The sequence below is a fragment of the Dromiciops gliroides genome, chromosome 1 (assembly GCF_019393635.1).
Source record: "Dromiciops gliroides isolate mDroGli1 chromosome 1, mDroGli1.pri, whole genome shotgun sequence".
NCBI lineage: Eukaryota > Metazoa > Chordata > Mammalia > Microbiotheria > Microbiotheriidae > Dromiciops > Dromiciops gliroides.
This window is the reverse complement of record NC_057861.1, coordinates 708,829,612-708,973,790: the sequence shown is the minus strand read 5'-3', so window position 1 is coordinate 708,973,790 and position 144,179 is coordinate 708,829,612. Positions and strand designations below refer to the sequence as shown.

Below are 144,179 nucleotides of genomic sequence, written 5' to 3'. Positions count from 1 at the left end.
CTTCCTCCTCCCCATTAACTACTTTTCTTTTCCTCTTATCCCTTCCTCTTCCTTCCTTTCCCTACTCCCTTTTCTTCTCTCCTTCCTCCCTCTTCCATCCCCTCTCTTTTCTCCTTTTTCTTCCTTCCCCCTTTTCCTATCCCTCTCCTTCCTTTCTTCTTTCTCTCTTTATTCTCTCTCCCCCTTTCTCCCTCTATTTTCCTCATCCTCATTCATCTTTCTCTTTCCTCTCTCTCTCCTCTCTTCATATCCCTCTCTTCCTTCCTTCCTTCCCTTCCCTCTCCCTCCCCTGGCAGCCCCTGGCCCACTGCCTTCACTGGCAAATTCCCTGCATTAAAATGCTAGACACATCCAGCTCAGCCCCAAGGAGCCTTTTCAGGCTTGCAAACAATTCTCATGGGTCTCAAAGCCCCATTTCCCTCTCCCAAGAAATGCTTAAAACTTAAGCACCTGTTCTTCTCCCTCTCCCTCCCTTCCTCCCCACCTCCCTAGCCAGTCCAATCCAAGGCTCCCAAGGGAAGGGGGATAGACAGGAAGTCGATTTCGGAGGTGGGGGTGTTTAAGGAGCTTTGCTTTACAGAATGGGGGTTGGGGGAATTTCATGGCCCTTGGATCAGGCTGCAGGGATGGGAGGGGTGGTTTAAAAGAGGGAAAGGAGTCTGAAAAGAAACCCAAGAGGAAGCAGTGATTACTTGATTCTTCTTGGGGAACAGGGTCAGCTTTCCCTCCCTCTAGGGCTCTCAGAGGGTTATATGTACACTGCAATCAACTACACCAGCAGAGCCTTTGTGAGACATCAGGAAGGCAGGGATATTTGTTTATGAATAATTTTTCTTGCTTCCGAACTATAAAGAACACAGTTCAAGTATTATTATACCCATTTTATGGAGAAGGAAACTGAGGTTCAGAGCAGTTAAACTCGGGATTCTAGGATTTAGAGCTGGCAGGGACTTTAGAGGTCATTTAGTGCAACTTTGTTTTATAGAGGAAGAAACTGAGGACCTTAGAAACAATGTAAACCTGGCCAAAGACATCTAGATAGTAAATAAAAAGGTTATTATTTGAACCCAGGTCCTCTGAATCAAAATATACCCTACTTCCTAATTCCTTTCATTATGTGGCCTTTCTCTGCTAACCCGGGCCCTCATGACCACTATTCCAGGGTCCTATCACCAAAGGATTTTTCTCCCAGGTCTACCTTCCTCCCACTTCCTATAGATAGAGAAGAGCCTTTTTTTTGTAGTACCCACTAGCCCAGGTAGCATTACTGTATCTGTGGTTGGACTGATTTTTGGACCACCACACTGCCAACCCAAATGAATATGTCCCAAGTAGTTATGGCTAGGTACTGCTTTTGTGGGGGCACATAAGCCATGGCAGACAAGAGAGAATTTACCAGGGTCCCTCGTGCCACACACTACTTTTTCGTCTTACAGGTAAAGCACTACAGCTCCAACTGAGGTAAGCATGATAATGTGTGTATTTTATGATGGGCTATGTGGTATGTAAGCAGAGATGATTAGTCTTAATAATAACAATTATTATTATTTGTTTTAACAATAATAATAACAATAATTAAAATTTAAACTGAAATTTCAAGTTTATAAACCCCTTTCCTGAGTCCAACCCAATGAAACAGGCAGTATGAATATTTTTATGCTTACTTTCTAGAAGTGGGAATTCAGACTCAGAGAGGTTAAGAGACTTGTCCAAGGTCACACAGCCTTTTAACAGGACAGGATTCAAACCCATATTTCCTGACTCCAAATTCAGGACTCTTTCTAGTAAACTGCCTTCTTTATAGTTTAACTGAGGCAAGAATGTGGTGCTGAGCACCTTGAACTCTTGTCTGTGTGTTTTCAGAGAGCCAGAGAAGACCAGTGACTACCCAAATGAAGCACCATCCTGAAGCAAGTAGACAATTCCCACACGGCTTGAGGAAGGTTTTACACACTTAATGGTGATAGATATGGACAAGACAAAGCACAAGGCAAGACACTGCCCCATAATGTCATTGGTCTGCTTCAAAAATGAAAGACCATGACCCATAACAAATAGTGGCAGGGAAAAAAAACAACTTAGAATCAAAGAATGTTAGAGCTGGAGAGGGACTTTGGAGTTCCCCTAGGCTGACAGCTTTGTTTTATGGAGGTGGAAACTGAGGATCAGAGATGAACTCACTCCAGATTACATCTCTAGCAGCTCATGGCAGAGCTGGAAGTAGAACTAAGGTACTTGATACCTAAAACAAACAATCAGAAAATATTTTTAAATGCCTACAGCACAGCAGACACTGAGACTGGCATATTTCAGCATTGTTTCTATCTGCTGAAGTGAGAGTTCTTAGCAGACTCCAAAGTCAGAGGGGAAACTGAGGAAGAATGGACAATTAATTATCAGAAGGAGACATAGACTATTTTCTTAATTTGTACATGCATTCTTTTCTTCTTTCCTCTCTTTATTTTCTCCCTCATCTTCTTCCTTCCTTCATCCATTTCCTGCCAACTTTGTTCCTTCGCTCCCTCCTTTATTTCTTCCATTCTTACTTCCTTCCTTCCTTCTTATCCTGATTCCTTCCCTTGTTTGTTTGTGGGGCAATGAGGGTTAAGTGACTTACCCAGGGTCACACAGCTAGTGTGTATCTGAGACTGGATTTGAACTCAGTTCCTCTTAAATCCAAGGCCAGTGCTTTATCCACTGTGCCACCTGGCTGCCCCCTGTTTCTTTTTTCCTTCTATAAGAATCCTTCTCATTCCTACTTCCTTTTGACCATTCTTGTGTTAGTCAACAAAGAGAAATAGAAGTATAAGATATGGTCCCTACCCTTAAGGAACTTATAATCTACTTGGGATAGAGAGATACAGTCCCAAGCAATATATGGGCAATGCCAATGCTGCTTGAGTGCTACGGATAGTTGGTGCTGCAGAAATTCAGGAGAGGGAGAGATCACTGTGGACTGGCATGATCAAGGAGGGCTTCCTGGAAGAGGTGAGAGTTAAGCCTTGTAGGATGGCTAGGATTGGGGTGTTCCCATGCCGCATGTCCAAAGATAGCACCCACAGATGTAAGAGAGCTGGATTTCAGATTCAGCATTAGACAGTCCAATTAGCCACATGGTAGAATTTTCCAAACATAAGAGTAAATAAGCAATAAAGACACTAAACAGAGAAGACATCTTTTGCCTTCCTTTCCTCATTTTTCTCTCATAGTTTGCTGTTAGAGGAGCAGCTTAACTAAGCAGAAAGAAGCCCATCTGCAGGAGGCTGGCCACTAGGTGAAAAATTCTTTGGCCATGGCAACTCTTGAGACAGACAAAAGCTCTCCAAGTCTGTGACCATGTCTAGACCAAATGACTCCTTGTTTTCCTTCCAGCCTTAAGGCTTCAGGTCTTCAGTGCTACCCTGATCTTCCTCAGGGAAGTCTAGGGCTCCTATGGGGTAAAACAGACTAGGCTCTGATTCTCTAGTCAAGGAAATGGAGGTAAGGGTTTGTGTGCTCCAGTTCTCTTGGGAAATTGGAGCTGGCCAGTCCTTGGACAGTTACTTGGGCCAGGAGCCCCTGGAGCTGGAGGAGGTGCCTCTGGACAGTAGCAGCACCATTAAGAGCTGTTACCAGGAAGTTGCTGGCTCTGTCCCCTCCAGGCTCTCAGAGGGAAGGATGGGAGGGGGCTGGGATGGGGCAGGGGGTGGGGTGGGAGAGAGGGCGCTGGCACACAGAAAGAGTGTTTCTGGCTCCAAACCTCCCATCTACTCGGCAGGCTCAGCACTGTTGCCAGGCAACGGTTCCTCTTCTTTCTCTGTTTGTCTCGGGGTGACAGCCCCCAGGAGCACATCTGGGTGGCAGCTCTTCCCTCCCTTCATTTTGCAACCAATAGCCCCCCTTCCTTTATACACATACATCCATAAGAACAACTCGGTGCCCCCCCCAACCCAAATACAATGGTTGTTGTTATTTTTAAACAATTTGTCAGTAATCCTGGTCCCTGTATGGAGTATGTCCCAGTATGCCCTTCTTCCCCCTCCCCCAACAGATCTGGTCCAGGCAGAGACCTCTGAATGATCTGAGGGGGTGGTACTCTGCAAGGTTTTGCCTGCCCTGAATTAACTCCCCCACAGCCTTGCCATGGCACCTCCCTCCCTTCCTCCCTGACTGAAATTCCCACAGTGAGAAGTAGATATCCTGGATTATACAACAAAAGCAGGAATGGGGAGGTGGGGGTCCCAAGGTGAAGAGCAGTGGGGGGTGTCACTAGAAGGACCCTGAAAAATGTACCATGCCTTCAAGGAGGAAACTAACCCTATCCCATTAATAGACAAATATGACTCTTGCCATCCCCTTCTCATTAAACTACAAATTTCACGAGGATAGGGATTTTGTTTGTTTTTATCTTCATATCCCCAGCATGGGGCTTTGGACATATTAAATGCTTAATAAATGTTTGTTGACTTGAATTGAAGTGGATATTAATTTATTAGTAATTCTTTAATTCATCTACCCCAATGCTGTCATTAGGCTAAATGAATATCCATCCATCCATATTCTCTCTCTCTCTCTCTCTCTCTCTCTCTCTCTCTCTCTCTCTCTCACACACACACACACACACACACACACACAGGATCTCCTCAATTCTCCTACACTCACTCCAACACACCCCATAGCTCCCACTCTCTACCCCACCAAATATCTCAACAGACCCCCTTGAACTCCTGTCCCATGTATATAGGCACTCTCATCAATATCATAATCCAGGTGCTCAGCAATTGCTCATGTGACTATAACTCCTGACCCCTATTCTGGATCTGTTTCTCTTCTGCCAAATGGGAGGTTGGAGGAAAATTGTCTGCCAATTCTAAAACCTTTGGTCCTCTATGCCTGCTATGAAACCCTCCAAAGTGCCCTGATCCTCTGCTGTGGCAAGCTTCAGTGAGAGGTAGAATTCTACAGAGATGGAATTGGAAGCATCATGTATGTGTTGGGTCCCCGAGGTCCTCTGAGGTCAAGCAGTGACAAGAAACAGCATGGTATAATAGATAGAGAACTAGGCTAGAAAGCAAAGGTCCCAGGTTTTAGTCTTGCCTCAAGAAGTAACTCTTTGTGGGACTTTGGGCAAACTATACAACCTCTCTATGGCTCAGTTTCCTTGTCAGTCAAATAAGGGGGAGGGAGTGGACTTTAGAGTGGCCTCTAAGATTCCTTTTAGTTCTAAATCTATGACCATATAATAAGACACTTGCAGGTGTGTTAGAACTGTCCAAATTCTGAATCCCCCAAACCACTACCACTGACTTAACCTCTTTTGGGAAGCCAGAGCTTGCCTATAAAAAAACAAACAAAAAAAAAAACAGACCAAGCCTGAGTGAAAGGAGAGAAAAACATGGCTGGCCAATCAGCTAGTAGTGTCCTTCCAGCCCTTGGGTCTTTAAAACTGGTTCTCTGAATAAGTACCCTGTGGTCCTCTTGCCAGTGGGTGCCTTGCATAGATACCCCTGTTAGGTAGCCCTGCAAACTTGCAGGGCCATTAGCCAAACTGAGTTATGCCCTTTTCCTGATGCCTCTGGGCCTGGAGGTGTAAAAGCCATTGAGTCTGATAACTTGCCTACTTCTACCTTCAGACCCAAGTCCCTTCTCTCTAGACAGTCCTGACTTTTCTATCCAAAGTAGCTGTTTTCTCTCCAGGTATCCAGTTTCTTCAGAGTCCAGCCCTAGTCCAACCCTTCTGACATCTGACCCTTTCCATTTCCTCCATCCTGAGCTGAAGGTCCCACTCCTGAGATCCTGGGTTCTAAATAGTGAGGATATCACCTTACGGTGCCTAGCCTCAGGTCTTTATGATACTTCTTGTCCATTTCCATGACCTGACATGATCTCCCCCCCACCACTCCCTCCCAACCCTATCTGTGAGAACAGTAACATTACCATTCTTGACAAGGACATCTCAATTAATTGTCCCATTAGTCCAATCACCATTATGCCTACTTCTCTTTCCAAATCCCCGGCTCCCTGGACACCATTACCCCAGATGTTTGGTCTTCCCTTAAGGGAAGGAACTATTTTGTTTGCTTATGTTTATAGCCCCAGAATTTAACATGGTACCTGGCAAAGTCAGTACTTAATAAATGCTTTTGCATGCATTCACTCATTCCTACAACTGCAATAATCTCCAGGCCTGACTTTGTACCTTTGGATCTATGTCCACTCCAATGTACCCTTCTCTCTGATGTCCAAGTAAATGTCCTGGTGCTCTGGTGAACCATGCCATTCCTTTACTCAAAAATCTCTCAATCACTTCCCATTACTGACCAAAAGAATTAGCAACTCCTTATCCTAACATTCAAGGTCCTCTACAATCTGGCTTTCACCTGCCTGCCCAGTCTTAATCCATATGGGGACATGAACATAAATGTCATGTATTCTCTATGTCAGCCAAATCTAGATTCCTTCCAGGGCCCAAATGACAGAATGAATTCACACTCGACTTCAGCTCTGGAAGCCTCATCCTGAAAAGGCAAGATTCAAAGTAAACACAGAAAACATCCCAAATAGGAGGCACATGCCAGCTCTTGATTCCTTTTGCTTCTGAATTCTGAGCAGTGCAGATCCAGGATTCTTTTTGCCCCCCGACCATCCCATTCTGTAAAACGTTTTTTCACACCTCTAGCATCTGGGACAACATTCATCCTCAGACCAATTTTTTTTTTTGGTGAGGCATTTGGGGTTAAGTGACTTGCCCAGGGTCACACAGCTAGTAAGTGTCAAGGGTCTGAGGCTGGATTTGAACTCAGGTCCTTCTGAATTCAGGGCTGGTGCTCTATCCACTGTACCACCTAGCTGCCCCTCAGACCAATCTTTAAGACAATTTCAAGCCTGGGTTGGGTGAGACCTCAGGCCTTAAGACACAAGGTTTCATGGGAAGGAAAACATGGGGATACTTTTAGATTGCTACTAGGGCAGCCGGAACAGGGGAAGAGAGCAGGGTTGGGCTAGCCAAGGAAGAAACTCACCTGAGGAGAATCTGCCAGGAAGAGAAAGAACACCACCTGGTTGCTTCTTCTCTTAACTAATTATTCTCACTTGTTGTTGTTCAGTCATTCAGTAGTGACCAATTCTTCATGACCCCATGGACCATAGTACACCAATACTGTCCATGGGATTTTCTTGGTAAAGATACGAGAGTAATCAGCCAGTTCCTCCTATAGTTTTTGCTACTTGGGTACTAAACTCCATCATCTCAACCTTCCTGAAGAAGCATAGACAGTACCCACTAAATTTCACCCCCCGCCCCCCCCCCACCGCCTTGGGCAAAACTGCAGTCACTCTGCCTTAGTTATAGCTCTGTTTGCCAACATTGAGACTCAGTGTACTCACCCTCAAACAAGAGCACTCCTTTGTCTCTCTCTGAGCCTCAGGCTTCGATAAGCATCAAAACATCCATTCCTGAACTTCAAACCCCACTCTTGGCCAAGCCCCAGAATCCTTCCAGTCACTTAAAGTAACCCTTTCAGTCCTTCTGAAGGAGAAGAGGAGGAAGAGTCATGAAGATGAGGAAGGAATCCTAACAGAGTTCACATGCAAAGCCTTCAGAGCCAGTCCTCAGAACTCTGGACAGCACTGAGGGAGACTCAATTGAATATTGTGCCCCCAGAAGACTGTCAGCTTGGCAGGGAAATGTACCACAAAAAATCAAAGAGAAACTAATCTTAGATTATTTACTTCATTGCTTCTGCTTGGTGTAGGTAATTGTGAGCTGACTGAACAGCAAATGTTTGATTTATTTTTCAATCTACTCCATACTCATGTTCAAGTGGTACAGGGGGTGTATCTGTGTGTGCATGCACGTGCACACACGTCTCTGTGAACTCGTAAGTGTGTGAACACGTTTGTCTATGTGTACATGTGCACTGTGTGTGCATGTTTGTGAATGTGTGTGTTGTGCATGTTAGCACTGGTATGAAAGAGTGGGTTAATATATGTAAATAAGATTATTAGAGAGTGAGTGTGCATTAGACAGAAAGAATGAGTGTGTGAGTGTATGTGATAGTCTCTGAGAGCATAAGCATGAGATTGCATGGAAAAGGGAGTCTAGGTAAAGGACTGAGAACATATTGTGAATAATTGTGTGTTTTGTGCATGCATGTGATTTCCTCTTCTCTACATACTCTAGTTCAGGTTTTATTAATCTGGGGTCATAATCTTGGGGAGGTTGTATTTTGATAACTATTTTGTTATTCTTATTGAATCATTTCAGTCATATCTGACTCTTCAGGACCCTATTTCAGGTTTTCTTAGCTAAGATACTGGAGTGGTTTGCCATTTCCTTCTCCACCACATTTTACAGATGAGGAGACTGAGGCAAACAAGGTTAAGTGACTTGCCCAGGGTCACACAGCTAGTAAGTGTTTGAGACCATATTTGAACTCATGAAAATGAGTCTTCCTGATTCCAAGCCTAGTGTTCTAACCACTTTGCCACCTAGCTGCCCTTAGATAAATATATTTCAATACAGTTGGTTTCCTTGGTAATCCTATGTATTTTATTGTATGCATTTAAAATATTATTCTGAGAAGGGGACCATAGGCTTCACCTGGCTGCTAAAGTGATCCAACATACAAAAAACATTTAAGAAGCCCTGTTTTAGTTATTCCTACTTTATGCCTCTCTAGCTGTAGCTTGTAAACTTCAGCAGGACCTTTGTCAGATGTAATGAAATGACTTGGAATAGAACCCAACAGGGGCAGTGCCCCTGAAATCAGAAAACCTGAACTCAAATCTTTCCTGGGCCACTGCTTAGCTATGTAACTTAATACTTCTAAGCCTCTTTTTCTTCATCTATGAAATGGACATAATGCATGTACCACCTACCTCAAGGGACTCTTTTGGAACTCACAAAAAATGAGGAATATAAAATATTTTGGGATCACAAAGGCACTAGGTGGCATAGTTAAATAGAGTGCTGGGCTGAGAGTCAAGAAGACTCAAGTTCAAATCCTACCTCAGATAATTCCTAGTTGGGTGACCCTAGGCAAATTCTTTAACCTCTCTCATCCTCATCTGATAACTGAGGAGGTTAGATTCCATGGCTTCTGAGGTCCCTTACAGTTCTGAATCTATGGCCCTATAATAATTACTGGCATTTATTTAGCCCCTTCAACTTTGTATAGATTACCTTTGTATAGATTTGTATAGATTACCTTCAATTTTATATAGATTGCCTCATTTGATCCTCAAGATAGCCCTATAGAATAAGCACTACAGGCATTATTTATAGGTGTTTTACAGAAGAGGAAATAGACCTAAATGATTTCCCCATGCTTACACTACTCAGAAACATTGAGGGGAATTCAAACCTAGATCTCTCCTGCAACCATACCCAGCAGTATGGCCACCAACCAGACTTGGGTGTTCTGAGTGCTCAGGGACACCTGCTTGGATCCACCCCTACCACTATGGTGGCTTCCCACTCACTTGGAAAGTCATCATGAGTGAAGGGAAACTCTTGCACTGCCATCCACCCATGGGAGAAAGGCCTCACCAGGTGTAGCCTCTCCTCCATCATGCTCCAGGCCTTTTCCTAAATCCAAGTGGGCCTCTGCCACACCTTCCTCCTGCCACTGAGGACCAAGGGGCTGAGTTCTTTAGGTCTGAGGATAATTGTCTTTCTTGGAGCAATCCAAGGTAACTAATCAGAATAATGATGCCAGCAGCTGTGACTGCTAATGAAGTTAGAAACTGTCAAATTGAAGGTAATAATTGTCTCCTTTTAAAAATAAAATCCAGTTAATTATCATAATTGGGGCATAATGGTCCAATATTTCTTACCCCACTCAGGACATGAATATGAATAGCATTGGAGGAAGGGTTTTAAGCTGGGCTGTTGATACCTGCCAACAGCACTGATGTGCTCCAGATGCTTCTAAAAACACAACAAGATGGGTGATAGGGGCATTGTCTTGGAGAAAGGTATTTCTCCATGAGTGAATCCAGAGGACTCTATTCATTTCACACCCCTGTTTTCAAAACAGTGGTTCTAACTTCTTCTTTTGTTTTTGTTTGTTTGTTTGTTTTGGTGAGGCAATTGGGGTTAAGTGACTTGCCCAGGGTCACACAGCTGGTAAGTGTGTAAAGTGTCTGGGGCCAGATTTGAACTCAGGTCCTCCTAAATCCAGGGTCAGTGCTCTATCCACTGTGCCACCTAGCAGCCCTGGTTCTAACTTCAACACCTTTCAAGTCCTTTCATCCAAAGAGGATTTACTGAGTATGTCAAGCTCATCCCTGAGGCAAAGCTTTGAAATCCACCAACATAACAAGCAGGGTCAGCTACTAAGTGGGAGAGCCAGGATTTGAACTTAGGTCTTCTTACACTAAATCCAGTGCTCTTTCTACCACATGATGAAAGTGCATCATCATCTCCCTCTTCCATCTCTGCAAAGGGATGGGTCTAATAGGCCTTGTTGGAGTTAGTGTGGTCTACTTATCACTGGAAAAGTTTGATAAGGGGTTCAATGACCATTGGCCAGGGATGAGACAACCCTGTAAAGGATTCAATTGGGCTATTATGGAATCTGACGTGGACTCTTTGGGTCATTTGCTGATTCCAGCGTTCTGTATAATACTTTCAGTCCATTTAATTGCTTGTTCAACAAATACCTATGCACAAATTGCTTTTGCATTCCCAATGGGTCTAACACTCTTTGTTGGAGATAAAGCTCCCCATCACTGAAATTGTTTAAGAAGAGTTTGGGTAACTACTGGGACAGCTAGGGGTGAAGTGGATAGAGTATTGGGCTTGCAATCAGGAAGATTCATATTCCTGAGTTCAAATTTGACTGCAGACACTTACTACCTATGTGGTCCTGGGCAAGTCACTTAACCCTGTTTGCCTCAGTTTTCCTCATCTATAAAATTAGCTAGAAGAAGGAAATGGGAGGGCATTTTAGTATCTTTGCCAAGAAAACCCCAAATGGGGTCACCCAGAGTAGGACATGACTGAAAAATGACTGCCTTTTTGGAATTTTGAATAACTACCTGCCTGAGGAGGTAATCCTAAATCCTAGCCTCCTACCCTTAAAGAGTTTAAAACCAAATGGAAGGGATAAAGCAAATAATAAACTTAGAATTTCTATGGAAGAGGATTGCAAACTGCTACAATTTCAGTTGAGAGACCGGTGACAGGATTGTAAATTTAAAGCTGAAAGGGACCTCAGAGGTCACTGAGTCCAAACCTCATATTTTACAGATGAGGAAACTGAGGCACAGAGAACTTAAATCACTTGCCAAAGGTCACATGACTAGGAAGTGTTGGAGAAAGGATTCACACCCATTCCATTGCTCTATCCATAACTAGCCCCGTGCTGCCTCTCAGTTAAGAAGCCTTTGAGCGGGGCAGCTAGGTGGCGCAGTGGATAGAGCACCGGCCCTGGAGTCAGGAGGACCTGAGTTCAAATCTGGCCTCAGATACTTAACACTTACTAGCTGTGTGACCCTGGGCAAGTCACTTAACCCCAATTGCCTCACTAAAAAAAAAAACAAAAAAACAAGAAGCCTTTGAGCTAGGCAAGAAAAAATTAGTAGGATGTCAAGAGGCAAAGATATGGGAATAATAAGGAGCAAACAGGCCTTTTCAAGCCTAGGAAACAGCAGGACCAAGGTCAGGAGAGCACAAGACATGTTCCTGAAGCAGCAACCTGGGAGCCAAACACTGAGAAGCCTTATGCCCCAAGACTATCAACTGATACAGAGAGCAATGTGGGCACTGACTTGGTCACTAGATCTCAGGGGACCAGCTGGAGGATTCCCCTGACCCTTGGAAGCCTGAGAAAAGTACGTTTAGGCTAAATTAATGGAAATCATACTTTATACCATAGGGATCAAGTAACCTTATGGAAGGAAGGAAGGAAGAAAGGAAAATAGCACTTATTAAGAACCTACTATGTTCCAGACACTGAACTAAGCACTTTTTATAAATGTTATCTCATACAATCTTCACAGTAACCCTGGAAGGTAAGTGCTATTATTACTCACATTTTACAGTTGGCAAAATTGAGGCAGGGAGAGGTCAAGTAACTTGCCCAGGGTCCCCCAACTAGTTAGTGTCTGAAACCATATTTGGACTCAGGTTTTCCCATCTCCAGTATCTTTTCCATTTGAAGTCTATCCAATCAAGCTGCTTGCCCCAAGGAGCAAAGGTCATTCTTTTTTTAATGTGGGTGGGGCACAGAGCAGCCCCCTCTCCTTCTGTGACTGTACCCACAGTTGTGCCATCTATCTTCCCTGATTCTACCAACACTCTCCCTCCACCAAATAAATTTGTCTTAGGTTCCTAGTTATGGCTCTGATTCTGAAACCCAGCTGTTTGGGGAACATGCTCAGCCTTGGAGGCTAATATCAGGAAGGGCAACCATATCTTTCCATAGCTCATCTTTCGATTCCCTAGTCTTTGAAGGACTTCTGGGCTGAAGGACCCCTGGGGCTTCCCACAGGGACCATTCCTACATTCTTTGAGGCTTGTGACCATCTCCAGGCTCCAGATCATTGTGCTGGGTGACAAGCATTCATTATTTCATTTTCTCGATGGGGGTGGGTCAAACAACATTCCTCACACACCTCTTACAGAGATGAAAACTAAGGAGTAAATGGGATGTGGCCAGGCCCACATTGAGTCCAAAATATTTCTTTTCCCTTTGGAATTGTCTGTTTTCTCAACTCTGGGGATGTTTCTAAAAATGTGGCAGGCTGAGACAAGCACTAATATCCAATCAGGAATTTTCCCTAGAAAACTCCCCTTCAGAGATGGGAGTGGGGGGAGGGGAGGGGAGGGAAGGGGAGGGAATGGGAAGGAAGGGGAGAGGACTTGGCCAAATGAACCACCTTAACTAAACTAACTTGGTCAATTCGCTTAACTAAACTAAAATGAGGGGGGCTGAAATATAAGACTGCTGAAGACCCTTCCAGCTCTAAGTCTTATGATCCATTCTACATAAAGATGACTTAAAGAAATTAGGCAAATTCAGCCTTAGGAAGAGAAGGCTTAGAGAGGCTATGGGGGCTGTTTTCAGATACTTGAAGGGCTCTCAGAGAAAGAGGGATTAGACCTGGTAGCTTGACCCTGGGAACAGAACTAGGATTAGCAAGAGAAAATTACAGGGAAACAAAGCTCAGCTCAACATGCAAAAAACCCAAACAAACAAACAAACAAAAAACCCATTCTTAATAATTTGTTGTCATTCAGTTGTTTCAGTTATGTCTGACTCTTTGTGACCTTATTTGGGGTTTACTTGGCAAAGATACTGGAGTGGTTTGCCATTTCCTTCTAGCTGCCTCTTAATAATTGGAGATGTCCAAAATGAGAATGGGTTTGGAGTAAGTGGGGGAGAAATAAAGGACAGGAAGCTCCCCAGTATAGCTGGGTTTTAGCAAAAGCCACTTGGAGATGCCATAGACTGAATCCATGATTTGGGTAGATGTTTTACTAGACAATTTTTGAGATGCCTTCCAATTGTCCATCTTGGATTCTATTATCCTAGATGACACGGTAAGTTTTCTCTGCAATATTGATCAAACACACCAATATTTCAGAAGATGATGGTGCTAGGGAAATTTTGGTCTAGGCCAGACAACCAGCAGTAAATTTAAAATTAGAATATAAAGGTCAATAAGTACAGGTGAGGAACTCTAAGAGGCAGAGATGAGAAAGGAGGAGTTCAGACATAGGCATGGAGGCAGAATATAGACTGAAACAAATGAGAAACAGCTAACAGGAACAGCATTATTTGCAAGGAGAGTGCTTGATGACAGTGCGTATCATAAAAAAAAAGATTGGGAAGGGAGGTGGGAGCCATATTGTGGAAGGCTTTAAATTCAAGCCAAGGAAACACAAATCCACAGGTGATCTAAACTTCCCAGGATGCCAGAGTTCAAAGGACAGCAAGGTCCATGGTATTGGGCTTTTCCTATTTTTTTAAACCTAAAGGAATACCTGGAAAAACCTGTACACTTCCCTTTGATAAAGATTCTAAGGAAGAATTCTCCCTGCAGAAAGAGAAAGAGACAGAAACAGAGAGAGAAAGAAATGGAGAGGGAAATAGGAGAGAGAGAAGCAGAGATGATAGATACAGATAGAGATATAGGTAGAGGAATAGATATAGATATGGTTGTAGATAAAGGTAGATAGATACATATATAGATACAAATATAGGTTTAGGCATTAACATAGGCATAAGTAAAGGTATCAATAGATATAGAGATAAATATAGATATAGACATGGTTACAGATACAAATATAGATATAGACACAATTTACAAATATAGAATGAACATTAACATAGACAAAGATATAGATATAGGCACAGCTAAAGATATAGCTATATGACTAGATAGATAGAGCATTTATTAAACACTATGTGTCAGAACATATACTAAGTGCTGGAGATACAAACATAAAAGTAAGACAATGCCTGCCCTCACAGAACTTTCAATCTTTTAAATTTTTTTTCAATTAACAAGCATTTATTTTCTCTTCCTTCCATCATGCCCCCGCCCCATCACCACCCCTGGGGAAAAACAAAGAAGAAGAAAATCAAAACTCTTATAACAAATATTTATATTCAAGCAAAAAGAAATCCCAGAATGCCTGTCTCCTTCTGCACCCTGAGTATATCCACTCTCTGTCTTGAATAATGGTTAGGCGTTGCATTGATCAGAATTCTAAAGTCTTTCACAGTTGTAAAAGAACTTACATTCTACTGCAGGAAGCCAACACACAAAAAGGAAGCTAGTAAGGGAGGGGTTTGGGGGTTAGGAAAGCTGGCTGAAAAGTAAATCGGAGGCCTGGATCCAGACAAAATAAGGCAAAAAAAAAAGCTCACCAATCAGAGTCCATTGTGGTTGAATGAATCCCCCACCCCTATCCTACCCTGAAGTGACCTTGAATTTACAACCAAAGAAATAGGACAGTTAATCCCATCTCAACTTAAATCCATGTAACAGTAGAGGTCTCCTATGATATTCTGAATGGAGGGTGGGGAATGTGACCAATTCCATTCTGCCTTTCAAACACTGGGCACAATCTTTCTACCCAAAGTTACATTACCTTAAGGCCTGAGTCTGCTGAGAACAGCATCTATAGTTCTGTATTCATTTGAGTTCAGCTTGTCATCAATTAAAAAATTAAAAGCTGTTCTAGAGCATTACTGAAAAATAGATGGTCCAAGAGGGACTCACATTTTGGGCCACCTTCATAGATAGGTAGAATAGATAACCACTCTAGGATATGATATGTTAGATGCCCTCTCTACCCAAAAATAAAACCTGCACTAAAAAAAGAAGCTGAGTAAATTTCCATTATTAAAGAGTCATTCATTGGGGATGATTATACCCTTTTTAAAAATCAAAGTTCTCTAGTAATGTTGAAGACACATTGAGTCCCTCTCCACCCCAACCCCTGCCCTCATACAGAGTGACTTCTATATGGACAACATCATTCAGCAATCTACCTGATTCCCTCCCACTTTTCACTCCACCTCATTCACCCACAGTTATATCTTGTATCTCACTATCATCTATAACTATGCTACCACCATGATTTTAGAGCATAGAAACAGAGCTGCAAGGAACCCCTAAAGCCAATTAGTACAACCCCATCATTTATAAAGAGGAGGATTCTGAGGCCCAGGAAAGTGAAATGACTTACCCAAAATCACACAGATAGTAAAAATCAGCTGTCAGATCTGAACCCAGGTCCTCCAACTCTGGAATCAGTGTATTCTCTCCATTGCACCATGCTGCCTCCAACAGGTTGATCATTTCAACACTATGAGGTCCTGTTTCCTTCAGGAAGCCTTCTGTGATTCTCATTATCTCCCCTAGCTCTGAATTCCCAGATCATTTGAGGACTCAATCATGCTTTCAGCAATTAGTCCACTGTCTCTTTAGGTTTATCACTATCCTTGTGAGTTAACTTTGTCTTCAATTATAATCTCTTTGAGGACAAAGGCAGTGTCTGCTCCTTCTTTATCCCCCACAGTCTTGACCATATGATAGGTATTCAAAGAAGACATTGATGATTGTCTGATCATTTGACTGTTGAGATCAGCCAAACTCCAAACAAGGCGCCTGGAGCCAGGTAGTATCAGTTAACCTTGGGCCATGAATGGACTTCCTGGAATCTCTGTAGCACACCTCCCTTTTAATCTTTAAGATCTACTCTGATAGCAAGTCTGAACAAAAAGGTGATGGGATGAAATGAACTGCAGAAGAATGAAAGAGAGTACTGGGTTTGGAGTCAGAGGACCTGAGTTTGACTCCTGACTCTTGGGGTCCTATGAAATCCCTTTTCAGCCATCTTGAATTCTGGCCCCTACACTTTAATTCTGTTCAAACATTTGAGATATTTTATATAATGATACAATCTGGAGTTAGAAAATGAAGGTCAAAAAAAAAAAAAGAAAGTGAAGGTCATCTTGTCCAATCCCTTCATTTATTGATAGGGGAAACTGAGACCAAGAGGTGTTAAATGGCTTGTCCCTGGTATCACAAACAGAGAGCAATGGAGCTGGAATCCAAACCTTGGTCTTCTCTCTTCAAATCTACCAATTGTGCTTTATTATTTCATCATGATGCCTCTAATCATTTTATTCAAGTACCAGATCTGAACTTTCATCATTATCTATGCCCATGAATTAGGCATCTACAGTGTGCTAAATAGCCATCATAGACTGCAGGTTACCTTGCCCCAGATGTCGATGATCTAGGAAAAGCCGACAACCCCCATCTTGCTTTGCTCCCTGACGTACTTTGTTCCAAGAGCAGTCAGAAGCTTCTGATGCTGTTTGAGCCAGAATTGGGACAGGTGAGACTTGCAGGATCCCTCCAGATATAACCACTCAGTATGTAGAGTTTCACATTTACCCAGTGTCTCTATTATCACAGAACATGTCTGATTGCATCAGGATGTATTGACATGAAAGAAATTTGGCATCTGCTCCTCTACCCTCACCTTAGTCATTCACTAGATCCTGGAATTCAGTCATCTCAGAACAGGAGGAAAGGTAGAGATTATTGAGTCCAACCCTCCTCATTTTTCAAATAAGGAAACAGTCTCAGAGAGGTTAAGGAACCTGACCAATTTCACCCAGCAAGTTATAAGGGCTGAGCTAGGGCCAGAAACCAAGTCTCCTGACTCCCCATCCAGTGCTCTTTGAATCACTTTCTTCTGCCTCTTTCACTTACTCGTTAAAACTTCACAGGTTTTCCAGTGTTTTCACATGTGTTATCTGATGCAATGCCTGCCACCATAATTGTGAAGCAGATAATTCAAATGTCATTATTCCCATTTTATAGATAAGGCTCACTGAGGTGAAGAGGATATCTCATTTTCATGATTGGCAAGTAGCAGACTTGTCTAAAACATGGGTCTCTTGAGTCTGGTCAGTGATTATAGCAGGAAGGTGATGATTGAAAAATAGGAGGAAAGGGTGAATATGAGACTTCTTAAGTTCCCTTTAAAGATGCCAAATGAATCTAGCTCTGGGGTTAGAAAACAGTAAGGGAAACCAGGCTTCCAGAATTGGAAAATGGCAATATTAGAGAAGAGACTTTTCAAGCAACTGGGAGAGGGAGAGATGGAGGGAGGGAGGAAGGAAGGAAGGAAGGAAGGAAGGAAGGAAGGAAGGAAGGAAGGAAGGAAGGAAGGAAGGAAGGAAGGAAGGAAGGAAGGAAGGAAGGAAGGAAGGAAGGAAGGAAGGAAGGAAGGAAGGAAGGAAGGAAGGAAGGAAGGAAAGGGAGGAGGGAGGGGGTGGAGGAAACAGGCAGGCAAGAAGGAAAACCTAGTCTCTTCTCCAATTCATTCTTCACACAGCAGCTAGATTAATCTTACTATGAGACACAGGTCTTACCATGTTCCTCCTGATCAAAAATGAGTCCCTGTTTGAAGCCCTTTTATGATCCAGTTCCAAATGACCTTTCCAGACATTCCACATTACTCCTGTCTACACACTCTGTTTCAGCCAAAGTGCCTGCTTGCTGCTTCCCAGATTCAGCCTTCATCTATACTCCTCATGCTCAGAATGCACTCCTGACTCATCTCCTTTTCCTAGAATTCTTCACTTCTTTGAAATATCACCTCAGGTGTCAATCATATGAGAAGAAACCTTTTCAAATTCCCCTAGATACTAGTAATATAATAATTATTCATATCATATTTATATCCTCAAATGATATCAGTTTTCCTCATCCTTGTAAATATTATATAGCCCCAGAAGAATGAAAGATCCTTGAAAACAGGGATTTTTTTTCTTTTTTTTTCTTTTTATCCCCACTGCCTGTTAGTGTATTTGCAAAGAATAGATGCTTGTTGATTGCTTATTGAATTGAATTGAATTGAAACTAATCCAAACTCCTCATTTTACAGATGGAGAAAATGAGACCCAGAAGGGGAAATGAGTTGCCCAGGGTCACATGACTCATAAGGGACAGAGGCAAGACTCAAACCCAGGATTTTTGATTCCAAGTTCATTGATCCTTTCTCTACAAAATATTGTTGTTCATCCTTCATTTTCTAAGAGGACCAACGACATCATGGGGTGATGTCTTGACTTGTGCATGAATTGGATTTAAGAGAGGCAGAGTTGCACAAAACTGTCAGCCTCACTCTCTCTTCCAGAGTCATCAAAGTCCAGTGGCAAGATAAAAGTCAAGATGGTGAGCAATGGCCTGAGATGCAGAGGATGCCCTTAGTGTTTTTGATGTCTGACCAAGCTCTAAGCGCTTCACGGCACTTGCTTCAGCCACCTTCATGGAACAAATGATTTTCATCAGCCCATTCCACTGGGGAAAGTCTTCACATGCTTGGAGTAGATATTCCCCTGACTCACCAATGGGTCTGAGGCCTTTCGCTTACCCTCAACCTGATTTAGCCTGTCTGCTGATATGGTTTTATGAGGCAATTAACAACTATAAGACCATCTGGAGATTTAGAGCTGAAAAGTACATTAGATGTTATCTAAGGCGATCCCTTCAGAATTTCACAGATCAGAAGACTGAGGACTGATTTCTCCAAGGTTAGATAGGTAGTACATGGCACAGGTAGGGTTTGAAACCAGGTCTGGTGATCCAAGTTCAGTGCTCCTTTCCAGCCATCAGGCTGGAGTATGGGGTGGGGTAGGAGGGCGCTCTGATCTTGAGGCTTTAGTCCAAGACAAAGCCCCAAACCCCAGGCCCAGGGTGCCGGCAAAGTCAGGGAGTATGTGGCTCACCAGATGTGCCTCAGCAGGGCCCCGGCCCGAGTCTGGAAGTCCCAGCATGAGAGGCATCTGACTGTATCTAATAACTTGGCTTTGTTCTCATCCCAGCATCTGTGGACTGCAGTTTAAGCTCATTGCCAGAGTATCCTGAAGAGCTTTATTTGATCTAATGGATGAAAGAAGCCTCACGCTGGGGTGGTGATGGGTCTCGGCCCTGGTACAACTGTTTTCACTTAAGATATTTTGAAGCAGGCTGTTAGGAGCTGTTTGCTAACTTCAGATCATCCTCTCTTCAGATCATCTTCTAGTCCCTGTAGACTTGAGCCTCCTCCCCAGCTGGACCAAATCACCTTCTAGACCTAGAGGGTGAAAGAGACTCAAAACAAAAACAAATCCAACGAATTTCAGCCTTGGAGGGGAGGCTGGGTGTAGTTGGGCAATAGCTAGGTGCTTCATTGACCATGATAGAAGATGTCCAAAGAGGAGGGTCCCTATGGTGGGACACAACCCTGTCCTCTTCTCCCTACAAAAAGCATCTCCTTCACAGACACCTGAAGCTCCAGGCAGAGGCAGTGTGGTATGATGACTCAATCTCATCTTTGTTGCTTCCTACCTGTGTTTGCAAGTCACTTTCCCCTCTGTGAAATAATGTGACCCTAGGTCCCTCCTAACTCAACAATCTATGATCCATCATTAGAAACTCCTCCCTTCAGGTTAAGCATTATGCTCTATTTCAGTCCTCTTTTAAAATATAATCTTCAACCCCCAAGGAATGAGACACATTTGATCCATTCCCATCAAAGGGACTTATCAGACACTTTGCCCTATGGGAAGGGTTTCAAGAACATGAGAGAACCATTGGGATCATGGGGTGATGGCACTGAATGGTGGCAAAGGTACCACAAGCAAACTGCCTCCTTCCATGTTTCCCCAAGGGTAGCCTTGCCTCACACCACATGCAGAGGGTCAGAATTGGAAGCAAATTTCAATTTCGAGTATCAAAGCTAGAAGGAACCTTAAAACGTGAACTATCAGTCTGGAGGGACTTTATAACATAGAATGTTAAAGTCCAAAGTGACCTTGGAACAATGTGCTAAAGCTGGAAGAGGCCTTAGGCTACGAAATGTTAGCTCTGGAAAGAAGCTTAAAACACGGAAGATAGAGATAAAAGAGCTCTTAGAATAGTGTCAGAGTTAGAAGCAAACTTCAGATGTAAGAATTGATAAGAGTATGGTTTTTCAGTCATGTCCAATTCTTTGTGACTCCATTCTTGGCAAAGAAACTAGAGTGGTTTGCCATTTCCTTTTCCAGGTCATTTTACAGGTGAGGAAGCTGAGGCAAACAGGGTGAAGCAACTTGTCCAAGGTCACATAGCTATTAAATGTCAGAGGCCAGATTTGAATCCAGGTCTTCTTGACTCAAGGCTGGGCTCTCTATCCACTACACCACCCAGCTGCCTGCTAAGAACCTTAGAGTATATCTATTCCAACCCCTCTCATTCACAGTGAGAAAACTGGAATGCAGAGAGATTTGCTCCAAATAACAAAACAAGTTATTGTTAACTCTCGGGCCACTCCTTCCACTACCCCCAATGAAAGCCTGGCTAAATGTTGTCAAGGCTCCACCTGGTCAGCTAGTGGTTACTGTTAGGGGTAGGTGAGGTCACTGGGGAAGTTCTGTCAGGATTCAGAGAAAACTGATGCCTTCGCCTGCCATGTTATACACAAATGTCAGATCCCAGCTGATGGGGCAGGAACTCATTCAATTCACAGATGTTTAAGTCATTTGTTGAGCACCATGCTGGACCCTGGAGGTGATTCAAAATTTGGGTAACACACAATTCAAAGACTTTACACTCTAGTAGACTATAGTCAGAGGAGCTGGGGCCAAATCCCAGGTTTGTCACCTACTCCTTGTATAACCTTGTATAACTTTTTGTAAGCTTTTTTTTTTTTGCAGGGCAGCGGGGGTTAAGTGACTTGCCCAGGGTCACACAGCTAGTAAGTGTCAAGGATCTGAGGCCGGATTTGAACTCAGGTACTCCTGAATCCAGGGCCAGTGCTTTATCCACTGAGCCACCTAGCTGCCCCCTTGTATAACTTTTTAATCTCTCTAGGCCTCAGTTTCCTCATGTGTAAAATGCAGAAGTCAGAGGAGACAGCCTCTAGCCAAGGCTCAGAAAGGACATGGTCATCAGAAGCATAATCCAAACTTGAATTTACATGTTCTGACTCTTAAGTCCAATGATCTTTTCTGCTGTACCATGCTTAAACCTTCTTCAGCTATTTTGATATGTTGCTGGCCCCCTAAGAAGACTGCCTCTCTCCCTAGCTCCTGCACTTCTCCTGTGGTTAACCTCACCACCACCTCAGGCATCAAGATCATTGCCTGAATCATCATCATCACCTTCCTGGCCTCTAAATTCTCTTCCAGCTCTTAATCCATGATATTACACTAATCCAGGTTTCAGTCTGATTTCCTTCCCTCATTTATTCCACAGACACCCAAGGGAACAGAAGACAAAGCAGACATGACCACCATACATAAAAATGTTCATTGTCACCATTTTTATAGGATTTTGTACTTTTCAAAATCCTTTCATGTTATGATTTAGCTAAATCTCTTCCAGATAGAAGGGACCTTGTTGGTCAACTAATCCAACCCCATCATTTTAAAGAAAGGTAAACTGAGGTCCAGAGAAGTGACTTGCCCAGGATCATACATTTGAATAATAGCATCTCTTAGCCTATAATCCATGTATTTTGATTCCTAATACAGTGCTTTTCCCACCAAGCCATGCTTAATGTCCCACAGTCATGGAAGGAGAAAAAGGTTCCTACTTGGTGGCCTAATGCTAGGGACCCTAGCCTAAGCTCACTGCTCTTCTCACTACTTTTGAGCAGCATAAATCTGAGTACCAGGCAAAGCTTGGCTTTAAGGAATGAGAAAGCCTTGGTATTTACACAGACCCTCAGAGGATGTTTCAATCATTTCATTAATTAAGCCTCAGCACCCCCAAGAGGTTGCCAATTCTTGGCTTCTTAAAAATAAAATAACCTGAGGAATCTGATGCTCAAAGAAATCAGCATGGGATTTAGTGACTCAGAAAAAGACTGGAGATATCAATGCTGCTCTATCATGAGTGCAAATCATCAATTTTAGGCACTGGTTTTGATTTACAGAATGTCAGAGTTGTGTGGGACCTCAGAAGTTATCTAATCCAGCTCCCTCATTTTACAGAGAAGGAAGCTGAGTTTCAGAGGGAGCAAGTGATTTGCATAAGATCACACAAGTAGTAAATATCAGAGACCAAATTTGAAACCTGTCTTAGTTTGTTACTTACTCCCTAAGAAGGCTCCCTCGCTCCCTAGTTCCTTCATTTCTTTTTCATTGAACCTTACAACTACCATCTCAGCCATAATCATCACTACCTGAATCTCCTCCTCCTTCCTCTCACTCTCATTCTTGTTATCTTCCTTCTTATTATTTATATGTTAAATATCCATAAAATATTTTTATGCCCTAATTAGAATAACAGTACTTATTTCAGGCCAATGGTCAAGAACCTAAAGGGTCTCTGGGAACTCCTAGAGTCTGTGCTGGGGGAATTATAGCCTCTTCCACTGCTCTGACTAGACCCTTTCTTGATGTAGTAGAAAGGAAGAGACTTGAGTTCTAGTTTATTATCACTTACTAGGTATGTGAGATTAGGAAAGTTGCCATACCTTTCTTGGTCTTAGTTTCCTCACCTACAAAATGGAAATAATTATATCACAGAGTTTTTGTGAAAATAAAATATAATCATGTTTGTGAAGGCCTTTTGTAAACTGCAAAATGTTATATGAATTTCTCCTGTGCTTGTTGGTTTATCCCCTCTCAGCATTCTGACAAATAAGTCATATAATTATTGATATGATTATGGCTAATGCTATTGTTGTTATACCATTAACTAGTTCTCATCTTTTTGACAGATTTGATAGAAATGGTTCATCATTGTTAAGGTATGTTTCAGTCATGTCCGATTGTCCATGACCCCATTTGGCAGAGTTATGTATGATAGCATCTATTTTAAAACATTGCTTTTCAGATTTATATACCAGTTCTTTTCCAGACAGTCGTAAGCAACAGTTAGGTCTGTAATGATGCTCTAGCCACAAACAGTTTATTTGTTGAATTCTCAAGGATATTTTAGGGGTTGTAATTGTAGTACAGGGATCAGTTATCTATTAGTTTATAAAGAATAATGATTTTCTGGTGCATGATTCTAGCTGCCTGATTGTGTCCTGCTATGTATCTGAAAGATGCTTAATCTTTACAACATGCAGTGATACCTGATTCTGAATTGCTATCATAAAACCTTTCATTTTTATAAACAAATCTGAATGTCTTTGTCATTTGTTCAACAATTTTTTGTTGCTATATTGTTGGTTGATTTCATATGAATGTCCTCCATTGAATAATTGCCTTTGGTTCCACTCTTGGTTCTTGGCCTTTTCGCAGGCTCTGTCTTGACATTTAACATTTAACAATCCAAATTGCATACAACTGTTGTCAACCTTTACTACTTTTGTAAAGAGAGTTCTGTTTGTTCCAGAAGTGTTTCTGTACATTTTAATTTGTTTATTATGCCTAACATGTTAGGTGTCCCAAGAACATTTATCAATAATTTTCGGGCAGCTAGGTGGTGCAGTGGATAAAGCACCAGCCCTGAACTCAGGAGGACCTGAGTTCAAATCCAGCCTCAAACAGTTGACACGTTGACACTAGCTGTGTGACCCTGGGCAAGTCACTTAACCCTTATTGCCCTGCAAAAAAAATGATATTAATAATTTTCCTCCTCTTTTTTTCTTTTTCTTTTTTTTTCTTTTTGCAGGGCATTGAGGGTTAAGTAACTTGCCCTGGGTCACACAGCTAGTAAGTGTCAAATGTCTGAGTTTGGATTGGAACTGAGGTCTTCCCAAATCCAGGGCTAGTGCTTTATCCACTGTGCCACCTAGGTGCCCCCATTTTCCTCCTTTTTTGATGAAGTATTATTCTTTCTATAATAGCCATGAAGTGACAAATTCTATGTTCCATTAATATTTTTGTTTGGGAGCCTTCTAGATCCATTGTTGTCCATTATATCTTGCCAAAAGTCTGAGTTAATACTGATATGACATAGATGTTAATTGGTCAAAGTGTGTTATTTGAGTTATACTTTGACTTTAGGATGCCTGTAAGTCTCTTAACATATGTATCCTCCATTTATTCCCTGATAGCCTTATGCTCACTTGGAGAAGGCCAAAATAATTGTAAATCATCTTCATCTACTGATTTAATCTGACCTCTTGATTAAAGCATAAAACTTATCTCTCTTATTCCTTGACGCACATTAATAATTTTATACTTAATGAGTTCAAACATCATTTTGATGTCATTGGACAAAATTTCCACAAGATGAAGTAGCTATTAAATGTGCTTTTCAAAATATATATATATATATGTATATATATATATGTATATATATATATATATATATATATATATATATATACACACACACACACACATATATGTAATGGAAGAGAATGGTATCATAAGAAAAGATAAAAGGGATGGTTTTAGAGAAGCCCAGGAAGATTTGTATGAACTAATGCAGAATTAAGGGAACAGAACCAGGAGATTAATTTATGCAATAGTAACAACATTTTCTACTCTCTCCCAAAGCACATTCCTCTTTTGGATAACCCTAATGGTTAGAAAAATTTCCCTGAAACTATGCCTAAATTTGCCTCTTTGTAAGTTCCATATTTTGCTCCTGGTTCTTTTCCCTGGGTCTTACAACAACAATGTAAGGACAAAATCTTGTAAAGATTTAAGAGCGCTGATCAAAACAATGACAAACCATGATTCCAAGGGATCAATGATGATACATCCTACCCACCTTCAAAGAGGCAATGGATTCCATTCAGATTGAGACATATTTTTTTAGATATAGCCATTGTGGAAATTTATTTTGCTTGATAATGCATATTTGTTACAGGACACTTCTTTTATCTGTTTTTTTTTTTCAATGAAGTGGGCAGATAAGAGGGAGAGAGATCGTTTTCTTAAAAATTCTTTGAAAAAATAAAATTAAACAATGAAAAAAGAAATTATCTCAGGTAATTCTTATGTTCTGTCCAAGGTACCCCAGAGGAAGATAGGCAAAATGAAGAGAAACAGAGACAAAGAAGGTTTAACTTTTTAAATCCTAAGACTCAATAACTAATGCTGATACAAGTAAAAGGCATACTGACCAGGTATTTGGGAAGGAGGAAACAAAATAGACTAAACCACCATGAACTGCTGTGAAGCAGAAAATAGAGAGTAATGGAGTCAACCAAGGAGGAGATATTCTCAAACTACCTACAAAGATCCTTTGGGTAGAAGATGAAGCTGTGAGACCTGGATACAAAGAGCAGTAGGTTGGAAAGAGCCGGAGGCACTCTGGCCCAGTGTGGAAGAGATGCTAAGGGAATTTCTCCAGCTACTGGAGGTCTGATCCCCTGAAGAGAATGTAACAAGCACCATTTTATGGGGAAGACCTGAACTTTAGAGAGCAGCAAGAGAGAGCTGAGAGAGGGACCATTGGTAAGAAGGGCCACACCAACTGAGAGGGGATGAGGAGAGTGGAAAAAAGCACTTAAAACATCTGGTGGGAAGAAAAGACAGCAGTAATAGAGGGATAGAGAACTTGAAGGAACCAGATTCTGGAGGAAAGCTGCTAGTGAATGAATGAATGAACAAACCATATTATGTGCTTATTTAATGTATGCTGACTTAAAATATATTATTGCAAAGTAATGTGAAACAACAATCAATTAATCAGCAAGCATTTATTAAACACTTACTTTGTTCCAGGCACTGTGTTAGGTACTGAGGATACAAATACAAAAGAGGAAAAGTTCCTAATCTCAAGGGTTTTAGAAAAGAGCTCTAATATGAAGGAGAAAACATCAGTTTTCCTCATTCTGGAACCCCACCCAAGGTGATACTGAAAGTTCCAAGACTATGCTAGACTCAGGAGGAGAGGTACCATTGGAAATGCCTTGACCCTTTATGAACTCAAAGCTTAACAAATTCACACTGTTGTCAAGGGGAGGTGGTGGCTACTTTGGTTGGAGTGCTGAAAATTCAAATTCCCAGATTATATCTGGATGAGCACAAGAAGCCAAAGAAGTGAGAGGGCACCAAAGTGCTCCTTGACCTTCATATAAGGAGAGATCTTCTGAAATATAGGCCACTTATCCATTCTTAATAATATCGGTTATTTTACTGCTTTAAAGCAAGTCATTTTATTAGCAAAAACTGCAGCTGTTAGCCACCATATATATCTGCTACATGTCTTTCCATTGCCCTTTGAGTCACCTGTGATTTTGATCATTCTAAGATCATGATGTCCTATTGATAACAAATGGTCTATTTCAAAACATCTTAAATGAGAGACTATAAAGAAGGGTATTTCTAGAATTAAGGAAGCATGGATTTGGGAGAGCAGCTTTGACATGAATAGAGAGAGTGGTTTAGAAACAGTACACAAGGTGTGGGATGGATGGCAAAGGATAGAAGAGGGTAGCTTGTGGGTCATCACTCAGATATCTCTTATTCAACATCTTTTTAAAGGATCTGGAAAAAAGAAGGCATAATGAATTCTCCAAGTGTTCAGGTGACACCGAAATCTTAATCAAAAGGTCAAGTAGATAAAAATAAAATGCAGGAAGACTTTATGAATATCTACAAATGACCAAAATGGTATCAGGTCAGTTTTAGTGTGGATAAGGGGAGCTAATTTTATGGATAAAAAATCCATACTCATCTTCCAGAAATGCTAAATAATTATGAATCACAGAACACCACAATCTTGAAAGATCACAGAATCAGAAAATTTGAGAGTTGATAGGGACCTCTGTGGCCCTCTAATTAGGAGGCAGCTAGATGGTACAGTGATAGAGTGCTGGGCCTGGTGTCAGAAGACTTGAGTTCAAATCCAGCCTCAGCCATGTGACCTTGTGCAAATCAATTAATCTCCATTTGCCTCAGTTTCCTCAACTTTAAAATGAGAATGACAATAATAGTACCTATCTCTCAAGACTGTTGTGAGGATCAAATAAGATTGTATTTGTAAAGTGCTTATCACAGTGTCTGGTTATATAAATTTAGCTATTATTATTAGCTATCTAGTTTAAACCCATGCCTGATAATAGTCCCTATGATGTACCTGTCAAGTGGTCAGCTAGGTGGCGCAGTAGATAGAGTGCTGGGTCTGAACTCAGGAAGATATCTTCCTGAGTTCTGTGTAACCCTGGACAAGTCACTTAACTCTGCCCCAATTTCCTAATCTGAAAATGAGCTGGAGAAGGAAATGGCAAACCACTCCAGTATCTTTGCCAAGAAATCTAAAAATGGGGTCATGAAGAGTTGGATATGACCACTTCTTCAAGACCTCCAAGGTTGGGGAACCCACTATATCCCCCAAAAGTTCACAACTCTAATGGTTAGGAAGTTTCTCTGTGAGTCCAAATAGAACAAGTCTTTTCATCATGACCCTTCAAACACTTGAAGACATCTATCATGTTCCCCCTGAGTTTTCTCTTCCTCAGATTAAATATCATCCAGCTGATTCACATTCAACATGGACACAAGGCCCCCTCTTCAGTGAGGCTGCACTCCTTCATGCTGTCAATGCCCTTCCTAAAATGTAATATACAGCACTGAACAGAGTGTTAAAGATGTGGCCTGAGCAGGGCAGAATATAACAGGAATATAACCTTATTTCGGAAGGATGTGCCTCTCTGAATGAAACCCAAACTTGTGATTTTTCAAGTGCTCACATCCTGCAGTTGAGTTATAAAATCCCCAAATCTTTTTCAGGAAAACTTCTATTGAACCATGTTTTCTAGTTGGAAATTGCTATTTTGTAGATCCAAATGTAAGACTTGATGCTTGTTCTTATTGCATTTTATCTTATTAGATTCAGCCCAATGTTCCACCCTGTCAAGATCCTTTTTAGATCTTGTCTCTGTCATCCATTGTGCAAACTAGCCCTAACAGCTTTTAGTCACCTGCCAATTTGATAAACTTACCACCCATGCCTTTCTCCAAGGTGCTGATAAAGTTGTGAACTAACACAAGGCAAAAGCATGGATTGGTAGGGCACTCCACTAGAGAGCTCATCATAAATGAACATTAAGACACCAGTGACTATATGTTTGGTCCATTTTCAAATTCATCTGATATCATCTAAACCACATTTCTCTATCTTTTCCAATAGAATAAAATGAAATACTTTGTCGAATGCTTTGCTGGAAACCTAGTTAAACTAGAACTATAGCATTTTCCTGACCTATCAGAACCAGACCTCCTCAAAAAAAAAAAAAAAAGGAAATCAGTTTAGTTGTGAATGACATCTCCTTGAAGAAACCTACTAGATCTCTGCCAGAATCACTTCTTTTTTCCAGATGGTCACCAGTCATCTTGTTAATGAGACATTCTGGAGTTTCCCCCAGATAATTAAGTTCAACAGTCTATATTCTATACTTTGCCTATTTTTTTCTCTGCCTCTGCACTTTTCCTCATAAGGATTGTTTCTCCATAGGCCTTTGGAATTGCCTTTTTGAGAATTTCCCATCCTTTCTGGGTTGATTTCTCCACATAAAGTTTTAGTTTCTGGGATCCTAAGTACCCTCACCTTGAACTCTTTGAAATCTGCTCTCCCCAAATATTGAATATACCTCAGACTCTACTCTCCTTCTCTCTCACAAACTCTGAGAGGAAGTGATCACACCTGCCACTGCCCCCGCTACCAACACCATCACCATCCAGATTCCTACCTCTTCCACCCCCAAAGTCAAGTCCTCCTAGTGAGACTTAAACCCAAGATAGAACTCCTCCTTGCTGTTTCTTTTATTTTTTATAGGAAGAAATAATCATTATTAATATTAAGAGAATGACAAAAAGAGAAGGAAGAAAGGACTGGAGGAAAACAGAAAAGGAGATAGGGAAGAAGGAAGAGAGAGAAGGGGAAGAAAAAGAGGAGGGAGGGAGGGAGGGAGAGAGGTGGGGGGAAGAGAGCCACCAGGAGAAAAGACAATGGGAAAGGAGAGGAAGGTGGGAGAGAAAGATAAAGCAAAGGGAAAAGAAGAGTGGAAGAAAAGAAATGAGGGAAAGAGAAAGCAGAGAAGACAAGAGGAAAGGAAAGAGGAAGAAGAGGGAAAGGGAGGATGAGAGAAGAAGAAAAAGTGTTTCACCTGGGTTTCATTATCCATACATAGCTGACTGCTTGGTTTCCTATTGCTTTATTATCTGACTTTTCCAGAAATAATCAGAGGGAACAACCTCTCCCAACTATATTACTTGGTGATACCCTTCTAGTGGCAGTTGAACACATGGATTGAGAGTATTATCCAGCCAGGGAGAAATGCCCTAGTTCCCACTTCCCACTAAACTCCTCTCTCTCTGGGTCACTACCACCAGTTCACTGACTCACCTACCCAGGCCAGGCCCAAGTGCATCTTCTTCCTAGGTGAAAAGTTGAGACCTTTCAATAATGAAAGAACCTGGCCCCAGCCTATTATTCCAGCCTCATTATAAATCACTCCCTTTCAGGAATTCTTTTGGCCACCCCAGCCAAATTGGCCTTCCTTCTGTTCCTTGCACATCTATTTCCTTGTCTTTCTACTCCTAGTCACCCTCTGTGTCTGGAATTCCCTTTCCCCTCACTTCCAATTAACCAAATCCCTCCCTTCCTGCTAGACACAATTCAGCCACTGTCTTCTACACAAAGCCTTTCTTGATTCCAACTGCCAATGCCCTCCCTCCCTAACTACCGTGTATCTCTTTACTCTGGATATGTGTGTGTAGGTATGTATGTTTACATATGTATGCATAAATAGATAATCCTACCTACTTATAGACATATAAATATGTTATATATGCTGTCATATATAGCTACATACTATACCTACTTATATATGTATATAAATATATACTTACATACTTTTATGAGTATATACAAATAAAAACTTATGCAGAGTACATATAAGTATGCATATATACAGAATATAAAAGTAGTACAAATATATACTGAATATATATATATATATATATACATATGCATACACATATACATGTTTTCTCTTCCCAATAAAATGTAACCTCCTTGATGGTAGGGATGGTGAGAAAAGGGTTCAAAGAGCTCTCTAAAATCATCTAGTCTAGCTCCCTCACTTTACAGTGTGGAGAAACTGAGGCCCAGAGCAATGAAACCACTTGCTCATACAAAACCCTGGTGGTCCCTTGAAGGATGGGAACAACCAACTGATGCACTCATACATCTTCATTGCCTCTGGTTTGGCCAATGCTCTCAATGGCAGAGGCCACAAATAAATGACTACCCCAGAGCTCCTTAAAAGATGAGTTAGCAGCTGGAATATTGTGGGAAAAGTAATAACCTCAGAGTTGGCTCAGCCAGTAGCCCCCTGGGTGATCCTAAGCAAATGAGAGCACCACTACCATTCTGGACTTTCATCTCCTCCTCTGTCCCTGCTTTTCCTTACGTCACCATAATGTCCAAAGATTTATAGTATGATAATTGATGTGAGAGGAGTTTGAAAGATGTCAAGCACAAATAGAAGGAAGTGTACAGCTGCTCTCACACTTGGCCCCTTAAATGGACAGATCTGGGAGGAATGACAGGGATGGCAAAGAGCCTGGAGTTTTTGCCATATGAAATTTGGCCATATCTTTAAAATAACAGGATGTTCACCCTAGTGAAAAGTAGTAGGCTTAGAGAAGTGCTTAAAGTGTTTGAGTGGATGTAACTTGGGAGAGGGATTATATACAACCAGATGACACAGTGGATAGAGCTCTGGACATAAAGTCAGGAAGACCTGAGTTCACTTGCTATCTTTCTGTCTGCTTCAGTTTCTGCCTCTATAAAATGGGGCTAATAATAGCCACCCACCTCCCAGGGCTGTTATGAGGATCAAATAAGATAATATTTGTAAATTACTTTGGAAACCTTAAAATGCTATAAATGCTAACTATTGTTACTACATTTTTTTTTGCTTGGCATCTGAGAGTAGAGCTAGGAATGAAGGTGAGAAGTTGAAGAAAGACTCTTCGTCCAACAGCCCCAACCTAACAACAACCCCTCCATATTCAGGGCCCATTAGTGGGAGACTGAAAGCAGAGCCCATCAGAATGGCAGGGGTGTTCTTCCCCCAAGGACCTCATGCCAATATCAACCAGCCTAGGGCTCATCACTTAACAAAGGATGCTGAAACTCATCAAACTAGTATAATATCCCTTCAATAATCACAACATGCTTCCAAGCCATCTAAAGTCCACCAGGTTCTCTCCTTCCCAACAGTAGTGGGCCAGATCTATCCAGAACCCTGACCACCCAGAAAGAAGGACATGACCACTCAGTCATGCCTCCCATGAGCAGGGAGAGAATAACCAACTCCAAACCTTCTGGTAAAATAGAAGACCCTGATCTTAGCATCTGCCATGACACTTTATTCTCAAAACCTCTCTCCCATGCCAGTACCATCTTCCTTACAAGCAAAGCTTCTTTTCCCCTCCCCCAAATTAGAAAGTATATTCCCAGCACTTAGCACAGTGTTAGGCCCACAGCAAGTGCTTAATAAATGTGTTTTTGTTTCATGCCCTAGAGTTAGAAGGGACCTCAGAGACCACCTAGCCTGACTCCTTAATTTTGAAAATGTGGAAACTGAGGCTCAAGGAGGAAAAATCCTAATAACTAAAGCTGTCTAAAACTATGATTCAAGTCAATTCAACAGGTATGCAACTCTTAAGATGTGCCTGATACTGTACTATGCAAAAGGAAAATAGCATCCTGATCTCGATCTCAAGACTTTTGTGGAGGGAGATTCATTCACACTGGTAAATAAAGGCAATAGAGGAATTGTAAAGACAATAAGGAAAGGGAGAGATGACTAACACATACCTAGGGGGAAGTAGCAGTTTCCTTCAGGTGAAGACTAGGTGCCACTTGTTGGAGAGTTGATGGAGGGAACTTCCTTCCAGGTCTGAGCCAGCCCAGCTGATCTTTGAAGTTGATTCCTCCTGGCCCTGACATTTTGTGACTAATGCAAAAAGCACAGGTATTAAACTTGGGTTCTAAGCCCATACCTACCAGTGTCCATCTGGGATCTCTCTTCTCTGGGATAGATGCTCTTCTTGCTCTAATATTCCATATGCTATCACATCTCCTATCTTATTGTCCCAGGGACCAGAGCTCAGGCCATCCACAGAGAAAGCCAATATGGCACCAGCCATAGACTCAGTACAGGGAATGAGGATGGAGTCCCTGAAATGGAAGCTCCTGAAAGCAAACAGCAAGGATTTCTTCTGAATCCTCCCTGGCTCACTAAAGGAAAAGCATGATCATGGACTCCCAGCTCCAGGGTCAAGGTGATCAGGATGCAGGGGATCTCAGAGAAACTAAGGGGAATGGGTTCCTTCACATTTAGTTCCCCAAGGCGGCATTATTTATGTTCTGCTTTTTAAAAATGTCACATCAGCAATCAGGAGCCTTGTGTGGCTGCCTCCCCTCCCCCAGCCTCTGCTGCCCCTCCCCGCCCCATCTTCTCCTACTGCAGGCACACACAGACTTGCCTGTCAGGTCTCCTTTCCAGCAATTCAATGGCTCTGGAGATTACATTCCAATTAAATTTTTTTAATGCTTCAGAGTAAATAAATACTAGACAGCCCTCGGTGTCAAAACCAGAGGGGCTTGGGCAAACCCTGTGATGATGGGATACAGGGAATTTGCATTAATTCCTTCCCAGAGAAAAGGAATGCTTTCTCATCTGTGAAATTGAACTAGGTGCCCACCCCTCACCATTTACACTTACTACTATTTACACAGCTATTTGATATTTACAACCCTGTCTTCACATATGCCCAGGGCTATAGGTAAGAGAGGGAAGGGTACTAACTTGCAAGCCTGAGGAACTGGGTTCTAATCCCACCTCTCCTTCTTAGGACTTGTGTGTCCTTGGATCACCTCTGACCCTCAGTTTGTCGGGGTAGGGTTGGAGATGGGGAGGGAGGCACAGGAGAGCCTGATGATCCCTTACAATTCTAAACCTCCTTATGTTTATTTATGAATGCATAGGTTCTCCTTTATGAATAAATATAAGCTCATTGAAGACAGGGACTTATCTTCAGTACTGACATCACTCCTGTCACATGGTAAAAAATTCTTGTTCATCGACTGATCCATTGATCAATATCCCAATAATAATCCCAATTACATTCCAATAATAATAACAGTTCACATTTACATAGCACTTCTTTGAGATTTACAAAATGGCTTCACCCTAGGCACTCATTTGCTCTAGATGAGCCTCTAGATGAGGCTGACAGTGGTGAAATATCTTTGTAGGCACACAGTCAGTAAGTATCAGCTCTCTCCACAGCAAGGCACCCCCCCCTCTCTGGACCTCATTTTCCTCGCCTATAGAAGAAGGGGTTTGGACTAGAATACCTCTGAGTGTCCCTTGCAGCTCTGAATCTATGGACCTAATATAAATCCTGAGAAGGGGAAGGGGAATCAGGAAAGATTGGGTTTGTTGGGGTTTTGGGGGGGAAGGGTAGGATTTGTCAATTGATCTGATCCTTGAAGAAGGAAGGTAGGAATTCTAAAAGGGAAGCAGTGAGAAGGGGGAGCACTCCAGGGAGAGAGACAAGCCATGGATAGGCACAGATTATGGTGCAGACTAGGGTGCATTAAGCCTGAAAAAAGGAGGATGAAGCCAATGGTGAAAGAGCTTTAAATGCCAAAGAGGAACTGGAAGCAGACCCCAAAATCTCCTCTATCTCACCCTTTAATTTACATGATGAATGCTTGTTGAATGAACAAAGTAGGGTTTAGTTTGTGAGGGCTTCCTAGAAAGTAAGCCCCTGGAGGGCAGGGACTGTTTTTCTGCCTCTTTTTGTATCCTCGGGGCTTAGTATAGTGTCTGATACCTAGCACATGCTTAATAAATATTTATCAATTGAGAGAGAATCTGACACGCCTGTCCCTCCTCTAAAATCCTCCAGAATATACTGGAAGCAAGCCTGGGCTCCCTAAGGTTATGCTGGTGAGTCCTTTCAAGGACTTTAATATGGCCTGCCCAGACACAGACCATGTGTGTCTGCTGTCCAAGGACAAACTAAGCTGAGTTCAGAGTTCATCGTCAGACTGGCCCATGGGGTCGATGCGCTTTCAGCGATGGCAACTCTCAGAGATGATCATGTCAGAGGGAGACTGTAATCTGTATTGGAGAAGTGAGGACCTATATTCAGGAATGAAAAGATGCCTGTAGGATTTAAGGACATTTATGCCCCATCCTTCGGTATTAGAGCATTTTTGTATCCATTATTTGTCAGGATCTTCAATAGCTCTGTGACTATGTGGAAAGGACATTCATTTGACAGATGAGGAAATGGAGACCCAGGCCATTGATGCAGAACTAGAAGGGCCCTCAGAGGCCTCATTTTATAGATGAGTAACTTGAGGCAAAGATCATAGTTCTAGTTGGTGCCTCAGACACCAACTGGTCCAATCACCCACATTTTACAATTAAGGAAAATGAGGCTCCGATTACATGACTTGCCCAAGTTCATACAGGTAGTCAGTATGGGGGGTGGGGCAGGATTTGAACCTAGGTCCTTCCCTTCATTTCAGAGTTGGTATTCATTCCACTGTGACAGGTTACCTCCTTGGGGCTGGTAAAGGACTCAGACAAGGTCACACAGAGGAACAGTGGGAGAAACATGAGGAGCCCAGCTCTACTCATTCTCCCAACTACGCTCTGCCACATCTTTTCCACTATGGCAGTCATAGGGCAATGCCAATTAATGCACAGAGTTCTCCAGGCCCAGAGTAGTTCCAGAAAATCAGCAGAGCCTGAACTCTATAATCCATAGTAAATTCCTGTAAGAGCCTTGAAGGCAGAAGCTACTAAGTTTTCATCTTTGTATTTCCAGTATCTAGCACAAGGCCTGCCACATAGTAGATGCTTAATAAATATTTTTTTTGGACTGTTGAACTGAATCTCCTTCCTCCCCATTCCCAGGAGTCAGAATCTTTATATAGAAGGATTTGGAGATAATTGCACAGTACATTTTATCCCCTATCTCATTTGTTCTAGGATTTTTATCACACCTTTCCATCCCCTCTACCTCCACTTCTCCAGGGATCTCTACAGTCCCTTCATAGCTGGAATCTGACCACACAATGGTGGACTCTTGACCAAGTCATATACAAGGCTGGCAGAAAAGCTTGGCCCATGCAGAGATGTCTGTCTAGTGTTCCAAGACTGATTTTTCCCCAGATTGGCTGACCCTTTTAGGTAGAACTTGTCATCATTCACACTGCATGACCTTGGACAAATAACTTGACTTCTCATTTTCAAAATAGGATTAATAATATTTGAGCTACTTCCTTCACAGGGTTAGGGAGGAGACAGATGGACAGACAGAGGCAGAGACAGAGAGATAGAAACAGAAAATGACATAGAGAGAATACTGGGTAGGGGAAAGTAAGCAAGAGATGAGGGAGAGAGATAGTAGTGTGCTGGAATCTGCTCTTAAGGGCTCACAAGAACCAATTGTTAAATTGGCTTCTATTCTATCAAAGGAGATCACATGTATATAAGTATTTTCAAAATAAGCACAAAAGGTAATTGGGGAGAAGGGACTAGCATGGAAGGAGTTGAGAAAGGCTTCATGGAGAAAGTAGAATTGAATTAAACAAGGGATTCTGAGGGGCAGAGATAGTGGTGGAATATATTCTAGGCAAGAGGGACAACCTGTGCCAAAGCATGGAGCCCAGAGATGCATTGTCATGGGTGAGGAGCATCCAGAAGGCTTGTCGGCTGGACCATAGAGCTCATAGAGGCAAGAAACATGGAGGGCTTTAAATGCCCAATAGTGAAGTTTATATCTGGACCCACAAGGTAATAGTGAACAATTGGAATTTGAGTTGAAAGTGGGGGTGGACAGTGAAATGTTTAGCTTTAGAAATATCACTATGTCAGCTGGGTGGAGGAAGGATTGGAGAGAGACTCAAGGCAGGGAGACTAGAACAGTAATTCATTAACCTCCACAAACATCTTAAGGGAAGAGGTAGCAAGGTGCCATATAAAATAAGTGAATTTTAAAAGAAGGGTCTAGGACTGCATTTGGCCTTTGGGCTGGTAAAGCATGATTAACATAGTCTCCTCCCACCACCCCACAATTCATAAGATCTTATAGATTGTAAAGAGTTAGGAAGGCTCTTAGAGGTTATGTAATCCAAACTCCAAAAAGATTCATTGCCAGGTTCTTCTCTCTTAAACCCCAAGAGATGTTCTTCTAGCCTTTATTTCAATGTTTAACTCAAAGCTCATATATGTTTAACTACTTTGTTATTTATTTTGTATTTATTAAGAACACTGGTTCTAGTTGAAATAATGAACAAGTTAGAGCCCAGAGTGGTTAAATGACATCAGCTTACGTAACCTAATAGTCTTTGGGCCTTCCCATCTATTTAACTGCTGCATCATTGGGATTACAGGGGCCTTCCATCTACCCTACGATTGAACTTTCTTTTATGTGTTGCCTCTCTCAATTAGAGTGGGAATTCCTTGAGGGCAAAAACAATCTCAATTTTTCTATTTGTATTCCCAGAGTTTAGCACTGTATTTGGCAGAGAGTAAGAGCTTAATAAATGCTTTTACAGTCTTTCACTATTTTATATATTTATTCTGTGCTCTCTCTCTCTCTCTCTCTCTCTCTCTCTCTCTCTCTCTCTCTCTCTCTCTCTCTCTCTCTCTCTCTTTCTCTCTCTCTCTCTCACCTGGATCCACTACTTTGGGATTTCTCTGATTTTTTCCACCATCCAGTACCTTCACCTGCTCCCTCCCCCCACTTTTCTCCTTCCTTTTGTGTGTTGTCTTCCCTCATTAGATTCTAAGCTCCCTGGGGGCAGGGGCTGTCTTTTTCCATATTTGTATCCCCAGTGCTTAGCTCAGTGCCTGACATTTAATAAATCCTTGCTGATTGACTGCACTCAGCAGTAGAGTCATAATTCCAACACATCTGAGTCTATACAGAATTTTTCCCCTTTTATTATTCTGTCTCTGTGTGACCTTGAGGAAATCACTTTCCCCCTTTTGGCTTCAGATCTCCATTTGTTAAATGAGGGAGATGATGACCCTAACATTACCTTCCAGTGCCAACACTCAATGAACATGAAAAATTGAGCTAGATTCTGTCTCCCCAGTAGAAAATTACTCTGTAGCTCACATCAGGTCCTTTGTGTATCTCCTGGAGTTCAAATATTTGTCTAGATGTCAGAAGTGAATAAGGAGTTAATGTTGGTGCTCTCTTGAGTGTCACTCATTCTTCAGTGTGACTTTAATTAGCATTTGCAGGCTGATCAGGTTCAGGATATTAATGAGTCACTGAGTCGCAGCCAGTTTTCCAGTGTGTTGGTTGATGATGAATTAATTGCCTCGGAGGGCTCAAAGCTCTGAGCTCCTTGTTTGCTCTAAGCGAGGCCTGGGAATAGCTCTGGTATTTTTGTAAAGGGGCTTTAGGACAGCCAAGCTCTCAGCGGTTCCCCCTTGCCTGCATCGAACTGCATCAGGTCCAACCAGGCATCCAATGTCCTTCATGAGACTAACTTTATCTTCCCTATTTAAATTCATCTCCCACTATTGCCCAACATATACCCCCATTGTAGCCAATTAGTTATTGACTATGCCTTGGAACTCCAGTAAAATGAGGAAATGGGTTCTTCTTGGCATTAAATCCCATGATCCTATGCCAAGCTCATTTCTGCCTTCATGGCTTTGCTCATGCCATTTCCCCCTTGGTTGTCCAAGTGATTTTCCTAAAGCACCAGGCTCACCATGCCATTCTTCTACTCAACAAACATCAGCAGCTTCCTATAATCTCTAGGATCAAATACAAACTTCTCTGTTTGGTGCTTAAAGCCCTTCACAACCTTGTCATAACCTTTCTTTCCAGCTTTATTATACATTGCTTCCTTTTTGACCCAGCTAAATTGGCCTTCATGTTCCTCATGCAATACCCTTCTGGGAGTAAACTTAAACAGTAAATGCTTATTGACTTGACTTATGTATACCATCCCCTCCTTGACTCCTTCCCCAACTTCCACTTGTACTCATACCCCCAGTTCCAATAAGAGGTTGCTACTACTCTCATGATTATAGAGGTAACCCTGAGGAACTAGGTCTTTAATACTATCAATCATGAGACCCCACTAGTAACCTTCCCACATCAGTCAGACAAAATTTGCTTTTTTGCAAAGACATTTTCAATGATGTAAAAAGAATACTTGGTACAAAATATTCCCCCCAAAAGTATGAGACAGAGTCATCCACAAGTACATGGGCCTATGGGGAGAGTAGGCACAAACTTTAAGTGCAAATGTTGTATGCAAGAGAGTAGCTCATAAGTCTTGGTCACTGGTTTCTCCCTTCTAAAGTCTTCATGAAATCCCTCTTAGTGTATATATCTATATCTCTCAATGTACACATATAGAGATATAGAGATATCCTCTGGGTGTATATAGATCTCTTTTGGATTCTAAACATCAGTACCTTTGTAGAGGTTAAGTCCAAAGCTTTTCTCTATAACGAGGGGTCATAGTCCCTTAAGTGCCTGAGTGACTATCATTCTTGGCTGGTTATGTTGTCTCCTACTGGTCCAGTTTTTCTGATAAAATGGTGAGTGGGGAGGGAGAAAAGACTCTCTCTCTCTCTCTCTCTCTCTCTCCCTCACACACATACACACATACACACACACACACACACACACTCACATACACATACACACACAAACTCAGCCAATGGACCACACTTTACTGAATTGACTCCAAATTAGTTTGCTATTTTAATATTTAGCCCAGGAAGTGTGACTTGATCTTTTAATGCAATCACAAGATATTTTCTGTGCAGATTCATCTGCCTTTTGTCCGATTTTCAGACTAAAATCTTTTCAAATTAATTAAGGACTAATTCATACCTAGTTTGCATTTTTGGTTGATTGATTCAATCAAGATGTCTGGGCCTATGTGATTTCATAGATCAGGCTGAGGGTGGAATCCTTTACTTATATGATACCTGTTGTCTCCCCCATAGAATGTAAGCTTATTGAAGGCAGGTATGTTTCATTTTTGTCTTTATATTTTCATTGACTAGCACACTGGCTTTATATTATAGGAATTTAATAAACACCTGTTGGTTGACAGATTCTGAAATGACTCTCTTCCTTTCTCTCGACCTAGTTCAAATTATACTTGTCCTTCAAAGTTCAGATCAAATAGGGAAGGGAATGGAGAAAGGGAGGAAGAAGAAAGAGATACATGTAAAGTAAGAGAGTTATACAGTCAAACAGACTGACCGTAAGAGTAGATTGTCATTTCCTGAAGTCATATCCAGATGTTGGAACAAGAAGAGCTTGCCCATCCCACAGCCCTATTGTTGTTGTTTTTGTTGTTGTTCCTTCATTCTCAAAGAGGATCATGACATCAGAAGGTGATGTCATGACTTACAGTCAATTGGATTTAAGTGAGGGAGGGCTGTTCAAAGTCATCAGCTTAACTCTCTCCTCCAGAGCCATCTGGATCCAGTGACAAGAATACATCAGGACAACTGGAGATGGCCTCAGATATTTAAGGCAATTGGGATTAAGTGACTTGCCCAGGGTCATACAGCTAGTAAATGTCTGGGGTGAGCTTTGAACTCAGCTCCTCCCAACTTCAGCAACAGTGTTCTATCCACTGCACCACCTAGCGGCCCTCCAACCTCCATACAAGTCACTGCAGAGTGTTGTTTTGTCCTCCTAGGGAAAGCTCTCTAGGCAGAGTCGATAAGACCTATTGATTTCTGTCATGATCCATTTTAAAGAGTGAAAAGCATCACTTTGTTTTCTCCCCAGGTCACAGAAGGTGAAGGAAGACTTATAAAACAATTATTTTTAGCACATGGAGAGAACTGTGGGGCAGAAAGGTGTGAGAGCAAAGTCCCTGGACCTTGTTATTCCTCTCAAAAGAGAGAGAACTGAAAAGCTCTATTAAAACCTTATCAAACCATCTCTGGGCAGGAAGCAGAGACGGCAGTATCTCTGCACCATCTTCATGGGTTACAGGATCATAGACTAAGGGTCCTCAGAGATCATAGAATTCAACAGCATCCTTTTACAGGTGAGTAAATTAAGGGTTACAGAGATACAATGACTTGCCCAAAGTCACCTGGAGAGGAAATGGTAGAGCCAGTATTCACCACCTCTAAAATCCTTTTCCTTTCTCACATTACTGTGTCTAAAGCCAAGGGTTTCCCTGGATGGTCTCAGGCTGCTCCCAACTTATTTAACCAAAGCCTTGTTGTTCCTGCTCCTACTCAGAAAGGTCATAGTGAAGCTCATTGCTAGTGTTTCACCAGGAGCCCAAAAGGGAAACTGTACCTCCCAAGCACAATTGGTCATTATGCCTCAATAATGCAGGTATGAAATGGGGGCTAGAAGGTGCTGCTCAGGGGGACCAACTGTGATCCTTTCTAGACATTTATACCCTTAAAGCTCTGCCCTTGAAACCCGTGGTTGAACCTCCATGTCTGACATGAGCTCTTTTTTCCTCCTATCAGAATGAGATGCTCGGATCTGTGGAAAAGACCAGTTGCTATGGCAACCCTGTGACAGAATCAGCCTGTTTCAAAGGGCTTTGCTTTCTAGCAAGGAGAAGGAGGCGTGCACCTGTCCTGATGCATTATGAAAATGTAACTCACCATCCAGCCTCAGGCTCCTGACACTGGGAAAATAAGACAAGATGCCCCTTAGAGAGGGATGGGCCAGCCTAGGAAAGAGGTACCAGGACAATTTCAAAAGGGTCATCACCTCTCATATACCATATTCAGCAACTCACCCCCATGCTCTCAGATATTCAATGGCTCCCTGTTGCCTCCAGAGTTAAGCAAGGCAGAGGAAAGAGAGTTGGCTTTGGAGGCAGTTTTGCCCCTAACTACATATGTGACCTTGGCAAGTAAACCTCCAAGGTTGCTTCTAGCTCTAGACATATGTTCTATTGTTATACTCCTCTCCATCTATTCTACATTTCTATAACCCTAAATTAGGAGTTGATCATCTGCTACCTGGTATTATTATTTCAGAAGACAGTGAATATAATGAATAAGCAATTGGATTCTGAGCTATGCAGTGCCAGGTTCAAATCCTACCTTTAACATTTAATAACTGGGGCATCTAGGTGGCACAGTGGATAAAGTACCAGCCCTGTTTTCAGGAGGACCTGAGTTCAAATCCAGCCTCAGACACTTGATGCTTAGTAGCTGTGTGACTCTGGGAAAGTCACTTAGCCTTCATTGCTCCACAAAAACAACAAAAAATATTAATAACTGATTAGCCATGGGCAGGTTACTTAACTTCAGTCTTGCTCGTTTGTACAGTAGGGCTATAATAATACCTGTAGGACCTGTCTCACAAAAGTTATTCTGAAGTTTGGGTAAGATTATGTAGAAGAAATAGATGTAGAGACTAGACCTGTGATCTAATTGGTAATAGAGAATAATGAAGAAATTCCCTCCACTCATGCAAATGGGCACCTTTTTTCACGACGTAAAGTCTTAGAGATGTGCTTAGAGGACTGAGAGGTTAAATAACTCACCCAACATTACACAGACAGTTAAGTGTCTACTTTGGGATTTGGACCCAGGTCTTGCTGTATTCAAGGCTAGCTCTGCAAACATTGGGCTATGTTGCCTCTCAAGACTGTGTATATAAATCAGAGTGCTATAAAATGCCTGTTATTATTATTGTTATTATTACTATTAAAGCATTTCACAATCCCCCTCCCCAGTAAGACTACAATATAGGAATTGGATCATGGTGTCATATTCTTAGCCCATCCATTCCAGGAGCTTATTCATGGCAGGATCCAAAGACACGGATGATCAGATAGCATCTTTGTCCTCTTTGATGTCAGTCATCAAAGAAAGCTATAACTCAGTTTCTCTTAGCTACCATTTTTGGATTAGTCATGAATAAATTTGCCCAAATAAACTTGCTGTGTCAGCTTATCTTTTCCCCTTTTGCCACCTCTTAGAGTTAACAGGCAGCATCTATTTTGTTCAAGAAATAGTGATTCCTGGAATTTTTCATAAATGTACCCTCTTTAAGCATCACAAGGCACCTCCACATCCTAGGAGCTCAAGATTTTTCCTTCTAGTCTCTGTTCACCAGATCTAAAATGATCATCATTTTATAGACTCCCATCACGGTGTCTCTAATTCTAGAATCATGGAAAGAGAAAACTGTAAGGAAGCTTATAAATCATCTGGTCCAATTCCCTCAGTTCACATATATAGATACTGAGGTCCAGGAAAGTGAAATTGGAATCACCCCGTAAGTCAATGGCAGAGTTAGATTACCTTAATGAGGAAGACGGTGTTGTGTTGTAGGAAATAAACTGAATATCTGTTGGTCTATGTGGGTTCAAATCTAGATTTGCTACTGACTCACTTGGTGAACTTCGGCAAATCATACCTCCTTGGTAAGCCTTAGTTTCTTCACTTCTAAAAATGAGAGAGCTGAACTAGATGATCGCTCTGCTTTTATCCAGCTGTAACATTCTCTTAGCCTATGAATTCTATTAAAATATATGTGTGCATATATAGTTTATTTATGTATGCATACACATATACTTTACTAGAGCATCTACACATGTGTCCATGTATCTCCATATAGGCACATATACATGTGTGTATATGCATGTAGTATATGTTTATCTCAATTGGTCTCATTTCTTAAGTGCTTACTACATGGCAGCACTGTGTCAAGCACTGGGGTCAGAGAAAGGCAAAAACCATCATAGATAGATAGATAGATAGATAGATAGATAGATAGAGAGAGAGAGAGAGAGAGAGAGAGAGAGAGAGATGTTAGAGAGACAGAGACATATATGTATAATGCATGTATATGGAGAGGGGGACGGAGGGATGGAAGAAAAGGGATAGGTGGAGGGAGGGAGAGGGGGAGAGAGAGAAAGATAGGGAGAGGAAGGGAGGGGGGAGTAAAAGAGAGGGAGTAAGAAGGGAGAGGGAGGGAGAAAGAGAGAGGGAGAGAGGAAAAAGGGAAGGAGAGAGAGAGGGAGAAAGAGAGAAATGAGAGAGAGAGAGAGAGAGAGAGAGAACTGGAGATAATTTCAGATGGAAGGCACGAGCAGTAAAGGGGGCAGGTGCTGGTCAGGAAAAGCCTTTTGTAGAAGGTGGGAATTGAACTGTCTTGAAGGAATCCAGGAAAGTCAGGAGGCAGAAAAAAAGAGGGAGAGCATTCCAAGCATGGGAAACAATCAATAAAAAGGCAAAGAGTCAAGAAATGGAATGTCTTGTGGGAGGAACATCATGAAGGTTACAGTGGCTAGATTGTAAAGCACATGGGAGGAGTAAAGTATAAGAACACTAGAAATGTAGAAGGGGGTCAGGCTTTACAAGTCAAATGAAGGATTTTATTTTTGATCCTCTAAATGATAGGGAGCTACTGAAGTTTGCTGAGGGAGTTAGAGAGGAGAGTTGGGATGATGACCAGTCCTGCATTTTAGGAAGATCAATTTGACAGCTGAGTAGAGGATGGATTGTAGTGTGGAGAGACTTGAGGGAAGGAGACCTACCAGCAATAGTCCAGGTATGAGGTGATTGGGGACTGCATTTGTGTGTGCATGTGTATGTATGTATGCATGCATGCATGCATGTGTATACATGTGAATACAATATAGGTGTGCATGTGTATTATTTAGGTATATATATATACATATATATATATATACATATATACACACATATCCTATATATTACAGAATCACAAAATCTAAAATTTGGCTTGAGAATGCCTCTTTTACCTGACCAAGAATCATTTCTATAAAACCCCATAACCCTCTGAGTGGTCATCCAGTCTGTCTTGAAGACCTACAAAAGTGCATCCACTGGGGCAACTAGGTGGTGCAGTGGTCACCGGCCCTGGATTCAGGAAGACCTGAGTTCAAATCCGGAATCAGACAGTTAACACTTACTAGCTGTGTGACCCTGGGCAAGTCACTTAACCCCGATTGCCTCACCACCACCCCCCCAAAAGTGCATCTGCTACCTTCCCTTTCAGCCTTTGGATAGCTCTACATGTTAGAAATTGTGTCCTTATGCTAAGCCCAGTCTGCATTTCTCTAACATCTACTGTGCTCATTGTTCCTGGATCTCCCCTCCGGGATCAAGCTATCCAGTCACTCTTCCCCAAATCTAATGGTCATATCCAGCCTGAACTTTCTCTCTTTCAGGCTAAACTAAACCTATTCCTTTAACCAATACAGATGTGGAATGGTATCAAGGGTGTGCTGGAGATAGCTAAAACCAGCTCACAGGAGCTGATTGTTAAATTTTTAGTGTGAGCATGTATACCTTGGATATCAGCAAATCTATTAATCATGGCTTGATTTGCTTTTTTGTTGATTTCTACATATAAGAAAGTGATATGGAAACTGTTAATAATGCAAATTAAACTTAAAAGCGTACCCAGAATTTATTTCCCACAAGACAATCAATTGTTAAATACTTACCAGTACACTCTTGGATGGTCTCCTAGCCTCCCGCAATCCTAATTATCCTATGTTAGATGCACTCCAGCTCACCTAAGTCTTCCCTAAAATGTGATGCCCTTAACAGATGTTATTCAATGAGAACAGAGGACAATGGAACACTATTGCCTGCCTCCTTTTGGGTGCTATGCCCCTCTTAATGCACTGACCTTTAGGGGTTAGCATGTCAGTGTTGACTCATACTGATCTTTTAGTCTATCTAAACCTCCAGATCTTTTTTTACAGAAACTGCTGTGTAGCAATACCTCCCTCAGCCTATACTTGGGAAATTTATCTTTTTTACCCCAATCATATGACTTTATATTCCTCCCTATTAAACTGTGTCTTTTGCAATTCAGGCCATCATTCTAGCCTGTCAGTGTTTTCCTGCCTAACTCTATCATCCAATATGTTACCGACATCTTGAAGATTTTTGGCATTGACAGATATAACAAACATACCATCCATGCCTTTCTCCAGGTCATCGTCAAGAATGTTAGGTCCAAGGACAGATACTACAAGCATTCCACCAGAGACTTCTTGATTTGACTCATTGACTCATCAACACTTTGGGTCCTACTCATCTAGCTGGCTCCAATTCCACTTAGCCATCTAATTACCTGGTCCATGTCTTTGTACCTTGTAAACAAAGATAACATACTTTGCCAAATGTTTAATGAAGCTAAACTATGTCCACAGCATTCTCTTCATCTACCATGATAGTTGTCTTGTCAAAAAAGGAAATGAGCTTAGCCTAGCATAACCTGTTCTTCATGAAGTAATGCTTGCTTTTATTAATTGCTACTTCCCTTTTTTATGCTGCATGTCAACCCTTTAGTCCTAGACTTTACAGAAACAGAAGTCAATCAAGTGCATTTGCAGCCTCTTACCTTTTTTTTTGAAAATAATAACAACACTTGCCCTCTTCAGTCTTATGGTACTTATCCTAGATATTTTTTAGGGAAATGAGGGTTAAGTGACTTGCCCAGGGTCACACAGTTAGTAAGTGTCAAGTTTCTGAGGTTGGATTTGAACTCAGGTCCTCCTGAATCCAGGGCCAGTGCTTTATCCACTGCACCACCTAGCTGCCCCCTAGATCTTTCAAAGATCACAAATTCAACAATCATACTCATCTTCCAGTTCTTTCAGATACTGAATGGGTAGTTTTCTTTTTCTTTTTCTTTTTTTTTTGTGGGGCAATGGGGGTCAAGTGATTTGCCCAGGGTCCCACAGCTAGTAAGTGTCAAGTGTCTGAGGCTGGATTTGAACTCAAGTACTCCTGAATCCAGGGATGGTGCTTAATCCACTGCGCCACCTAGCTGCCCTGAATGGGTAGTTTTCTTAGGCCTGGTGTCTTGAACTCATTATGGGCCAATAAATGTTGCCTGACTCTAACCCTAATCCAACCCTCACTTATCTAGCATTTTCACTCCTATGCTTGAGATCACCTTTGGTGGAAGAGAAAATGGAAGAAAAATAAAATTGAATGATTCAATGCTTTTCTGTTATCTGTTGGTATGATTCTAGCCACCTCAAATAGCAGTCCTTTCCCTCCCTTGGCCCTCTTGTCACCCCCAACAGAGCTTTTTAAAACATTCTTCTTATTTTTACCACAGTATTCATCATTGGCCTCAGATCATTCTGGGTTGTAGCTCTCCTGACACTATTGCTACAGAACCTTGTTCATCCTTGTATTCTCATTTTCCATTATGTTCCCTTGCTTCCATATTCTGTACAGGTCTTTTTGAAATATAAGTTGATTAATGAGTTCTCTGTGCATTAATATCAGCCTTTTCTGCCATCTCCCCTCTCCTTTTCTTCCTCATTAGAAACATTTCTAGTTCCATTTTCAGATTTTCATTCTTGAGAGCCTCCTACCTCGTGTGGGCAGATTTCCACTGTAAAATATTATGTCACCAAGTCCTTCCAAACCTTTTTTTGAACTTTCAAAATCTGCTATCCCCAAACCTATGGCCAGTTTTCTTCTCCTTATCGATCACTGAGCTTAATGATGGAGTGGTATCTTGCTCCCCAAATGCCCATCATTTATACTTCAGCAAGCTCTGTATACATTAGAACCAGGCACAGAATTGTGGCCCTCCTTGTTACTTTCTTCATATCTTGAAGGATGAAATGATTATAGAGGCAAGTCATAATTTAATTAATCTACTTTGCTAGTGGTATTGAGTTCCAGTCAATCAACTAGTATTTATCATGCACCTACTATGTGTTTAGCACAGTACAAAGCACAAAGGAAGGCAAAACCCATCTCAAGGAGCTCACAGTCTAATGGATGTGACAGCATGCAAAGCTTCATACAGATTAGATATATACTGGATAAACTGGGAGTAGTCGCAAAGGGAAGACAGTAAAATAAAGGAGAACTGGGAAAGGCTTCTTGTAGAAGCTTGAATTCTAGCTGACACTTGAAGAAAGTTAAGGAAGCTGAGAGCAAGAGCAAGATCAAGATCAAGTTCCAGGCAGAAGGGACAACCAGTGCAAATGCTTGGAGTCAGGAGATGACTGTTGTGTGTGAGCAGATGTCAGCTGAATTAACTCCCCTGTTTCCCTAATTCCTCATCTACTTCCTCCTTCTATCCAGATGGTCTATGATATACCCTCACAACATTATCATTACTTTCTCCCTCTATTTGTCCTTGCTCACATGTTCTCTGTCCCATTTTCCCTGCCAAGGGCCTAAATTTCCTTACACGAACAGTGTATATTTTTTTAATAGCCAATGCTACTCTACCCCAGATCCCTTTATCTATTGTCTTCCTTTTGAATAAAGTGTTTCCTTCTGAAGTCATATTCCCCGGCATGAGTCCTGATCCAGGTTTCTGTCATATCTTTGAGATAAAATTTACCTCCTTATCTTAAATCTAGATTACATCCTATTTACACCTTATACTTTGTATATTTAAATATGGATTTCAGAGGCTATGGGTTTTTATTGCCATCTGTCTTCTTGACTATTGCATCCCATGCCTTATCTCCCTACCCAGCCATCATACGTCCCTAAGTACATGATACCTATTTCTTTTGTGTTCATTTTATTACTGATCTTAGATGGATGAGTATTCAGCATTGGAATAAAGCAAGCTACAACCTTGTGAGCTTCAAAAGGTCACAACTAATAGAAGTCCCCCTCAGTACTCTGAGCTGGTAGCAGATATCTGTTAGCAGCAAGAATTGAGTCAAGTAACAAATAATGAGTAATCTGCCTGACCCACCCCAGCAGGAGATTGACCCATCCTCAGAAACAACAGATCGAACAAAGAGTTAACCCAGCTGAGCAAGAGAGCTGTTCATCCATCAATGATGTCACACACAGAATCAAACTTGATACACACTCCAAGGGGAGAAGAAAATAATTCTCTGGGCTTGCTTACAGGGTAGTTATGAGAAATGTAATTCATAAAACTTCAAGGTACTCTATAAATGTGAATTATTATTATTAGGTCCCAAGCTCCCTTAAGAGGTCTGGCTCTATGGTTTCAAGAATTAGCTTGAATAGGGTCTAGAATCCCAACTTCCCTATTGCAATCTGTATTGTTCTTTCTAGCTACCTTCATGCTCAGGTTGGTTCCAGATTCTGGCACCCTGGGTTTTAAAATATAGAGACCTTCAAAAGTGTATACCCCACCTTTAGCCAATGGAGAGTGGCTTTCACCTGAATGAGGCTTAGGCACAATGCACATCTTTCTACTCATCTGGGTAAGGGGCCTGTGTAATGATATATCTGAAAGAGGCAGCAGAGGCCAACTTGTTCATTTTATAGATGAGAAAACCGAGGCCCAGCAGCTTAAGTAACAGAGTTCACAGTCTTAGGGATCAGAGCTAGCACCTGAACCCAAGCTCTCTGACTCCAGAGGCGGCACACTTTTCTCTATACTCCAGTGACTACTACTTATTACCTTGCCTAGACCCTTGTTCCCTTCCTCATCCAGAAGAGGATCCTGTCAGATAATCACAAGATCAGAGATTTAGAGGTGGCAAGGTTACCTTTTTCAATCACTTCAGTCCTGCCTGACTCTTTGTGATTCCTTTTAGGGTTTCCTTGACAGACATACTGGAGCGGCTTGCCATTTCCTTCTCCAGATCATTTTACATATGGGGAAACTGAGGCAAACAGGGTTAAGTGACCTGTCATGGGTCACAAAGCTAGTGTCTGAGGTAGGATTCGAAGTCAGGTCTTCCTGACTCTAGACCCAACACTCAATCCACTGTGCCACCAAGCTTCCTGGCCAAAGACCTTAGTGGTCATCTTGTCTACTCCCCTCTTTTAGAGATGAGGAAAATGAGGCCTAGAGAGGATATGTGACCTGTGGTCACATAGACAGTAACAGAACTCAGATTCAAACACACTTCCTCTCACTCCAAAACCAGCTCTATCTACTTAACAAGAGTGTGTGCATATGCACATGTGTTTGTCTATGATGCACACATGTGTGTAGTTGCATGTGTGCATGCATGTTGCATATACACATGATGTTTGGTCATGCGCACATACGTATATGTGTATAGTATGGTTGCAAATGTGTATACTAAGTATACATGTGTGTCTGTTGTGTTTATACATGTATATTTTCATGTGTGCATGCATAGGCATATTCATGTACTTCGTCATCATCATTGTGGGTACTCCATCTATCAAAACTGATGCCATCTGATCAATATCTTCTTTTCCCATAATTGTCTGCATGTTGTCTCACCCCCTGGACTGTGAGCTCCATGGTGGTGGTGGTGGGGACCAACTTTAACCTTTCTTTGTGGTCCCACCATTTAGCACCATACCTGGCACATTGTAGGCACTTAATGAATGTTTGTTGATTGGCTGACTGATTCTTGTCCATTTGCTTCTACAAATCTTTCCTAGATATGCTAGTCACTTTCTGTAGGTCTTTTCATGTTTCTTGGGTATCAGCATAAAACTTGGGTGTCAGTTAACCTTTGCTCTTGCTAATAGTATATCACAACAGGATTTCCCATTATACAAAACACCCCCCAAATGTTACAGGCACAATTCCTTTACAACAGCCAAAAATATCCATAGGAAGTTTAGAGATTACCTAGTATAAATCTGCCCCCATTTTATAGATGAGAAAATCAAGAACCTGAGAAATGATCAGCCTGAAATCATATAGGTAGTAAGTAGCAGACCTAGCATTAAACTTAGACCATGTGATTCCAAATCTAATCATGGAAAAGAAGGCTTTTTAAATGTAATAGTAATAGTAGTAATAATAATACCAATGCTACTATTTATATTCAATTTAATTCAATAAACATTTATTAAGTACCTACTATGTGCCAGACACTGTGCTAAGCACTAGGGATACAAAAGAAGGCAAAAGATAGTCCCTGCCCTCATGGAGGTTACAATCTAATGGGGAAGACAACATGCAAACATGCTATATATAAGATAAATAGGAAATACTTAACAGAGGGCAGGTACTGGGATTAAGAGGCATTGGGGAAGGCTTCCTGTGAGAGGTGGGATTTTAGTTGGGATTTAAAGGAAACCAGGGAGGTCAGTTGACAAAGTGCTTTTATTTTATCTCATCTGATCTTCACTTTAAGTCAGTGATGTGGGTGCTATTATTATATGTCTATGTATATGATTGTGTGCATGTGTGTGTGTGTGTGTGTGTGTGTTCATGCCAGCAGGTATTGTCTTGGGACAGGATTCAGAGCCAAATTCCAATGCTCCCTCTATGGCACTGCAGGTGGCTGAGCCAAACCCTTCCCTCCCTCTAGCCCCCCATGCCCTCGGCAAAGCAGGGCTAGGAAGGAAGGGAGGATGGAGAAGATGGTCCAGATGGGCCTTGAGATGCTCAATTTCCTGTCCCATGATTTAGCAGGTTTACTCACCCCTCATTTACTGACCATCTGTCGTCTGTGCCGGGAGCTTCCTAAGAACAGGATCTGTTCACTTCACACCGGAGAGACCTGCATCTCTTGCCAAAGGTTGCAGCCTTCAGACTGGACTAAATGGTGCCCTTTTGCCTGTACCCCCAAAGAAGCTGGGTCTCCCGGGCTTTTCTCAGCCCCTGATCCCTAGGTACATGTCCCCAAGTCAACTGACCCTCCAACCTCTCAGTATATCCCCCAGACATTAATAAAGAGGTGATGGGGTAGAAAAAGTGTAAGCCCAAGAGAAGGCTTCCATGGAAATGCCCAGATTATCAAGTTTGTAGGAACACTGTCCTTGGAAGCTTGGTGGTTCAGTGGATGGAGTACCTGGCCTGGAGTTAGGAACACTCATCTTCTTCAGTTCAAATCTGGCCTCAGACATTTACTAGCTATGTCACCCTAAGCAAGTCACTTAACCCTGTTTGCCTCAATTTCCTCATCTGTCAAATGAACTGGAGAAGGAAATGGCAAACCACCCCAGTATCTTTGCCACAAAACTTCAAATTGGGTCACAAAGAACCAGACATGATTGATCAACAAAACAAAAGAACGCTGTCCAAACATTAATCTTTTCCCATGAGCAGACTCTAGAATTTCAAGGGAGCAGGGGCAGCTAGGTGGCTCAGTGGACAGAGCACCGGCTCTGGAGTCAGGAGGACTTGAGTTCAAACCTGGCCTCAGACACTTGACACTTACTAGCTGTGTGACCCTGGGCAAGTCACTTAACCCCAATTACCTCACCAAAAAAAAAAAGAATTTCAAGGGAGCAGCTACAACAAATCAATCCTTCCTGGAGAAATCTTTTCATACAAAGGACATTCACAAGTCCATGGAGCCAGAAGGAACCTTAAAACATAGAATATGAGAGCTAGAGAGGGGCCTCAGAGGTCATCTAGTCCAACTCTTTATTTAACATATGAGGAAACTGAGGCTCAGAAAGGGTGCAGTAATAAGAACACCAGATTTAGGCAGCTAGATAGCACAATGGCTAGAGCATTGACCTTGGAGTCAGAAAGACCTGAATTCAAATCCCACTTCAGAGAATTACTAGCTGTGTAACACTAGGCAAGTTATTTAGCCACTCTGTGTCTCAATTTCTTCATCTGTACAATGGTTAAAATGATAGCATCTACCTCCCAGGATTGTTGTGAGGATAAAATGAAATAATATTTATAAAGTGCCCTGCAAAACTTAACATACTTTATAAATGCTAGCTATTATTAATATTAATATTATAAACTGGGGACCTGAGTACAAATCCCAGTCCTGTCACTTCCCAACTATAAGACCTTGGCCAAGGTATTTAGCCTCTCGATGCCTCAGTTTCCTCAACTGTAAAATGAGAAGATTAAACTAAATGAGCTATAAGGTTCCTTCTAGCTCTAAAGCCTCTATATTTATGGAAAATGAAGGACTTACCTCCCCAAAGCTCACAAAACCCAGGGTCCCGACTCCCGGTCTATTGAACTGAATATTCTGCTTTTGTTTTGTTTTGTTTTGTTTTTGCAGGGCAATGAGGGTTAAGTGACTTGCCCAGGGTCACACAGCTAGTTAAGTGTCAAGTGTCTGAGGCTGGATTTGAACTCAGGTCCTCCTGAATCTAAGGCCGGTGCTTTATCCACTGCACCACCTAATTGCCCCTGAACTGAACATTCTGAAAGCTCATTAATTGAAAATTGATCAATAAGCATTTATTAAGCAATTGAGCACTAGGATTTGTTCAACATAAAACATGACACAGAATGTAAGACTGAAGGAGGAAGGAAACGTTACATCCTCCTCACTAATCTTTCAACACCTCTGCTCATCAAGCCCATCAAAGCTCAGAGCTAGAGGGAACCCTGACAACAACTCTAACAAGTCATCACCCAGCTTCCTCTTGAATGTGTCCAGTGGTGGGGAACTCACTACCTAGCTTTCTCTTTTTTGACAGCTTTTAGGAAGGTCTTCCTGATATTGAGCTGAAATCCGACTCTTCGTGATTTCTATTCATTGATCCTAAATCTCTATTCCAGGCATAGCTGAAAGGCATCTAACCTTAGCAATCACAGATCACAGATGACTAGTGTGGTAAGGATAACGTCCACTAAGGGCTTGGCCACACAGACTAGGCTACTTTGTTCCATAAAAAGTTAATAATACTTTCCTCAAGGCTTAATCAGTCCAGGTGACTAAGGCTCAGGCTGTTGAATATGGATTCCTGATACCCTATGTACAAAAACCCAGCATACAAAGAGTCAGAGGCTTCTCAGTCTTGACACATCCTCCAATCAGGTATGCCACCATAGCATGTGGAGACATACGTGAGAATTGCACCCAGGAGAATCAATGCTGTATCCTTGCTGAATATCCTTTCCATGTTAATGTGAAGTAAAGGTTAGATGAGCCATAAGCAGGGGTATGTTGGTAAGTATTTAACAGCCAGCTTTGGGGGAGGGAGGGAAATGTACACATGGCACACTTTTCTATTTAATTTGCATTACTAACATCTTTCCCCCCACTTTCTTTAGTACAGGCAATTAACAAAATAAGAAATCAAGCCCTGATTTGTTGCTAAAGTGTAAATACTCACATTGAAAATTTAGTAATCAGCTCTCTGGAGTAAGTACAAGCTAATTCTAGCAAACCCCTGGATAATGATTACAGTGGTGGTGGTGATGATGATGAAGGAGGAGGCGGAGGAGAAGAAGGAGAAGGAGGAAAGGAGGAGGAGGAAGAGAAGAAGAAGAAGAAGAAGAAGAAGAAGAAGAAGAAGAAGAAGAAGAAGAAGAAGAAGAAGAAGAAGAAGAAGAAGAAGAAGAAGAAGAAGAAGAAGAAGGAGGAGGAGGAGGAGGAGGAGGAGGAGGAGGAGGAGGAGGAGGAGGAGGAGGAGGAGGAGGAGGAGGAGGAGGAGGAGGAGGAGGAGAAGAAGAAGAAGATAAAAAATAACTAACATTTATATAGCACTTCCTGTGTTCCAGGGACTATGCTAAGTGATTTAAAATTGTTATCTCATTTGATCCTCACAACAACTCTGGGAAGTAGGTACTAATCTTATCCCATTTTACAAATGAGGACATTGAAGCATAATGACTTGCTCAGGGTCACAGGACTTGTAAGTGTCTGAGGCTGGATTTAAACTCAGGTGCTCCCAGCTCCAGATCTGAGACTCTCTCCACTTCCTACTTGTCTCATTTTTTTCTAATCATGAGTCTGAACCACAATACCAGCCTGAATCATACCTGGTTAAGGGAAGATAAACAACAACAGCTCTTATCCCTCCTCCCACCCCCAAAACACAACCAAAAACAAAACCTTGGGGTTTCACAGTGGAAATAAGTTCCTGCCCTCCAGGAGCTTATATCTACCAAGGGGAACTAACATGCACAAAGAGAGAAGTGTAAAATAAAACGACATAAATTCAAAGTAATTTCAGCAGTGTGAGTGGATAGTATGCTAATAACTGAGAAGATCAGCAAAAGTATACTAGGTAGTATTTGGACTAAGGATTCCAAGGAGGGAGAGTGAGGAGGGAGGTCATTCCAATCAACAGTATGCCATGGCGATCCACAAAAGCTCATTTGAGTTGAGTCTGCATAAATCAAGGGATGGGGTTCAGAAGGAGGGAGGCGATTATTCTACCCTGCTTTGTCCTCTTTTGGCAGCATATTTTATGAAGGAGAATGATAGTCTACATACTGAACAGAGAATGGAGAGACCTACAACTCTGAGCTTTGATGGACTGGATGAACAAAGGGGTTGGAAGATTAGTGAAGAGGATGTAACCTTTGCTTCCTCCTTCAATCTTACATCTGTGTTGTATTTTATGTTGAACAACTCCTGGTGCTTGACTACTTAATAAATGCTTATTGATCAATTTTCAATTAATGAGCTTTCAGAATGTTCTGTTCAATAGGGGATTAATTGAATGACCCCGTTGAAGATGTTTAGCTTGCAGAAGAGAAAATACTGGGGGACATGGTTCCAGTTTGTAGAGATTTGAAGGACTGGCATGTCAAAAAGGGATTAATCTCTTTCTGTTTGACTCCTGAGATCAGAAAAAAAGGAGCAATGAACAGATATTATAAAAAGGCAAATCATGGTTCAATGTAAGGAAAGATTTCCTAGCAACTAAATCTTTGTTTTAAAAACAAAATTCTATCTCAAGAGATAGTGAGTTTCCCATCACTGAAGGTACTCAAATGGCACTTGGTAACTGCTTCTCAGGGATAGTAGAGAGGAGATTCATTCTCAGACACAGGTTGCCCTAGATCTTGGATTTTTAACAAGTCCCCTGGGGCAGCTAGATGGTGCAGTGGATAGAGCAGTGGCCCTGGAGTCAGGAGGACCTGAGTTCAAATCTGACCTCAGACACTTGACACTTACTAGCTGTGTGATCCTGGGCAAGTCACTTAACCCCACTTGCCTCACAAAAAAGGAATCCCTATCCCTGAGTTCCTGTGATTTCTCTAGTCCAGATTGCTTCATTTGAAGAAACCAAGGCTTAAAAAGTTTAAACAATTTGCCCGAGTTCACCTACTTACCCAGAACTGGAATTAGAAACTAGACTTCTGGACCCCAAATCTTGTGTTCTATCTACTACTACTTTAGACAGTACAATCCTCAGCCATTTAACAGATGAGGAAACTGAGTAAAAGTGGCTTAGACAAAGTCATACATGGAAAGGGAACCCAGATATTCTTATTTTTAGTCCAGAGCTCTCTCCACTGTGTGCATCCCTGCCTTTCTAAAGTCTTAGAAAGAGTGCACAATTTCCTTTTTATCCTCTTCCTCCCACAACCTGTATTCTGCCAATATTCCTATAGAAGTTATCAATTCCCTGTTTCCAACACTGGAAACAAGCTGAATCCTGGCCATTGTTATGCTTCTTTTCCTTTGTGGGGAGAGCTACAGAAGTTGTCTTTATCAGAAGAGATTTCTACTTCTCTCTTCCCCTTAGGACCTCCAATTGAGCTATTTCCTTTATCAGCACTAACCAGAAACTCCTTCCAGATTGGCTCAAGCTTCCCTTGTCCCTTGATTGCCAATTGTTTCTCAAAGCAACATTTCGATATGGGGTGTTTCTTTCCCCTCCACTAAGCCTATTCTTGTCACATCAATAATTCTTTTTAAAAATAAATTGCTGAACCCAGATTTTTGAAAAGACAGTATTGTGATTAGTTGCCACTCCAATAAGAATCAGAGCCAAATGAGCATATTTTGACACTTTCCACTTTTGATTTCCTTCTCTAGGGACATAAAAATAGCCCCTGCCCCAAAGCAGGCACTGAGGGGAAAGAGAGGAAACAAAGGGGTCTCAGGGCAGTATTCTTGGGTTCTACCTCAACAGTAGTGGTCAGCATCCTCTTCAGAGTGCCAGGCTTCTGACTCACTTCCTTTAGAATCACAGAAAATTAGAGCTGAAAGGAACCTTTGAAATCATGTAATCCAAGAGGTGAGTGGGGCTGAGGCAGGTATAAGATGCAGTACAGTACAGAGGGGGAAAAGCATGGGATTGAGAGTCAAAGAAACTGGATTCAAATCCCGGTTTTGCCACATCCTATCTGTGTTACCTTGGGCAAGTAATTGAACCCCTTCTGGCCTTGTTTCCATTAAAGGGACTTTAGAGATCATCTAATCAAACCTCCTCATTTTACAGATGAGGAAATTGAGGCCCAGAGATGCTGTGATTTGCCCACATTCACATAGCTAATAAAATGTTGGACGCAGGACTCAACCAGAAATCTTCCTAACTCCAAGACACCAAACTGCCTCTACTGACATCACCAGCCTAGAATCTGTAAGTCATGAAGTTCAAGTACAAATTTCAATCCCTTAATAACTATGTGACCTTAAGAGGATCACCTCCTTTCTCTTACTTTGAGTTTTTTTCATCCAGAAAGAAAAGATAATAACAACAATATGACTTATTAAGTATTGGTTGTGTACAAGGTAAGTGAAAGTGCAGCATAGTGGATAGGAAACTAGCTTTAGAATGGAAGACATCCTCAACCTATTGTTAAGTGTATCAGGGTTTAAGGCTTCTGTTTCTTAGACCCACTAGCTGACCCTCCCCAGTTTATTAATTATTGTTTCTTAAATAAACTGGAGAAACCTCTTTTCCCAATATATCTTGCTCATATTTCTATATATAAAACAAATCTCCAATCTCTTATGCTTAAACAGTCATTAAAGTTATTGTGTATATAAGTTATTAACAGTATAACAAACAATTAAACACATAAATAATTATTTTTAATGTATTAGCTGTGGAAAAGCTCACAGCCAGAAGCTCTTCTAACCGTTACTGCTTCTACTGATTTCTCTTTCATTTTGGAATCACACGTACTACCAGTCAGCACTCTTAGGATAGGAGTCAAAATCTCTCAGCAATTCTCCTAATGTTTCTGCATAAAAGAGTAAGTTAAATTCAATCTTTCAGGAAAGAAGTTGTCTTAATTCTTTCTCTCTGTATCCCAATTAGTCTTTTTCTAGCCAGCAGAAGTTAACTCTGCAGAACAACTGTTATACTCTCATCTCTCAAGATTCTTAAGGATTTATTAACAGCATTCATAGTCTCTGTTGGAGGGGCTATTGAAATGGCTGTCATATATACATATATGCATACATACACACCTATATGTATTCATATGTGCGTATATGTGTATGTTTGATGTGTGTACATGTATATATACGTACATATCTCATATATTTCTAACGTATACATATGTGTGTTGTGTATATACATGCATATATAGTTAAATGAAACTTCAGGAAGAATTGTATCTCATTATGAAAAAAAAATTCTCAGGGAATGAGGGAGTGGGAGTGGGGCAGGATAGAGGAGACTCAAGATGAAAGAATCAAATCTTAGCAGAAGCATGGGGGTAATGAAAAGAATTGAGATGGATAGCTAATACATCTGATGATATTAAGACTGTTTGACACACTAGACTGATAATATCAAATTTGATAGAGATAAATGTAAATTTTTTCTTTTTTTCCAATTATGTGTAAAGATAGTTTTCAACATTCACCTTTGTAAGATTTTGAGTTTCAAATTTTTCTTCCGCCCTTCCTTTCCTCCCCTCTCCCAAAGACAGCAAACAATCTGATATAGGTTACCCATCGCAATCATGTTAAACATATTTCCACATTAGTCATGTTGTAACAGAAGAACCAGGACAAAAAGGGGAAAACAAACACAAAAAAGAACAGCAATAAACAAAAAAGCAACAACAAAAGTGAAAATAGTATACTTCAATATGCATTCAGACTCCACTGTTCTTTTTCTGGATGTGGAGAGCATTTTCCATCATGAGTCTTTTGTCATTGTCTTGGATCATCATATTTCTGAGAAGAGCTAAGTCTATCACAGTTGATCATCACACAATGTTTTTGGTACATGAAAAATGTTCTCTCGGTTTTGCTCATTTCACTCAGCATCAATTCAAGTCAGTCTTTCCAGGTTTTTCTGAAATCTCCCTGCTTATTATTTCTTACAGTACAATAGTGTCCATTACATCCATACACCAAAATTTGTTTAGCCATTCCCCAACTGATGGGCATTCCTTTGATTTCCAATTCTTTGCCACCACAAAAAGAACAACTATAAATATTTTTGTACATGTGAGTAATGTAAATTCTTTCACTTAGGTTAAAAACAATCAACTTCTCAAGTACAAGATAAGGCTTGGCCAAAAAGCAACTCATCTGAAAAATATTTAAGGTTGCGAGCTCAATATGAATCAACAGTGTATTACAATAGAGAAAAATGATAATATAATTTAAAATGATTTTAATCAATGTTAAAAGAACTAGGACATCCAGGGCTGGGAAAGTAATATTCCACTATACTCTGCCCTCTTTGTCAGACTACATATCTTAACAAAGGCTTACAGTTAATTAAGGAACATTTATTAATCCCTTGCTCTGCATGCTAAGTACTAGGGATACAAAGAAAATAGTAAAAAAAAATAGTCTCTGTCCTCAAAGAGCTTACAATCTAACGGGAGAGACAATGTTAAATAAAACTATGTACAAACAAGATAGATACAAGAAAATTTGAGGATAGTCTGGGGAAAGCACTAAGATTAATGAGGACTGGGACAGGATTCTTACAGAGCTAAAAACTTTAGCTGGTACTTGAAAGAAGCCAGAGAAGTCGGGAGGTAGAGATGAGGAAGGAAAGCATTCTAGGCATGGGGACAGTGAGTAAAAATGTCTGAAGTTATCAGATGGAGTGCCTTGTGCAAGGAAAAGCATGGAGGCCACTAGTCATTGGCTTGCAAAGTACTATCTAGAGCTTAAAGGAGTCTCAGAGAGAATCTACTCCAACCCTTGGTTTACATAAATCAGTGTCCAAAGTATGACTTGAACCCTCCAGCTTCAAAGCCATCCTTTCCTCATTGTACCATTCTGCATGTGGAGTAGCATGTTTAGTTCTTGGTGCATCATTTTAGGAAAGACACTGAAAAGCTAGAAAGCACCCTAGAGAAAAGGAACCATCATGGGGAAGAGCCTTGAGTCCCTTTCATATGAGGACCATTTGAAGGAACATAGAATGTTCAGACCAGAGAAGAGAATACTTAGGGTGGGCATTAGTATGGTCTTCAAATATTTGAAGGGCTGTCTTCTGAAAGATGGGTTAGACTTGTCCATCCATCCCCAGAGAGCATCCTAGGAACAACAGATAGAAATTTCAAAGAAGAAAATTTAAGCTGAATGTAAGGAGAAACTTCCTAAAAATTGGAGCTTTCCAAACATGGACGGGTAAGCCAGAAAATGTAGTAAATTCTCCTTCACTTGAAATCTTCACTCAAAAGCTAGATGAGTTCATGAAGTATGTGGCAGCAGCAATGCTTCATTGATGTATTACAATAGATGACTCCTGTCAACTCAGATATTCTGTGAATTGCAAGGCTTGGAGTCCTGAGACTTGGGTTTGGATCATGGCTTCCACACTTCCTAGTGTGTGACTGCAGGCAAATCACTTCCCCTCATCTACAAAATGGGGCTAATATCATTCCCATTGCTTGCCTCTCCTTGTAGGAAAACAGCATTTTGAAAACCTTGAAGCATTCAAAAGCTGGCAGTTATTACCATTATCACTAACTGGAATCTGAGAAATTGATTGTGGGCCTTACCATCAGGGGCTCTAAGGTGGGAAGCCATTTCCCAGCCCATAATTGAGAGCATGGCCCAGCAAACCTATGATTTAAAGCAATTTCATGGATTCCTTTTGCTTCTGAGTCTGAAGAAAGAGGTTTGAATCGGGCTGGTTGCCGACTCAAACAGAGCAAGCAGACACCTCATATTTAAGGCTCGGCAGGCACAGAACAGCCAAATCATGGGCAGGGACATCCAGCAACCAATGCAAAGCCAGGAGAGCTTATTAAGGAAACTGTCGGGTTGCGTTCCATGTGGAACTAAATCGCAGGCCTGGTGTGGAGAACAAGCCAGCTATTAGCATCCAGCCCAGTTCCAAGATTGGACAGAGCCAAGCCCATTAGCACCTCACAGTTTTAGTCTCACCCAGGGTGGTAACTGGGCCTGTTAGAAGTGCCCTTGCTTAGACAGTCTCCCTGGAATCTAGGTTATGATTTTTCTCCCTAGTACCATCTCCTTGGAAGGGCAGATTCCTCAGCTTTTTTCTTCCCAGGTTTGTCACTCATTTCAAGAGCTCACAGTGAATCTCCTGGAGCCATAGGAATCTCAACTGCCTTGCTTCACAGATTGGAGACTGAGATACAAAACATACAGATTTGTTAAGCACCTACTGTGTACCAGGGTGAAGAAGGAAATGGCAAACTACTCCAATAACTTTGCCAAGAAAACCTCATGTACAGCATTGTCCTACAGAGTCACAGAAGAATCGGATACGACTGAACAACAACAAATGTGCCAGGGACCATGTGAAGCACTGGGCACTGTGCCAATCACTGGTTTGGAAGTGGAAATGGGATTGGATGGCTCAATGTCAGACCCAATCAGACTTTTCCTCATTTTACAAAAGTTTTGTGACCACTAACCAGTCACTTTAACTTTCCAGATCTCATATTCATCAGTTTTATAGCTGATGCTAGAAAGGAACTTTTAGAACCAACTTTTTATAATTGATGACATCTCATTCAGTGCCATTTTATAGATGAGGAAACTGAGGCACACAGCAATTAAGAGCCTTGCCCAAGGTCCAACGACTACTGAGATGGCATGATCAAGATATGAACAAAGTCCTTCAGAATCCAAATGAAATTCAATTCCCACTACAGCATGCTGTGACATATGATCCTGCCCATACACAATTCCTACCAGTTCCTAAGGGAAGGGCCATTGCTTTGCACAGAACCATATGGCCAGATTACAGCTTCAGCAGAGAAGGCTGAAGATCTGCTGGGTGGTTGGTGTAAAAGGCTGGCTGATTGCTCAGCCCTAGCCTTCCATGTCACCTCCAGAAAGAGCAGGATTCTTTCTGGTAGTAACTGCCTGGGGAATGTAGGTTTCTCCCTTTGTATCTCGGTTGCTGCTTCTCATCAAAATTCATCAAGACATCCACCTACTCTCATGGCAACAAGGACTCTTTGCTTATAGACAGATATCATTTTTGTTGTTCAGTCATGTCCAACTCTTCATGACCCCATTTGGGATTTGCTTGGAAGAGATATAGGAGAAGTTTGTCATTTTCCATCTCATTTCACAGATGAAGAAACTGAGGCAAAGAGGTCTAAGTGACTCAACCAGAGTCATTCAGAGAGTAAGTGTCTGAAGCTGAACTTCTTTCTGACTCCAGGCCCAGCACTCTATCCACTGAGCCACCTGGCTGTCCAGACAGATGGCATAGCATAAGTATAAACCCTATCCATAAAAACTGAGCACAGGTACCCAGAGGAAAGACAGAGACAAGATTGACCCAGCTAAGGAGACAGTTCATAGTGAGTCCTCACAGTAGGGATACTTATGACTGGTCTCAAAGAACAGTCTTTACTTTGTCTACAATCCTTTTATTTCACTCTTGAATGTGTATTCAATCTCTAGGGCTGACACTCTTTCCTTTATACCACATTGCCCCTCATCAACTCTCTTGTCAGTTGCATTCTGCCAGTCCCTCCCTTCCAGCCAAGATCCATTTTTGAAAAATCTTAGAGTCAGGTTCTCAATCTGGGTCCACTTCCCTTTATCATCATCTGTGTAGCCTCTAGCAAGTCACCTCACCCCTCTCTTCCTCAGTTTCCTCCCCGGCAAAATTCCCTCCAGTGATGCATTTTAGCAACATATCTACAACTTAGTCAGAGGCCCTGAGGCCCTGAAAGATTAAGTAACTTGTCCAGTATCCCATATTGCAGCTTATTTATGTCAGAAGCACTTGAATCATGACCCCAATGCTTGCACTCTCTCCACTGTGCCAGACAATATTTCTGCAAACCCAGAGGTCTCGAGTCTCTAGGGGAGCAGAGAGGCCTCTCTGGATGGCCCACAAACAGTTAACTGTTGGAATCATTAGCACTCGTCCACAGAAGATGGACCAAATTCAAGCACATTCAGTGGGGTGCAATTCACCACAGTAAGATGCCTGTGATCTATGCCAGCAGGTCCCCCAGTGGCTACACAGCCCTTTTCCTGTCTCTGGTAAGACTCAGAAAGAGAGAGAAAGGAAGGTTTTCATAAGTCTAGGAACGATTTACTTGTCCAGAATACTGCCACAGAGGCTCATGATTCAGATATGACCTCTCAAATTTCTCCTACTCTAAGTTCCTGGGATCCTCTTAGGCTACATCTGGAAAATCAAGGGAACTAACTAAACACTTACTGAGCATGTGAGCAAGTCAAGTCACCAAGCATTTATTGAACACCTGCTGTTTGACAGGGGTATTTGGGGGTCTTCAGAGAGATGATGCTGTTGAGCGCTTTTCTCAGGGCTACTCATCCACCCTTGGTATCCACTCTCACATAACTCTCACCTGTGGCTCCAAGAAGCTGTAGCATGTGTAGCAGCCACAGCCTGTTAAGACCATCTCAGCAGACAGGCTGAGCCAGGACAAGGGTAAGCAACTGGCTTCAAAGCTATCTGAGAGTTAGGAGGATGTCAAGCATGTAAAGACTCCCTCCCCCCCACCCCAGTGGAAAAAGCAGATGAACACAATTGGTTCTGATGGTCTTGAAGGTGGCCGAGGCAGGCACTGTGGGGCACTCAGAGCTTGGTTAGGCACCAAAGATGCCAAGGTCATCCACTGCATCTGGGGCCATCACCAGTCATGTTGACTTTTGTCCTGCCATTGGACTTCAGTGACTCTTGAAGAGAGAGTGAGGCTGCCTCACTTAAATCCAATCCACTTGCAATTCAAGACATCACCCCATGACACCACTGGTCTTCTTCAGAAAACAAAACAACAAACAACAACAACAATACTTATGTGCCAGGTACTGTGCTAAACTCTAGAAAGCCAAAAAGGAAAAAAGCAGTCTCTTCTCTAAAGGAACCCCCTTGAGGGCTGAGTATGGTTGACAGTAAAATCTAGCTGTCTAGTTATTTTGGATGAGAAACCCAACTCCTTCGTGACCTGAAGCCTTATTTATTTGACACAAATTCAATTCAATTTTTAAAAAGGTATTAAGTACTAACTATATGCAAGACACTGTGCTAAGTATTGGGGATTCAAAGACCAAAATTGTCAGCCTCTGCCTTCAAGGACCTTCCAGAGGACAGAACATGTGAAAACTTAAATAAGTGGTTTCACCAGGCCTTTGCTCTCATAGGTGTGAGGAACTCATCTCCACCAATACAGATCAAGACTCACCTGCAATTTGTAGACTTAGAAGATCGCCTGAGGATACTGAGAGGTGAGGGGAATTGGCTGGTCACACCAGTGGTAGGTATCAAGGGCAGGATTTGAACCCAGGTCTTCTCAGTTCAAAGAGTAGACCCTCTAGCCACTAAAATAAGCTTCCTTTCAATCAGTAAAGAATCCTTGGCTTTATTTATGGTCAGTTCATTTGTTGCCGACATTAACAAGTTGTTTGAAAGCTTTCTCTCTTCCTCTTCAAATGATAATAAGCAGGATATATAACAAATATAATAGTATATAAACAAAGAATATATAATACAAACAAAGTACAGACATGCATACATATATTAATTTGAAAAAATATAAACAGTATGTATGCAATATACCTGATACTCTTCAGATACAACATTCAGTCCCCAGATCTTTGCACTAGCTGTCCTAGTTGGGTTAAACTGCTTACATTCCTATATGGAAAGGTGATGAATGTAACCTCTACAAACTTTAACATTATTAGGGTCATTAGAAAGACTCCACATAAACAGAAGACAGAGCTATGAGTCTGTTATGTTGAGATGATATCGATAGATAGATAGATAGATAGATAGATAGATAGATAGATAGATAGATAGATAGATAGATAGATGGGTGGTGAATGCTATGTTTTAACTTCACTCTCATTGGAATTGGTTCAAAGAGCAAAGAATATACATACACACTTAGTTGGGTATAGAAATCCATTTTATCCAAAAGGGAATTAGACTGGAAAGAAGATAAAGGTGGGGCAGGTGATAAAAAGGAGGGTGGATCAAGGGAGACAGTAGTCAGAAGCAAAATAAAGTTCTGTGGAGGAACAGAATAAAAAGAGAAAGAGAATAAACAGAAGATAGAGGGAAATACACAGTCAGGAATCATAATTGTGAATGGGAATGGGATGACCTCACACATAAAATGGAAGTGGAGAAGCTAAATGAAGTAGAAACCAGAACCCAAAAATATGTTGTTTACAAGAAACAAACTTGAAACACACAGAGTTAAAACAAGGGGTTCAAGCAGACTCTATTATACTTCAGCTGAGGTTAAAAAGGCAGCAGTAATCAATCATAATCTCAGACAAAGGAAAAGCAAAAATAGACCTAATTAAAAGAGATAATTATACATTTCACTAAAAGATACATAGACAATGAAGTAATATATAACAAATTACATCAGGTTTCTCTGATAAAAGCTTCATTTCTCAACTATATAGAGAAACAAGTCAAATTTATAAAAATAAGAGCCATTCCTCAATTGACGAATGGTCAAAGGATATGAACAGACTTTTCAGAAGAAATCAAATCTATCAATAGTGATATGATAAAATTTCTAAATCACTATTGATTAGAGTAATACAAAATAAAACATTCCTGAGGTATAAAATAAAACCTTACATCTATCAGATTAGCTAACATGACAGAAAAGAAAAATTACGAATGCTGGAGGGATTATGGGAAAATAGGTACACTAACACACTTGGTGGAGTTGTGAAGTGGTCCAACCATTCTGGAGAACAATTTGGAACTATATATCCAAAGGGTCATAAAACTGTGCATACCCTTGACCCAACAATACTTTACTAAGTCTGTATCCCACAGAGATCAAAGGAAAAAGGGAAAGGACACACATATACAAAAATATTTAGAACAGCTCTTTTTGTGGTGGCAAAAAACTGGAAACTGAGGGAATGCCCATCAACTGGAGAATAGCTGAACAAGCTGTGGTATGTGATTGTAATGGAATACTATTGTATTACACAAAATGGCAAGCAGGGTGGTTTTACAAAAAAACTAGGAAGACTTGTATGAACTGATCAAAGTGAAGTGAGCTGAACCAGATGATTGTACACACTAACAGTACTATTGTAATAATGATCAACTGTGAATGACTTAGCTACTCTAATCAGTACAATGCTCCATGACAATTCCAAAGGACTCATGTTGTAAAATGCAATCCACCTACAGAGACAGAACAGATGAACTCTGAGTGCAAACTGAAGTATAAATTTTCCACTTTCTTTATTTCTCTTGCCTTTTTTGGCAATATGGCTAATATGGAAATATGTTTTGCATGATTTCACATGTATAATTGATATCATACTTCTTGCCTCTTCATTGAGGAAGAGAGGGGATAGAAGGAATGAAAGAATTTAGGATTCAATTTTTTAAAGGATGTTTAAAATAAATGAATAACACATTAAAAAAAATGAAGACACAGCACCTGAGTTGCAAGGGACCTTGGAGTTTAGCTACTCCCGGCTATATATATCACAAACATGAATTCCCTCCACAATATCCTTGACAAGGAGTCATCTAGCTTCAGAGTTCATACTCCTCTGCCAATAAGTCTTCTCTTCTAAATGGCAAGTACCTCCAGTTTCAGATCGTAGATTTAGAGGTGCAAGATACCTTAAAAGACAATCTAGTCCACTTCCCCGGTTATGTACCATGGAGAAACTGAGGTTGAGAGAGATCAAGTTATTTGACACAAATAGTAAGTTCCAGAGATAGGATTTGAATTCAAGTTCTCTGTTTTTTAATCAAGTACTCTTTCCACTCTACAATACTTTCTTCTTCTGTGACATGTCTTCTCTTCCCCTTTACCATCCTAGATGCCTTTTTCTGGACAATCTCCATAATGTAAATGTCTTTCCTAAAAGAAATTCTTTATTATCATGTACCTTGGTACACTGATATCTGGAGCCTAGTACAAACACCATTTTAATGAATTGTTGCCCCTGAAATATGTGCTACAGAAAGTTGCCAAAATAAGGGATCAGTACAGATATCCAGTAAGCATCTTGAATTCAACATATGTATAAGAAAGAATTATCTTTACCTCTAAATCCTCCTCCCTTCTGAATTCCTCAATTACAGTCAAGGGTACTACCATTCTTCCAGGCATCAAGGCTCACAATCTCAGATTCATCCTTGACTCCTTTCTCACAGTCATTCGTATTGTCAAATTTTGTCTTTTCTACCTTTGCAAACTACTTCCAGGCATTTTCATTGGCTGTCCCTCATACCTAGAATTCTCTGCTTCTTCATTTCCACCTTCTGATTTCCCTGGCTTCCTTCAAGACTTGGTCAAAATTCCACCTTCTACCAAGAAGTCTTTCCCCAAACCCCTCAAAGCTAGTACCTTGTCTCTGCTGATTATCTCTTTATACTGTGTATATATCTTGTTTGGACATAATTGTTTACATGTTTTCTTTCACCATCGGACTGGGAGCTCCTAGACAGCAGGAATTGTCTTTTGCTTTTTTTGTTGTTGTTGTTGGTATCCCTAGTGCTTAGCACAGTGCCTGGAACAAAGTAGTTGTCTAGTAAATACTTTATGACTTACTAACAGACATTTCTCATATATGAACATCTCTCTCCATTCATACAATTACAACTCTAATTCAGACTTTCAGCCCCTCTCATCTGTACTATTGCAATAGCCTTCTAATTAATCTCTGTGCCTCAAGTCTCTACCCACTCTGATCCATCCTCCATTTAGTTGATGGTGATTGATCTAGACTGTGGCTCTGACCATCTCACCTCCCTATTCAGTGTTTCCCCATTACTTCCAGAATCAAATATAAAGATCTGGCCCATTTCTACCTTTCCAGCCTTACTCCTTCCCTTCTATGAATTCTAATATAGCAGCAGAAGCCTCCTCACATTCTTTTTAACATGATACTCTATTCTCCCATTTCTATACCTTTGCATAATGCTCTGCCCCCTCACCTCCATTTCAGTTTATTTAGCTTCCTTGAAGACACAGCTCAAATCCTGTCTTCTACCAGAGACTTTTCCCAGGTGCTAATGCCTTTGGATTTCAAATTACTTTCACCTGAATTTTATATTTGTTTATTTATGTTACATTTTGGCTGCCCAAGTGGTTGGATCCTTACATCTTGGTTTTTATTTTTATTTGTTTCTCAAGTTCTTAGCACAATAACTGGCACACAGTAAGCACTTAATAAATATCCCTTTATTCATTCATTCATTAATCCCATAGGAATAGAAACAATTCATGAAGAGAATTGAAAAGACTTGATTACTAATTCAACATGGAAAATTAAAGAGAGAGAGAATTTATCCCAATGTCTTGAACCTGGGAATCTGGAAGAATATCACCATTGAAAAAATGGGAAAACTGGGAAAAGGAACAAGTTTGAATAAGATTATGGCAACCCTGGCTTTAGTCATGAGGCCACTAGGTGGTGCAGTGAATAGAACACTTACTCTAGAGTCATGAGGACCTGAGTTAAAATCTACCCTCAGATCAAGGTGTGATCTTCGCCAAATCATCTAAATCTCCACCTCAGTTTCCCCATCTGCAAAATGGGTATCTTAATAGTGCCTCCTTCCTAGGGTAACAACCCTGGTAACCCTAAGTAAATTATAGCTCTGTTTGGACTTTTAATGTAATAGACATCAATTCAGAAAATTACTCTAGACACCTGAAAAGAAGGTACTGGCATTCCAGTGAGAAGTTATGACTGGAAACACATTGAGAGTTGACAGCATCAGGCAGAGATTTTAGTGAAATCTAACAGGAACACCCTGTTAGAAGGTAAAGATGGAAGGTAAAAAAAGAGCAAGGAAGAGGGTGCAGAGGTAGTTATTTTAACAACTCAATTCAACAAGCATTTCTAAGAGCTTACGATGTTCAAGACCATATACCAGGCACTGAGGATAGAAAAATAAACATAACTCAATCTCTGACTTAAAGGAACTTGCATCCTGTGGTAGCAAGAAGACCCAACAAGTACAGAGGTAAATATGATACAAAGCAGAGCAGGGGACAAAGGAGAGATTCAGACAGTGCTTTATGAAAATGTATGGAAGGAGAGAGCATTAACAGCTGGTATTAGGATAGACTTTCTAAAGGAAGGATCATCTGAGCTGACCTGAAAGGAAGATAAGGAATCTGAAAGACAAGATGAAGAGTGAGTACATTTCAGATATCAGGAATGGCTTGTGCAAATGTACAGAAGTTAGAGATGAGAGGTCAGATTCAAGGAACAGTTAGTAGTGAATTTTGTCTTAAAATGATATGGGGTGGGGGGGGCAACTAGGTGGCACAGTGAATAAAGCACTGGACCTAGATTCAGGAGGACCTGAGTTCAAATCCGGCCTCAGACACTTGACACTCACTAGCTGTGTGACCCTGGGCAAGTCACTTAACCCTCATTGCCCTGCAAAAAAAATGATGTGGGGTGAAGGAAAGCAATGTGAAAGACTGGAGTCAGAAAGTTGAGGGTTTTAAATGCCAGATGGAGGAATTTGAATTTTATCCTAGAGACAAAAGGGAGCCTTTGATTGTTTTTGAATAAGGAAGTGACATAGTCAAATTTGTACTTGAGGAAGATTATTTGGCAGCTGTGGATGAAGAGGAAATGGATTGGTGAAAGGGGAGACCAGAGTCAGGGACATCAATTAGGAACTATTACAACATTCTAGGAAACTATTCTAGTGGTAAAGGAGAGGAAATGGATGAGCAAAATATTGTGGAGGGGAAAACCAAGAGGACTTGAAAACTGAGTAGATACCAGAATGTGAGGAGGTGGAAAGGAAAAAGATGATGGAGAGAAGGAAGAGTCAATGACTCCAAAATTTGAACTTGGGTTACTACAAAGATGGTGATATTGTCAACAGAAACAGGGAAGTTTGAAGAAGGATGTGTTGAAGATGGTGACTTTCATTTTGGACACATTGAATTTAAGATTCAGGTGGAGATGCTCAGCAGCAAGTGAGAGCTATGCAGGGATATTGTGAGACATGTGAAATAATAGATGTAAAGCACTTTACAAGCCCTAAAGCACTATCTAGATACCATTTACTATTATCATTATCAGCCTACATCACCAATCTGGTGATGATTTCATTTCCTGAGCCTTCTACCATACTTATGCTGAACTCAAGTAATATTCATAGACAAGAATGTATAGGTTAATGTTTAACAACCAAGCTCTCAAAATGTATTCACACATAATTTTAAGTTTAATTTATATTATTAATGCTTTAGTATGTCCAGATAACCAAAAAACAATAAATCAAGACCTGAATTCTAGTGACTGCTTATTTCTGAGGTCTAAATCCTCACACTGAAAATGTAACAATTGTCTCTGACAAACCAGTTAGAGCTGCCTCCAGTACAGAGATGCTACAGTTTATGAGCGAACATAGTCATGGGAGTCAACTACAGGTGATAATTTAATCCAAAGAATCTTTTAGATCAATAAGGGAGAGAATAGGGAAAAAGAAGTTAAGACTCAGGGCAGAGCTATGGAAGAAAGAAGAGAGGGAGGTGCTGATGAACCAGCAAAGCAGAGTAAGAAGAAACTGTCAGAGAGGTAAGTGGAGAACCAGGAGAAAAGTGTCATACAAACTCAGGTGGGAGAAAATATCCAAGAGGAGTTCAAATGAACAGAAAATATTAAAAGGGGGTGAGATAATATTACATAATAACAAGATACATTTATTTGAGGAAATCCAGAAAGTGGGTAAATAGGACAAAGAACATTTGGGTGAAGATCTTTCTGGATGAGCCACCATTAACATCTATGGAAATTCCTTTTCTGTCCTGTCCTCCCTGCTTCTACAACTATTAAAGTAAATAGCAGATCTGGACTTTCTATCATGAAATTGAGTGGATGCTCATCAATTGGGGAATGGCTGAATAATTTGTGGTGTATGATTTTAATGAAATACTATTGTGCTATAAAATGCTTTCAGAAAAACCTGGAAAGATTTACATGAACTGATGCAAAGTGAAATGAGCAGATACAAGAGAATTATCTCTCCTTGATCTGTTTTCTAGGTCAGTTTTCCCAAAGAGTTAATTCATATTTTCTTCTATTTTTTTTCATTCTTTTGATTTTTTAACCACATGAGCCAGAATTAATATCTACAAAAACTGTAGCAGCTCCAGCCTCCTTTCTTCATGCTGTCAAGATGGCCCAGAGTAACATGGCCTAAATTGAGGCCATCTAGGCTGGGCCTGGGCCAGGAAGTAAAGGGAGAAGAGGGTATCCAGGAGGAGGAGGAGGAGGAGGTGGGGCTCAACAGTGTCAAAAACTGCAGAAAGGTCAAGGGGAAGAAGAAGTAAGAAAAGGCCACTGAATTCAACAATTAAGAAATCACTGGTAAACTTTGAGACAGTGATTTCTGTAGAATGGTGGGGTTGGAAACATGATTGCAAGCCAGAGAGCAAATGAGCTGCTGAGGGATTGGAGGCAATGATGGCAAGCTAGAATTCTAGGCATTGAGGAGTGATAAGGGAGGAGACAGAGAAAAAGATCAGATCAATCATTTGAGGGGTTGTGAGGGTCAACTGAAGGGTTTTAAAGGTGGAGGAGATCTGAGTGTGTTTGTAGGCTTCCAGGAAAGAGGCAGAAGATAGGCAGCATTTGAAGATGAGGTGGAAAGGGGAAATGATTGATAGGGCAACAACCAAGAAAAGATAGAAGGGAATAGAATCCAGGCTACAAGTACAGGGGTCAGTCCTGGCAAGTACAAAGGTTATTTCATTCTCTGAGGCTGAAACAAAGTCATAGGTTGGTGAAGATATAGAGACATTATGATGGAGTGAGTGAGATACAGAAAATACTCACTAAATGTTTGGTCAAGGGAGATTGGAGAATTTTCTGTGGTTGACCTCAATTTTTTTCAGGAAAGAAGGAGATTAGGTCATTTATTAAATGATAGGAAGGGGGCTGACATTTGGTCTATGAGAAAAAAAGATTTGACAGAGTCCCTGTGAGGTATTTGATAAAGTTTTGATCAGATTTGGCTAAAGCATTTGCCATGCAGCAGTGAAGATCCAGTTGTATTTAGGGAACATGGATTTATAGTGAAGTTGACACTGTTGAATGATTTCCTCCAGGAGTGCTTAGCATCATGGGAGTAGGAGTAGAAAAGGTAGAAGGGGGTAAAGGGCCCAACCTGGAATTTAAAAGTTGCAGGGCATGAATGGCAGGACAAGGGATCAAGGGATAAAAATGTAAAGTTGAATTGATTATGATACTGTCAAGACTATGAAAAGAATGAAAATGAGACCAGACCAGGACTGATGGACTAGAACCTCAAGAGCCTAAAGTCATAGGAATGATGAAGAAGAAGTTTCAGAGGACTGAGACAGAGAGAGAAATGGAAGTACAAGAGGTTGGAGTCAGAGAAGGGAATTTGAAAGTTCAAGATTATGTGACTGAAATAGGGTAGAGGTGCTGGTCACAGAAGAGGAGAGGGTCAGAGAAGTGGGAGGCTAGAATGTTGGAAGTTCATCAGAGTCAATATTTAAATGGTCAAAAATGAGGTCTTGGGTTGGGATGGAGAAGACTGTGAGACAGGTACAAAATGAGAAAAGAATAAGATGGAAATAGAGGCTGGTAGGTGACAGTAACAATAATCTTAAGAGTTTCCAGATGGATGGAATGAAACAGAATGAAAGAGAAACTACTGGGAGATGGTGGCAAGGAAAGTCCAGAAGTGACCATAGAAAAGTCAGTTTTTCCTACTGACATGAAAGGAGTACCCAATACTGAAGTGATTGGCAAGAAATGAGGTCTTTATGGAGAAGCTAGGTTTTTATGAACACTGCATGGAAATAGTGTGAAAAAAAGATTTAAGATGAAGAAGAGTTTGTTAATTATAGAAAAGAAGACCCAGAAGTCATAGTAGAAGGTTAGAGCAGAAAAGAATAGGGACTTAGAGGTTGGAGCTATGCTAAATAGGGATGAGGACTTGTTTAGAGGTCACAAGGGGAAAGAGGGCTTGTTTCGGTTTTTGGAGGTCTTTTGATATAAACGATAGCAAGCCTAAATCATATGGGTTAGAGGAATAGTACCTAGGAATTTTCTAGGTCAGAGGAAATAATCATAAGAGTATTCAATTGATTGGAGTTGGGGGTGGGAAGAGGGAATCAAGGGAAATAGTGGCCTCTCACACTGTGCAGTGCAGGGAAGGGGCAATTGATATTGCTAAAGCAGAGATCAGCCGAATCATTTCCCTGCTCTAGAAGCTTCAAAGACTCCCAATTGCCTCTAAGCTAAAATATAAACTCCTCTGTTGGACGTTTAAAGCCCTTCAACATGTCTCCAGCCTTCCTTTCCAGGGCAATAATGCATACCCCCTATCACAAGTCAATAGGCATTTTTGGTAGAATTGTTTTTCCTTGGAGGGGGGAAAGGGATGTTTGTTCATTGCGGGGGAAGAATGTAATTAGTAATAGCTAACATTTATATAGTTCTTACTATGTTCTTACTTGGCAAATATTATCTCATTTGATCCTCACAACAACCCTGAAAGAAAGGTAGGCACTATTATTGTCCCTATATTCCAGTTGAGTGAATGGAGGGGAATAGCAGTTGACTTGATTTAGCCAAGGTCACACAGCTAGTTAGTATCTGAAGCTGGATTTAAACTCAGTTCTTCTTGATTCCAGGACCAGTGTTCTATCTACTGCACCACCTAGCTGTCAATTAAAAAATAAAGTTGAAATGATCTACATGATGCTACCCTGTATATGACATACTATTTCCCCTTCCTTTCCCTTTGCACAAAGCTGTCCCTGATAGCTGGAATACTCTTTATCTTACCTCTGCCTTTAAGCCCTACAATTCCTTCAAGGTTCAGTTCAAGTGGCACCTTTGAAATGAGGCCTTTCCTGATTGCCCTCCCTGGTTATTTTCTATTTACTTTCTATTGCCTTGTATTTACTTATCAGTGGGCCTGCTATATCTACACCATCCCCTCACACACATACACACGCACACACACAAAAGGATGTAAGTTCCTTGAGAGTAGGGATTGTCTGGCTTTTGTCTGTATTCCCAGAGCCTAATGTAGTGCCTGGCACACAGTTAGCACCAAATAAATGCTTAGTGTTTGCTTGGTTGCTGATAATATTGAGCATGTTATGACCTCTTTCTTGGAAGCTTCATATGTAAGTCATTCTGGGAGGTGGTTAGATGAGATAATCTCCAAGATGTCTTTGAGCTAACATAGGAGACTATTGGATTTGGTGACTAAAAGGTAATTGGCATCCTTTCATCAGACCCAGCAATAGGCAAGAGAGACAGATGCTTGGGGAGGGGGGAGGGACTCAAAATGGGATGCATAAAAATTAATACTTTTTTATAAATGTGCATATTTTATTGCCAGAAAATCCTGTTTTCCACAGCCCCTCTCTGTTTATTTTGTGATAAGCCACATGTGTTGTAGCACAAGCTCAAGACATCTGATGGACAGATACAAACATAGTCAGGAGGCCAAGTTTTCCAATCTTGCTTAGACCTGCCTTCAGGAAAACACTAGGAGGGGGAGTGGTGGAATTAGGGAAATAAGGGTTGGTGGAGAAATGAGAGGGGTGAGTTATCCTTCCAATTGTCTAGCTGTGAAAAGAAAAGGACTGCTAGAAAGCTGGTGGGACAGAGCAAAATGGTGATGGTGAGATACAAAGGTTCCTGGAGCAGCACACTCACAAAGCAGCCTCCTCTGCTGACTAATCATTATTTACAAAATAATTTGTAATGCAAAATGGCACTTTGGCAAAAGTGTCCAGCTTGACCATTACATTGACCCTGTTCTGTTAAATCAATCTCTCTCTCTCTCTCTCTCTCTCTCTCTCTCTCTCTCTCTCTCTCTCTCTCTCTCTCTCCTTCCCTCCCTTCCTCCCTCCCTCTCCTCTCTATGGCTGGTTCAGGATGATGAGAAGCCTGGGAGAACAATTTGCAGGCTAGGAGGGAACTTGGGGGTCATTTCATTCAGCTGCTTGCCTCTAGGCAGTCCTACCGCTAAAGCATTCCAGGAGAGTGCAAGTTATCTCTCTTTCTATTGTTTTTTTCCCCCAAAATAAATAAATCTCTGGCTCGGAGAGTGGTCTTTAGAACGGAAGAGAATCTGAGACCTTGAGCAGAACCACAGGGGCCATTGGGACAAGAGGAGCCCCGCAGCCTGACACATTTGCTTCTCATAAATACATACACATGTACCGCTTCATCTGAGTCCTGGCACTTCATTATTCCTCCCTCTGGAGACGAGAGGGAGAGGATTACTCTCCCAGTCCCGCAGGTCTTCCCTCTCCCCAATCCCACTACAGGTTAGTCTATACCTCCCTTCATTTCCCTTACTACCACCCCTCACTTCTACCCCCAAGGCAAATTTCCTCCTGGTATCCAAATGTAAAGCATCAGCTTCGAGACACTGAAGACCACAGGTACTTGGACAGCTCCAGGCGAGACTCCTGGGCAAGGGGAAAGCAAGGGAGGCCAAAGACTTGGGTAAGGAGGAAGAGAAGGAAGAAGGAAACGCAGAAGCCGGGCAGAAAAGGGGGGGGGGTAAATATAAAAGAAGAATTGGCGGGAGGGAAATGAAGAGGAAGGAGAAGAGCGGTAGAGGAGAAAAGAGAAGAGAAATGGGAAAGGGAATATCGGGTAGAAAATGGAAGGAGAGTAGGGATGGGGAAAAGTGAAAAAAAAATGAAGGTGTAAGAGGAAGAGTGGAGGGACTCGGAAATGGAAACAGCGAAGAAGAGAGAGAGAAAAGGATCAGGAGAAATGGGAAGGGAAGAGAGAAGTATAGCAGAAGAGAGAAAAGAAGAGGAATAGAGAAAGAGAAATGGGGCAAAGAAGAAAGGGGAAGAGAGGGAGAAGTAGATAGAAAAACAGCGAGAAAAGAAAAAAGAAAGAGGGGAGATGGGATGGAGAGCGGGAGAAGAGAGGAGAGGGGGGACAGAGAGAAAGAAGTCGAGGAAGCCGAAAAGAAAGGAGAGGAGGGAGGGAGGGAGAAGAGAAGAGAAACGAAGGGAAAAAGGAAGAAAGGAAAGGAAGGAGGCCGAGAGGGAGAGAGGAAGGGAGCGCTCTGTACTGAGGAACACTGGGCTGGAGGGGAGGGGAGGAGAGAAGAGGAGGAAGGGGGTGGGCTGACTCGGGGCCGGCCCCGCCCCCGGTTGCCCACTCTGGGCTCTGAGCGGCGGCTCCAGCGCCCCTCCTCTGGCGAGCTGCGGAGCTCGGGAGGGAGAGCGAGCGAGGGAGCTAGCGAGTGAGGAGCTAGGAGCGAGGAGAGGAGCGGAGCGGGCGCATCCGGATGATCAGAGCGCTGCTGCCTGGCCCTGGGCAGCTCGGCGCAGCTCAGCGGAGCGGAGCGAAAAGAGCGGAGCCGTAACCAGCCCATGCGCCTCCTCCAGCTGCCCCAGGAGCGCAGTCCCGGCCCGGCCCGGCCAGGTCCCGTCCCGGCCCCGGCCCCGGTCCCGGCCGCAGGTAGGGAGGTTGGCTGGCTGGTTCGGGGTTCACTGCTCCAGGAGGGGGTGCGGGGGAACGAAGGGGCGACTGCCCGGGACCCAGTTCTGTCCCGCGGGGAAAGAGTCGGTGCAGCCTCCCTCTGGAGCTGAACCTTGCGCCTTCTTATCCCACAAACTCGGGGGGCGGAGGGGAGGAGATGTCCTCTAAAGGGGGTGGCGAGGAGAGCAAGACTTGGTGGGAAAGAGGGGAAAGCACAGCTTCGAGGGGAAGACTGGAACTGGGAAGGTCTGCCCCACTACCCGTCTTCCCCACCCGCCTTCTAAACTGCCCAGGGGTCCTCCCTAGAGAATTTGGGGAGAATGTGGTGAAACCCCCGCACCCCCGCCCCGACAACTGGCAAAGAGAAACGGGAGCTCTTCGAGGCTTTTGATTCCATTTCCCACCCGACCGAGGGCTTGGGGGCTAACTGCCCGCTCTTCCCATCCTAAGTCTCAACTCTCTGCTGAAACTGGGCTCTAAGATCGCCTCGAACGCCTTCCCTCCCAAGCTTTCCCTCCCCCCATCCCCGTGATCCGTCCTTTCCCTGTCAGCGCCACCCGTCCTTCCCCATATCCCAGTTATTCTTCCAGGGACTAATAGCCGCGAGGGTGTCTGGAATCTGAGACCCGAGACACCTCTGAACCCCTGATCTGGATGGCTAAGCAAAAGAAACCCAGCTTTCTCTCTGGGCTCCTTCTTGCAAAGGGAGCTTCGAAGGTCTTCCCGATGGGTTAGCTTTGTAGATATAGATGCGCTGGACTACAGCTGTTGTATTACCTGCGGGCTACTGAGGTGTTATCTCCGTGTGTGACAGCTGCGTCCAACTTGTGTTACAGGTGTAATCTCAAGGTGTCTCAGATGATTTCTAGGTGTGGGTCAAGGGTGGAGAGGTACAAAGTCCAAAAGCATATTTTCCCCCCCGAACCTTTTCTCCTGTGACCGTTGCCTCCACCACCACCCCCTCCTGCCCCGCTCTCGGGATTTGCACCCCTATCGAGCCCAAAGAGGAATCCCAAAGACTGGGGTTCGGTCTGGCGATATTTTAATTAGAAATGAAAACTGGTCGTTCACCCCCTCCTCCCCCCACGAAAGTCCTGTCCCACAAGGAGACCAACCTTTTGCCAGCCTCTGGTTAAGCTCCCAAACCAGAAAGCTCCGAGTCTTTTGTCTTGAAGAATTTCAGAGCAGCAAAGCTTCATAAGTGAACGTCTGAACCGCCGCTTCTGGTTCTGAATCGCTCTCTTGGTCGGCCACTGGAGGGGTGAAAGGGGGTGCAGGGAGAAGAGGTCTAATGTACATAGTAATTATGTATTGAAAGCGTGTTCTTTTGATGTGAACTTTTTTCAAAAATAAACGTTCAAGCGATTTCTGACTGAGAACCCCCCCACCCCCCGCCAAGGCCGCAGGGGAAAGGGGGGGGGGTGACCTCAGACCCAGAAAAGAGATTAGCCGTGAATTTTAAGTAAATGATCCCTTGGGGAGTCTACAACGGACAAGAACAATTTTCTTTATTACGGGCAATGTGTGTGTGTGTTGGGGTGGGGGGGGGGGTGAAGCGCTCTGCTGTCTTAAGCCATGGGAGCCAAGAAAATGGTCAATTCCATCACATTTTTCCCTAAGCATATGTGAATCTGACCATCGTGCAATACCCAGGTTTGGGGCAGTGAGATGACCTTGACCCTAGAAGTTGAAGATTGAGACGTGTGTATTGACATTTCTAGTAACAAGCAGAGTAAAATGGTTGAGGCGATAGTCATGCTGAAACACCGAGAGGAAAACAAAGGGAGCCTTTGAGCCAAGCGCTGAATTCATGGTGGGTGCGAGGACAAACAGCAGGTCCAGAGCCAGCGGTGGGGACAAAGAATAGAGCCGAGATTGTTTCAGAGACGAACAGCAGCCCAAGCTGGGGCTTTTCAGGTGAATCGAAATAACACCCTGCTAAGCAGCCACAAGGACTAGGGGAGAAAATAGGTGAACTTCTCCCCACCCTACAGGAGCCACAGGAGTAGATCCGACAATTTTGAGCGTTTTGCCTGTTCCCTGCTGGACAGGTGGTTAGCAAGATGCAAGGACTTCCCCAAATCTGGATGAAAAACGATGCCCTAGCATCAGGGAGTGCTTGCTAGCTTCTGATCAGGAAATGCAAAAACTTAGGCTTACAAAGGGAAGCAGGAGAATCCAACAATAAATGTATCCAGGTAATGTATGCAGCAATTCCCCTGGGGGAACCTTCAACTTTACCTTCAGGAAAACATACCATGCACACAGTGAGTGCTCAGTGTCTGGCAATAAGATATATAAGACTGTGGTTCTCTCATTGGGATAACAAAACTCAATGCCTGGAATATCTCCTGAAAGAAATGAATATAAATTCAGATTGCTATTGACAACTACCTATGATAGCATCCTATTTCAGCAATTTCATGGTGCAAGATTAAGGGGATGTGTTTTAAGAGGGTTTTGTTTGGAGTGGAAAGAGCACTGGACCAGAAACTAGGAGACCTGGGTTCTAGTCCCATTTCTGCTATCCACTAGCTGTGTGACCTTGAACAACTCAGCATCTCTCTCTGAGCCATTCCTATATAATAAGGGACTTGGCCCAAATGATGTCCAAGCTCCTTTCTAGTCCTGAAGTCCTTTCTCGCACATAAAAGCAACATTCTTGGTTGCTGTTTATGAAGATCTCATAGGTGTCTCCAGTTTAACATAAAATAGAGTCTAGAACAAAGGTCAGCCTATTTATTTGGCAGTGCATAAAGAAGGGTTCTTCTTCATTCTGGTGACGTATCTCCTTTAGCTGTAGCCAGTCAGAATTAGGGAATGTCTTTTTTTGCTGCCTTCTTGCTTGTCAATGGATTATGAGCTGAATGTCAAATCCTTTGGAACTCCAGCTGCCTCTTTGGTTCTATTCAGCACAACCAATAAACCCATATCCATTATTACTTCCATAGTGAAGGCAGCTGAAAATAGCCCATTTGAAGATAAAATGGGATCACCATTCAGGAACAGCCAAAGATGAAATCAACAAGTCAACAACCATGAGCATTTATTAAACACCAACTTTTATGCCAGGAGCCATGCTAAGCACTGGGGATACAAAAAAGCAAAAAACAAAAATGAGCAGACAGACAAACAAAAACCAACCCAATCCCTGCACTCAAAAAGCTTGGTCTAATGGGTGGGAATTTCTATTTGAGAATAGCCAAAGACTAAGTGGTATCACCTTTCTTTCCATTTATCTTTGCATGACCATATTGCTGACCATATCTGCTGACCCCAGAGAGGACAGGTGGCTGAAATTCAAAACTGGCCTTGACTTAATGACTGTCCACCTGTTCCATGATCCCTCAAGATGGTAAATGAACTCCGATGCCTCAGCCAAGGGGAAACAATGCCATAGCCACTATGGACTTTGACTCATCAGCCGCAGCCCTGATACTGAATTGAATTAGTGCCACTTAACTCCCCTATACAACCCAAACTAAGAGAGAAATGTTCTATCAGCAGATCTCTTTGTGTCTGGTTGTATGATGCCCAAACTACCCTCCCAATTCAACCATGTAAGATATACCAAACCTTTCTCTACCCATAACACAGTGTAGAGAGATATGTTTCCTTTAGTGATGAAAGAGCCTAATATTGACTGTGATTGGAATGAACAGAATTTCCCCTTTTTGCTAGCTTGAATGGCTTGTTAATCACAACCCATGGCAGTGCCTCTTCAACCGCCTCTGTGGATTTGGCTCCTACTTCCTAGTCCTTCAGGCTTTTTTCCTGCATTTCTCTTTCTCCAGAGGTAATTGGAATGAATTGGTGCATTGGGGGGCCGGGGGGTGGGGGGAGCTGTAAGGGTTAAGTGCAAAAATGAAGCAAAAAAAGCAGGTTTCCTAGAGCCCATAGCCAAAGTAGCTTTCAGGAAGACCCCACACCATTTTCAACCTCTTTCTTGTTGCCTCCCTGGGAAACCAATAGAGGAGCAGGGTAGCTATTGGAGTCACTACCATGTGGTCCAGAAGATGGCTGCATTGACGTGAGCCAGGGCTAAGAGAGCACAGTACAAGAGTGACAATAGCAGCCATCCAAGCTATCTGGAGGATGAGCCATTTTGTGGATAAATTAATTGAAAAGATGAGAGATGAGCATGACAGGTGTGTTTCAAAGGAGAGCTATTACAGTAAATGGAGTGTAGCTTGACATTATATAACTGATTGTCGAATCACGGGGCAAGTTTGTATCATAGGAGAGAGCCTCTGTATAATAAACCTGTATAATCAACCATGGCTACATGATATAGTGGGGAAAGCCTGGATTTGATGTTAGAAGACCCAGATTCAAATCCCAGCTATGCAATTTACTACCCTTGAAACCTAAACCAAATCACTTGATTCCTCCTTGGCCTCAATTTCTTCACCTTTCAAAACAGGGGATTAGACTAGCTAATCCCTAAATGTCTGAAAGCTTTAATTCCTGTACTCCTAAATGCTGTCACCACTGTTGAGGACAAGCAGTACAATATTGTTAAAGACTCTATAAACAGTTTTTAAAATTAATTACAAAGTAGTCCCTTCAACTCACATACTCCTAGAATTTGATGTGGACAGGATTTTGCCTGATGCAACCCTTCTATAGGTTCTTAGAGGTTCATTTCCAAATTTTGTATACAGCCTGTGCCTCTAGCCACATCATTCAATCCAACCAACGAGCAGTTATTAAGCACCTGCACGAACGAGACATTGTGCTAGGCTTCACGACTACAAAATCAAGAGGACAGTCTCTGCCTCCAAGTAACTTAATCATACCGATCTTGTTTCTCACAGCATAGCAGGGACACAGTATAGTGTGGTGAAAAGAATGTTGGGAGACGTAGATTCAAATGCTGACTGACAATTATTAGCTTTGTGACCAGAGCAATTCACTTGACTTTTCCAAAGCTCCATTCTCTCATCTATTAAATGGAAATTATATGATTTGCACAATCTACCTCACAGAGTTGTGACAAAATGGAATTATAAGCTTCAAAACCTAATTGTGAGTTCTCACGGTGTCTATCTACTCTAAAGAAGATGTAATCAGATATTGGAGGGTTGTACCCTTCTATGATTTTCCAAATAGCATTGTTGTCTTTGAGAACCAATTTCCTATGGATGGGATGGGTGGTAGCGAATGGAGCGGTCAGTTCAGTTTTACTTGATCGGATATGACAACGAAATAGCATCCAATTCGATCTGAGCTGCCCACAGTGAACATTTGTCTATTTTTATATTTCTTGCAAATTGGAAATTACAAGGTGGTCAGAATTTGCCATGTGATTGGCTGTGGCATTCTCAAAGGGGGGTAGAATCGCATCTGAGTGGAAGAGGCTGCCTTGGGGTTCCAGAGAGTCATCCATGCCAGGAAGGGACAAATCCATGTTTGCTTTTATGACCTTGGCACAGGCTTTGTGCTTCTGTGGCTATAGATATTGATGTGTTTTATTAAAAATAATAGGAACAACAGTTCACATAAGATCATAGAGCTAGCAGGTACCTCAGGGACCATCTAATTGAACCCTTTTATTTTGCCTGTGAGAAAATAGATACCTAATGAGGGTAAATTACTTGCCTAAAGTCATACTCACACAGGTAGTCAGCATCATATCCTCTAACTAGAGGGGAGAGAAGAGGGAATAAGTATTTAAATAGTGCCCACTGTGCTAATCGAGTTGGAGGGGGGTGCTGTTCTTATTGTTGTTTTTACAAATATCTCATTTGATCCTCACAACAACCCTGGGAGGTAAGTTCTATTATTATTCCCATTTTACAACTGAGGGAACTGAGGCAAGCAGAAATTAAGGGATTTGTTCAGGGTCACACAGCTAAGCTAGCGAGTGTCTGCAGCTGGATTTGAACTCAGGTCTTCCTAATTCCAGACCCAGTGCTCTATCCACTGCACCACCTAGCTGCCCAACTTTCTACTGTATCACTTAAGCTGTAAGGTTTACAAAGAATTGTACATACAGGATCATAGATTTGGAATAAAAAGGGGCCTCCAAAACCACATAATCCAATTTTCTCCTTTTACATATAAGAAAAGTGTCTCAGCAAGGTTAAGTGATTTGCCTGAGATCATATAGCCAGCAAGTGTCGGAGGAGGGTTTGTTTTCTTTTCTTTTCTTTTTTTAGTGAGGCAATTGGGGTTAAGTGACTTGCCCAGGGTCACACAGCTAGTAAGTGTTCAGTGTCTGAGGCTGGATTTGAACTCAGGTCCTCCTGACTCCAGGGCCGGTGCTCTATCCACTGCACCACCTAGCTGCCCCATGAGGAGGATTTTAAATCCAGGTCTCCTCTGATTCCAGATCCAGTGTTCTAGCTACTACACCCCTCTACTTTCAACCTGAAACAACAGCTCTTCTGGGTGTCAGTCATAAGAGGAGGGAGCATGGTATATTTGCATGGGTGGGTAGAGACACTGCAAGTGAAGCCATTAGACCTGTCCCTGAATCTCAGCTGCTATTCATCAGCTTTGTGACCTTGGGGAAAATCATATCGCCACCCTCAGCCTCACTTCTTGTCATCTGCAAAACAAGGGAGTTGGGAAAAGATTATTGTTAAGATGCCTTCCAGCTCTGGTCCTATTACAATTTCCCAAACAGTGGGGCTCTGTGGATAGACCGTTGGGCTAGTGATGGAGAAAACAAAATTCGACAGCCAGCTTTGTCACTAATGAGCTCAGTGGCCCTGGACAAGTCACTTGTTCACTCTAGGTTTCAATTTCCTCATCAATAAAATGAGGCCTATGGGCTACTTCTGGAGTGCATAGCCTGGGGTCCGTGAACCATTTTTGGAAAATATTTTGATAACTATTTCCATAAAATTGGTTTTCTTTGTAGTCCTATGTAGTTTATTTTGTGCGTTTGAAAACATTCTGAGAAGGCTTAGACTGACATTAAGAAAAAAAAGATCGGGGGCAGCTGGGTGGCGCAGTGGATAAAGCAATGGCCCTGGATTCAGGAGAACCTGAGTTCAATTCCGGCCTCAGAAAATTGACACTTACTAGCTGTGTGACCCTGGGCAAGTCACTTAACCCTCATTGCCCAGCTAAAAATAAAATTATTATTAGAAAAAGATTAAGAACTTGACCGATTAATCAATGTGGTCCCTTTCAGTTCTAATATTCTGAGATTAGACACCATCCTGCAAGACAAGTGCCTGATGCCCTTACTCGTTATCCTGAAAGGGCAGTTAGTTGGGGTTGAGGAGGATTTCATACCTTCACAGACATTTGGCTAACCTGTCTGCAGCCCCACCCACACATGTTTAAGTCAAATAGTGCTGGGGCAGTGAACAGAGGGACCATCTGGAAACTGGATACTTTCCCTCAGCATCAAAGTGTGCTAGCATGGAGATGGCTCCAGGGTCAGTCTCTATGTTCACCGAGTAGCTTTGCCCTATTTGCCATCCATGGATGACACCCCTAGCCCTAGCCAACCATCTCAGGTGCTATGGATCACTAGAAGGGGGGACAGAAGAGAAGGTATGAATGACTTATCCCGACTCCCCAGTAAACAAGTCAAAGGAAGAACCCTTAGACAGTTTCAGTCATTAAGGGCACATCCTTCTCTGGCAAAAAAGGTGGCATTCTGTTCTGAGCCCTGGCAACCCATTTCTGGGCTTTCACATTCAAATCTGAAGCCAACAAGAAGGGAATTAATTGTCCATCACTATTGAATAGCCTTCCCATGAAGATAAATCAACAACTCCATAAAGGTTGAAAACAATCAGTCTGATGCTGTAGAAAGAACACTGAACTTAGTGGCAAAGGCCCTGGGTTTGAATGCTGGATCGGCCCAGATAGCCCAGGTGACCTTGGGCAAGACTCTGGAGGCTTTTCATCTATAAATTGAGGAGGTTGGACTAGATAACTGCCATTTATATAGTTCTTTAAGGTTCGCAAAGAGTTGTATAAATGTTATCTCATTTAAGCCTTATAACAACCCTGGGAGGTAGGTGCTATTATGATACCCATTTTCTTATGCTTGAAGAAACTGAGGCAGCCACAAGTTGTATGACTTTCTCAGGGTCACACACCTAAGCCAGTAAGTGTCTGAGGCAGGATTTGAACTAAGATCGTTTCTTGGGCAGCTAGGTGGTTCAGTGGACCTAGAGCTGTGGACCTAGAGTCAGGAAGACCTGAGTTCAAATCCAACCTCAGACACTTACTAATTTGTGACCCGGGACAAGTCACTTAATGCTATTTGCCTCAGTTTCCTCATTTGTAAAGTGAACTGGAAAAGGAAATGGCAAATCACTCCAGTATCTTTGCCAGGAAAAATCCAAATAAGGTGATCAAGATTCAGACATGACTGAATAACGATAACTGAAACTCCCTGACTCCAATTCCAATACAATATGCAGTTTATGCTGACCCAGGCCTATTGCATCCCAATATTTATGAAATATGCCCTTTGGCGACCTTTAGATAGAAAAAAATTATTTCTGTGAGCTCTACTTGGAAATAACTCTTCCCTAGGTCAAATCAAATCACTGAGTAATTCCAGGGGGAATTCTCCACTCTGGGCCCTTGTTCAGGAGAAGGTGAGTGGGATCCAACATCGGTGTCAGGGTGGACGGGCAGCATATATTCAGAAATTGGGCTGGTTTTGATATTTGACAGATTTGGGGTCAGGGATCTCTTACTTTCCTTACCAACACTCCTTCAAGAAGGACCCATCCAGTGACTTCGGATCATAAAAATGGGTAGGTGGAATAAAGCACTGGACTTGGAGTCAAGAAGCTCTGAGTTCGAATTTGACCTCAGACACTAGCTATGTGACTCCAGGTAAGTCATACCCAGCCTCCCAGCCTCATTTTCATCATCTGCAAAATACATATTATAATAATAACACTTACCTCATAGGATTGAAAGAGATAATGTTATATGCAATGCTTTGCAAACCCAAAGCACTATTTAAATGTAAGCTATGATTATGGCATCAGAGATCCACAAGCTAGGAGGGACCTTAAAGATCATATAGACCAGCCCCCTCATTTTTTTCAAATAAAAAAATAAAACCCTGCAAGCACGTGCTGAAAAGTGACTTACCCAAGGTCACACGTATAAGGTCCTCTGACAACAAATACAGTGTTCTCCCCACTTTACAGGCTTAGAGACTTTTTTACTCAGGTCATTGGCAGAAGGGAACTGGGCAGAGAAGTCTAAGCCAAGGCAAACCTGACTGTGTCCAGGTGGAATCATGCAAATACTGTAGGCACTGAAATTGAAATTGAAAACAAGTCACAAAGGGGCAACATTCAGCTTGAGGTAGGGTGCAGGCCAAGGGGCTTTCATTGGGTTCCTAGAGAGACATCACACACCCATTGTATGTATATGAATCTTAAATTTCTTAGGAACTAAAAGGGAGGATTTAGAGATCATTTAATCTAACCTAATCTTACTGAAGCTAAAAGAAGTGAAATGACTTGTCCAAGGTCACACAGGTAGAAAAAGGCAGAACACAGGCAAGGTCACACAGGTAGAAAAAGGCTTCTGATGACAAACCCAGCATTCTTGCCACTGCTGTTTCTGACTCCAGATCCAATTAGCTTTCTGCTCCACCAAATTACTTCCTCTTAGAATTGACAGCTGACACCTGGAAGACTTGTTCTCTCAGAGTGTGAATGTCAGTGGCTGTACCCACAGACAGACACACATGGCTTGTTGTTCACCTGACCACGTGCGTCCAAGTCAAACCATCCCAAGCTGATTTATCCCCTCTATCTGGGGAGTGACACTTTCCATTAGGTCACATATAAATGAGTGATTCCTGCCCCTGCACTGCCCAGACCTGAAGCCCCTAGCCCCGACCCTGGGTCCAAAAACTGACAACTTCATGTAGTGGGGAAAAAAACAACTACTTTTAGCATCCAAGTGCCTGGCTTCATTCCCAACACTGCTCCTTACTGCTTGGATGGCTGTGGTCAAGTCCCTCATCCTAAGATTCATCTGTAAAATAGAGTTGTCCCCTGCTTTTGTCTTTGTCCATGTCACTGACTATCATTTATCATTCCTTTTACATACACCTTCATCTTCAAACAGGGGCTTTCTCTCTAACTCTCCTTTGCTGAGGTGACTCAGTGGACCCCATGGGGGGGTCGAGGATTTGAGTCCATCACGACAGGTCACACAAGATCTTTGAATCATAGCAAGAAAGCACTGTTGGCTTCTCTTGTTCTTGGCAAGTTTCTCTTAAAAGGACCAGAATAAAGCTTGAACACAAGCAGCTAGCATAAGCCTAGTCACATTCTTCCAGGAATGGTCAGTATACCTACATCACAGAAGCCCACGGGGCTTGGGACTGAGTCCTTGATTTGGTATTTCTTTGTAGTGATCCATACAAGTAGTTTCTATGAAGAACCTGTGATTTAAGGGAAGAGGGGAGAGGGTGATGAGAGAGAGAGGAGGAAGTGGGGAGGACTTAAAGGTAGGGTTCTAACTTTATAAAGATCTATGAAAGTACCATGAAAAGATATATTTGAAAAGACACATTTACCTTTTGTATTGGGTGGGGGGTGGCCAGGTAATGAGCTTAAGTGATTTTCCCAGGGTCACACAACTGGTAAGTGTCAAGTGTCTGAGGCTGGATTTGAACTCAGGTCCTCCTGAATCCAGGGCTGGTGGATTCACTGCGCCACCTAGCTGACCTATCTTTCGTATTTTAACATCAGGTTTCTTAGGACCTAGAGCTGGGATAGGGTCTTAGAAAACATCTAATATAATCTCCTTAGTTTACAAATGAGGAAACTGAGGCCCATACAGCATGTTTGTCTTGTCCAACACTCCAAGTATGTGTCCACTAAATATATGCATGAAATGTGTCTATAAAGATATGTTTAATTTTTAAGTTGTTTAGTACAATGTAGTTCAGTGAAAAGAATTTTGGGCTAAGCAGGAGTTGGAATGCTTAGGTTATAGCCCCAACTCTATATTAACTATATAACCTTGGGTAAATTGACCTCCTTGTATGGGCCTCAGTTTCCTTCTGTGTTAAATAAACTGACTACTCCCTCTAAAATCCTCTTCAGTCCCCATATTCTGTGATTCTCCAAAAGAGCGGAAGGAAATCAGCATGCATGGCTTCCTCCTCCATTTTCCCCCTTTCTAATAGCTTCCCCCAAATTATTGACTTGAGTGGAAGATAATGGCTCTTTCTCTGAATGGCATTGAATGCCATTAATGATATGGTACAGATGTAGCAGTGTTAATTATACCGTGGGTATTAAGTGAAAATCTCAACCCCAGAGGAGTTAAAAGCTGTCACTGGAATTGTGACTGGGGAGTTTAAAAGGCAATGTCATTTTCACAGGCTCCATGCTCAGACCCTTGTCCAAAAGTATCTACTGTCACTCAGATCCATTGTCTACCTAAGGTGATGACATCAGGGGGTGACCCCTTTCGGGGGAGGAAAGTAGATGCCTCAGAACCACTGGATGGGAGAAGGAGGTTTGATAGGGGACTGAGCCCTTTGAAGACTATGTCTTCATGGATAGATGTGGGAAAGCAAGTCAGACTGGGCTCCCATGATGTGAAGCCCAGCTCTTTCTAGGTTGTATGGATGTGCTGCCAATCAATCAAGTGTGGCAGGAAGTGGACATACAGAGACAAAATCCCTGCTCTCCAGGGGATCACATTTCATCAAGGGACAACATGTGTGTATGTATATGAGTGTATGCGTGTATGTCTAAGCATATGGATGTGTGTATATATTAAACATATCTTTATAGGCACATTTGTGTGTATATTGTGTACATGTATATGTATGCACACATGTGTGTATGTACATATATTTATATAAACATGCATGTGTATTTACATACATACATACATACTGGCTCTAGCCAAGTTCCTTTTTCTCTCTCTGGGCTTCAGCAGCTTTCTCTGAAAAGGAGGTTATTGGGCCAGATAGATTATCTTTAAGATTCCTTCCAGTTCTAATATTCTTTTATTCTAACTCCGCTAAGCCCTTTGAATCTGTCTCCTCATCTGTGAAGTGAGAATTATAATACCCTGTCTAGCTGTCATTGGGGTCTTAAGATCCTACAACTGGAGCAGGAAGGGACCTCAGAGCCATCTAGTCTAACTCTCTCATTTTCCAGACAAAGTAACTGAGGCACAGGGAGGTTAAAATGAAGGGCTTGATGCTGGAAGCAACTAGAGGCAATGCGAAATCTTTGTTAAATCAAATATTGCATCTCAATGAATTCCATTGGTTGGTTAAGATTGCCCATACCTCTCTGGCTATTGGATTTCATTTCTCAGTTGTTCTTTCTGTTCCCTTCCCTCCCCCTCCCCCATGTGCCTCTCACTTATCCCACTCCTAGCAGGTTTCTCTACCCTTGTCCTTACTCCAGGACCATTAGCACCTGGCAGACTGAAGGGAAGAAGCCCAATGTGCCTGGAATAATAGAGCTTGTGGAAGGATTCTGGTTGCCGTGACAACGGAACATGTGCCCTCCAAAGATAATGGGGGAGCCGGAGCCCGGAGCTTGATGCTCTGTGTGTGGAATGTTGATTCAGGCAGCTCTACTGAATTTGTTTGTGGGGGCTCATCCTTTCTCCCCATGCTCCTCCCCTCCCCACAGGGAAAGTGTTCACACTGATAGGAAAATGGTCATGCCCTCCTTGGTTTCTGGTGGAAAGACAATATTGAAACAACATTTACAACAAAGTGGAGAGGGAGGCTGTCAAGCATTCATTTCTCTGACCTACAGGTTGGACATTGGAAACCCATGTACACATGGACGTGAGGGAAGCAGTTCCGTTTGGTTTTAACTTTAGGTTTTTTTAATCAACAAGCATTTATTTTTCTCTCCTCTCATTCTCCCATCAAAAAGCATTTTTAAAAGAAAAACAAAACCCTTATAAAGCGTGTAGTCAAGCAAAACAGATTTTCTCATTGACGCTGTCCAAACTGAACATCTCATCTTGAGTCCATTACCTCTCTGGCAGGAGGAGAGTAGTATGCTTCACCACAGTCTCCCTAGAACCAACTCGCTTCAACTAACAACTCACTTCATTGATCAGATTTTTTAAGTCTTTTAAATTTCTTTGTCTTGACAACATGGTTATCGTATAAAATACTTTCATGGTCCTGTTTCACTTCACTCAGCATCCGTTCATACAAATCTTCTCAGATTTGTCTAAAACCATCCCTTTCCTCATTTCTTTAGCACAATATTATTCCATTACATTTGTATACCATAGTTATATAGTCATACCCCAACTGATGGGAACTCCCTTAGTTTCCAGTTCTTTTCCAACACAAAAAAGTGAAGCAATTCTATTTGTAGCCCTCTGAGGGTGTTGGAATCAGTAGCCTCTAAGGTTCCTTCTAACTCTATTTCCATTCTTAAATAGCTCACTTAAAAGACTAAGGTCCCAAATGGCAGCGGGCAGAGTCTAGGATGATGCAGAAAGTGGGGTCTGGGAAGGGAGCAAAATCCAAAATGTCCTCCTTGAACATGTTAAGTAACACAATAAATAAATATTTTCCAAACTATTTTGTTTGAGGTACAAAGGTGATCCTGGATTTCAAAAAGCTGCATCAGCCAGGGATCAGCCAGTGGCTCCCATTAAGCTAGCACGGCTGAGAATATATGGTCCATAACAGGTGGCAGGTCATCTAGGGACGAGTGGACCAATATTGGAGGACACAAAATCCATCCCAGGAGGGGTGGCCATCCAAGGAGGAGGTTTTTTGCTACACAAAGTCTCAAAGCCCATTCCTAAGAAGGCAGAAAATTCTTAACCTAGGGTCTATGGGCTGGCTTTTATAATAATATTTCAATATAATTGGCTTTCTTTGTAATCCTATGTATTTTATCTTATGCATGTAAAAGCATTATTCTGAAAAGTTTACCTGCCACAGACTTCATCAAAAAAGGTCCATGGCACAGACAAGGTTAAGAACCCCTGATCTAAGGTGTGGAGCATTTGCAATTTACTTCAGTGAAAGAAGAGCTCATATGGGTGAAACCACAGGTTTATAGGCTTATAGAATGAGCTGGAAAGGACTTCAGAGGCCATCAGATCCTCTCTCTCTCTCTCTCTCTCTCTCTCTCTCTCTCTCTCTCTCTCTCTCTCTCCTCTCTCTCCTCTCTCTCTCCCCCCATCCCTTTCCTCCTCTCTTTCTCTCCTGTCTCTATCTCTCTTCTTTTCCCCTCCCTTTTCTTCTCTCTGTCTCTGTCTCTTTTTCTCTCTGTCTTTCTGTCTGTCTGTCTCTCTCCTGCCATTTCTCTTCTGAAGAACCATCATTTTATAAAATCATACATCATTAGATTTGAGAGAGATCTTCAATATGATCATCTCTTCATTTGGTGATATATAACTAAACTGGACCCCAGAGTAAAGAGATGACTTATCGAAGTCCATACAGTTTAATAGGAATTGAGAATAGAACCCAACCCAACCACTGCCTAAAAAAACCCCCTCTACAATGTCCCTAACCAAGTCGTCATCAGGACTCCAGTCTGAGGACCCCAAGTGATAGAGAATGCACTAATGAAGGAAAGATGGCATGGTATATTGGATAGGGGTCTGGACCTCCAGTCAAAAGACTTTGGGTTTCAAATTCTACTTCAGTCCCTATTAGCTCTATGACCCTGGCATTTACACTCTCTGTGCTTAGTTCCTCCCCTATAGAACAAAGTGTTTGATCCCTAAGGTTCCTTTCCAGTAACCCCCATAATCTATGAACTCCCACCAAGACCCAGTGCACTCTTTGTTTTTTGTTTGGTTGTTTGGTGCTTTTGTTTTTGTTTTGTTTTTTGCAGGGCAATGAGGGTTAAGTGACATGCCCAGGGTCACAACAGCTAGGAAGTGTTGAGTGTCTGAGCCCGGATTTGAACTCAGGTCCTCCTGAATCCAGGGCTGGTGCTTTATCCACTGTGTCACTTAGCTGCCCCCTCCCCCCTCCCCAGTACACTCTAAAAGATCTCCAGTTGGTCCTCCGCTTCCTGATCCTAAGTCATTCTTCTTTCCTTTGTTCGCCTAACACTCTATTCTAGGAGATGGTCCTTGCAGGCTTACCGCATAAAGGGCGAAATCCAATAATTCTGAGGAAGGCTAAAAGGTTGCGATTGAAATCAGGCGGCATCTCAAAGCCAGCAGGAAGCACTAAAAACTATCTAGTAGGAAATTGAGTCCAAGGTCTGCAGCGAGGTCAGAGCAGAGTAGAGGACTGGATCACATTTCATAACTATGGGTAAGGGGAGAGTTTTTGACCCTTCATGTTGTTGTTTATCCTTCGTTCTCAAAGACGACAATGACACTGGAGGTGAGTCATGACTTGCAGTGAATTGGATTTAAGTGAGGGAGGGCTGGTGCAAGGTCAACAATCTCACTCTACTACTCCTAGAACCATATGGTTCCAGTGGCAAGATCTACATCAGGGATGACTGGAGATGGCCTCAGATGTTTAAGGCAATTGGGGTAGTGACTTGCCCAGGGTCACACAGCTAGTAAGTGTCTGAAGTGAGATTTGAACTCAGCCTTCAGGGCCAGTGCTCTATCTACTTTGCTACCTAGCTGCCTAGAGTTTTTGACCAAAACAATGGGATGGATAGATATATAACAAAGCAGTATGAGGGAATGCCCCTAAAGGCAGCTAGGTGACACCATAGTGCACAGAGCATTGTGCTTGGAGTCAAGAAGACTCACCTTCCTGAGTTCAAATCTGAACTCAGACACCATACTACCTGTGTTACTCTGGACAAGTCACTTCACCTTGTTTGCCTCAGTTTCCTCATTTAAAAAATGAGCTGGAGAAGGAAATGGCAAACCACTCCAGTATCTCTGTCAAGAAAATCCCTAATGAGGTCACAGAGTGTCAGACAGAAACTGAAATTATGGAAAATAACAACAACAAAATAAGAGAGTTAGACTAAATCAAACTCAAATAGAAAGGGATCCACTAAACTATGGATAAGAATCCCTTTGGGCTGCATAGTTACTTAGAAAACATGTTAACATTATCTCTGTTCGATTATACTTAATTTTAATCTGTTAAACACTCCCCAATTATATTTTAACCTGGTTGGGTTAGCATTCCTGTTTGGCACCTCTCTTCTAGATGACCTTTAGGGTCTCTTCTATGATCCCATTATTCCCTTATTCATTTCTTACTGTGTAACTGGCCATCTTTTTTTTTTTAATCATTTCACAGCTGATGTCTTCACAGCGTTTCTCTGCATAATTCATTGCTTATGATATATAGAAGCTGGCACTGTAGAAAATTCAATATGTGAAGCTCTGAGCTTAAAATGCTATGGGATCGTTATTCATATTAAAATGATTCTCATATTAGGAAAATATGGGGTCCTTTAAATAAATACCCTACTGTATTTCAAGTAACAATGATTTATGAAAAATTGATGACAAAGAGATGTTCAGGAAAAGATCGTTGTTGTCTAAAGGGAGTCACACTGACATCTGAGAGGGCTGCAGTCTGATTCTCCCCTTGTCTGTGAAAAAATGCAGATGCTTTTTGTTGTTTTTTTGTTTGATAAAATACTCTGAATGCACAAGGATCTGACAAAATAGCCTGAGAAATCTGAAGAAGTGAGTTCTAGTCTTGGCTTTGTGATTTAACATGTTAGACTTAGATAAGTCTGAGTTTCTCTGGGATCTCAGTGTCCTCATCTGAAGAATGGCATGCTGCCTCACCTGTCTCTCAGGAGGTGAGGATGTAGAGAAGAATGTATGTATGTCAAACTGTGTCTCACTGTTTGGGTTAGTCATTTTCCTAATGGAGCAGAGCAGATCCCCAATATTCTCTTCTCCACCCCCCACCCCAAAATCTGAATTTGTAAAGGGCTGTGCCTTATTTCCCTTCTCAATCTTTTAAATGCATTTTTAACATAATAAAATTGCTGTTGTTGTTTTAATATGGTTTGCACAAAGGTTCCTTCGCCTAAGATATTGATGTGATAGGACAGTGATGGACTCCAAAACTTTGTATGCTTATCCTTTCTGGCTTACTGTGGCAAAAAAGCAGAAATAGCACTGGGTTTGCATCTGGAGCTAAGCAATATTAACCAGGTTCATTTACCTCTCTGGCTTCAATTAAAACTCACCTTTAAAATAAGGAAATTAGACTAGATGGCCCTAAAATCCCTTCTAGTTTTAAAAGTCTATCAAACCTTACCTATCATGGGATACTACAATTTGAAGGAACCTGGAAGCCATTTAACCCAACCTCCCCCCCCCCCCCATTTTACCAGATAAGGAAACTGAGGCTCAGAGGGGAGAGAGGGGAGATGACTTACCCAGAACTACATGGGTTGTAAACAGTAGAACCTTAGATTTTGAAATCAGGTCATCTGATTCTAAATCTTTCTCAATTTTGAATTCTTCCACCCTCATCTCCTGTAGGGTGTCTGGCTCCCTACCTCAGCTCCCCCGGAAGGTGCAGATACCCACGGGGTCCGTGTCTGCATTTCACAGTTATTCTCAGTGGCACTGGCAGTTGTGGTAACATATGCTCATCTGCGAGCTGAGAGTGGTGTTTTTCAGGAATTCCCTTCCACAAGGCATCGCCAGAGCCCTCACCGCTACTGAGAAACAAGTCATGTTTACTGTGAACAGGAGCAGAGTGTGGGTGAGACTCTTCCTACGACTTAGATCCTGTCCAAAAAAGGGGAGATCACTGAGAGAGGGAAATGTTGATAGTAATATGGGGTAAAGCATGCCACACTTGCTCAGGAGGCTCAGGTTACTAATCCTTCCTTGGACACTTACTAGCTGTGTGACAATGGGCACATCACTGAGCCTCAATCTCTTCAGCTGTAAAATGAAGATAGTAAGATAGAATCTCTGAGCTACAAAGTTGTTGGGGAGGGGGTGGGGAGGAGAGTTCATGATGATACCGCTTATATCACTTTTCAGAATGTATCACGTCCATTTTCCTCACATACAACCATTGTATGTTTCTGTCTTTGCATACACATATATAATGTACCTATGTTGTCTCCTTTGATAGAATACAATCTACTTGAGGACAGGAATTGTGTCCTTTTTGACTATGTATCACCAGCATTTAGCACAGTGCTGGCATACCGTAGGTGCCTAATAAGGGCTTGTTGATTGTCTTTGAGTCAACTTGGGCATGACACAATGGACTTGGAAATGAGAAGACCTGGGTTCAAAGCCCCCATCACCTTAGGCAGTTCCACTTATCTTCTCAAAGCCCACTTTCCTCAGCTACTCAATAGGGGGGTAATAGCTAACACAATTCCCTTCATGGGTTATTGGGTGAGACCCAAAAGTGACAATGCAGAGGATGTACCAAAAGTCTTGGTGTAGTTTTAAGCTTAAGATTTGGTTTAAGCTTTTATATACAGGCTGTATATAAGGTTACACGTTAAAACTCAAAGTGCTATTAAATATCAGTTGTTATTACACAATGTATTATCTTTTTTATTATTCCTGTCCACTCAGACCAAATGGTAACATGAGTCAGGAGGTGGATATCACTTAATGCTTAGAGACCTTTCAAGTGCCCAGGACGTGTTAGGTGGGCTAGGAGATACACAAGGAGCATTAGACACAATCTGTGCCTTTAGGGAGTTTACAATCTATTCAAAGGAAGATAGGTCATACACACAAAACATCCTTGGGTGCTGATAAATTAGGGCAGGCACTGTAACCTACAGGTAATAGTATGAAAAAGAAGTTAGAGGAGGAAGAAATGAAAATCAAAAGGTCACAGCTGGAAGGGAATCTCAGAACAAAGAAGAATGTCAGTGCTGGGAAGGGTCTTAGAACAGGGAATGTCAGAGATGGAGGGATCTTAGAACAGAGAATGTTACAGCTGGGAGGGACTTTAAACAGAATGTCACAGCTGGAAGGGGTCTTAGAACCCAGAATGTCAGAGTTGGAAGGAATCTCAGAACAAAGAATGTCAGTTCTGGGAAGGGTTTGGAACAGGGAATATCAGTGCTGGGAGGGATCTTAGAACAAAGAATGTCACAGCTGGGAGGGGAGTTAAAACAGAATGTCAGAGCTGGAAGGGGCCTTAGAACCCAGAATGTCAGAGTTGGGAGAAACTTAGAACACAGAATGTCAGAGCTAGAGGGGCCTTTGAACACAGAATGTCAGAACTGGAGGAACCGTAGAACATAGAAGGTCAAAGCTGGAAAAGGTCTTGGAATATAATGTCAGAACTCTCAAGAACCCTAGAACAGGCAATGTGACAGCTGGAGGGGACTTAGAACACAGAAAATCAGAGCTGAAAGGGACCTTAGAAATCACAGGATCGTAGATATAGAGTTGTAAGAGCCATTAGAGGTTGTCTAGTCCAACCTCTTCATTTCATGCGGTAGGAAATAGACCCATGGAGGGGATGTGACCTGCCCAAGGTCACACAGACAGTTAGGTGGCAGAGTAGGAATCTTAACCCGGGTCTTCTGACTTTGAATCCAAAAAAACAACCCTGAAGGGACCATACCAGCTGGTGAACAGCAGATGGAAGATAGGACCATTTCCCACCTCTAGATAGACAGGGCTTTCATTACAGCAGCCCAGGGATATTCAGCCACAATCAGTGAAGCCATAGTAAATTGAAGGAGTGGCTGGAAACAAGGTGAGGCTTGTTGAGGAAGGAGGGCTTCCTGGAAGGGTGGCTCTAGATAAATCCTGTAGGAATGAGAGCAATGTGGCTTGGGGCAGAGGAGACACAAGGCTATGTATACTACTAGCATGTCATACAGGACTGTGGCATGAAAACTAAAAGGCCACAGGGTCTCGGACCTGGAGCCAAAATGGACTTCGGAAGCCATACCATCAACTCTCTCATTTTATAGATGAAGAAACAAACCTAGAGAGGTGGGAAGGGACGTTTTGCAACCGGGGCCTCTGACTTCAAATTCAGAATTATTTCCATTGCACCACACATCTCAGCCAACCCCTTCATTTTACAAATTATAAAACAGGACCCCATGAGGAGGGAGGGTTGTGATAGACTTAGCTGGATCACATCAGGATTTTGAACCCAGGTCCTCACACTCCAAATCCTGCACCTTCCTCAATATGCTATTACCAGCCCTGGCATCACATGCTTCATTTCCCATTTCCATCCCTGAGGAATGAAGCCAGTCTTGGCGATCATCAAGCAATTTTTTGAGCTCACAGATGCTTGTAGATTCGAAGCTTCCTGGTTCTGGGGGATAAAGGTCTTTCCTGTGTCAGGAGGGCACAGATGCAAGAGTAGGGGCAGGCCTTAGGTTGGCACTGGATTCTTCCCTACCCATCAGGCAGCTGATCCAAAGCCACCACCATGCTGAGTCAGGCAGCCCAGCTCCAAGGCCCTGCCAGTGGCATATATTGTCCGGAGTAATGGCTCCAATCTGGAGGCCAACACCTGCCAAGCATGTTCCAACACAGCCTCTGTCATACAGATTAGCCATCCTACTCCCCATCACACCTTGGGTGGTCTAGCTTCCCTCACCTTCCATTTAGGGCTTTTGAACAAAAGGTCTTAACCTGGACTCCATTAACTTGTTGGTTTTTGGTTTTATTTTAATATTTATATATAATTATATTTACTATTTACTCTTTTCATGACTATTGCAACCATTGCAATTGGAGACATTTTAAAACATTCTTCTGAGAAGTGTCCATTGCTTTTGTCAAACTGTTCATGATGCCCAAAAGAGATTAGGAACCCTTGTCTCAGAGACAAGCTCTTCCAAGAGTGAGCAGGGTCTCAGGAAACTCAAAGACTGAAGGGGATTCAGCAATAACCTGACTCAAACCCTCTCATTTTTAGAGAAGGAAATTGCCCAGGGAAGGGAAGCAATTGCCCAAGGTCACACAGCCAAGGCCAGTGGCACAATTAGGAATAGACCCAGGCCTCCTAGTCCAGTGATCTTCAAACTATGAGACAGGGGGCAGCTAGGTGGCGCAGTGGGTAGATCACCAGCCCCGGAGTCAGGAGGGACCTGAGTTCAGATCCGGCCTCAGACACTTAACACTTACTTACTAGCTGTGTGACCCTCGGCAAGTCACTTAACCCCAATTGCCTCACCAAAAAAACCCAAACAAAACAAACAAAACAAACAAAAAAACCTATGAGACAAGGAAACATCCAATTTGGGACACTAAGGGGCAGCTTAGGTGGTGCAGTGGATAAAGCACTGGCTTTGGATTTCAGGAGGACCTGAGTTCAAATCCAGCCTCAGACACTTGACACTTACTAGTTCTATGACCCTAGGCAGTCACTTAACCCTCGCTGCCCCACAAAAAAAACAAAACCATTTGGACACCAAGATGGGGAACTGTGCAGGGACCTTTGTTTCAGGAGCTAGTTGGCATGAAGTAACAAGACTGAACTCCTAAGGGTTGCAGCAGACCTCCCTACAACTCCCTTTACCAGGTGGTCTTCTACCTCTGTTCTGAACATATCCTTTCTCCCTGATGATAAATACCAAGGGCCCCTGGCAAAGACATGGAAGACCTCAGGGCCACAGCAGTGACATGCATCTGAATGTAGCAGGAAATGCAGTCAAGCAAGGGTAGTTCAATGGTTGCTCTGGAGAGATGGCAGCCTTAAACTAGAGATGGGGACTAAGCTACCAAGCCTAAAAAGCTCCCTCGAGGACTCTAGTATGTAGGGTCTAGAGTGCTGGATCCAGGAAAATTGTATTCAAACTCCACCTCTGACATTCAGTAATTGTATGACCATGGACCATCAATCAACAAGGATTTATTAAGCACCTACTATATGTCAGATCCTGTGCTGGGCAATAGATACAAAAGGGAAATAGCCCCTGCTCCCACAGAGCTTAAATTTTTTCTGGTACCTATGTGAGTGCATACAAAATAAAGACAAGGTCGTTGGAGGTGAGAAGTGTGACACTGGAAGATGGAAAGCTTGGGAAAACTTCAAGTAGAAGATGGGGCTTGTGCAGAGTCTTGAAGGAAACTGTGGATTCTAAGTGATTAAAGTAAACAAGTAGTGTATTTCCAGGCAGGGTGATCAGCCAATCTTAAAGTCCTATGCTCATAAGAGTCCTTTTCTCTTTCTTTCTTTCTTTCTTTCTTTCTTCCTTTCTTCTTTCTTCTTCTTCTTTCTTTCTTCTTTTTCTTTTCTTCTTTCTTTCCTTCTTCTTTCTCTTCTTTCTTCTTTCTCTTTCTTTCTTCCTCTCCTTTCTTTCTTTCTTTCTTTCTTTATCTCTTTCTTCTTTCTTTCTTTTCTTTCTTTCTTTCTCTTTCTTTCTTTCTTTCTTTCTTTCTTCTTTCTTCTTTCAATTTTATTACCCCATTATCCAGTGTGGGGGCAAGAAGGATCTGTCCAGCAGCCAGTACCAAATAACATGATTCTCGTAGTATATGTTCAACATGCTTGGAGACCCAAAACCATGAGAATGGAAACGGAACTACTACAGAAAAGTTCCCTAGAATCTTCCCATTTCAAGAGGAATAAGTTCTTAGAAACGGAGACTCAAAGGCATGAATACTTTCCCTAAGGTCACACAGAAAATTAACAGCGAGACCCCAGACAGGGACCCAGGACTAGTTGGCATTCTTTCCACTGTTCCATGATATGCACCTAAATGATGAATGAAATGATTAATGAGTAGATTTTCTTGGGGGGAGGCATTTGGTTGTTGAAACCATGTATGTATATTTATTCAGTCGTGTCTGACTCCTCATGACCTACTGTCCGTGGGGTTTTCTTGACAAATGATCCTGGAATGCTTTGCCATTTCCTTCTCCAGTGGATTAAGGCAAGTGATTTGCCCGGGACCACACAACTGATAAGTGTCTAAGGCCATATCTGACCTCAGATCTTCCTGACTCCAGTTCCAGAGCTCTATCCATTGCACCACTTAGCTGCCTGTTGTTTAATAAAAAATATTTTTAAATCAAATGTAGACAAGAACTACCCAGCATGAGCAGGCACGGTTGTGTCATGACTTGATCCCCAAATCTATGAGATCAAAGATCCATTTACATCTTTAAAAAGGAAATGGTGCATACCAGATGCTATGGCACCTTAGGGGTTGGTCCTGGGTCTTGTAATAAACACGTTTCAACACAAGCACCAGACTCTCCCTCTTTGTCAGTCATGGGTTGGAGCAAAGGAAGCCTGGGTGCCCCCTTGCCACCCCCACTCTCTCCTCATTGTGTCTTGGGCTGGGTCTGAGCCAAGGTTCCCAGCCCAAGACAAAGACAGAACTGAGCTGTAGCTTTTCTCCTGAATACGCAGCCCTGGTCTGTCCCCCGCCTCGGTCCATGCCCACATTCTCTCCTCCCCTCCCTCACATCATTCCTGTGTCACACAGACAATGAGAGATTGTGAAAGGGACTGAGAGAAAATACACACACATACTCACACACACACACGCACACACTCACGCACACGCACACAACTCAGGGCTTCTGTTGAACTGTGGGACACCCAAGAAGTATCCTGCAGGGACCTTTCTCCTCCAAACAACTCCCCCTCCTCCTCCCCTCTGCCTCCTTACTGCCAAGGCTGGGAAAAAGTCCTGGCTCGGGAGGCATGAGACCTGAGTTCCATTCCTGATCCTCTGACTCAATAGCAGTGTGTTCTTAATCACCTCTCTCTGGGCCTCGGGTTTCCTGTGTTATTAGGACAGTCAGACCCAACATTCTCTGTGGTCTTTTCCAGCTTGGAAAAGCCCATTCTATGGGTCTGTGATTCTCAATAACTCCTCCATTAAAAACACACATCAACCTTACAAACTGACTTCAGACAATCCTCTGTCCCCCATCTATCCCCTACAATGGTCACTAATCTCAATCCATTTATCTCAACAAGACTGCAAATCCGTTACCCCTTTGGGCCTCAGCTTCCCCATCTCTAAAATAGGGATGAGTAGTGATAGAATGGAAAGATTCCTAGAGCCAAATGACCTGGCTTTGGATATGGGATCTGACTCTTACCAGCTGTGTGGTCCCAGACAAATACCTTTGATCCTTTTAGCCTCAGTTTTCTCATCAGTAATATGGGGATGATGAGTTGTACAATGGAGAGAGGGCTGGTTTCGGAGTCAGGGACCTTGGGTTCAAATCCAGCCTTTGATCTTTGATCACTCCCTTTGTGACTTCAGATATTTAACCTCCCCAGGCCTCATTTTCTTCAAATGTTGCAAAATTAGGTAAAAATCTGTTTTGTTTTGACTATGCATATTTATTACAAGGGTTTTGTTTTTCTTTTCCTCTTTTTTTTTTCCTCTTGGGAGAGCTGGGAATTAAAAAAGTAAATTCTTATTGATTGGAAAAAATAATTTGAATAAAATCAGGGGATTGGACTAAATAATAATTAGTATTTTAAAATCACTTAAAGTTTGCAAAGCGCTTTACTTGCATCTCTTTTGATCACAACAGCCCCCCACCCCCAGTGACGTAGCTGCTATTATAATAATACCCATCTTACACATGAAGAAATTGAGGCTAAGAACAGGTAAGTCCTCTTTGAATAGTAAATAATATCCAAAATGTCATGAGCATGAACCCCCACACAATAGTGGTTGCACCATAAGAGGGGTTGCCTAGTAAATGTTAAACAACCAGTTCTGAGGGGGACAGGGAATGTATCTAAGACACACGCACACACACACACACACACACACACACACACACACACACTTTGGAGGGGCCAGGGCAATGAGGGTTAAGTGACTTGCCCAGAGTCACACAGCTAGTAAGTGTCAAGTGTCTGAGGCTGGATTTGAACTCAGGTCCTCCTGAATCCAGGGCCGGTGCTCTATCCACTGCGCCACCTAGCTGCCCCGACACATAATTTTTAAAATTTTAATCTTCATTATTAACATTTTCTCCATCACTTTCTTAAGTCTAGACAATCAACAAAACCATCTGATCCTGATTCGTAGCTTTTGCCAACTTCTGAGGTGTAAATGTTCACTCTGAAAATTTAACAATTAGCTTGGTTCAAGCAGGCTCCACAGCACCCATTACAAGTATCGGTGAATGGAGAAAATGCATGAACACAAACTACTTCGAGTTTCAGTACCTCTTTCAAATGAAATTACACTTTCTTCATCCCAACAGTCTCAACAAACATATAGCAGGTGCCTAATAAATAACAACTGACATGAGAAATATAATGATATATTATAACAATCATAGCATCTGTTGTTAAATATGTTATAATTATTTAATGTTGACTGTAATATTATGTAATATATTATCCTATATTACACAAATAAATGTTTTAGCATGCATAAGTGGGAGTTACTTGATCTATAAAAGGCATGGTTTCCTCTTTATAGATTTGCCTCTGGTTTCAGGGACCCCATTCAAAAATCCTCTGGAAAAAAATGAAATGAAATGAAAAAATTTTTTTTTTAAATCCTCTGTGCCTTAGAGATTTCTCATCTGAAAAATGCAAGGGTTGTCCCAGATTGGTGGCTCCTGATCTTCTGCCCCATTTTTCAAATGAGAAAAGTCATAGAGAACTGATTTGCCCAAGCTCACACAGTGAATAGAGAGTAGCCAAACAGTTCCCCATCACCAGCAAGTTTCATGATTATTGGGGCCTCTCAAGAAGAATTTAAAAACTACAAAACAAACAAACAAAAATTAATGTGAACTCAGTCAGTCAATAAAAGGGAAGGGAACATTTATGAAGCACCTACTATGTGCCAGACACTGTCAGGCACTTTAGAAATCCTTTGATCCTCACAATAACACTTCGAGGTACATACTATTATGGTCTGCATTTTACTGTTGAGGAAATTGAGAAAGGTAGAGGTTAAGTGACTTCAGCAGAATAATAATAACTAACATTTATATAACTCCTACTATGTGTCAGGCACTGTGTTAAGCATTTTACTATTATTTTCTCATTTGATCCTTGTGACAACCCTGGGAAGTAGGTGCTATTATTATTCCACTTTTACAGTTAAGAAACTGAGGTAGGCAGAGGTTGAATGACTTGCCCAGAATCACAAGTTAATAAACATCTGAGACTGGATTTGAACACAGATCTTCCTGACCCATGCCCAGTGTGCTATCCACTGAGCCACTGAGCTGCCTCTGTCTTCAATAGATACATATTAATTGCTTACTATGCACAAGGCACTGTGCTAAGCTCTGGGGATATAAAAAGAATCAAAAGACAGTCCCTGCTCTCAAGGAGCTCATGGTTTATCATCAAATTTCCTATGCCCCCATTTCCATTCTGTGTCCTGATAATCCCCCTAAGGAGAGCTGATTATGGCTTAAGGTATTATCCCCCCCCCAAAAAAAGTATTCCATTAGCATTTTAAAGGGATTTAGAAATCCAAAAATCCATTTCACCCCCAAAGGAATGAATTTCTAATGTTAGAATTTCAGGCACCATAATAGGTGGTAGAAGGGATCCTGAGAAGGACCCCTTAATTTAGACCACTTCAAGTGTTCCCTAGCATTGTTTAGTAAGAAGTAGAAAGAGAAAGTGAGAAGAGCATTGGGTTTTGAGTCAAAAGACCCAAGTTTGAGTGTTGTCTCTGTCTGGATAAAGACAAATCACTAAGAACTATATAAAAGTAATATATCTCAGTACACAAGTACTGTATGCCATGTGGTACTTTATAAAGTACTTTACACAGTCTTATTTAATTCTCACAACTCCTTGAAGGAAGTATTGTAGATATTATTGTCCCAATTTTACAAACAAGGGTAACCGAGCCTTAAAGAGGCTAAATGATTTATCCTATGGTCATACATCTAAGGTTTTGGAGGCAGGATCTCAACACAGGTCTCTTCCTGAATCAAAGTCTAGTGCTCCTTCCAATGTGCCACATTTCTTCTGTCTGTGCCTTGATGTGCTCTTCTGTAAAATGGGACTAATGATATTTGCTTTATCCACCTGGAAGAGCTCACTTCCTAAAACTTAGAATACCATAAACATGTGTTCTATCATTTTATCTGTAGACCTCAAGTCAGCCATGCCTTGGGCTTCCTCTCAGGGTTGGAGGTGGGGGGAGGAGGGAAGACAAAAGACTGTTTCTCTCTGGTAGTCTTTGACCCCAACACTTCCCTGCCAAGATGAGGGCTGGGTTTCTCCTGTCCCTTGCTGTGGCAGACGAGAACACCCCACCCCTGTCTTCAGGATAGGGAAGGTAGGTGTTTGCCAGATGGTTACAATGTCTCTTGTTTAGTCACACAAGTGGTTGGGTTTTTTCCCCATACTTGGAATGAGCTCCTCATCTCAGCCTCTCAAAATCCTGTCTTTGAGGCTCAAATGAGGTAGTACCACCTTTACAAACCTTCTCCCTTCTCAGTTTCCTTTAGGTCGATTGAGGGAACAGTGACAACAGAAAGCCCTCAGGCAATGGAGTCAGGAAGACCTGAGTTCAAATCCACTTACTAGCTATGTGACCCTGGGCAAGTCACTTCACCTCTCTATATGTTTCCTCGTCTCTAAAATGTGAATAATAGTGGCACCTAATTCCCAGGGTTGTTGTGAGGATCGAATGAAATATATAAAAAGTGCCTAGTACAATGCCTAGCACATAGTAGGCATCTCAGTGATGTTTCCCTTGCCCCTTAGAAAGTCACTTAGAAAATTGAGAAGTCAAATGACTTGTACAGGGTCACACAGATAGCATGTGTCAAAGACAGAATGTGAATCCAGGTATTCTTGACTCTGTTGCCAGATGTCTATCCAGTATTTACAACAGCAACATCTATATAATGCTTACTATGTGCCAGGCACTGTGTTAAGTGCTATGCAATTAATATCTCATTTAATCTTCACAACAATTCCAACTCTTCATGACCCCATTTGGGGTTTTCTTGGCAGAGATACCGGAGTGGTTTTGCCATTTCCTTCTTCAGCTCATTTTCCAGATGAAGAAACTGTGGCAAATAGGGGGAAGTGACTTGCCCAGGGTCACACAACTAGTAAGTGTCTGAGGGCAGATTTTCACATAGGAAGATGATTCTTCCTGACTGCAGGCCCAACTCCCTATCTGTTGAGCCTCCTACTTTTGCCCACAGTAGGCACTTAATAAATGTTTTCTGAATTCACAATGGAGGAGACTTCAAATCTTCAAGGTACTAGGAAGAGGGAGGAAAGGAGAATTCTAAAATGCTCTCATCAATCAAGTATTTAACCCTTCCCCTGCCAACAGAATATGATTATTCATTGACCTTGGTCAAGGTCATTCACTCACCAATTACGTATTTGACTCAATAAGCTTCTGTTAAGGGCCTGGTATGTGCAAGATCCTATGTTAGGTTCTGGGAATACAAAGAGCAGGTGAGCACAGCCCTGCCCATGAGGAGCTTACAGTCTACTATGAGGCTGTGGAATGGGCACAGAAGTACAATAGAAGATCAGGTGTGATGCAGGCAAAGGAAACAGAAAAAAAACACTACAAATGAGAAGTGACTTCTACCTGAGGAGATCAGGAAAGGCAGATGCCTAGAAGAAGTGACAACCTACCTGGGCCATGTTGGGAGAGGATTTCAGCAATAGGAAAATAGATTTAGTGCCAAAATGGGCCCTAGAGGTCATTTGGGCATCCTGACTGGTGACATAGGTTACTGTAAGATTACTAACATTCAGCATAGAGAACTGTACATGGAGTCAGGAAAACGTGGGTAGAAATCTTGCCTTACGTACTTATTAGCTGTGTGACCCTGGGTAAGTCATTGCACCTCTCTGTGCCTCAGTTTCCTTATCTGTGAAATGAGGAGGGTAGAGTCTCAGAGGGACTAGTCCAGTTGTAAGTCCTATTATCCACCAAAGCACAAAGCACAAGATAGAAGAGGGGGAGTAGTTCCAAAGCCCTGCCTCTGGAAAGCAGCAAGCCTTAGAGTAGGAAAAGATTCTGTGAATTTTTTTGTGTGTTTTATTTTGAAATGAAATTGCTGAATCCTAGCTGTCCTTGGCACATTTTTACAGTCTTGATGAAGCATAATTGTTTTCGAAGTGTTTGTCAATCAATGTCTCATCATCGTAATCTCCAATCCTTGGATGGAGCTGGGATATTTAATGTGAGTCCGTAATCACTCACGTCCTTTCCACACCTCACCCTATGTGATGCTTAGCCGCGTCTTTCTATGAATCCTCTGTAAAAGATCTGCCCCCCTGAAATAGTTAAGCACTTGGCAGTAGCAGCATCTGAGGCTGAACTGAGGTCGTCTATCTATTCCCTCAAGCTACATTTCCATCAACTGCCCAACCACCTTTTCCAATTATATATGTAATCGATAGATAGCATCGAGGTAGTGCAATGCATATAGTGCTGGACCCTTGTGACAGCCTGGAACAGACGATTACATTGAGGCAGAGAAGTTAAGGGCTATAAGCCAGAGGCACACTATCGGTATCCAACCCAGATCTGACCTTGAACTCCAAGCCTATCAATCTTTCACTGCCTGCGATGAATAGACAAAGACATTTTCCTAATTGCTTTTGTCACCTTTGTACTTGAGGTGAACCGTGGAGTTACCGGGGCATGGCTGAGCCATTCCATTATAAGACAATTACAATGCTCACCCTTAGGAAGCAGAGTCAGGATTTGGTCATTAACAGCTCTCCCGTCTTCCCCAGGGCGTCATTCAGAATGTGAAATGTATTATGAAGAGAAATCATCTGAAAATTCATCTACTGGGAAACCTTCAGGATTCTTAATTTCACTACAGTATTCACACATTCTTAGATTATAGTGCTGGAAGGGGCCTTAGTTGGCCTGGAATCCAACTGCTATGTTTTACAAATGAGGAAAATGAGGTCAGGAGAGAAGCGACTTGCTCAAAGTCGTACAGGGAGTATATGGCAGAACCAGGATTTGAATCCTAGCAGCTAGGTATCTAGATAGAGCCCTGGGTCTGGAGTAAGGAAGACCTGAATTCAAATTCAACCTCAGGCTAGTTGTGTGACCCTAGGTGAGGCACTTAACCTGTGCCTCAGTTTCCTCATCTGTAAAATGAAGGACGTTCAGTGAAGGGGCCACTGTGGTTCCACCCAAATCTAATATTTTAAGATTCTATATTTGCAGCTCAATAATAAGCTCACAGACAGAGCCTCTTCCAATAAAGGAGGATCTGAAGACTTCAGAGTCAGAGGATTCTCCATAATGCATCAGCCCCAATGTTTCTTTTTCCCACTAGCAACAAACTGGAGCAAGTGAATTAGAGGAGAGGGTTAAAGCTGTCGGAGTGTTTTGAAGTGGTTAGTGGTGTTACTGATGCTGAAATCAGAGAGAATACCAAAGAGTCAGAGGATTTAAAGAGCCCTGAGAAAGATATTAGAGCAGAAGATCTCGGTGAAGGGGACAAAGCAACTTGTTATTAGGCTGTTTCTTCCTAGTTAGGATTGATTTTCTGGGAAGGTAGATGCATTACCCTCCTCAGAAAGTCCTTCATTTGTGCATTCAGTTTCTGTTTGTACAAAAAAAGGCATCTAAACCAAGACATGAAAATAGTAATATGTGGAGTTTGAGAGTAGAGTTTGGGATGCTTTCCTTTATGACATCAAGACTTATATAGTTTAAAAAATTGTCTTTACATATAATTGGGAAGAAATAAAATATTTTTTAAAAAGACATATACTTGGCTTTGGCCAAGTAGGACTCAAAGACAATTTAACTTAGAAAGAACAGAAACCTAAATTCTGTGTGAATGATAAAAAAAAGTCACAGAATTTCAAGGCTGGAAGAGGGCCCCAAAGACTCTCTAGTCCAGACAATACTTGAACAAGAATCATACTGAGAAGTGGTCATCCAACCTTTGCTTAAATGAGGAAGAGCTCCCTGAGGTGACCTATTCAGCTTTTTGACAGCTCTAATTGTCCAAGTTTTTTTTCCTTAAATTGAACCTAAATTTAATTCTTTGCAACTTTCATCCAATTCAATTCAATAAATATTTATTAGGCACCTACTATGTGCCTAATTAGGCACTGGGCTAAGAATTGGGAATACAAATAAGAAAAAGAAAGACATCACTAGACACATAGTAAGTGCTATATTAAAGTTAGCTATTATGGTTGTTATAATTATTATTATCATCACAGTTCTTCCTTTTAGAGCTAAGCAAAGGGAATCTAATTTCTCTTCAAGGGACATCTTCAGATTCTTGTAGACAGCTATCCCCAAGTCTTCTCTTCTTCAATCTAAACAATCCCACTTCCTTTAAACAAACAAGGAAAAGCCATAGCATGACATTCCTCAGAGATTCTCTCTGTAGCATGATGGAAAAGGCATTAGAGTTATAGCTAGTAGACTTGGGTTCAGATTCCAGCTATGCCACTTAGTACCTACCTGATTTTGACAAGTCACAACCTTTCTAAACCTGAATTTCTTTGTAGATAAAATGAGGGATTGGGTTAGAGGACTTCAGAAGTCCCTTTCAGCTATAAATCAGCCATAATCCTACAAAAAATAATAAACTAATAAATGATAAATAATTCACAAATTAATAAGCTCAGCTATGATCCTACAAAATGTATTTTATTGTATTTTAATTCCTTATGCAAGTTAGCCTTATTTCAGTTAGCCAAAATACCTCCAAGCCTGCCGATACATTCTATTCAATGTTAACTTGGGGTGTTTTCTTGTATTCTAAGTCTCCCCTTTGCAGATAACTCCATTGGCCTGTCAGTTGAAGATTGAGCTAATACAAGGTGGCCATTAAATACAAACTGTTTTTTAAAACTCATTAATATTTGTGAGTAAACTTCACTCCTTTTCTTAGCATATTCATGGGAATAGATGAGACTATTATTTTTGTAAGGCACACCAGGAGGCCAAAACCACCACCATCATATGCCAGACATTTGTCAGACATTTGAAAGGCTTCAAAAAAATTTCCCCTGGTGCGTGATAAAGACAACGAACTTCAAATCGCATCTGTGCCCATGACCTTATTCTCTCAGATTTTTCTCCTTTAGGAGATTGGTGGCGGTGAAGTTGTGTTTGTGTCATGAAAAAGCCCCTTGACAACTCACTGAAAACCTAAGGAATTCTTTTCTTCCAGAATCCTAGAGGCTCCTTATTATCTATGTAACCTTGAACAAGTCATATTCTCACTTTGGGACTCAGTTTCCTTACCTGTAAAGTAAGGAGGTTGCAACAGACAAATGGTCAAAGGCTATAACCAATTTTCAAAAGAAGAAATTCAAATAATCAACAACCAAATAGAAAAAAATGTTCCAGACCATTAATAATAGAAATATTCTTTAAACCTTTTGTCCATAAAACTGACAAAGATAACAGAAGATAGAAGGGCTGTAGGAAGACAAGTGTGCTAGTATACTATTGATGGAGTTAATATTTAGAGCAGCTATCATGTAAAGCAATTTAGGGTAATGAAGCTAAAGTGAATAAAGTATACACACGCTTTGACCCTTGGATCCTAGTGGTTTTATAATTTAAGGAAGTCAAAGGCAGAGGGAAACAATTCATTCCACTCTGTCTGCAGCTCTGCTTGTTTTCTTGTCCCTCTAAGGATATAAGTTCATCACTTCTAATCTTATCACCATGTCGTTCACTCAAGCCTTGATACTACCACTCCAAGCTTCCTCTCCCCTCTGATTAAAGAGTGAGAGGGTGGAGTACTAAGCTTTCCCAACAGCTTCCTTTATAGAGCACAGAATTTGGACTTTAAGCTCATTCAAATTTACACCTGCAGTTCTGCCTGGTTTCATCTCCAAGGAACAAGATGCCTCTGCACAGGGTCCCCTCTGGCATGCCCCCCCTTTCCAGATTCCCTTAGATTGTAAGTTCTTTGAGAGCAAGGATTATCTTTCTCTTATTTCTATCCCCAGTGCTTAGCACAATTACTGATACATTGTTGTCATTGTTCAGTCATTTCAGTCATGTCTGACTCTTCATGACCCCATTTGTGGTTTTCTTGGTGAAGACAGTAGAGTGGTTTGACATTTCTCTCTCCAGCTCATTTTACAAATGAGGAAACTGAGGCAAATAGTGTTAAGTGACTTGTAATAAATGTTTTTTGAACTGAATCAGTTTGAATATACCAAAAATATTTATAGCAACAGTTTTTGTCACAGCAAAAAAATGGAAACAAAGTGGGTACCTATCAGTTAAAAGATGACTGAACAAACAGTAGCATATGAATGCAATGGAATATTATTATACCATAAGAAATTACTAAAATGAAAGTTCTGGAGAAACAAGAGAAGACTTGTGTGAACTGGTACAGAGTGAAGTAAGGAGAACCAGGAGAATAGTTTACACAGTAATGGCAGTAACAAAGACAAATGAACTCAGATCAAGAAGAACAGATGATGAAAGGCCCTCCGCTTGGTAAAGAAGCATTGGACTGTAGGAGTGGAATGGCTCATATGTTATCAAACGTGGTTTTTTTACTGCAAGTTTTTGCTTAACAGTTTTTCTGTTACAAGGCGGGTATTTATGTTGTGAAATGATTATGGTGGAAAAGACAAGAGGCATCAATAAAACTTACCAAAAGGGGGTTGGATTAGATATCTAAGATCTTTTCCAGCTGTAAATCTTATGATCCAGGTGGGGCCTCTGGGATCCCATGGTTCTCACCCATCATGGGAAACCAACATCCAATGGGTTGGGATGCTGAGCAGGTCTTTCCTTGCCATGACTAAGTCAGGCATGTGGATCACCATAGAAGATATCCTTCTGGGTCCTGAGACCAGCTTAAAATTATAGTAAAGGCTGAAAATGAACAAGGTCATCTTTGAGGATGAGAATCCAAGCCATGTAAAGCTGGTGCTTTCCAAATGGAAGCCCATCATACTCGTCCAACTTTCTTCAGCCTCTAGGAAGAGACTATGACATTAGGTAACTGGGGGATTGTGGGGCTCATCTCACATAGAAATGGGCGCCTGTGGGAGCAGGGTGGGGGTTGTGCACCTTGCAGAGAGGGAGGTCAATCTCATGCTCAGTGATGGTGCTCCTGCTCCTGTGTGATTTGGCAGTGATGAGCTGGGGGGCATTGTGGGGAGGGAAGCAGCAGGCAGAGAGTTCATGGTGCTTTGGCTGGACTGGGCTGGGCCTGGATCCCGGATCTTTTCTGAGGCGATGGCTTTGGGGTTCACGATTTGCTGTGCGGGTTCCATAAGTTTAAATGTTGAAAAAATGTTGAGAAAAAAAATAGAAAAAGACATTTGTTGCAATTCAACAGCTCGTGATGAGCCCCCCCCCCCCCAGGAGCTGAAAGCTCCTTGGATTATTTGTCTTTTCTTCTGATAAAATTATGGAACATCTTTCTCCCATCTCCACTCCTACTGACCCACCTGCCCTATGCCCCAAGGACAGTCAACACTGCCACATTGCATGTCTCCAGCTCCCTGCAGGCCCGGCTCCATGCTGCATGGATATCACCGCCGCCCCCTTGTCGGGAAGATCAGCTGGGCACATATTCATGGCTGCCAAGGGCTGGCAGATCCCCACTCTCATCCTAGCACTGCTGCAGGGCTCCTCTGTCACTGCCATCCCACCCCACCCCCTTTCTTCTCATAACTTGTCTCTCCTCCCTCCCCGCAGTGATATTGGCAGTGCACTTGGATGGAACGTCACCCAGGCCGACTGACAACACCAATATTCCAGGTAACTGAAGAGGGGGCTAAATGGGGCAGCAGGTGGGAGGCAGCAGGAGGCAACAGAAAGATGATATGGAGTTTTTAATCAGACAGCCTTGGTTCAAATCCCTGCTCTGACTCTTGCTACTATTCCACATTGACCTCTGCTTTCCTCATCTATACAAGGAAGTTGAACTATATGATCTCCAAAGTTCCTCCCAGATCTAAATCTGTGATATTTAGAAGCTATCTAGTCTTCTCTTGGCCTACAGGCAAAAATATATCCCTAAGTAAATAACAGTGATAACAGTTAATATTTAGCCAGCATTTTAAGGTTTGCAAAAGGCTTCACCGACATCTTATTTAGAACTCCAGTTAAGTTCATGGGTGGTCTTCCCCAGCCGGCAAGCTGACATGAGCTCAGGATGGGCTCAGAAGAGAGATCAGAATAGATCAGGTAGATAGAAATAGATATATATCAGAATAGAATAAAATATAGCATAATATAATATAACATAATAGAGGATAACTTAATATAAACCTTAGTCAAACACCCAAACAGTTTGCAGCTACTGCTTTGAATATCTATGCAGGCAACTAGAGAGGTGGGTATGGTGGATAGCATGCTGGACCTGGAGTCAGGAAGACTTGCATTCAAATCCTGCCAGACGCTTAAGAGCTGTGTATCTGCAGGCAAGTCACCTAACCTCTCTCCATCTAGTTTTTCTCACCCATAAAACAGAGATGATAATAGCACCCATCTAACAGAGCCGCTGTGTGGATCGGATGAGGTCAGTCAAGTCAAGGAATATTTATTGAGCACCTGCTATGTTCCAGGCATTGTGCTATGGTCTAAGAAACATGTGCAGGATATTTTGCAAATCTTAAAGCACTACATAAATGCAAGCTATTATTATTATGCCACTGGTACCTTTTCTTATTCATTAAGTCACAAAATTTGCATATCACTTGGTGAAGCTGAAAGACTTCTGCACTGGGAGTTGGGAGGCCCTTAGACTCCACTCTCTCTCTCTCTCTCTCTCTCTCTCTCTCTCTCTCTCTCTCTCTCTCTCTCTCTCTCTCTTTTTGGCGGGGCAATGAGAGTTAAGTGACTTGTCCAGGGTCACTCATCTAGTAAGTGTCAAGTGTCATAGGCTGGATCTGAACTCAAGTCCTCCTGAATCTAGGGACAGTGCTTTTTCCACTGTACCACCTAGCGGCTCCCATGGTCCTTAGACTTCCTAGCTCTATGACCATGAGCAAGCTCTTTCCTATCTCAGTTTTCTCACCTGTAAAGTGGAAATAAGAGTATTCTTCTTACCTATCACATAGGGGTGTGTTATAGCAAAGTGTTTTGTAAAACTTAGAATGGTCTGCCAGTGGGAGTTATCCTATATAAATAGATATGCTGAATATTAGAGAAAGAGAAGTAGCCAAATCTTCTTGAGTTAACCCATGATCAACAAGGTAATTCTGGTTTAGGGCTGAAATCATCTCAAATTCTATATACCCCCATGTGATCTCTGAAGAATAATCATTTTTCTTCTGTCTTCCAGTGGGGAAGAATTCAGGGAGAAAGAGATATAGAATGACAACTACCCTCATTCACCAATTTGCTTTTTCTAGGAGCTGAGGCCCGTTTCCAGGATCCTGGATCTCTGATCGTCCCCATCATTCCCTCTCTTGCCTTGATACCTGCAAACATTTGACTCTCTAGTTGGGTGATTGAGGACTGCAAAGCTGCTGTCTACGTGGACTGGGGCTGATATCTCCCGTCCATCTGCCAGGACCTCCCTATCCAAACACAGAGACATGGCGACCAATGGGACCAAGATTGCAGATGGGCAGATTTCCACTGAGGTCAGTGAGGCCTCCATCACCAATGACAAGCCCAAGACATTGGTGGTGAAAGTACAGAAGAAGAAATCAACAGACCTTCCTGACCGAGACACCTGGAAAGGCCGGTTTGACTTCCTCATGTCCTGCGTAGGCTATGCCATTGGCCTGGGGAACGTTTGGCGCTTTCCCTATCTCTGTGGAAAGAATGGTGGTGGTATGTGACTATAATCTGTTTCACACTCCTAGAGATTGGGGAGAAGAGGACAATAGACAGTTTAGCCATATTCCTCAAAGTTGCTGAAAGAGAGAGAAAGAAAAGAAAAAAAAAGAGGCAAGAAATTGGTGGACCTTTTGGAAAAGGAGAAAAAAAGTCTGGGTTCTAGTCCCAGATTGTCCACTGGGTGACCTTCAATAGCAATCTATAAGAAATGTCCCATTTCCTGCCTTACTCCTTTTATACCAGATAGATTCATCAAATGGCCAGGTGAAATAGTCTAGTGGGAAGAATTCCAGTTTTGAAGGTAGATGACCTCAGGTTTTCCACTTATGACTTGCACAAAGTACTTTATTCTCTGGACCTCAGTGTCTTCATCTCTAAAATGAGAGAATTAAACTAAAGTGGGGTGGAGGGTGTTTTTGGCCTGGAGTCTATGAACTTAGTTTTATATATATATACATATATGTGTGTATGTGTATAATTCTATTTCAAAATAATCAATTTCCTTTCTAATCCTCTATATTTTATTTTATATAAAGACTTTATTCCAAAAGAGGAAGCATAGACTTCCCTTTACAATCAAAGAGGTCCATGACATACACACAAACACACACACACACACACACAAGGTTATAGGGTATATAGGAGATCATTAAACGACATTGTTTAATTTCTTAAATAGCTCTCACTATTCTTACTAAAATCCTAGTTTGATGCTTCATTATGAACTAGAGATTTTCAAGAGCTATAGGAGACAAGTTCCTCAGATCTTACCAAAATATGAAGGCTTTGTATATGGATCCAGCAAAAATTGCCCAAGAGCCAGCCTAGCCAAGTTCAGAGCATCTCATCACAAGAAGGCTAGCCACAGGAAGGAGGGGGTACAGGGTGTTAAATTTTTGGCCCCAACCACTCACAAAGACCATCTGTTCGGTGAAGGACACATCCACAGGGAAGAAATCACAAAGCCTTGAAAGACTGCAGGAAGTTTTCCCTCCCCACTAGAGTCCTCCCCCTCCCCTGCCCCAGGGCTTCCTTTGATTTCTCCATTTCACTATAAAGCCAAGGGCCTGTGTCCTGCCCAGTCAGTGGCTGGCCCAGGGCCTTGGTGCCTATTGCTTTTCTTCTCTCTTCCCTACAGGGGCATTTCTGATCCCTTACTTCCTAACTCTCATCTTTGCTGGAGTCCCTCTCTTCCTTCTGGAGTGTTCCCTGGGCCAGTACACATCGATTGGAGGCCTAGGGGTTTGGAAGCTTGCTCCAATGTTCAAGGGTAAGTTGAGGAAAAGCAGAAACTTTGTGATCATTGAAGAGGATGTGCCTAAAGCTCCAACATCAACCCCTTGGGGTGACCAGGTGGCCTTGTTTGAAGGCCTAGGGCTTTCTTGGAGAGGCAGTGGGAAGGTAAAAAGTGTCCATTGGTCTATGAGTCAGGAAGGATACATGGGGTCTAAACTTGCTGGCTGTATGACCTTGCGGAAGGTAACTCTACTTCCAGGGACCTAAGTTTCCTCATCTATAAAAGGAAGGGATTCAATTGATCTCTGAGCTTCTTTCTAGAGCTAACATTGTACTAGGATTTATTCATTCAACAATTTAACAAGCACCTGCTATCTGTGTATGTTAGTCATTCCACAAACACTTATTAAGCACTTATTGCATGCAGAGCAGTGTTCTAGGGATAGAGAACAATATTTAAATAAAACTCAGATTCCCCTCTCCAACGGGCCTACATGTCTTTGCATCCTCTATAGTGCCCTGCATGCAAGGAATGCTGGAGAAATACTTATGTGCCTACTAATGCTGCCCTAAGTGTGGCCATAACCCTCATGCTGCCACCTCTTCTTCCTCTCCCAGGTGTAGGGCTGGCTGCTGCTGTGTTATCCTTTTGGCTTAATATTTACTACATTGTGATCATCTCTTGGGCTATCTACTACCTGTACAACTCATTCACCACAGTAAGTATCCCCTCTTCCCATCCTTGTGCTCTGTGCTTCAGGACACAGTTCCCAGCTAGGTCAGGTGGAGCCCTACTTTGATGTAAATTAGTTGAATATGTTCACATTATTAAAGATAACTTTCATTTAAAAGTGAGCCCTTAAAGGACATAGATCCCCACCATGTCCCCTCCAAACAAATACATTTCTAATGGTGGAGTTTTAGACCATAAGAGAATGGGGCAATAATGGATAGAGAGCTGGCCTTCAGGCAAGGAAGGGCCTAGGTTCCCCTTCAGTCTCTGACATATATACGAACCAAGCCTCAAGTTTTCAATACCCTGGGTAACTCTATTAACACCTAAGTCTCTAAGAAGGTATCCATCTGTACTGACATAAAAAATTCCTCACTGTGAGGTCCCTACACAAATAGTCCTAGTTTAAAAAAAAATGGGGGGGAGCAGGTAAACTGTATCTCTATGGGACAAGGCAACCACTTATTCTGCCTACGCATAAGGCTACCCCTATCCTCAGGATGCTTCCCTCAATATATATGATCAAGAGCAAGTCATCTAATGAGAATCAGAGAATGAGGAGGTCCCAATCCCACTGCTACCATTGGTTCCTTTAGAGATTCCATCAGATCCTCCAGTTGTCAAGACTCTCTCTCTCTCTCTCTCTCTCTCTCTCTCTCTCTCTCTCTCTCTCTCTCTCTCTCTCCTCTCTCCTCTCTCCTCTCTCCTCTCTCCTCTCTCTCTCCTCTCTATCTCTCTGTCTAAATTTGTCTGTCTGTCTTACACACACACGCACACACACACACACACACACACACACCCCCTTTATAGCACCACCTTTAGGTCTTCTTTCATACCCTGGGGTCACTCAAATTCTGAAGGTCTCTGAAGAGTGGCCAGTCATAACTCTAGGTTCCCTTCTTAGAAAGGGACCTAGACCCAAGCCCTACTGCCTAAAAATGTTACTTCCTGAGATCAGTTGATGCAGAAATCACCCTCAATAGTGAAAGAGCTACATCCAATGAGCAGAACACCCGTGACATGCTGCCTGGTGCAGGGACAGAACCTGACTTAGTCCCTCTTAGGGGAGACAATCTATCCTCCAAACCAAAGCCAAATCATGATGGAACAGTTTGTTCCCCTTGGCTGGATCTCTTTCCCACGGGTACTGCCATTGTCTCCTTAAGCAGTGACCTTGTCAAGGCACTCAGTTGGGGTCCAGGCAAGACTCTGACCAGTACAAATGCTAATCCTCCCCATGGCCTCAGCCTTGGTCTTGAGAGCAGAGTGTAAGAGTGACTGCTCCACTCCCCCCCCCAACCTTGCCTGGTCCTTACTGTGGTTCCTGTTGAGTCTCTGGCCTGATTGTCTCTCCATAGACTCTTCCCTGGAGACACTGTGAAAATTCTTGGAACACAGACCGCTGCTTCTCCAACTACAGCATCGCAAACACCACCAATATGACCAGTGCTGTGGTGGAATTCTGGGAGTAAGTCTGGCACTTCCCCTTCACTCCTCAAATCGATGAGCTGGACCCCAGAATCCTAGTCAAAGATTTAGAAGAGATGTAGATCATACGGTAACAGATTTGTTATTGTTGTTTGTCCTTCATTCTGGAAGAGTACCATGACAGGTGCCATGACTTGCAATGAATTGGATTTAAGTGAGGGAGGGCTGTACAAAGTCACCAGCTTCACTTTCTCCTCCACAGCCATCTGGGTCCAGTGGCAAGATATACATCAGGATGACTGGAGATGGCTCTAGATGTTTAAGGCAAACAGGGCTAAGTGACTTGTCCAGTGTCATACAGCTAGTAAGTTTCTGAGGTGAGATTTCAGGGCCACTGCTTTATCTGCTGTGCCATCTAGCTGCCTGGTAACAGATTTAAAGTGAGAATGGATCTTTGATGCCATCCTATCCAACACTTTCATTCTATACATTAGAAAACTGAAGCCCAGTGACTTGTCCAAAGTCACATAGGCAGTTAGTGGTAGTGATGAGATTGGGATGCAGATCCTCTGACTTCAAATCTAGTGCTCTTCCCTAGATGCTAATCTCTCTATACTCAGCTCCCTTCCATCTAACAGCATTTATTAAGCACCTACTGTATGCGAAGTACTGTAATGGACACTGGGGATAAAAAGTCAAAACAAAAAACTATACCTGCCTCAAGAACCTTACATTTAACTGGGGATAAAGCATGCAAACAGGTGTGTATTTGAGGAAGTAGAGAACTGATAATATCCCAGGGATATTAGGAAAGACTTTCAGTAGGATATAGCACATGAAGTGAATCTTAAAGAAAATCAAGGTTTCTAAGAGTCAAAGCTAAGAAGGGAATATAGTTCCTTCTTTGAAGGATCTGTCAGAACTTATCCATCAAGAACTTGGGGAAAAGCTGTGCAAAACTGTGGAGGTAGGAAATGGGAATGGGCAAGTCAGTCTATTGGAATGGAACAAAGATTGGGTGAAGGGGTGTAACATGAAATAATTATGAAAGGTCAGCTCTGGAGCTGCATTATGAAGTGCTCTAAGTGATAATCTGAAAACTTCTAGTCCTAGTGGTAATAGGAAACCGGGGGCGGGGGGGCAGGTGATAAGGTCTGACTTGTATTTTAGAAAGATTGTGTTGGAAGCTGGCCTCAGACACTTACTAGATGTGTGACTCTGGGCAAGTCATTTACCCTTGTCTGCCTCAGTTTTCTCATCTATTAAATGAGCTGGAGAAGGAAATGTCAAAGCACTCCAGTATCTTTGCCTAGAAAACCCCAAATGGGGTCACAAAAAGTCAGACACAACTGAAGCAACTGAACAACAACAAAATGGGGAGATTGGATTGGAGGCAGTAGAGTTTGAAAGCCAAGAGTCCAATTAGGAAGTTATTTTTGTAATCTAGTTGAGAGGTGATGAGGACCTAGGATAGTTGCCAAGGAAATGGCTGTAAGATGTATTGTGAAGGTAGAACTAACATAAATAGACAACTCATTGGATGCGGGATGTGAAGGAGATAGAAGAGTTGAGGACCACTTGAAGGCTGCAAACTAGAAGGATGATGGTGTCCGCAACTAACAATTGTAGCATTTGGAAGAGGCTGGATGCCCTGATCCTCTAAACCAAGACTGCCCAGGAGACATACAGTCAACCAATCAAGCAAACACATATTGGTGTTCCAGGCCCTGTGACCGGCACTAAACATACAAAGACCCAAAAATTAAACAGACCCTGCCCCCAAATAGCTAAAATTATGATAGAGGAGACATCGTGTTCAAATATAAGCATATATAAAGGGTAAAAAAGATGGGGAGTGGTGATGCAGAGCCCATGAGCAGTTAGGGTTCATCAAGGAAGGCCTCACTAGGACAGACAGAGACAGAGACAGAGACACAGAGGGAGAGAGAGAGACAAAGAGACAGAGAGACAGGGACAGAGACAGAGAGAGAGAGAGAGAGAGAGAGAGAGAGAGAGAGAGAGAGAGAGAGAGAGAGAGAGAGAAAAGCAGACTCAGGACAATAAGAGAAGAGCTGGATGATATTGGTGCATCAAAAGAGACTGATAGAGACCAGTCAGGAGAAGTAAGAGAGTAGTATCTTCCCATTCCCCTAAATTCCAGTTCCAATCCCCTCTTCCATCCTCTTCTTTCCTCATTCTAATCTCCCTTCCTCATTCTCCTCTTCCTCCCTTACAACCCCTTTGCCCTTCTTCCTCCAGTCATGGGGGCTCCAGTTAATCCTGACAGATGTTTCTTTCTTGTTCCCTCCTCCCCTCCCCCTCCCAAGGCGCAACATGCATCAGATGACAGATGGGTTGGAGAAGCCGGGGCAGATCCGATGGCCGCTCGCCATCACCCTGGCCATTGCCTGGATCTTGGTGTATTTTTGTATCTGGAAAGGTGTTGGCTGGACTGGAAAGGTAAACTACATATGCTCTAAATGGAGGAAAATATCTCTCATGGGCTTTGTTAGGTTTCTACAATGGGTGGTACATTAGACCAGAGGATCTCAGGTCCTTTTAAAGTCTAAGATTCTCAGATGGTGTGTGCCCCGAGGCCAAAAAACAGAAACAGAAAACTAACTTTGTCAGTAGTTTCTGGGTGTGGTCCACCTCATTTTGCTAAAATATAGCACATTCTTTCATGTACTGACTTTCTTCCCAGGTTGGTATATTTCTCCAAGAAATGGTTGCTTTCTTGAACATACCTCCAAATGGACCCTCCCAGCCTGGGTTAGCCATGTGCACAGCAGAGGTAGCTATGCATTTAAGGATTCATTCAGGTTTTAAGCTTTAGACAGCTTACTTTTGGAAAACAATGGGAGCAGGGAGGTGAGGATGGAACATTTGGTGGAAAAGACTGGATTTGGGATCAGAGGATGTGGCTTTTGTTGGGTATTTTTGGGGGGAGAGGCAATCAATGTTTAGTGACTTTCCCAGGGTCACACAGCTACTAAGTATCCAAGGTTGGATTTGAACTCAGGTCTTCCTGACTCCAGGGCTGGTGCTCTATACACTACACCACCTAGCTGCCCCTCAGAGGATGTGGTTTTAAATCCAAACCGCCAATTGTTGCAGTGTTATCTTTGGCAAATCACTTACTGTCTCTGGTCTCAGTTTCCTTATCAGTCAAATAAAAGGGTTTGGAATAGACTATTCCTGAGGATCTTTCTACCTCCAGATCAATGAAACTATAAAACAATAGAGTTTTAAATCCTGCCTCGATGCTTACAATCTGTATGACCCTGGGCAAATGCCATTTAACCTTGAAAGGAGTTGAACTGGATGACCTCTGAGGGCCCCTCCACCTCTATGATCCTGCAGGTTTCTGCCACTTCTAAATCTTTAAAACTAGGAAAATCAGTTTCCAGGGAAAGCCTCAAATATAAAAACAGTTCAGGTATCCCAGAAACACATGGCTCAATGAACCATTTCCTAACCAAAGATGACTGCCTAGGAAGAATCACAGGACTGTGGAATCTTAGAGCTAAAGGGTACCTTAGATAGAATTTGATCCAACCTGCCACATTTGAGAAAATTGAGACCCTCCCCATAAAAAAGAGGAAGTGACTTGCCCAAGGTCACAGAGTCAGTGAGTTGGGGCAGAGCTGAGTCTAGAACCCAGGTCTTCTGACTCATACTCAAATCTTCCTTACTTCTTCCTTCCTTTTACTCAATTGTATGTCCTTGATGTCCCCCCCACCCCAGTACCTTTCTCTGAAGAGGCTGGCCGTGAGTTGGATGGATCATTACAATCCACCAGGGAGACCAATATAAATTAGAAAATTAAGAACTGTCTAGTATTCCATGCCCATCCATTGACTTACTCAAGCCAATCAGGTGTCTTTGTGAATCTTCCCCTTTCCTGTTTTGGAAGCCACAAATCCAAGAAGGATTGAAAGGATAAGCATCCCTTCTGAATAGAATTTAAAAAATAACCCAAACCTAAATAGATACTAGGGAAAAGGAAAAGCATGTGCTGTGCTCACTGAAAGTAATGAGTGTAGCACCGGACACGCTTTGCTACTTTATGGGCATGTAGTACAGTAATAGAGGGAGAGAGCACTGACCAGCTGACCAAGTCCTTCCAGGAGCACTCAGATTTCTGGAAAGGAGTGGAGAATGGTGAGGGATTCAGGGCCCCAATACATCCCACAGCCCTCCCTGAACCACATCTTCCAATTCCGCCTGGCCTCAGCATGCTTTCTCCATCCGAGTGAAAGGCTACAAACTCTTCCCCCTGAGACAGAAACCCACAAGAAGGTAGAAGGAGCTGGCCTGTAGGTGTGTCCACCCATGACCTTCCTGTGTAGAGAGAAAAGGAGGAAGCTGCTCAGTACACCCAGCGACAGGGTAATGAATACAGGCCAGCCTTAATGAAATCTGCTCTTGGGCCCCAGCATAGCTAATAAAAAGCTTCATTCTCCCAGGATGGTGGGAGCTACATGTCTAATTAAGCTACTAGATGAGATGATGGCCTAATTTCATGACAGCTTCTACTACAGAAACAGATTAACTCTGCCAAGGCCAAGCTCCCCATTGCCCCCTGGTAATTCTTGCTCATTTCAGTGATGCCTAAGGGTGAGGGACCACCTCTCTGGCTCATCACTGATTTGCCCAGATGGCCAACAGAGAGCAAGAAGGAGAGGAGAAGCTTCATGGAGAAAAAGACACATTCTCGACTAGTATCTGTATTTGAGGTCAATTTTGGTCCTGAAGAACTAAAGGATCGTTGCCCTAGGGCTAGAAGGGACCTTAAAGGCCTCAGATGGCCGACCCCATCATTTTACATATGAGGAGACTGAGATCTAGCAAAACGAAATGACTTGTCTAAGGTCATGCATGTGGTGTCAGAGGCAGAATTTGAACCCAGATCCTCTGTTTCTGGATACAATGCTTTTTCTACTGTACCATACTGGTTCACCATGATGGGGGCTGCCCTGCGGTTCATGGAGAAAGAAAGAAGGCTCCATCACATCCAACTCCAGACTGATCCTGAGGGCTGGGCTAGCTAAGATTGGGGCAATCACTCAGTCAGCCAACACAAACATTAACTGATATCTACAATGGTCTGAGAATCAGTGGGGCCCAGAAAATCATGAGCTCCTGCCCTCAAGGAGTTAACACTCTAATTCATAACTAATGAACAATCAATTGCAATCAGATTTTTAGTGCTATAGTTCATGAGATCAGAGTATTAGAGTTGGGAAGACCTTAGACATCCTCAATTTTATAGACAGGGAAACTGAGGTTCAAAATTATTCATTGACTTGTTGTAGTCATACAAGTAATAAATAACAGAATTGAGATTCTGCTCAACCCAAATATGCTGACCCAACTCCAGTGCTCTTTGTACATGCCTCCAGTATAGACAGGAAGCATTGATTATTAGGCTGGTTTTAAGGGACTAAATTCTAATGTGCTTCTTTGCCACCTAGTCCAGGAAAACTTCCTGGAGGAAGCTTGAGGCAGGGTGTAAAGGATGGATAGCATGGAGGTAGAATTTATCTAGGTGAAGGGCTCGCCAGGTCAGGATAACAGCATGGACAGAAGAAGCAGGTAAGCTCAGAGTATGCATTGGTTTGTGAGAAAGTGGAGACCCACATCCCTGGGACAATAATCCAGTGATCCAGAGAGCAGTGTTAAGTGAGCCTCACCTTCCGAGTTCTTTCCTCCCACCAGGTGGTCTACTTCTCTGCCACGTACCCGTATGTCATGCTCATCATTCTGTTCTTCCGAGGAGTGACACTGCCTGGGGCCAGAGAGGGCATCCTGTTCTACATCACTCCCAACTTTGGCAAACTGTCTGACTCAGAGGTGAGCCAAGCTGGTCCCCATGCCCCAGGTCAGGTGCTTCCTACTCTGAATGTGTGACCTCTGGGTCCCAGAGTGGTGAGGTCTAGCTATGTGGTTGGCACCACCAGACAAGTCCATACCAATGTGACTTTCATCTGCTCCATAGGTGTGGCTGGATGCGGCTACTCAGATCTTTTTCTCCTACGGTCTGGGTCTTGGATCCCTCATTGCTCTAGGGAGTTACAACCCATTCCACAACAATGTCTATAGGTAGGAAGAGCCCTTCTCCTAGTGCTTGCCTTTCTTTTACAGTCTCCTTTATCTAACTTCTCTTTGGTCTGATTCCTTTTCTTTCCCCCCATGTGCTTCTCTCTCTTTGTTTCTCTGTCTCTCCCTCTCTGTCTCTCTCTTTCTCTGTCTCTGTGTCTCTCTCCTCTCTCTGTCTCTCTCTGTCTCTCTCTCTGTCTTTCTCTCTGTCTCTGCCTGTCTCTCTATCTCTGTATCTCTCTGTGTCTCTGGCTCTCTCTGGCTCTCTGTATCTCTTTCTGTCTCTGTTTCTCTGTGTATCTCTCTCTGCCTCTGTCTTTCTGTCTCTCTCTCTCTGTCTCTCTGTCTGTCTCTCTCTCTCTCTCACTCACACACACACACACACACACACACACACACACACACACACATAACAGGTTCCCTCTCTGATTTCTCCTTATTTTCATCATCCCCCCTCTCTCTGCCCATTTGGTTACATTTTGTTTCTAACATTTTCACCTATCTGTAATGATTTCTTCTGTCTAACCCTTATTTTCCTCTCACCCCTCTCCAATTCTATCCCCTCTCTAGCCCTACATTCCACTTCTGACCCCTTTGCCCCATCTCAATAATTCCATATATTTTCTATATCTCCCCTTCTTTTACCCCTTTCTGATGTCATCTTTTCTCTGTCACCTCCCTCTGAACCAACCCTTCCTCCATCTCTATCTTCCTTCTCTGACTCCTATCTAGTCTCATCATCTCACTATCTCTGTTTTTTTCCACTAGCCCTTTTATTCTCAAACTCTTCCTTCTACTTATCTCCAATCCCTCTCTGATACAATCCCCTCATTGTTATCATCTCTGACTTTTCTACCTCCTTATCCTCTATGACCCTTGTTCCTAGCTCAGTTTGTTCTATCTTTGTATCTCCTTTATCATCAACCATCTCCGTCTGACTCCCTTTGCTTTCTTTGTTTCAGAGACTCTATCATCGTTTGCTGCATCAATTCCTGCACCAGCATGTTTGCTGGTTTTGTCATATTCTCCATTGTGGGCTTTATGGCAAATGTAACCAAGAGGCCAATTGCTGATGTTGCAGCCTCAGGTCAGTTACCATGTCCTAACTCCCATGTTTCCCTGGTAGCCTCTCTGAACAGACTTGATTGAAGGGAAACTCGCTTGAAAAGACATTGTATAATGATGTTAATCTCTGGCTCTAGTCTGGTCTGGTCCTAGGCACTTTAAGGGGCAGGGCAGGGGGAGGGGTTAGAGATGGCCTATTCCCTTCCTTCTAGAAAATCAGAATGTCATAGAGTATCATGGTCTCATAGAAATGGTGGGGACCATCAAGAACATCTAGACCACCCCCTCATTTAAAACTGAGGAATATAAGATTGTCACAGATTTTGACTTGGTGTCCATAACATGGTCTCCTGACTCAGAAATCCAACACCCTTTTCGCTACACAATGTTGCCTCCAACTCAGACACACAGGGTTCCAGGACAAGAATCATAAGAAACAACTTCAGTAGTCAAGTGTTTTCATCGAGTGGGCTGAGCTAAGGCATCCTTCCCACCCTGGACTAATATTTTGTTTCCTAAGAAACATGACTCAAGGAAAACCAGCTAATTACATGGTAGAATTATGGAATCTAAGAGCTGGAAGGGACTTTAGTTGTCATCTAGTCCAACCCTAACATGAAGCACAAATTGCCTCCACAATATCTTTTTTTAAATAATATTTTGTAGGGGCAGCTAGGTGGTGCAGTGGATAGAGCACTGGCCCTGGAGTCAGGAGGACCTGAGTTCAAATCCAGCCATAGACACTGGACACTTACTAGCTGTGTGACCCTGGGCAAGTCACTTAACGCCAATTGTCTTACAAAAAAATAATATTTTGTTTTTCCCCAATTACGTGTTAAAATATTTTTTAAAATTGAGTTACATTTTCTATCCCTCCTTTACTCTCCCTCCCTCTTCCCTGAGATGGTAAACAACCTGATATAGGTTATACATGTTCAATCATGTAAAAAATTTACATATCAATTATTTTGTACAACAAGACATAAACAGAAGGAAGGAAATAAGAAAATAAGGAAGGAGAAAGAGAAAGAGAAAGGAAGAAAGAGAAAAAAAGAAAATGGAAAATAAGCTTCAGTCTGTGTTCAGATAATATCAGTTCTTTCTCTGGAGGTGGATAGAATGTTTTATCATAATTCCTTTGGGACTTTCTCAGATTGTTGTATTTCTGATAATAGTTGTCATTCACAGTTCCTCATCGTATGATATTGCTATTACTGCGTATAGCCTTCTCTTGGTTTTTCTCACTTCACTTTACATCAGTTCATATAAGTCTTTCCAGGCCTTTCTGAAATCATCCTGCTTGTCATTTCTTATAGCACAATAACATTCCACTACAATCACATACACAACTTGTTCAGCTATTCCCCAGTTGAGTGGGCATCTCCTCAGTTTCCAATTCTTTGCCACACAAAAAGATCTGCAATAAGTATTTTTTTGCCAAGTAGGTTCTTTTCCCTTTTTAAAAATTTCTTTGAGGGGGCAGCTAGGTGGCGCAGTGGATAGAGCATGGGCCCTGGAGTCAGGAGTATCTGAGTTCAAATCTGGCCTCAGACATTTAACACTTACTAGCTGTGTGACCCTGGGCAAGTCACTTAACCCCAATTGCCTCACTAAAAAAAAAAAAAAAAAATTTCTTTGAGCTATAGACCTAGCAACCACAACATGTCTAATAAGGGGTTGTCAAACCATTGCCTAAACACCCAGAGTGATGGGGTATTTACTACTACCATCAATGCTGTGAGGCAGCCTATTTCATTTTCGAAGCATGATGACCATTTTTAAAAAGGTCTTTTGTAATTATAGGTTTCCCTCCTGTAACTCTCTTCCTCTCCCAGTCCATTTGCACCTAATTCTGGAGATATACAGAATCAATCCACTGTCTATTTCATCGAACACTATTTCAAACCGTGATGCAGGAACAAGAGTGTTAAATTGGTAGTCAGAGGATCTGAGTGCAAATTTTGACCCTATCTCTTATTATGTGTGTGACCTAAGGCAAGTGACTTCAAGTGACTTCAACTGCTTTGGACTTCAGTTTTCCCATCCGTAAAAATGAGGAGATTCAATTAGAAGATCTTCAAGGTTCCTTCCAGTTCTTTGGTCCCTGGTATTCTATCAACAAAGTGTTTTGAGACAATAAGCATTAATCTAATAGGAATAAGACATGAATGCAAATAATGACCACACAGTTTTAGATGTGTAAAAATAATGCAAAAATGTTACAAAATCCGAGGGAGAGAACATATCTGGTTGAGGGACTCAAGGAAGACTCCTCCTATCTATCACCCATGTATTCTGTCATTCAATAAACATTTCTTCTTTTTAGATACCTCTAGCCCCTCACATCCTCAATATTCTCTAGTGGACAATGAGAAGTTATGGTTTGTTTCACTCCTTTCCAGCCTTTTCTCTATGTTTTTCTACTCTATTGCTTTATAACCTGATTTGCATTTCTAAGACATCAAAGCCAACTCATAGAATGGTAGAAAGAGACAATACCATAGTACAGAGAAAGTTGACACTGGAAGGAACTTTAAGGCATTCATTGTCAGAATTGGAAAAAGACTTAGAACTCACAATGTTAAAAACTGGGAGACCTTAAAACATGGAATGCTAGAATATTGACTATTAGAAATGAGAATGTTAGATCATAGAACGTTTGAATCTAGCATGCCAGAAGGGGGAAGAACCACAGAAATCATCTATTCTGGGGGATTCTTATCCTTTTTAGTGTTATCGACCCTCTTTAACTGTCTAGTTAAGCCCATGGACCCCTTCTCAGAAAACATTTTAATAATGTTAAAAGTTCAGTTAGAACTTAGTGAAAATAAAGATGTAATTTTTCCCCATTCAAGCTCATAGGTTCCTGGGAGTCTTCCCATGGACCCCAGGTTAAGAGCCCTAGATCTATTCCAACTCCCTCAGCTTATAGCTGAAGACCATAAATGTAAAGGGACTTAGGCAAAATGGCACAGAGAGTTGGTAGCCAGAAATAAAATTCAGGTCACCATATTCCTGGTCTGGCTCTCTTTACCTCCTCCTTCTTCCTCTCTACTCTCTAACTCTCCTTCCCCAAGAAGTTTGGGCACGAGTGGGTAGAATTCCATCAACAAATACTTAATGAGCCTCTATTACAGGCAAAGTACCGTGCCACATCCTATGGAGGGGAGGATGCTAAGAAAAGTCAGACTGAGCCAGTGGGATGCAGATAAAGAATACCAGACTTGAATTGAGAATACCAAGGCTTGAGTTCCAATTATCATCAGGTCATGGATTTTGGAGCTAGAAGGGATCTCAAAGGCCATCTAGTCCAGCCCCTTCATTTTACAAATGAGGAAATTGAGGCCCATGGCGATTAGGTAACAAAGAGTAAAATTGGAGACAGGATTTAAATTCATAAGTCTGGAGCTGGGGTCTCAAAGATCATCTAGTTCAATCTCCTATTTTTTTTACAGATGAGGAAACTGAAGCTAAGGGAAATTAGGTGACTTATCTAAGGTCACACAGGTAGTAAGCATCAGGAGCAGGATTTGAAAACATATCCTCTGACCCTAGAGTTAGTGCTTGTTCTCACAGATCATTTCCCTTCTCTAAACCTGTTTGCCCATCTGAAATATGGAGTTAATCATATTTACCTACTTTCCACATGGGATTTCTATGATGAAAGTGAATTATATACAAGTTATATACAATTATACTAGTTATATACAATTATATACAAGTAAATTATAAAAGGACATAGACCCTACCCTCAAGGGGCCAACAATCTAATTGGAGTGGTAAATGCAAATAGCTACTCCACAGGTCAGTATGGGGTAAGTGATACAGACAATAGGTACTGTAGGAGATCAGAGGAGAGAGAAGGAACCAGGGAGAAGATAATTAATTTTCTGTATTTTGAGATTCACGGTTGATAGTCTTTCGGTTCTCTGAGGCTTGAGCAGAAATCTATTAACTATTCTACCCTTAGCCAAGAAGTCTAAAATTAGAAAGCTACTTATTAATAAATTCTTAAGCAGCTGTTATTTTGCCTTTGATAGGGTTCACAACCTTGGAGAGGCCATGACCTAGAGCTAGTCTGGGACCAGGGCTAGTCCCCCAAAGAACCATGTTCAGGGTCACCAGAAGGCTCTTTTCACAATCCACCAGAAGCACCTCCATGCCCCATTCATGCTGTGTGAAGTTTTGTATTGGCATGAGAAAAGGTGGGGGAGTAGTGTGAGAATTGTTATGGAAGTCACCATCCAAAAAAATGATTTACTGAAAGTCTATTGTGTGTTTATGAAATATGACTGCAGAATAAACAAGTTACAATGGCTAACATTTATGTAGCACCTTAAAATCTGCAAAGTTCTTTACAAATATTAGCTCTTTACAACAGCCTGGGGAGATAGGAAGAGAGGAAGAGGAGGAAGAGAAGGAGGAGGGGGAGGAGAAGGAGGAAGAGAAGGAAGAAGAGGAGAAGAAAGAGGAAGAGGATAAAAAGGAGGAGGAAGAGAAGGAGGAGGAGGAAGAACAGGATGAGGAAGAGAAGAAGAAAAGGAGGAGAAATATGTATATAGGACTGTAAAATCCTTTACATGTATTAAATTATTTGATCCTCAAATAACCCTGGGAGGAAGTTGCTATTATTATCTCCATTTTACAGTTGAGGAAACTGAGGCTGCTCTTATTTGTTCCTCAAAACAATGATGTAAAATTGTGCTATAATAATCCTTGTTTTATAGTTGAGGACATGGGAGGCAGCTAGATGGCACAGTGGGTAAATCACAAGCCCTGGATTCAGGAGTACCTGAGTTCAAATTCAACCTCAGAGATTTGACACTTAATACTGTGTGACCTTGGACAAGTCACTTAACCCCCATTTCCCCACAAAATTTTTTTAAAAAGAAAGAAATATAGTTGAGGACATTGAGGCTGATAGAGGTTAATTGACTTGCCATAGGTCACATGGAAAATGAGTATCTGATGCAAGATTTAAGCTCAGGTCTTCCTGATGTCAAACCCTGGAGTCTATGCACAATGCCACCCACCTGAACGTCACCTTCTAACAAAAACAGTGGACGCTTTGGCACCTGTTGCTTGGCAGGTCAGGAGATACATGAGAATTAAGTCTGAAGAGAGGTTAGAGGTTATCTAGTCCAATGCCTTCAATTTACAAATGAGGAAAATGATCCTCCAGAGGTGAAGTGACTTGTCCAAGGTCACACAGTAAATAGTATGGAACCTTGAACTGCTAGTGTTCTTTCAGATACCCTGAATTTTCATGGGTCTGGACGGGGCTGCTTTTCTGCTCTGCTTCATACCAAGAGAAGCCTTACCAGGGTTATCAGAGAGAGAAAAAAGGGTAATGGTGTTCTCTGATTTACTCGTGTTCCCAGTTCATTGACAATGCAGAGTTCAAATAAACTAACAAGCATTTAAGAGCCAATTCTGTGCCAAGCACCATGTTAAGCACTGAAGATACAAAAAAGGGGAAAAGCCTCCTTAAGGAGCTTCAAATCTGATTGATGAGGTGACATGCAAACAGCTATATAAAAATAAGATACATCCTGGATATATAGGATAAACTGGAGATAACCAATAGAGGGAAGAAGGCATGCACATTAAAGAGCCTTGGGAAAGGCTTCTTCTAAAAGGTAGAATTTTAGCTGGGACTTGAAGAAAGAATACAAATCAGGAGATGGAGATGAAGAGGCAGCGAATTCTAGGCATGGGAGACAGCCATGGAAAATACTTTGAGTTGGGAGATAATGTCTTGTGCTAGAAATGGTCTGGTTTCCGAGTTTATTGGTGGAGTGAGGCACAAGAAGACTGGAGAGGCAGAGAAGGGCTGGATTATGAAGTCTCTGAACACCAGAGGATTGTCTATTTAATCCTGAAGCTGATACGGAGTGCAGGAGTTTTCTGATTAGGAGATGACATAGTCAGACCCAGGCTTTTGGAAAATCCTATTTGATTGACATGGAGAAGATGGAGCTGAGGGCGAAGAGACTTTAGGCAGAGACACCAATTGTGACAGTCCAGGCTTGAGTTAATTAGGGCTTTCTTCACTGTGGTCCTGAACTTCTTCATGGAGGAGAGAAGGGGACCTATACAAGGGATGTTAAGTTAGAAACTCAATAAAATGCAAATTGAATTAAATTGGACTGAATCTTTTCCAGGCCCGGGGCTGGCATTCTTGGCATACCCAGAAGCAGTAACTCAGCTGCCCATCTCTCCACTGTGGGCCATCCTCTTCTTCTCCATGCTGCTTATGCTGGGCATTGACAGTCAGGTGAGTATTCCTCAGCAGGCTTTTCCCTCTGTAGCCTATTCTCTGGCTTCATAAGAGGAAAGGATTGAGGGCTAGAATGCATATTAAGAACCTCCCACTTTACAGATGAGAAAATCAAGGCCTAGAGGTCAGTGACTTGACCAAGTCACACAAGTAGTAAGTGATGGGCGGGATTCAGGCACTGTTTCTCTCATCCAAACCTTGTCATTCTTGCACCATACCTGGGATTTGGCTGGATGGCATGGCACTGGCTATTTAATAGCCTGCTAGGAGATCTTCTAGGATTTGAGTATCCAGTGGTTTGGAATTCCTGGCTACAGACTGTGACGTGATCCTAGGATCTGAGTTGGAAAGGGAACCTTAAGAGTCATGTCATCTAGAATCACACCCAATATTTTTTTCATAAAAGTATTTTATTATTTTCCAGTTACATGTAAAAATAGTTCTCAACATTTGTTTTCATAAAATTTTTAGTTCCAAATTTTTTTCCTTCCCTCCCTTCTCGCCTCCCTCCCCAAGACAAAAGGCAATCTGATATAGTTCTATATGTAGAATCACACTAAGTATATTTCAGCATTAGTCATGTTGGAATCACACCCAATAGAGAAATTCTCTCTATACCATTCTTGACAGATAGACATCCCTCCTTTATTAGGTTGAGCCCCTGGAGGGTGAGGACTGGCTTTTGCCTCTTTTGGTATCCCTGGCACTTAGCACAGTGTGTGTCACAGAGTGGGTGCTTAATAAATTTTTATTGACTGACTGGAGGTGTTTAATAAATGCTTTTTTAGCCGACTGCCTGTATACTTTCTGAGACAAAAGGCTCCCTAGCTCGTAAGACATATCATCCCATTGTTAGACTGTTCTAACAATGCTACCTGCCTGACAATACCACCGTACTCGGTTTTCTGAGAATTCCAAGGCAAGAGCCAAAGACAAAATCTTTATTCCTGGAGACATCTCTGTGATTTGGTTTGGCATCAACGTGTCAAGCCCAGCCCTAAAGAGTTCTGGGTGGGGCCAGAGGGCAAAAGTGAAGGTTGATGCCTTTGGGTGAATGTTTGGAGGGATTAGGTCTTCTCCTAAACCTAGGACCCCCAGGACAGGCAGGACCATTCATCTCTCATGCTAGTTAGTCTGAATGGGATGTGAGCTTGTTGAGAGGTCTGGAGTTCACTGAGGTCTCTGAGGGAGGGGACCGACCTCCTCTGTATTATCTTCCTGGAAGTTCTGCACTGTGGAAGGATTCATCACGGCCCTGGTCGACGAGTTCCCAAGATTGCTCCGCAGCCGAAGGGAGCTCTTCATTGCCATTGTGTGCATTGTCTCCTACCTGATTGGCCTCTCCAACATCACTCAGGTGAGTGTTACTTTCCTCTCCCTTCTGTCACCTCCATCTCTGCTTCCCACCTCCAGACCTCTCCTCGTTCCCAGGACCTCTTACTAAGGACTTCTGAACTGAGTAATAATGGCTTTCATTTATATGGTGCTATAAGGTTTGCAAAGCATTGCCACCTATTATGGCTTGGGGAAAGTCCAAAAGAGAATAGTACGGCTCCAGAGAAGAGACCAAGACCCTTGGCGTTTATTGAGCGCAGTCTTCCCTTTCTCCCTTCATTCATTCATTCAGAATATTTTTTACTAAGTGACTACTCTGCCTAGCTGGGAGCCAGGTGCTTTGAAAAGATACAGAAGAAGACACAATCCCCACCCTCAAGGAGCTTACTGTTTATTTAAGGAGAGGAAACAGTAACCTAATAATGGGGATTTCACCACCAGGAATTCTTGGATGGGGAAACTCCCTCCCTCTACCAGTGCAAATCAGCACTTGTGCCAATTGTAGTCATAAATCGCTGCCTGGAACATCAGAGCAGGAAGTAAGGAGATGCCATGGGTCACATGGGCAGTACGTGTCAAAGGAGAGACTTCTGTTCTGGCCTTTTCTGGGACCAAGTCCAGCTCTCTCTCCATTATACTAGCCTTCCCCTCATTGACAAATCATTAAGTTTAATCACAGTCTGCATGTAGCCAACCTTTGGCCAAACACACAGGGGTCACTATAGAGAGATTCAAGGAAGGGGAATGACATGCCCAACAGGATGTAAACAAATCCTCATGTCTCACTGCCCCCTATAAATGTGTCAAAAGACAAGTTTTGCAAATAAAAATCCGAGAGTAGTCCTGGGGTCATGCCAGAATTATGAAAACCATGAATGAGTGAATGTTACAAAATTTCAGAGGAAGGAGTGACCTCTGAGAAGAATTCATGGAGGAGCAGGATTTTTTTTCTATTTCAAGTCAATAAAGTTATTGATTCCAGGTAGCTCTGCCTTCTAGAAAAAAACATTATTCATATTAATCAAAGTAGATCTTTTACTATCTTCCAAAACAGTGATACTAAGTGCAAAAAGAAATGGGAGTCACTAAACCATACATAAGCATCCCTGTGAGCCTTAGGTTGACTTAGAAAACCACATATTGACATTATCTATATTTTATTGCATTTTGCTAAACATTTCCCAATTACATTTTAATCTGGTTTGGGCCACACTTCAGAGTGTTGTGAGCTGTGTGCAAATTACTAAGTCATTCTTTGAGAGATGGCATGGCATAATGGATAGATCACTGGCTTTGGCAATAGGAAGACCTAGGTTCAGGTCTCATCTCTGACATATTGCTTATGTGTGGCCATGGAAAAGTCACTTCTCAGAGACCCAGAAAACTCCCTAAGTTTATAAGTTACAGAGAAGTTAATAATATGCATCACCGGAGGGAGTTTCCATACTAAGTTACTCCCTATACCAATGAAATCAAAGATCTGGGCCCATAAAATTAAAATTTTTTATGTCATCCCATGCCACCCGACACCGAAATATACTACTTTGTTCTCTCACTTAAATGCCATTAGGATATTGGGACCCCAGGTAGTTATGGGGTCCATCTTTCCACCTCTGCCTGGAAAGTAGAAGAGTCTAAACTCCAGCTGTTCTATAGAATCACTTTATCTATTTCCCCCCAAAATTTACATAGAACACATACATGCACACATTGAAAGAACACTTTAAATTTTACAATGCCTCCTCACACTAGTCCTATGAAACAGTAAATCAAAGTCTTCAACCCTTCTAACACATAGTCTTCCCTGATTTTACTTTCTGTTTTGTGTTTAACTTTCAAGCCTCTCAATGCTATCTCAGTCTTTATCTACTCCCATAAGTTTTCTGGAGTTCTAAGCAATCTCTCCTCCTCTTACAGGGTGGGATTTATGTGTTTAAGCTTTTTGATTACTACTCAGCCAGTGGAATGAGCCTCCTCTTCCTGGTGTTCTTTGAATGTGTTTCTATCTCCTGGTGCTATGGTGAGTGTTTTGCTTTTCTCCCCACCTCCACCCCTGCCCTCTCTTGTTTCCTTCCCCTACCCCTGAACATAAACAAGGCAAAAAGGGAAATGCAGTGTTCTGAGACCAGTGAAGTTCTACCCAATTAGTCCTACCCAGCCTCTGTGGAAAAATAGACCCCCTCCTCCACTTCAGTGTACCCACACTTTGGATTCTGCTTGGGGATGAGAGGCAATACAATATAATAAAAGGAACACTAGGCTGAGTGTCCTGCTTATTTCAGCTCTGTCATCAATTAGCTTTGTGAGCTTACCTCCTTTGGGTCTTAATTCCCTCCTTTTCCCCAACAAGTCATTTATGGTAGGGTCCACAGACCCGAGTGTCTTTGAGAATGAGGGAGGATACCTACCTGAATCTCATCTTTGACCCATTTTTCCCTCTTGTCTTAGGGGTCAACCGGTTTTATGACAATATCCAGGAGATGGTTGGCTCCCGGCCCTGCATCTGGTGGAAACTCTGCTGGTCCTTCTTTACTCCAATCATCGTGGCGGTAAGCATGACCCCTTGACCCGGATGCACTTGATGCAGAGAAAACTATCTTCTCATAGCAGAAGGATGTCCAGACAATCAGGAGAGGAGAGGGCCATATCCAGGGATTCCTGGATAATTTGTACAAGCTTGTCTTCCCATCCTATTTCTTCTTTGGCAAGAAAGGCTTTCAACTGGATTTAGATCCTTATGACCCTGAAAAGTCCACCCAGAGGCACCTGAGTACTGCCCAAAGTTTCAAAGTTGGGTGCCTCACAAAGTGGTCCAACAACATAGTGAAAAGCTGCCTTGGTCCCCGATGGTGACCCACCTCCCCTGAAGCTCCTAGAATAACTGGTCATCATGAGTGGTATCCTCAGCATCATGTTTGGGGGAACCTGGACTTGACTTGCAAGAGGTTGTTTCTGCAAAGGTGTTTAAGGGGTGCATAGTAGAGGCCCAAATGACTGACCAACTGCCCATTCTATCCTATCTGCTTGTTTCCCAGGGAGTGTTCATTTTCAGCGCAGTACAGATGACACCACTCACCATGGGCAACTATGTGTTCCCCAAGTGGGGGCAGGGCGTGGGCTGGTTCATGGCCTTGTCCTCCATGGTCCTTATCCCTGGCTATATGGCTTACATGTTCCTGACCTTAAAAGGCTCCTTAAAGCAGGTAAGGACACTTAGTCCCTGGGAGGACAACCAAACCTAACTCCTTAAGCCACATTCTCCTAGGACCAAAGTTCATTCTTACCCAAGACTCACCAGGTATTTTCTGAGCGACTATTTGGTCCATGGGAATACAAGAGAATCATGAGAAATAACCCTTGCCCTTTGGGAGTTTACTAGCACACATGACATACTGATGAAATAAATAATTAAGTTCCTATAGGACTTTTAAGATTCACAAAGGTTTCCTCACAACCACCTTGGGAGCTAGGTTACTATAATAGGGATAGCTAACATTGATATGGCAACATGACAGTATGGATGGATAGAGGGCCAACCTTGACATCGGCAAGACTTGGATTCAAGAACTGATTCTGATACATACTACCTGTATGACCACAGGTAAGTTTTTTAATCATATGTACTATTGTGTGTTTCTACATACAGGTATATATACACCCACGTATATTGTACATAGGGATACATGTGTACACATATACTTATATTACATTATGTGTTTACATTCACATTCATATATGCATAGGAGTGCATGCTTGTGCACACATACATGTGTGCATATGTGTGCAGTTAAATATAGATATGTACATATACATGCCTATACACATGTGTGTGCCACTAGTTAGTGCAGTGGATAGAGTGCTGGACCAGGAATCAGGAATAGATGAGGTCAAATGCAGTCTCAGATTCTTATTGGTTGTGTGACCCTGGGCAAGTCACTTAACCTCTTTCTGCCTCGGTTTTCTCATCTCCAGAGTGGGAGTAATAATATCATCTACCTCTCAGGGTTATTGTAAAGTTAAAATAAGCTAAAATTCATAATGTGTGTTGCAATCTTAAAGTGCTATATAAATGCTACCTATTATTACTATTACTTTGATAAAATAAATATGCAGGTCCCCCCCCAAAATTTGTGATCATTGTCTCATTGGAGCCTTTATAAGAGTACTGTGAGGGGAGGTACTACAGGTCTTTTTAACCCCACTTTACTGATGAGGAAATCAAAGCTCAGAGAGCCCAAGTTATTTGCCCAAAGTCATACAGGATCTAAGCATCAGAAGTAGAATCTGAACCCTGCCTGACTCAAGTCCAGAACTCAGTCTGCTATTTGTGCAAAGTAGTGCAAGCATTTTATCCCCATTTCATAGATGAGAAAACTGAGGTTTAAAGAGCCTGCACTACTTATCCAAGATCACACAACTCCTATGACCCAAACCCAGATCTTAGGATTCCCAAGCACAGTGGTCTTGCCTCTCAGACCATAACAGCTTTGGGATGTCAGATCCCTACGGGCCACACATGATTTCATTTTTAAATCTACTGTTGTTTGGCCCAGGTAAAGTGTTTTTAAACACCTCCAGTATAAAGAGTGCTGGCCTTGGAGTATCCCCAGGTCTCCTCAGACACCATTTACCAACCCAGAGCTCAATCCCATGCCTGCTTATTAGCCTCTGGAGAGATCCCCCAGACATCCTCATACCCTTCCTTTGCCCTTCCCATCCCCCTCCCCCCACCCCAGCGCCTCCAGGTCATGATCCAGCCCAGCGAAGATATAGTTCGTCCAGAAAATGGGCCAGAGCAACAGCCCCAGTCGAGCAATTCGGCCAACAAAGAAGCTTACATCTAGCAGGTTGCCCACGGCAGTAAGACAAAGAGGATGCTGGAGAAAACTATCACTCAATCCAACCTGGTTGAACATGACCATAAATTGATGTCTGAAGATACTATCGATCAACCTACCTCTAGTGGCAAAAAAAAAAAAAGAAAAGAAAAAGAGACCATCACCACTCAAAGGGAAGTGACGTGGGGACTGTCAGACCATTCGTTGGGTTCCAGTGGGTAGAAATGTCTGGCGGCTTTCTGGCAATCCACAGACTGTTAATGTTTTTAATCCTTTCTCAATAAGAATTGAATTATTGTGGAATTTGTAATTAACAAATAGGGCATTTTTATCCCACCTCATGGCACAGCCGATGCTTTGAGGTTCTGTGCTATGGGGTTTTTTCATCCTTTTCGTGACCTATTTCTTACCCACGACTGTTATCTCTGACTTTGCAGGAGTTCAGTTCCATTTGAAAGCTGTTTTGTACGTGTGAATACAGTATTTTGTATGCTGAAGATTTCCAGGGAAAGCTTGCCCTTAAGGTGTCTGTAACCAGCTCTGCTCTTTGGTTACTTCTTGCATTCTTCTCTCTTTTGAGGCAGCTTAAGCAGAGTGACGTTAACCAGCCGCCCCAAATCAGATCAGAAAGGTCGGTTTCTTAAAGCACAGGCTTAATCCTTCCCCAGAGCTGTTTGCGGCAAAACTTTCCATTCCCAAAAGCAAACTGCCAATCAGGCTTTTCTAATGATCAGCCTATTTCTCTCTTACTGGCCCATGTGGGTGCAGGAAACACAAAAGAAGTTCTTCCAACCATTCCAGGGACAAAAATGTCCCATTGCTGAAAGTCAGCAGAGGTGGTGCCATCCTATGTTGGTCCTAAGGTCCCCAAATCAAAGTACAAAAACAGCTGCAGATTTAGCCAAATGTAAAGGTCCTGCCCAAGGTTTAGCTCTGGCCCGTTTGTCCAGTAATTTCTCCCTTTCCCCTACCACCCCATCTGAAGCCTCAGCAACTCACCATCATTCTTGAGTTCTACATAGTAAAGGGCTTTCCTCTATCCCCTCCCTGCCAGCCCTAACAAAGTGGCCAATGTGACACCCGGGACCCCAATAGCACTTTGAAGATCTGAAACACTCATGTACACACACAACCTTTTGCGTTGGGGGATTTGGGTTGGTTTTTGGTTTTGGTTTTGGTTTTGATTTTTTCCCTTTAAGAAGGTTTGTCTTGATGGCAGTTGTCGCGGTGACAGTGTCAGTAGCAATAGCTAGGTGGCCATGGCTTGAGGACAGTTTCTCGGTAAAATACTAATATTCCATTCACAGAGCATTATTCCTCTGGCAGCTCCAAGTAAGACATCTGAAAATTGAAGGATTCCAGTGTCTGATTGTAAACAGCTGAGAGAACTGTGTGATGTAGCATGTTTCATGACCAACTTTCTGTGCATCATAAATAAATCCTTAGCGAGCCCTCAAACTGCATAGGGCAAACCTGTGACAAATATGGTAACTAACTGTGACTCAGTTTATCTTTTTTGTCGTTTTTGTCCGAAGGTGACCAACATATACCCATTCTTGCAATAAAGTATTATTCTCAGAATGTTAAGCACATTATTGTAGAAGACACATATATACATATATAATATATATATAAATACACACAACACATACACATCTATTTCTGCTTGCACTGTACCCAGTCTCACTTGCAAAATATTGTTCAATAGTTTTGAAGCCATTTCCAAACTGTAATATAGCCTCAACTGAAAGGCATTTAAATGTTGATAGCTGAACTTATTATGAAACACAGACATCTTGTAAATCTTTGGGGTTTAAGATGAAAAGAAACCCACTCTGGTATCATCTCATGCTATCCTGGCCACCATTCCCATGCTGTTTTTGGACTTCCATTAGAATAAAAAAGAAAATCCTCCCTCCCTTTTTCTCGTGTTGAATGTTTAGCGGATCCCATGTTGTTCTAAGCTCAATGCTGAGTATTTCATGTGTGACTGTAAACATTTGTAAGTAAGATGTTTGGCAAGAAGTCCCTGAGCCGGGTTCTGCCCAGACATCTCATATATAGCACAAAATTAGTGTTGTAGCCCTCGTGTGTGAACTGTGAATAACTGTAACTTTTTGTAGTATCTGCCCTGAAAGAAAAAAAATATTGTATTATCATATATGCTTTTTGCAATAAGGAATTTATTCTCAGAAACACCAAGCAAATTTATCTCTATATAAAAATATATATGTAATATATACATATTCAAAAATATATACAGAGCCTGTTAAAAGAGTACAGTATTATTTAGAAGGAGAAAAAGACCTGTTCTATGGACCAAATGTAAAATATTTATAAATGAAAATGCATTTTAACTGTCTATAAATGGTGTCATAATTAAAGCACGATTGTTATGTAAGTTTCCAAGAGTCTAGAGAGACAAATAAAGGTACATTATATGATACCTTTGCTTCCCTGGAGTCCTGATGTTCTTGCTTTGTTTTTTCTTTTTCTTTTTCGTTGGAACAAGATCCTTCTCCACACCCATGAAAAGCATGATTAGAACCCAAAGGTCAATGGGAATGACCGTTAGCTCTAAGGTTCATCTTCAACAAAATTATGAAGGAGAAAAGAGGCAGCTTGTGGCATTGGCCTTTTTTAGAGACAGAAAGTCCTGAGTTCAAATTCTGTCTCTGATACATACTGACTATTGGCAAGTCACTTCATCTCTCAAAAAAACCACACAACTCTTCAAAGCAAGTGCTACCCCCACATTGTGGTAGAGGAAGTTTTCCTCATTTTGGGGGGGAGGTACTCTGTACCAATGAAATTCCAGTCCCTGTCCTAGTCCCAGTCCCATCCCTGTAAAGAAAGCCTCCTCTTCTATGTGACTGTCATTTAGATATTGTAGAAAGGCTCTCATGTCCTGTTCCCCACCCCCATCCCACCCCATCCCCTCAAGGTTTCTCTTCTCCAGGCTAAATATCTTGGTTCCTTCAGTTGATCTGAGTACAATATAGATTTAAACCTTTTGGGGATCCTGAGCACCCCTCTCCAGCTTGTCAGATCCCACTCTAAGGATGTCCCTTTCTGCCCTCAATCCCTGCTTATGCTTCCTTTAGTGCTATCCCCCAGGAACATCAAAACCTCAACCTCCTGCCTGGCATCTTGCCCACAAGTACTCTGGGGGCAGTGAGAGGGGAGGGAAAGAGGTAGAGAGACAATGGGAAAGGAGTGGGAGGGATAGGATAAGGGATGTGGAATGGGTGGGATGGGGAATAAGGGGAGGAAGGAAAGAGAGAAGGGGGAGAGAATAAAGGATATGGTAGAGGTAGGATAGATAATAAGAGGAGGGGGAAGAAAGAAAGAAGGGAGAGAGAATAAAGGATGTGGGAGGAATAGGATGGAGAATAAGAGGAGGGAGGAAACAAAGAAGAGAGACAATAAAGGACATGGGAGGGGAAGAATAGGGAAAAGAGGAGGGAAAAAGAGGAAGAGGATAAAGGACTGAGAGGGGTGGGGAAAAGAATAAAGGGGAGGAGGGAGGAAAGAAGGGGGAGAGGATGGAAAATGTGGGAGAGGTAGAATGGGGAATAAAGGGAGAGAGGAAGGGAGGGAGGGAAGGAGGAAGAAGCTAATGCAATAGTGATAACTTCACTACAAACTGGATTTTTTTTAAAAGAGAGACCAGAGAATCTCAGAGTTAGAAAAGACAGCAGATGTTCATTCATTAAACCTTTCTATAAGTAGAACAGTATGCTTGGTACTGAGAGATATATGACATGGTTTAGGTAAGAGAGAGACGCTACCCAACAGAGGAAAGCAGTTCCATCCCCTGACCAAACACTGTCCCGGAATGGAATGTAGGGTCTAAGAGAGGAGTAATGTTTAAGAAGGCAGTTAGGTGGTGCAGTGGAGAGATTATGGGGCCTGGAGTCAGGAAGACCTAAATTCAAATCTAGCCTCAGATACTTACTAGCTGTGTGACCCCGGGCAAGTCGCTTCACCCTGTTTGTCTCATTTTCCTCATCTGTAAAATAAGCTGAAGAAGGAAATGGCAAACCACTGTAATATCTTTGTCACACACATACACACACACACACAAGTTGGTCACAAAGAGTAGGACACGACTGAAAAAAATGAACAACAACAACATATAAGAAGACTGGTAAGGGAATTGTAGGCCTGTTGTGAAAAGCTTTACATGCCAGAAAGAGAGGAGTTATCTTAGAAGTAATAGAAGGGGCAGCTAGGTGGCACAGTGGATAGAGCACCGGTCCTGGAGTCAGGAGGACCTGAGTTCAAATCCAGCCTCAGACACTTGACACTTACTAGCCGTGTGACCCTGGGCAAGTCACTTAACCCCAACTGCCTCGAAGAAGAAGAAGAAGAAGAAGAAGAAGAAGAAGAAGAAGAAGAAGAAGAAGAAGAAGAAGAAGAAGAAGAAGTAATAGAGACTCTCTGGAGTAAATTGATGACATGGTCAGACATGAGATTTAGGAAACTCACTTTGGTGGCTGTGTGGAGGATGGATTGGAGTGGGAAGAAGGAGCACAAATAAGAGGCTATTGGAATCATACAGATAAATTAGTGGGGTGGTTGTGGGAATAGAAAGAAGAGGTCAAATTTTCAAGTGACATAGATTTGGTATGCCAGGATTTGATAACCAACTAGATGTATTGGGTGAAGGGGATCGAGATAACACCAAGATTTCACACCCATATGACGAGCAGGGTGAAGCATTTAATTGGATCTTAAACCCAGAGACTGAGGGGACCTTAGAGGTCTAATCCTCTCATTTTAAAGATATAATACCAGGATTTCCAAACTGAAAGGCCAGAAGGATGATGGTGCCATCAATAGAAATGGGGAAATTTGGGGAGAAATGGTATGGAAGGGGCCAAAAATACTGAGTTTTGTTTCAGGTATGCTGACTTTAAGAAGCTTCTAGGACGGGGCAGCTAGGTGGCGCAGTGGATAGAGCACCGGCCCTGGAATCAGGAGTACCTGAGTTCAAATCCGACCTCAGACACTTAACACTTACTAGCTGTGTGACCCTGGGCAAGTCGCTTAACCCCAATTGCCTCACTAAAAACAAAACAAAACAAAGAAGCTTCTAGGATGTTTAAGTGGAGCTGTCCAACAAGCCATTGGAAATACAGGATTAGATCTGGAGAAATGTTAGGGCTGGATATCTTCAAAGCTTCCTTTGGGAACAAAACTGTAGATCTGTATGCACAAGAGGAAGAAACAAGAAGCAAGGAGGAAGGATGATGGATTTGGTGTCAGAAAACCTAAGTTCAGATCCCAACTCTGCCACTATATGGTCTTGAACAAATCACTTCCCTTCTCTCTTGTCTTAATTTCTCAGGAAGACCTGTGATGAATCCCATAGCTACCACTGACTCACTGTGTGACTTTAAGCAAGTCCCTTCCCCTCTCTGAAACTCAATGTCTCTTTCTATAAAAGGGCAGGGTTGATGAAATGAACTCCAAAATCCCTTGCAGCTCCAACATCCTATACTCTCCCTGATCTATGAATTGAATCTCAATCTCATCCCTCCTCCCAAAGCTGCTACCACTGAACAAAACTCCCAGCCTTCTTCTCTAATTGCTCCCCATTCTCTCTGTATCCCCAGCCTTTGTCCCATCTTCTCAGTATGAGATCTGCCCCTAAATGAGTTTGCCATTTTCCTCCATCCTCCCAAGTCCTTATCAGACTCATATTTGGAAAGACAATTGCAGCTGGCCCTATCCAATTCTCCCTTCCAAGAGCATTGTGCACAGAACAAAGAGAAGCAGAACAAGCTTTGAAGAAAGGCAGGCAAGAGAGTGTGCGCTCACAGCTGGAGAGAGAAGAGAGGAACAAGAAGCTTGGATATTAGTGGTCATGCAGCTGATTTTTCTATTGTTCTAAGATGTAGAGGCTACCCCCAACTGGTGATATGTCCATGCCAAGGAACCAGCAGGTTGAGAACATGAAATCCAGGATGGCACGGAGGGAGAGAAGGGCAGGAAGTCCTAAGAGAACTAACTCTCTCTCTCTCTCTCTCTCTCTCTCTCTCTCTCTCTCTCTCACACACACACACACACACACACACACACACACACACACCAGCATGCTGAATGGGTCCATAAAGAATTCCTAACCTTGCAATTTGAGAAAGGCAGTGTGGAATAGTGGTTAGGGCATCAGACTAAGAGTAGCAGAGTCAGGGGCAGCTACATGGCACAGTGGATAAAGCACCAGCCCTGGATTCAGGAGGACCTGAGTTCAAATCAAGCCTCAGACACTTGACACTTACTGGCTGTGTGACCCTGGGCAAGTCACTTAACCCTCATGGCCCTGAAAAAAAAGCTATTTAAAAAAATAGTAGCAGAGTCCCAGTTCTATATCTCACTTCAGGCATTTACTATCACCATCATGGATAGCATTTATATAGCACCTACTATGTACCAGGCCTTGTGCCAAGCACTTTACAATTGTTATCTCATTTGATTCTCAAAACAACCCTGAGAGGTAGGTGCTATTACATTTTACAGATGACGAAACTAAGGCAGACAAAAATTAAGTGACTTACCTAGGATCACATAGCTAGTAAGTGTTTGGGGATGGATTTGAACTCAGGTCTTCTTGACTCCAGACCTGAAGACTAACTGGTCTCTGAGATCCCTTCTGGGTCTAAATCTATGATCTTAAGACCCCTTGATTGGCTGGTTGGCTATCGGGTGAGCATGTAAACCCTTTCCCCTTTCATGGCCCTTTTCAAACACTCTCCAACCTTCCTCCACCCTCCAAATCCATTGTGCTCATTCTGGCTTGGTCTCTCACAGGCACAAGGGAATTATACTTTAATGGTGGAATTTCAGGTATCAGAAAGAAGCTAGTGGGAAAGGTATTTTGGGGAAGTACTACCCATGCTTAGGACAGCAACCTTCCTGTCCTTTTGTGTTCTTCCTCTCCATCAATAATTCCCCTCCCCTTTCCTATGTCCTTGAACTGCCCCCTCAAAGACCAATGATATATGACTTTCTTTCATCCTTCCCCTTATATTGAATCAAGCTTTTTAAAAAATTGCAGTATCAGGATTACATACAACATGTGTGTTTGGGGGGGTGGTAAGGGAGGGTGAAATGTAGGTTCCAAATTTAGCAGCAGTTGGTGAAAAGCTGAATTTGTAGCACCCATCTAGCAGAAGGAAGAAGGGGCTTCATATTCTGAGGGCCCCTGAAAGGGCCTTAGGATTCGATCTTATGCCTAGTAGAAAAGATAAGGGCAATCAAAAGTGACTGGTGGTGGGATTTTTTTTTAATGTGTTGATCAATTTTCCTAATTTTTTCTATTCTTCCTTTATTTTCTTTAAAAGTAATCTTTGTTTTATGGAGTAAGTTCTATGGGAAAGGAAGGAGGATGGATACTGAGAAAAATTTTTGAGATGCTAAAACCAAAAGATATCAATAATTTTTTTAAAATCTAAAAAAATACAGCCTTTCTATAAAAAAGGAAAGAAACTATTTTTATCTTCAAGGATAGAAGGGTACTATAGTTAGGAAAGAAACCACATGGCTCAGTGGAAGGGACCCAGAATTAGAGGGCCCAGGATTCTAATGTCGATTCTGCCCCTTAGTACTGGTGTGACCTTGGGCAAAGCACTTAATTTCTCTTGGTCTCAGTTTCCTTATCTATAAATGCAAAAGATTGTACTTGATGGAAGGTCCCTTCCAGCCCTAAAATCCATGGTCCTATGATTATAAAGGATGAACAGATGGAGACTCTGGCTGGGCCCAGCATAGCAAGGAACTCTTTGGAGCAGCAGTGGCTTGTGGGTAACCCTGGGAGTTTGGGGGTGGGGTGGTGATAAGGGGGTTGGAGTCTGATGAATGCCTATTGATGACAAAGGAAGTAATTGCCCTATCCTGGTTGATGGTGACCATCAAAAAACATAAGGTCATAAAGATGAAAGAATCATCTAATCCAGTCCTCTGGAGCTTGGAAGAACAAAAAAAGATTCCATCAAGGCTAGGACTCCGCCATTGTTGTTCAATTCACTTTAAGTGATAACCTTTCAGTGATACTCATGGAAGGCATAATCTGGGTATAGTGAGGAACACAAAGAAGGATGCGACAGGGACAGACTCTATGGCCCAACCTCTTGCAGGGATCTGAACTTCAGATATTTAGGGCTGTAAGGGAACCAGGAGACTATCTAATCCAACCCTAACAGCACTTAGTAGGACCTTAAATAAATGCTATTTTATTAGCTTCTCATTTTAAAGAAAAGGAAACTGAGGCCCAAATAGATTAAATGACTTGCCCAAGGATTTAGACATTGTGAACTAAGCTGGGAGCTAAGTGGTGCAGTGGATAGTGTCAGGAAGACCTAAGTTAAAATCTAGTCTCCAATACTTACTAGCTGTGTTACCCTGGTCAAGTCACCTACTTCTTTGCCTCATTTTCCTCATCTGTAATGATATCATCTACCACTAATACTTCTACCACCAGGGGTTGTTGTGAAAATCAAATAAGGTAATGATTGCCTGACACATAATAAGTGCTACATAAATGTTAGCTATTTCATCATAAATCCAGTGTCCTTTACTCTACCCTCCCTTGAACCTCAGTTTACTTAACCACAAAATGGAACCAATTACTTTTCCCTGACAACTGGCAGCAGTGTGAACTCTCAGATTTATCT

At 42.2% G+C, this 144,179-nt stretch overlaps 1 protein-coding gene across 1 annotated transcript; it reads left to right on the top strand.

Annotated features, from left to right (window-relative positions):
• The first annotated feature begins 75,589 nt into the window (after positions 1-75,589).
• SLC6A1 (solute carrier family 6 member 1) lies at positions 75,590-135,654 on the top strand. Its single transcript, XM_043965349.1, has 16 exons — positions 75,590-75,873; positions 110,391-110,453; positions 112,052-112,478; positions 113,623-113,754; positions 114,339-114,439; positions 115,812-115,921; positions 118,209-118,341; positions 121,603-121,737; positions 121,883-121,986; positions 122,946-123,070; positions 129,213-129,325; positions 130,554-130,685; positions 132,581-132,683; positions 133,112-133,212; positions 133,699-133,866; positions 135,400-135,654. The coding sequence occupies exons 3-16, from the start codon at positions 112,238-112,240 to the stop codon at positions 135,505-135,507; spliced, it is 1,806 nt and encodes a 601-aa protein (XP_043821284.1). The 5' UTR covers positions 75,590-75,873; positions 110,391-110,453; positions 112,052-112,237; the 3' UTR covers positions 135,508-135,654.
• Positions 135,655-144,179: the final 8,525 nt, after the last annotated feature.

What these genes read in the sequence shown, in the direction of transcription:
- SLC6A1 (XM_043965349.1), top strand. Translation starts at nt 112,238, where the DNA reads ATGGCGACCAATGGGACCAAGATTGCAGATGGGCAGATTTCCACTGAG. An exon ending in TGCTGGGCATTGACAGTCAG is followed by an intron (nt 129,326 to 130,553) that starts GTGAGTATTCCT and finishes TCTTCCTGGAAG; the next exon opens with TTCTGCACTGTGGAAGGATT. An exon ending in TTCTATCTCCTGGTGCTATG is followed by an intron (nt 132,684 to 133,111) that starts GTGAGTGTTTTG and finishes CTCTTGTCTTAG; the next exon opens with GGGTCAACCGGTTTTATGAC.